The 144,179-nt window shown below is 33.6% G+C and overlaps 15 protein-coding genes and 1 non-coding gene across 17 annotated transcripts; 12 read left to right on the forward strand and 4 right to left on the reverse strand.

Moving 5' to 3' along the window:
* The first annotated feature begins 12,618 nt into the window (after positions 1-12,618).
* Positions 12,619-13,572, forward strand: LOC132549754 (uncharacterized). The gene is made up of 3 exons (XM_060213713.1): positions 12,619-12,705; positions 12,959-13,193; positions 13,340-13,572. The coding sequence occupies exons 1-3, from the start codon at positions 12,619-12,621 to the stop codon at positions 13,570-13,572; spliced, it is 555 nt and encodes a 184-aa protein (XP_060069696.1).
* A 7,785-nt stretch (positions 13,573-21,357) lies between these two features.
* LOC132549674 (uncharacterized) lies at positions 21,358-22,090 on the reverse strand. The gene is made up of 3 exons (XM_060213624.1): positions 22,004-22,090; positions 21,613-21,880; positions 21,358-21,440 (listed from the first exon to the last, which is right to left on the reverse strand). The coding sequence occupies exons 1-3, from the start codon at positions 22,088-22,090 to the stop codon at positions 21,358-21,360; spliced, it is 438 nt and encodes a 145-aa protein (XP_060069607.1).
* Positions 22,091-24,701: 2,611 nt separating this feature from the next.
* LOC132549675 (uncharacterized) lies at positions 24,702-25,144 on the reverse strand. Its single transcript, XM_060213626.1, has 2 exons — positions 25,073-25,144; positions 24,702-24,929 (listed from the first exon to the last, which is right to left on the reverse strand). The coding sequence occupies exons 1-2, from the start codon at positions 25,142-25,144 to the stop codon at positions 24,702-24,704; spliced, it is 300 nt and encodes a 99-aa protein (XP_060069609.1).
* A 2,262-nt stretch (positions 25,145-27,406) lies between these two features.
* LOC132549676 (uncharacterized) lies at positions 27,407-28,392 on the forward strand. The gene is made up of 3 exons (XM_060213627.1): positions 27,407-27,501; positions 27,856-27,943; positions 28,165-28,392. Exons 1-3 carry the CDS (start codon positions 27,407-27,409, stop codon positions 28,390-28,392), a joined length of 411 nt encoding a protein of 136 aa, XP_060069610.1.
* A 1,604-nt stretch (positions 28,393-29,996) lies between these two features.
* Positions 29,997-31,622, forward strand: LOC132549677 (uncharacterized). The gene is made up of 3 exons (XM_060213628.1): positions 29,997-30,001; positions 31,118-31,265; positions 31,395-31,622. The coding sequence occupies exons 1-3, from the start codon at positions 29,997-29,999 to the stop codon at positions 31,620-31,622; spliced, it is 381 nt and encodes a 126-aa protein (XP_060069611.1).
* A 2,309-nt stretch (positions 31,623-33,931) lies between these two features.
* Positions 33,932-34,848, forward strand: LOC132549678 (uncharacterized). Its single transcript, XM_060213629.1, has 3 exons — positions 33,932-33,944; positions 34,417-34,499; positions 34,621-34,848. Exons 1-3 carry the CDS (start codon positions 33,932-33,934, stop codon positions 34,846-34,848), a joined length of 324 nt encoding a protein of 107 aa, XP_060069612.1.
* A 2,137-nt stretch (positions 34,849-36,985) lies between these two features.
* Positions 36,986-38,068, forward strand: LOC132549679 (uncharacterized). The gene is made up of 3 exons (XM_060213630.1): positions 36,986-37,041; positions 37,570-37,717; positions 37,841-38,068. Exons 1-3 carry the CDS (start codon positions 36,986-36,988, stop codon positions 38,066-38,068), a joined length of 432 nt encoding a protein of 143 aa, XP_060069613.1.
* Positions 38,069-40,455: 2,387 nt separating this feature from the next.
* On the forward strand, positions 40,456-41,119 carry LOC132549680 (uncharacterized). Its single transcript, XM_060213631.1, has 3 exons — positions 40,456-40,472; positions 40,657-40,738; positions 40,892-41,119. Exons 1-3 carry the CDS (start codon positions 40,456-40,458, stop codon positions 41,117-41,119), a joined length of 327 nt encoding a protein of 108 aa, XP_060069614.1.
* Positions 41,120-42,767: 1,648 nt separating this feature from the next.
* Positions 42,768-43,861, forward strand: LOC132549681 (uncharacterized). The gene is made up of 3 exons (XM_060213632.1): positions 42,768-42,783; positions 43,429-43,511; positions 43,634-43,861. The coding sequence occupies exons 1-3, from the start codon at positions 42,768-42,770 to the stop codon at positions 43,859-43,861; spliced, it is 327 nt and encodes a 108-aa protein (XP_060069615.1).
* A 2,870-nt stretch (positions 43,862-46,731) lies between these two features.
* Positions 46,732-47,436, forward strand: LOC132549748 (uncharacterized). Its single transcript, XM_060213705.1, has 3 exons — positions 46,732-46,812; positions 46,987-47,212; positions 47,354-47,436. The coding sequence occupies exons 1-3, from the start codon at positions 46,732-46,734 to the stop codon at positions 47,434-47,436; spliced, it is 390 nt and encodes a 129-aa protein (XP_060069688.1).
* A 7,941-nt stretch (positions 47,437-55,377) lies between these two features.
* On the forward strand, positions 55,378-56,151 carry LOC132549683 (uncharacterized). The gene is made up of 3 exons (XM_060213633.1): positions 55,378-55,455; positions 55,655-55,883; positions 56,066-56,151. The coding sequence occupies exons 1-3, from the start codon at positions 55,378-55,380 to the stop codon at positions 56,149-56,151; spliced, it is 393 nt and encodes a 130-aa protein (XP_060069616.1).
* An 11,307-nt stretch (positions 56,152-67,458) lies between these two features.
* Positions 67,459-68,377, forward strand: LOC132549684 (uncharacterized). The gene is made up of 3 exons (XM_060213634.1): positions 67,459-67,533; positions 67,703-67,958; positions 68,154-68,377. The coding sequence occupies exons 1-3, from the start codon at positions 67,459-67,461 to the stop codon at positions 68,375-68,377; spliced, it is 555 nt and encodes a 184-aa protein (XP_060069617.1).
* Positions 68,378-81,949: 13,572 nt separating this feature from the next.
* Positions 81,950-82,021, forward strand: Trnac-gca (transfer RNA cysteine (anticodon GCA)). Its single transcript has one exon. It is a non-coding gene; the product is annotated as a tRNA-Cys (tRNA).
* Positions 82,022-83,264: 1,243 nt separating this feature from the next.
* LOC132549713 (U1 small nuclear ribonucleoprotein A-like) lies at positions 83,265-88,359 on the reverse strand. Of its 2 annotated transcripts, none has more exons than XM_060213668.1 (7): positions 88,277-88,359; positions 87,586-87,654; positions 86,649-86,821; positions 86,047-86,180; positions 85,596-85,663; positions 85,034-85,163; positions 83,265-84,259 (listed from the first exon to the last, which is right to left on the reverse strand). In XM_060213668.1, the coding sequence occupies exons 2-7, from the start codon at positions 87,647-87,649 to the stop codon at positions 84,100-84,102; spliced, it is 729 nt and encodes a 242-aa protein (XP_060069651.1). In that variant the 5' UTR covers positions 87,650-87,654; positions 88,277-88,359; the 3' UTR covers positions 83,265-84,099. The 2 variants fall into 2 exon arrangements, with proteins under 2 accessions (XP_060069651.1, XP_060069650.1); XM_060213667.1 differs by having other exon boundaries at positions 85,034-85,166.
* Positions 88,360-101,230: 12,871 nt separating this feature from the next.
* LOC132549697 (uncharacterized) lies at positions 101,231-102,220 on the forward strand. Its single transcript, XM_060213649.1, has one exon. The coding sequence runs from the start codon at positions 101,231-101,233 to the stop codon at positions 102,218-102,220; it is 990 nt and encodes a 329-aa protein (XP_060069632.1).
* A 721-nt stretch (positions 102,221-102,941) lies between these two features.
* Positions 102,942-118,749, reverse strand: LOC132549711 (43 kDa receptor-associated protein of the synapse-like). Its single transcript, XM_060213666.1, has 6 exons — positions 117,351-118,749; positions 109,028-109,126; positions 107,562-107,684; positions 106,350-106,403; positions 104,819-105,018; positions 102,942-104,722 (listed from the first exon to the last, which is right to left on the reverse strand). The coding sequence occupies exons 1-6, from the start codon at positions 118,044-118,046 to the stop codon at positions 104,617-104,619; spliced, it is 1,278 nt and encodes a 425-aa protein (XP_060069649.1). The 5' UTR covers positions 118,047-118,749; the 3' UTR covers positions 102,942-104,616.
* Positions 118,750-144,179: the final 25,430 nt, after the last annotated feature.

A 144,179-nucleotide genomic window follows, 5' to 3' on the forward strand; every position in this document is an offset into this window, starting at 1 on the left:
ATTTCTCGTTTTTATTTGTGTAAATAAAAATAATGATTAAAATTTCTATTAAAATGTCGTTTACGTATTTTGTTACAACAAATATCATCACACATCCTCAATTCCCCCTTGTCTCTCTATTCTCACCTTCCACCCCAACCCCTCCGCAAAATCCTCAAATATAGTTCTTCTTTAAAACCGAATGCATATATCATTGGTTATAGTGAAATATTGGATGAGGTTGAAAACGAAAGTGTAATCCTAAGTGAATTGAAAGATATCCTTGTAAATCAAAATAATATTGACATTTTCTTATTTAATACAATATTACTTAGCTGGTAATCGATTATAATAATGAATGTACTGTGAATACAACACAGATCAACATCAAAGGCAAAGTATCTTATATCAACCGTTTGTGACAAACCGTATTAAGGCTGCTATCAACAGGTCAATATTTATTTTAAACGAGAAACCCGATGATGAGAACTGATTACTTTTTTTTCACTGCATCGGGTATAAAATAGAAATATCCTGTAAGGATACTAAAATGGATTTAGTTTCCAAATACTATAAACTTAAAGTAAATTGATCAACATTATTTGCAAATTGCATGAATCATTACCAGTACTGTTTCAATCAATCAAAACTGCGAAACGTTTTGGCTGACATTTTACATTCTTCTAATGTTTTGATTGACATGTACATTGGCCAGGTACATCATTTGAACAGAAGATAAAGTCCAAAGGGTCTGTATAATACCCAGGAGTCTATTTGCTGCTGAGGATCACAGCATTCCTGTTTGAGAAGGAGGGCCCAGGTGAGAGGCTGATGAATAGGTACATACCTTATTTATCTGTGATATGTGGTGACACTGCTGAGTGATTGACAAGCAAACTTCACCTGTGGCCACAATTGTCAAAATATAAGTGCAATACAAATGATAAAGAAATTGTCATGCTGTGTGACGTTTATACAGATAATACACTCCATTTGATAAGTTATGAAATGCAAGCTGGCGTTTTAAGATATTTAAAACCCAGTAATACCTTTGTATCATTAGGGATATAATGCACTATCGTACTCATGAAATCCAGAATAGTTGACATACTGATTTTTAATGATTCAAGAATGACAGAATATCAAAAACTTGCGAATGTTGAACCTTAATCCAGTATCTACATCATAGTGTGTAAGATCTAGGTTAGCTCATTTTCATAAGTGATACTTGAATTTTAATTTGGACAGTTATTTCTTGTTATTACATTGGTTCCGTTTATTCAAAGACTACTTAGAGATAACCATTTGTTCGTGAAAATGTTGAGCATCAATCAATCAAAATGGAAATATTCTTTATCATTTCGCAACTGTACATTTGTTGAGGATGGTTAGATTTATATCTTTAATTGTTAAGTTTGCTTTAATTGTCTTCTTTTTTCAGTGGCAACGATTTGATGTTTTAACAAACCACTGGTTAACTTAACTTTGAGCAACTTGGACCTTGTACCTGGATAGCATTACAACTAGTGCAGTTGTGTTAGAGATACTTAAAATTAAAGCTGACTCCTTTTTACGTTCCTTTATGTGGGTTTTAAATGAACGTTTGTATACAACATAAAAACCCACAATACATATACATCCTAATAGCATTGGAAGTTATGATGTATTTGTGCTGGCAGGCTAATACAAATGATTGTTTTTTTAACCTTGAAACAAAATGGTCTGCTTTGTATTGAAATTGTGAAACAGAGTGTGGAATTCACAATATATCTAGTTTTTACGTGATTTCCATTCTCAGAAATCACGACAAACTGAACAAATTGAAAATTCCAACCTTTACAGAGTACTCTCTCCACCTTTTGATAAAACGGTTTTTTGGTAAAGTTTTAATCTGAGGATCCCATTATTTGCTACGTTGTAATCGATAGTTGCTCTATATCACACATAAAAAGATATCTGTAAAAGATTTCCTCCAAACCTAACATACTAACACAGTCTTTAATCGGGCTACCATTCCCGTCTTATCATCCTAAATAGATGACAACTTCTACACAAAGTGTGCAGTGTGTATCCACATAGTGATGGGAGGCGGCTTTCCTTTAATTTGATTTTATGAGCACTGTACAAACATTTGGATTATCTACCGGACTTCCTAAACTTTTCTGTTTAACCTCATACATTCCGGTTTCTACGTCACTATACGAGACTGTGTCTATTTTGGACATCATTATAGGCCGTTGTGTAACTTTGTCTCAATCAGCTATATATTTATCATACGGGTTGTTCCTTCAAACACTGCATTGCTGGTGGAAACGGAGAGTAACGTCGGGTATGTGTCCGGTATATACACTCTCTACCCGAGATTATAACATATGCAAATAGAACTGACACACAATATGATTTATTTGTGTTAATCATTCTTAAAAATAATCTATTCATACTGTTCAGATTGCGATATGTATGAGTTGTTTACGTTTTTCTGTCAGTCTTAACATGTTTCAAAAGAAACAAGATTTTTTTCTACAAGATAACTAAGTTCACGTGCTGATATGGCGCAAGGATATGGTTTAAAACAACACAGAGCGGTAATTGTATGTCATGAAGCAATTCGAATTTTTTTTTTACAAATGATCATGACTTAATGGATGTGGAAATTTATATTATATTATGGAAAATTATATAACACGATAAAGTGAAGTGTGCATAACTACATTAACATTTTGTCCATCTTGTCGAATGAAGAATCTGAATAATCCTCATCAGGACCTAAAGGAGGTTACAAAATTTTGTACGGGGGAAATCATTTGAAAAAGTCGGGTCAGCGGTTTTGCTTTATATGGTACTCATTGTTTTCCCAAATGGTTTGTGTTTAATTTTTGTTTATTTTCTCTACACTGAAACAAACTTATATCCGACAGCATTATACGACATTAATAATATTCGATATATATGGGTTTTCAGTATCAAATCATGATATAAAGTTGCTAATTGCATTGCGGTTAGGCCAAGAACCAGACGTGTCATAAAGGTTTCTTGGTGTGAAAATAATTACACAGGAATACTAAATGTACAGCATACCCGTGTAATGTGGATAATTAGTATAGTACACAAACTAAACTTGTCTGTTCTCACTGAAATCAATGAAGCAACAAATTGACTTTTGTGAAAATAAAGCTTGTCTGATTTTTCATCAAAACATTTAACTTTACGAAGGTGTTAAATGGGGAGAAAATGACGTCAGTAACGTACTTCGTCTTATTTTTCTTTTGATTGGTCATAATTATCTCAATGTGATCAGCGACAAAGAGTGAAAAGGTTCATAAACCCATTAGATTTGACATTTTCGTTTGATTGAATCCATTACGATTGAGTACTTAGGTTAACATGTTTGGTACCTATATCAAGGTCACGTGGAAAAGCAAACTCAAACAGATCCGGGAAAGTCTATATTTTTACAAGTCCATAAAGAAAAGTAAACGTGTATCCGGTCAACCATGTACCCGTTCATGATCCTATCAGTAATAACTGTACATATCTCCATAATAGTTTACATACATTTTCTCTTTAGATCCGCATGTTAAAGAGGATTTAGACTATTTATAAATCTAGGACCTCCGGTTAGTTGTTTAAAGGTAAAATGATCCATGAACCCTAATGTGATAATAATACATAGGCCCAGACAGGGTTACCATTGTATGATAGTAGGTTCACGTGTCAACACTGAAATTATGCTTTTTATTGATATGCAAAGATAAGGGTAGTTTAACGTAACAGTCATAATATAACGCTAAATAGTAATGCCACTGCGTACATTATACCGACCAGGTGCACGTGGTTTTTTGTTATATAACTCTCTAATGTATATATCGAAGTTAAGGTAACGGAAAATGAATACTTATTTCAATCTTTGTGACGAAATTCTAAATGTAATGTAATGTAAAACAAGGAGCTACAAACTAAAATCATATCGTTGAAAGAAAATACAATACCATCAACGAAAAAAGTTGACAATCAAACATATCATATATAATAGTTTGAACCAAATTTGTAAGATAATGATATCCTACTTAACCCTGTTTGTAGGGAAGATTCAATATCAGGAAACTGAATACATGAATAATTTGAAAACTCCAAACACTGTGACGGAAATTGAAATGCGTACTCTATCATTGTTGCATATAACTGTCGAAGAAAACGACAGAAAGGTCAACTGGATATTTTCTGCATTCTGATTAAACGTTTTCATAGCCCAAAAAGTAGTTAATACCTTGCACAAACTATGCTCTACATTTAAGTACATATACTATGAAATACGAGCCTAGATTTTTGTTAAATAGATAAAGAATATCTACTGGAACACATCGTTATAGCGTTTAAGTAAACTTGGATCTTAGGATTGGTTAGGGTGTATTCGGTAGTCTGTTTCATTAGAGGGCGGGGCTGCAAACAGATACGTTGTATTGATTTAAGCCAATTGCTAATCGATATTAAGGATAGGCTTATATGTTCCTCTTAAAAACGCATTTAATTCGTCCAGACTGATAAGGCTAATTCTTATTCATCCTCATGTAATCTTTGTTATTGACGTGCATAACTTACGCAATTTCTAGAAGATATATTTATTGATTGTGTGATGTTCTTCGTTTTTTCATGATTGTAATCAGCGTTACGGTCGTCCTTTGTGTTCAATGTAAGTTATTCGCGTGAAATGCATCTACCTTAAATAAATATGATTCGTGATCTCCGGTTCGGAAAATATTTATCTCATTCAGAAAGAAATCATCACAAACAACCAGAGTTTTCAATATATACATTCTATGCAAACAAATTCTGGTTGCCATGTCACAGATATAATATTTTGATTAGAGCAAGAAGAGGCTGTAGCTAAACACAATACGTTATACTCGAAGTATGTCGTAGCAAACCTCTCCATGACAAAAATAAAAATATAGATAGATAAATAAATGAAAAAGAAAAAAACAATTGATAACAATAGAACAACTGACTGCAAAAGAATCTCGATGAGGAAATGTAAAGCTGCGAGCTTACTTATTCCGATCCTACATATGATCATACTTGCTCTTTATGAGGAAATACTGATTATGTAGTAGTACGTGTGTTTACTTGTTTCGCACTGAATGACCCTCTTCACCATATTTGTTGTCTGGCGGCGGTAACACACAACCTATAAGCTAATTGACAACACATCTACAAGTATGTGTACCGTCTCGTGGTTTGGTGTACAATAATGAAACGGTGTACTTGACTCTCACGTGAAATCAAAGTCGCAGACAGTGGCAGGAACTTCTGCACAGACTTTTCAGAATGTCTTAATGTCGCGACATAAACGATCACCACGAAGGATGGGTCTATGATCAAAGCGCTGTACAGAAGTTAGTGAAAGTTTCGTTTAAATCTAAATCAAACAAGTTATTGATTGTGTCTTTCCAATTAAGTATCTAAACGAAAATCATAACGTATTGTTAGTATTTTGAAGTAGAGAATATTGCCTTTAACCAATTAATCAATTACATATATTATGACAACAGTTTGATTGGTTTCAATTAAGTCATGTTATGATCGGGTTTTATATGTGTATAACTGTTTAATATGTAACATCAAATATTTAATATTTCTTGAGTTTTCTTGCTGATTACATAGACACTATCCAGACTTTCTTTTTGAGAACATGACATTACTTTAAAGATGCATATTCCTATGGAAGCATTTATTGTATTCTCCTCGATCGTTGCAATTTGTTCTATTGATCAGGTTTGTTCTTGTATCAGAGATTTCATACAGCTTCGTTTGCATGTCGTTCGTGTAGTCTGTTATTTTTATAAGCAAGCTTTGATAAAATTTTCGATTTTCGTGCAAACATTCGTCATCTAAATGACAAACATGTAACACATGGTTTCAAAAGATGCAGGTTGATGAAAATTATGGGGAAGTTTTATGGTCACCATAGGGATATCGTTGAGACATAATCTATCTCTTTTTTGTGACATGAAGCTGGAGTATTTGATACTCGTTAGTTTGCCTGTTGGTTTGGTTGTTGTATACCTTGCTCTCATTAGAGAATTTGACATCACCGACTTGAATTGACCAAGGTTTACATGGCGGGTATCGTCGATTAAGCAGAAGACGTTTGCTCTTCTGGAACACCTGGTCTTATTCTCCTTTTTCAGGAATCTCCGTATAAATCTTTCTTTTGTTCATATTTTGCCCTAGTTTTATGGAATTTAAGTTTGAATTGTGACGATGTTGCCATGTTGATATTTTCTTGATGTTTTTTTGAGATCTTGCATCATGTTAAGGCATCAACAAAACAAATTATGAGAAATAAAGAAATGCATTTTTGTTTTATTATTTATTCTATTGATCAATTTTGTTTTACTCATTATTTAACAACACATGGTAGTTTGAAACAGTACATTATATCCACCATACGAAAAAACCTAACGTAAAAAACAATTGATACAATGTAAAATAAAGTAACATTTAAACTTTTTAGTATTTTCAGTATAAGTAATGATAAAATAATGGAACTACTTTATAGAAAAGTCTGACGACTTAGACCTGTTTGTCATTTGAGTTGATTTCAAACTTTCTGAAAAGTCGCTGTTAAGTGTCAACATAGAAATGTGTATCTCTATATGAAATAATGTAATATTAAAACTAGGAAAAAGAGTTGCCCATAATGTGCCTTGTACTGTAAGGTTTTAGATACAGCAGATGGCTAATCTAATTTTATAGCTCATGTATATTACGTGAGGATGAATTCCAGTGATAACGTTTTTACTGTTTCAGTGGGAAAACCAGGTATGATGTATTGTGGAGTGCATAACAGAAGTCATAGGTGATATGACTTTTCATTTATCATACTTTTTATTTAAACATATCGAGCGATAAAAACAGCATAGAGCTTCATCAATCTGCAGCTATATGTCAAAACGCCAGTAGCTGGTAGAGTATGGATCCGCTTCATTTGGATTATAATGTGTTTGTTTAACAAATAGTAATTAAACATTACTAATATCAACACATGTTAGCTTTTCATCGTCAATCAATTATCAATAGTGAAAAAAAAAATAGGTAAATTTATGCTACTCATCCTAATATCAAAAACATTTTTTCGCAAAATCAGGTCTGATCGATTTGCTAATTACTGGTATGGAAAGCATTTGTTAATTGTAAATATTTACAGGGTTGTTATGGACATACAGTCGTTCTGGCAGTTTTTCTGTTGAGAAGAACTGAAATTCATATCTGTATACAATTACTTTAAATGAGAAATACACCATAAATCGTGTTCTATAAATCAAAGTTTTAAGGGATAGATGATCACCTGACAACACTTATAACATCAAATGGTTGGCGAATATAAGATAGAGGATAACACACTTATTCTGCAATACAGTTCGTGATGATAAACAGGTAAATATTTATGAAAGAAGCATCGGTCACCGAAAGGTGAAATGACGATTGACCCTATTCTTCAACGGGTAAACAAATAAATACACATAAGGAAAAACACATTTAATACGGGAATTTATCGAATTCTCGATGAAGGATTAAACGGTATTAAACCAAGATACAATATAAGAAATGAATTGATACAACATCAAGGTTTTAATGACAACAACGGAATTACACGGGAAAGTAAACCTTGTAACATATAGTTTAAAACATTAACACGTCCAGGGCTAATGATTTTGTGACCCGACTTACTTAACGGTCAGGGGTATAGATTATGAGTGTCTTCTTCGCGGTGAAAGTAATGTCTTTGATGTCAAGGTCCAGTAGTTTCCAATTCCTAACAAGCACTAAAGTAAGAAAATAGTTGAAGATGATGAATATGGGAAATAGGAGAATCAAAATTTCCATGAAAAATAAAATATTTATGTAGGAGAAAGAATGTCCTACAACGTGTGCCGTATATGACGCAGAAGATATCTACGAGTTGGTAACCTTTCGCTTCAAGTTATTGTGATTGTTATTGAGGTAATAGTATCCTGAATGAAATTATATTATAGACGATGTAATTGCAAGTGAATTATTAGCAAATCTCATAAAACCAATGAAAGTTCCATAGGATATATGCAAAATACACATCTTGTAATTACAACGACCATAACTCTATTCAGTGAATCCGTTCATTTTAATATAACTATATCACCAGTATTTTGGGTCATATTGATTAGCTCTCCGATATTACTGAGCGAAAGTTTTCATCTTATGCGACTGGATTATTTCAGTCATGGGAACAGCCGCCGGAACATGGATCATTGTGAAGTCACAATACACCGGGACCATCTACAATTATAGTCACCGAATGAGATGGCGACGAGCAAGCATAAATGCTATTTGGTTTGTAGTTTTTGCTGCTTTCGTTTTTGTCTGTATACATCTATTAATGTTTTTTCCGCCACATTATTTTGTAATCATCAAGGAGTGGAATGATACGAAACCACGTGACATTATTAACGCCGCAACACGAAAAATAAATGAACAAACAATGTTAGATTTATAAGTGATGGTCACTTGGTTCACTACCTTGATGAGTTAAGGCAGATAAAGGGTGTTTTGAAACTCTTTTTCACATTTATGATTTGTTTATGAAAATATTAATGAAGTCTGTTTAAAAGCTTTAACAAAAATGGGCACAAGAATTGAGAAATATGAAAAATAAATAAATAAGAATGATAACCTCACACATATAAATTACATGATATATCCTAATGAATATTTTGCCATGAATCACAAATGGCGAATGTTTCGTTCAAGGATCACATTAAAGATCTTTGAAAAGAGGATTTGGATTAACGCATCGGCACTTGAAAACATTTCAGATATTCGTTAGACATTTAACTTACATCAGGCTTAATACACATTTCAACCTTCAAAAGTTAAAAGCTAATGTTTTTTCCTTCATTAACTTATTATTGCCATAGTCAGCCATGCGTTTAATACATGTATGTATATGTACATCTCCATGTACAATAAACGTGCCATGGAAATTAATGTAACTCCTGTTTACTAGTTAACACTTATTTACTAGTTTTATGTTTACAATATGACAGGTGCGACTTCCACATGTCTGATGAACACACTTAAATTCACAACAAAATATTTTGACGTTGAAGAATATAAAAACTTTTTCCTATTATATCAACATTTTCTTTCGTTGTGGCGTGATATTGCTAGCGTTTTGAATACATAATTGAGAAATATGAATATAAAATGTCTCGGACATATCTCAGTTGACGTAGGGAATTCTAAGTATTAAAGAAGCTTTATCTCTCCAGCTATCGCTCATTAAGCGATGGTCAAAGAAAGACGACACACAAAGACAAGAAACAAACACACCCTCAATCCCTCATAAAATAATTAAAGGTGATTTGGTGACGACTGAAATTAAATTAATTTTTTTTCAGAGGTAGAATTATTTTCCCAGAAGGTCTTAAATAATTCTAAAGCATTGAGGATCATGTTTTAATCTTTAATTCATGCATAGCCACTTGTTTGCTCTGCCCCACGTATTGACGCAATAGTATGAGGAAAGAACCCACATATTATATGGATTATAATACCGACCACTATCTGAGATATTGTTTAACGTTAGATAAGTTATGCTCAATAAATCGTTCGTGATCCTAAAACAACTTCTGGGATATGATGTTTCTTCCCACGAAGATCCACACGTGTTATTTTATCATTACAATAATTCGTACGATTTCTGCAAACGCGTTTGCCTCACCTTTGAACAGGTACACTGAGACCTATATGAATTTGCAGTTTTTCTATTATAAGAATGTGAAGGTTCTTTTTATATCATCAAAGGGATTTGGCGGGTTCTTGTTTTAAAGATTTTTTTCTGGAAAAATATGTCACCTAGAACAAAAACGCATCTGTTCTTTGAACATGTATAAATCTTAATGGGTTTTAATTAAAAACGAGGATTGAACATAATATGTTTATAGATTGACAATATCATCTTGCTGTTTGTTTCAATTTCTAATACTGTAAATAACTTTCTTTAAGCGAGTATTTCATTTCGCGAAAGGTAAGTGACTGTCTTATTCGTGAATATATGATTTCACCGGTACCACACTACAAAAGTCATTTCTTTAAGGACAACTTCAGCAAACGTAAAAATTTGCGAGGGATTTGATTTCACGCGAATAAACGAAAACATAATCTCTCGCGAAAGAACCGTGATTTACAGTACCTATAATAAAAATAATTGTATTTGGAAAAAATGTCATTCGCCATTACTGTCGCTGGTTAACTTTATGATTAATTTGAAAATAGGCTGAAGTAATATATTAACAATCTATTTTGTTTATTGTAGGATTTCAGGAATAAGCGCCACTGAAACCGCAACCGGAAGTCAGTTCCGATTGTCATTTTTTCCTTCCTGTTTAAGGTAAAGTATATGACGTACACACATGTCATAATAAAGTTAAGGAAAGAAAAGCAATTAACTTGTGGAAAACTTGGAGCTGAACATCAAAGGCTATTGTATGGAGAATTGATGACTGAGGTCATATCTTACACTGAGCATAGAGTAGGTCAGCCAAGTAGATGAGTCAATCAATCATGTTGAATAATTATGATTAAAAAATGTTCTCTGAGATGTGGTGTCCTGTTGCATGTGACTAAATATCGTGGTTAACAAAATGCTAATTAAATGCATATATAATTTGTTTCATAAACCTGTGAAACGTGTTGCAAATGAATTACCAAATCCCCCGCACTGACAAACCACAACATGTATAAGACCTAGAACTCACACCAGTGGGCACCTTATTATTAGGAAATCCATGATAAGTAATAGTCATTGATGTGACATAGAACGTGTACAATGATGAATATTTATTTACACACTTCCCATGTTGTATCCAGGATGTAATACACACGATGTTACTCGAATTAAAGAAAGAAATCACGATAACTGTGCTTGAAATAATATCACATCAAATAACATGCGGCTAACAAAACAATCGAATCCTGTTGTAAATTGATCCAAAATAAATATCATCTTTCGGGTAATGTTTAAATTGAGCATTACATAAATTTTATGTGGGAAAATACAAGTTTTGGATATTCCATAGGAAAAACCAGATTACATAATTTCCTTTTAAAAATGATACTTGGCTGACAAAGGTAACAGACAAAAGTTTCAGTTGCGTAACTAGCGTTTCAAGATATGGGTTGTAGTAATAATAAAGTAGAGTAATTTATAGCTTGTCTCGTGTACTCAGTCATTGTTAATAGCATGCAAGGTAACAGAAGATACATGACAATCAATATACAGTATACCCCGAATGATAAGTCTGTGCTATCTCAAACAGTAAATTTATAGATAGTTAGAACAGAGTCATGGATAAGTCAAAAAAAATATGAGAGACCTGTGCAAATAGGTAAATATAAAAGTGGAAAACCCTAGGAATAAAATGCTGAGTGAGATAATTCATAAAAGTGCAGTGATCGTACCGTTTCAAATAATTACTCAAATGGTGAAAAGTGCAAGGTAATATTCTTCTTCTTTTAACATATCCTGTGTACTTCTGATCAGCAATATATAATGAGCCAAGACATTAAAAACTCCATCTTCACACTCGTAGAATCATCTGCCTTCAAATCTATTGCATCCATGGGGTTGGTTTATCTCTGTTTCTATATTTCACATAAATCTATTAAGGTTGATTCTCCTCTTTCTGTCTGTCTACATTTCTACACATTTGTTATGACCGATTCACATTTTCCTGTCTGTTTACATTTCTACAAATTTGTTATGACCGATTAACATTTTCCTTACTGTCTGTCTACAATACCACACATTTGTTATAGCCTTTTTACATTTTTCTGTCTGTCTACATTTTCACACATTCGTTCGTCCTATTCACATTTTACTATCCTTCCCTCTTCATTTGCACACATATATTAATCCCGATTCTCATTTTCCAAACTGTTCGTATGCAATTCCACACACTTGTTTTGACAGATTCACATTTTCAAAACCACTCTATATTTCCACGGTACAGTCCGTGAAGAAAGATACAGTTCGGTTTTCTTCTTATATGATACCAATTTCCAAACATTATTACCCTTTATTAGGTATTAGTGTGTGAGTGACCTTTATTGTATGTGGGACTATAATGATTTAATGATTAGTTTAATAAGTGAAAAACGTTCAGATAAGGAAAACATTAAGATATCATTTTTGGAATGTTTGGCATGAAAAATTTAATCTTTCATCAAGTCAACATCTTCGCAACACAAAGTTCAAGGACCGATTAGTGTTTTAAGATTGCTGTTCAGACCATAGCGAAGTCTGACTCCTACTGTCTAAACCCCCTTGGTTTATCACCTTGTATTACGGAGAAAACACAACGAGAGAGGTATCAGAGAGAGCCTAATTCAACCAGACAGTTTACCTGTCGTTACCTGGCACAGGTGTATTGTAGCTTGCATAGCCGGATCACCTGGTGCTTTGTAGTGAGGTGTTAACGTCCCGTAGTATATATAGGAGAGAAAGCCCCAGGTAAATCATCAGTTCTCAACGCGACACATTACCGGTAACACGTACCTTATATTAGTGTCATATAGAGTAAGAAAATCTACAGGATTACAATGGAAACTTTACTGTCATCAGCTCCATCAAACACCACTGCCACTGACAGAATTAACAGTGCGCTAGCGACACTGAGGAATGAAATGGTAAATTTTGTCTCTAGTTGTCATCTGTCTGTACAAACAGTATTAAATAACCTCTGATGTAACATTAGAGACTGGAATAGTAAACTTTATTTAATTTTATTCTCATTCGAGTTTGACCAAAAAAATTAATCGATTCAAAGAAATATAACTTTGGACTTAAAGTTATACTCTACGAAAGCAAACTTTGAATTTAATTGGAAAAAGTAACATTATTTCGACTTTTATTTTAAGTTTTATTTTATTGTCTTTCCAGGCTGACCTACGGCAACAAGATGTGATGTTAATGAAACAGCTCATCAACATTAATGACACTATCCAGAGTCTAGCTAAACGACGGCCAAGTTCACACAGACCACTGAAGAAAAAATTATCCTTTGTCAACGGACGAAGAGCATTTGTGAATAGTGATGAATCCATTCCCGAAAACACCTCACACATACAACAAAAACGAATGACATGGACTTCCAGCAGTTCTTTTGGCAGTATTGGTGGGTACTAACCAAGATAAACCTTCAGTTATTATTTATAGAAATGAGCTCAGTTGAAAAAAAAGAACAATAACGTTATTTTGAAATGAAGAGAAGAAAACACAATGATTAAATACTTACATTGATATGTTTGATGTTTTTTTCAGATTCCTCCAGTTCTACTGAAGACATGGGTTTTATGGATTCTGACAGTGATGACAGTCTTTGTAGTTCAGATCAAACCCTAAGTGACTCATTATCCTCCGTAACGTCGAGATCCTTGTTCATCGCTAAAATATCAGAAACAGACGATCAATCGGATGAAGAAATTTTCAGAAGAAACATCAAATTATGGAAATTTTCTCAGTCAGAAAGCTTCGAACATTCCGTTGTGTCTTGAACATAAATGGAAAGCTTCTGTGTATATTTCATCGTGTTATGATGCTATAATACGAGAGCCTGACACCTAACTCATGCTCAGAATTTAATCCTGATATACTCAGTATCCATATTAAGGATTAACTCAGTGGCCTTCAAAGTCCCAAAGGCAACTCGAGGCTGTCAGAGATCCGCTTCCAGGATATCCAAGATCACTACCGAAGACAGTTGTATTGAACCAAAGTGCCATCACAGATAGGACGGAATCACAAGGTAGTCCTAACCAGACGTCACAGGACATTGCATATTATATGTAATAAAAAACATTGAGCTACAATCACTGCCAAAGTGAATATCATTCATTTTATCGTTAGATTGGATTATTGAGAACAATATTTCTTTAACTGTAATATTGAAATAGAGACGGTCCAAAAGGACATGCAGAAGAAGATTAAGATTGTGATGTAGTAGTAATCTGTTGTATTATGGAGCTATGTGTGAGTGAAAGAAAGAGTCATTCCACTTAAAGACGTCAAAACGAGACATGTGCCATTATTGCTCATTGCTGCCAAGAGTGGGAGTGTTGGTACGAGAGACAGGAACGTGACAGGAGATAAGTAGTGTGGGTTATAATGTTGATTCATACAGTCATACTGTTTATGTTAGAAAGTAAAACAAATGTTTGACATGTATTATCGATCTGACGATAAGTATGAATGGACGGTATTTATCTGTTTGATAAGCATTATTTTGTCGATCATTTGTTATCGTATGCATGTGTTTATACCTTCAGAAGAATGTGTTTGAATGTATACGCCTAGATGTTTTTGAATGTTTAGAATGTTATCAAACCGAATGAGATCGGAACAAATAAAAAAAGTCTTAAATAAATGCCAAATGTCTTTGTTTGCTGTTTCTTCTATGAGCAATACATCATGTTATGTACCCGGAAATAATATAGGGTGATCTGAGTATTGTTAAAAAAAAGCCTATATACGTAGGTCGATTTAAGTTCTGTAATTCTATTGTCTGAACTGAATGTCTGACAATATTTATTCGAATAACGTTGTGCAAATATGAAAGCATATATGCGTTTCTACTTTCACTCATACAACAGTAGAATAAGCAAGTAACGTGAGAAATAGAATATGTCACTATACACACATATGCAGATATGTATCATGAAGAAAAACAAATTCTATGTAATATCAAGGAAAACATCAGAAACAATAACTAAGAAAAACATTATATACAAAAGCCCTATAGTTTTTAATACACTTTGATAATCTGTTTGTTTATACCAACAACTTTGAAGACAACCGGTAGGCGTAGGTGTAAACTGATTGTATATTTCAACTAAAATAGTGGACAATGCCATAACTCTTTATCTTTTAAATGTGTCCCAGTATCGGTCAGTCGCAGCTTACATGCCGCAAAACTAATGTTATAATAAAAGTTCTTATAACACAACCAATAGAAGATCTGGGTGTGACGTTTTAACTACTTAGGTTAGCACTGGTAAGTTTCATATTGGTCATTTGTCTGATGAAGTTGACCATTCAATTATTTAAACGTTACACAAAAAATATATTTTATTCTATATTAAAAATTAATTCAAAATAATAACAGCGATGACAACATCTTTTTATAGCTTGAACGTAATATGAAAATCGATCAATACCTGTTCACAAATTAAAGTCGTTAAGATGTATGTCTTCTTGTAATTTTCCAGTAAAGCTTACCATTGCAAAAGTTATTAGCTACCTCGAAAAATCACGTGACAGGCTCATGGAATTAACAATAAGAGTGAAACTCTTCTCCGATTCTAGAAGACGCCGAAAGTATATGTATATACACGATAGAAATCAACTGAGCATATATTTAAAATTTATAACTACTTTACTACTGTACTACTAATGATGTTTACTATAAAATAGTTTGTCATTAACGAACATTTGTCTCGTTAAACGAATCACACTGGACATTGCCCGTACATAATGCTACGTACTTACATATATATGAAAATACATTCTTACGTTCCCAAAAGTAAGTACTTTGTGCTTTTTAATTCGGAAAGATGAGACAGATACACACATTAAACACTGTAAAAATATTTACAAGATTACATAACCCAATAACAAAGTCAATTAGACTGTAAATTCTGAGATAAATATAAGGATATCCTCCGTACTTCAATGATGCGATATCAATGTTGATAAAGTAGAAATAACCGGACACGATTAATGAGATATCGTGTAGGGTGGTTCATTTTTCCTTTTAAGAGTCTTCAGGAGACTATTTGAAGAAAAAAAACCAGAAAAAACGATATTAAAGATTTCCTATTTCGTCAGTTTAAACAGGAAAATGTTGATTACAAAAAAGAACCCGTGTTATTATCTTTTATGTTTTATGACTTGGCCAGATTATGTTACTTTCCTATCATTCCTTAACCCGGACAATTGAAGTGAGGAATAGTGCACATACAATTTTGATTTAGTACACAACACACGATCATGCATGCTGCAAGGTTTATAAAATGCTAGATTTATTGTTGGAGTTTCAAATTACATATCTGGCTATTCTTATCCATAAACGGCGTCTAACATGTTGATATAACCTTTATCAAATCAAATGTAACGCAAAATACAACATTGATATAAATACTGACAGGAAACTTTTTTAGTGCACATTTTCTCTTACGAAGCAAAAAATTCATGAAATACACTGAATATTGAAATCAGATACCTTATTTTCATTAGCTACATTACCGACAGACGTAAGTAAATGCATTAGATGTCATTAAAATACACTTAAGAGATTTAGCTCTCCCAGTACCAGCCGATATATATCGGGTTTTTGACGTCAGTTATAATTACAATATGCCAAACCCCTAATTTAGCATTTTTATTCCATTTCGATATAAATTTGGATCTATCTATCAGGAAGCATTCATCACTAATTCACTTTACCTATTAATTTTATTTTGAAAAAAAGAAGCTCTCATATTAGTTAAAACAATTGATTAAGGTAACTTGCATTGCAACATGATATATATACAACTCACATTATGAGATGGTACATGTAATTGAGGAAGAAAACTCCTACTAATCGTGGTTGATTTGTATAAAGATAGACTGTCTTTATGTGTTGATTCACAACATTATATTGCTTTTGAGTTTTGATATACACTATCATATACAAAAAACGGTTTGTCACTTTTAATGCGCATTTATCCGTTTCATAATAGCCAAAGATAGCATTCAACAAAATGTGTCATCACAGGAAAAGGCGGATTTCAAGTGCTATTGATGTTTATTTCTGTCTATTTACTGTCTCCTTGGTAAGCATTGTTCATTATCAAGTTATATTTGTTTTTCGGTTAACTGTTTATCAGTGATGTGTTTTCCTGTGAGTCAGTGAAGTTACTCGAGAGAGCGTCTTTCTGCCGTTTATATATTTAATCACCAGACACAATACAACTGAACTCTCAGCCGGGTTTACCCTGAAATTTGTCACTAGCTGTTGCCATGAAATGAGGTTTACGTCAATGTCTTTACATTGCAGAAACCATACCTATGATAATGCGTGCTATGCTTTTGTGCATTAAAGTTATCTTGCCTAGTCAACTAGCTACCTTCAATGTTAAAATGGCTTCCATTTCGTAATGATAAGTTGTTGTAATGTTCTTTTTTTGTCCAAGCACAGTAATTAATTAGTTTTGTCCCTGACAAATACCCATACCCACCGTGTATAACGCTGCAGGAGAGAAATTAGCTAAGTCTTATAATTTGTCATTTATTTTCAAATTTTATCAACAATAAGTAATGTACTAATTGATCATGTTTGCTAAGGAAATCAATTAAATTTTCATTTCGTTTCAGAACATCTAATTTAGATAAAATGAATTCCCAAGGCATTTCTGACAGGCGTTTATTTATTATAATATTCTATGATGAGATTGCATTAACTAAACATGGAGGAAAAACAAAAACATCAGAAGAATGTTCGAGGGTAAATTAAGAAAACTTTTTTTAAAAAATTAAGAAAAAGAAACAATTTACACAATTAAAAACTTTAAAGGATAGTAAGATGAGGCGTTTCAAAAGGTTAGGGGCTTCTACTTTGTCGACAATACTTCCTATGTAAAGTCATATGGTCATTCCAAGTCAGTAATGTAAGGTTGTCAAAATGAGAAGTGAGCTAATCGAGCTAGAAAGCTGCAATACTAACAATTATCAAACACAAATAACTTCAAAGACTCTCTAGGAAATAATTGATAATGATTGATATGAAAAGCAGCTTGAAAACAGTAAAATATTGGGATCTGATGAGATTTTTAACATTTTTAGACGGTTCTATTGCTGTCAGGTGAATACAAACATAAAATCCTATTTTCACAATACTGTTAATGATAAAAATATCAGTGATAAATTGTGTAGAATCAAAAGAAAAACTCATCTTTGTGATGATCATAAAACGTTCCTAGTGTGTCCTGAAGCAGTGTTCAATTTAATAAGCGTACTACATCAATTTTCTACATGTAACAATAGTGTTAAAATGATTCATACACATGAAAGAAGCAAACAAACTGTTTATGCGGGTGTGTGTGTGTGTGTGTGTGTGTGTGTGTGTGTGTGTATATATATATCTGTGTTGTCATCAACACTATATTCTACCAATACTAATTTATATATAAACAAATATTTTTTTATTATCAATATTGCTCGTCAATAATGTGTGATATTGTTCGTGTTTTTGTGATACAGAGTGAAGCGTTTATATCAATAATGCAGGCATAACATTCAGTAATTATACAGTAGCCTTATTTGCATGTAAACAGACACATTTACATAAACTGGTGTACATTATACTGCACATTGGTGGGATTGAATAATTTTGTGTAAGTTTCATATCTAATTAGTTAAAAAAAAATTATGAATACTGAGCGTATGATACGGAAAAAGCAAATATCAGCAGAATGAATAGTTCATGACAATCGATATACATGTTTATTGTTTTCTCTCTCTTTTTACTATAACACATAGGAAGTTTCCATTATCTATTCATCCATGTTTCCGACATAACATCAACTTCTGCGTCTCAACATCGTTTATAGAAGGTGTGACTTGTAGGTGTAAAAGATAATTAAACAAGGCAAAACAGAATAAAAAACAAAACATAAAGATATACGACTGTCATTTTCTACAGATGAATATACGTCTTTGATAACGTGCACTTGTTAAGGAGTGTAACGATATGTACAGTACGTGTGTACATGTCATGAGACTGGAGTGTTGTACTATTTCGACGCCTGTATCAGACACCTCCTGTAATGTATACAACAAGGCAGGACTGTGTGTGCACCCGTCCTACGGTCGACAGCACCAGTCAGCTTACCCCCAGCCACGCTTGGTGTGTGACTGTTTATAGCAGGTATAAACGGTAAACAGAGCTGACAACAACAAGGAAACAATGATGCTAATGTGATATCATATCTAAAAGTAGATTATAATACTGAAGTCAATGGGTATGATAATCAACGCTAACCAAGGGGAAGTATATTACGTCTGAGGTGACTCCTAAGGTGGGGACCAATTTTGAATGACTTGAAATTTATGTCTTATTGAATGCGATATTGATTTGTATTAACAGACTTTCAGTCATTCATGTGATAAATTCTTTCAAATTGAAATAAAATAGGAAGAAAATGTAGCTAGTGCGAGATCTCTTATTTTCTACTGCAAGAGAGTCCCATCCTTATCAGTACTTCCTGAATGTAAACAAAACTGACAATAACAAGTTGTGTGTCACATAAAGGGACATAACTCTTATACATACACTTGCTTTCATAACGGTATGTGTTTTGTTTTCGGGATACTTACAGAAATATGTGCCTTTATCTGTCGGATATTAGGACATTATTTACTGCTATAATCCTTCTTTCACATCTGAGTTAAATATTCTTATTATTACATAGAATAAATAAAGAACATCTTGAACAAGATTAGCACATCTAACTGTATTGGCATACATGCACAACAACATAATTATTTGCATATAAGGTATTTGCATGATAATATTGTCTCAAAAAAAATAATTTATTGAAAAAGTAAATACTTTGAATTGTGAATTATTTCATAATTTGAGAAAAAATCCGATCCAATCAAATACTAGCCTTACACAGTCGTTGAGCGTTATTTATGTTTTGATGATAATTATGGAATATCGTCGTCCCATTCTTGTGATATGGTAATGAACTTTTTAATAATTTTATACCAATACAACAAGTTGTTGATTTTGGTTGAAGTAAGGCGTTGTAATTGTGTCGTATGATGTACGTTAAGATTGTGCTGTAAGTGGTGGAGTTCATCTGTTAGGGTTATAATGATGAAGGTGATGCTGTTAGCTGTATAGTGGCGATAGTGTTATTGGTGATGCTGCTACAAGTGGTATAGTGGTGGTGTTGTTGGTGATGTATTTGTTGTTGGTTGTATAGTGGTGATGCTATGTTGCTGGTGCTGGTGCCGTTTCTGTAGAGGTGATGGTGCTGTTGTTGAGGATGGTACCGGTTCTGTAGAGGTAATGGTGCTGTTGTTGAGGATGGTACCGGTTCTGTAGAGGCGATGGTGCTGTTGGTGAGTATAGTACCGGTTCTGTAGAGGTAATGGTGCTGTTGGTGAGTATAGTACCGGTTCTGTAGAGGTGATGGTGCTGTTGGTGAGTATAGTACCGGTTCTGTAGAGGTCATAGTGCTGTTGGTGAGTATAGTACCGGTTCTGCAGAGGTGATGGTGCTGTTGGTGAGCGACGAGTTTTTGTGAGATTGGTTGATGCTGGTTCTGTAATGGTGATGTTAGTGCTATTTGTGACGATGGTGTCGGTCCTGTCGTTGCGTTGGTGCTACAGTGGTGATAGTGCTGTTGGTGAGGATGGTACCGGTTTTGTTATGATGATGGTGTTGTTGGTGAGGATGGTACCGGTGTTGTAGAGGTGATGGTGCTGTTGGTGAGGATAGTACCGGTTCTGTAGAGGTGATGGTGCTGTTGGCGAGGATGGTACCGGTTCTGTAATGATGATGGTGCTGTTGGAGAGGATGGTGTCGGGTTCTGTCGTTGCGTTGGTTCTGTAGTGGTGATGGCGTAGTTGGTGATATTTGTGAGGTTGGTGATAAAGTGTTGTCGGAGGATGATAAAACATATTTTGTTTTCATAATTTATTCAATAACAATTGTAGAGAAAAAATAACGGCACATATCAGCCTTAAAATCTAAGACTATTGTCAATATCTCACGATGTACATTTCATCGTGTATATCTTCCCACTTTTAAACAATAACAAGCGGTTGAATAAATCAATGTTATGTATAAATTTACAATAAGTTGTTACAGATAAATTCTGCTTGTCATTTGTATATAACATGTTTTAGAGAAAGTCTCGTCAAAACAACATGCATTGTACAATAAATCTACACAGACATAGATATAGGTCAGACAACATTAAACCAGATACATTGGTGTTATAGGTGAATGGAATGCTTTCAATTTGATTTCCAGCATAGAATTTGGAACACAATATTGAAACCATCGATTTTAAGTTGTGAATTATTAATAGTCACTGATTTAACGGTTAGAAATACGTGCGGAAAGAATGTCAATTTCACCCGTAAAAGATGAAATATACGGTATATTATCACAGATACGTCAGTAAAGACATTTGATTTTGAAGTAAAATGTTTGTATGGTTAATTTTGGTTCTATAACCGTCGTCTGGTCGCACGTTGTTCGTTCATAACGTGTTTGCAAAAGGTATCTAAATATTCGGTTCTCTTCCACATATACTGTCGTCGCTATCGGAATCAGCACTACTCAAGTCTTCTTTACAGCTGGATACGTCTGAAAGGACACAGATTGCGAACTGTGAGACTAAGCATCCTATAAACTGAATTACATTACAAAAGAAAAAACAAATAATTACATTTATCCCCTTTCTTATATGATTTCACACCTTAGACAATTGATAGAATTGAGCAAAGGATATTTTTGAAAATGCAACATCCTAATTTACCTTCGATGCTGGACAGTGATCCACTCAAAGTAGTGTTCAAGCTGCAAATGGTCATGACATCTTGATCTTCCCGTTGTTTCATGAGTGAAATGTCCTCTTCTGGAATGGAGTCATTCCGATTGATGAATCTCCGTCGTCCTTTTAATAAATTTATTTTTTTCTTGAGAGATCCTCTTTGAACTGGCTTCCGTTTAGATAAGCTTTTGATGTTTTCGTTGATACACAATAGCTGTTTCATCAACTGTCCATCCTGTTGTCTGAGGTCTAGCTAAAATATAAGAGACAGAAAGGTAGCTAGAATTGAAAAAAGGGATGAAAAATGTGTTAACACGAATCAGATCTAGTAATCAATATGATGAAAATAAAGGAATAATATACAAAAGGTGTTTACCATTTCACTTCTGAGTGTCGCAAGAGCATTGCTTATTCTTTCAGTTGAGGAACAAGTTGTTGAAGCTGCTGTCAGTAAAGAATCCATCCTACTTAATTTTTATCAATCCTTCGACTTAAAGGAGTGTCGTAGATGCAAACATATGCACTTGTCAGGTATTACTGTTTAAAATAACCATGCTGGCATTTTTTATTCTTTTATATACCCGTTGTCTCAATCACGTGGTGCTTTGCAACATTTGTGGGCGTTGGAATACCGAACTTTAGAAACAAAGCAGCTTTTAAACACTTCTAACAGCTAAAGAGAGATCTTTTGTAGTTCATGCAAATCAGATAACATGGTATAATGATAATATGGTATTAGTAAACAGGTATAAGGTTACAATCTATTGTTTATATAGATTAAGATCAATTATCTATGATTCATCTAAGTGTATCTACGTCTTCCATCCCTATAATGTAACACTGTGGTATCACTGGTAGCAACGCTGCGTAGGCGAAATATACGACTGCATGCCAAAATCAGTTAAAACCTACTCATGTCATAGCCTACCTCTTTAATCTTTCAATATGAACCGCCAAAATGAGAAAACTGTCTATCAAAAGTAAATTTCTTATCGCTTTCGGAAAAAAATCGCCTTGAAATATTTGAACGTCGCTCAATTTACACTTTGTAAAAGACATCAACTGATTGATTTTTATTGAATGTGCTTGGCACTTAGTAGCTGTAAAATAAAACATTAAACATTTTGTTAAAAATTCGGCACCAAGACTAGTTAACTTTATTTAGCGTTAACACATTCAGCAAACAATACAAAAGTATTATCATTATGTTCGTGTTTGCAATATATTTGATTCTGACAGTTTGTCTGTATCTCTTATCATTGCTGTGTACATCGATGTATACTATTTTCCTTTAAGTTCAATGATAGTTTAAAAGCCTTATATGGTCAAAATAACAAACATTGTTTTTTTATAAGAGAATACAATTATTAGTGTTAAGGTGTAAACACGTCCTCAGGTACGACAAGTTATCATTCATGTATAACCTTTGCCGTTATTCTTTTGATTTTGTCTTTTGTCCTGAATGTCGCACTGTTACATTGTACCTAACATACACCAACTGTCCTTTGTATTTCATAAATCTTCGACCTGTCCAATGTTATTTCATCAAATTATCGACTAAGGGATCTTTCAAAATAAAAGACCTGGTTTTGAACTACATCTTTACCATCACGTGCTTTGTTTACATTACATATAAGTCTACTACGACCCAGTATTCCATCATCTGATAGAACATTGTGTAACAGTTTTAAGACCTGGATTTATTGTTATAGTTCTATATGCCATTGACATCGTGAACGGTGCTGTTTATCTTCCTGAAGATACATGTTTTAACAAACTAAAGCTACAGTGTTTTATAAAATAAGTATAATATTACTCCGTTTTGACAATGTCCCAGGTCAATACAGGATTTGCATTTCACATGGTTAGACAAAAACAGATCTTTTAATTGATAGCTCTGCATACTGTCTTTAGGCAATGAAGAAATAAAACACGCAAACAGAATATTTAATAAATACATTTTTTTATTTTTAAAATATAATTGCACTATGCCCTTTTGCCTTTAGAAAATAACATTCATGCAACAAATTATACTCAGTTTTACACACGATGATATTGACATTGATTGACATTCACGATCTCATTCATAAAATATGTTTCATGTACATAGCACGTTTATCCACTGAATGCATTAAGAACACACTTAACTCAGCATATGTATGAACTTCAGTCTTCTCGTTGTTTTATTTTCTTTTCATTTAACGATTAATATGTTAATGCTAACGTGTCCTCACTTGATTTCTATAATTCCGTTAATTAAGATATCAAACGTTTATCTTGAATACATTTTCTCACACACATATACATACATTCAGGTATAAAGTACACTACTATATTATTTTCATATAAACACCTATCGGGTATTCAGGAAATCTGAACGAAGATAAGATGAATGAAAGACTGAAATATATTAAGTGTTCGATAGATATTTGAAAACCATTGGTGGATTTTTCCTAAACGCTCTCTCCAACGTTTGCGTGCTTTAAACATAAACCTTAAGTGTGCGTCGTTTAAAGTCATATCCTCCCTTTTAAATGTCTTGGTTGTTGTCACGATGTTAACGTTTTCCATTATTAAATGTGGAGGAACACAGTGATAAAAACTCGGAGTTTTTTTAAGTGTTATAGCACTCTCTGGTGATACTTCATCGTCCAATGTCTTCACTATTCTCATCATCAGCTCTTCCTTATACGATGCACAGATTGGTTGCGTAAACCTCTTATCGTGTTAGATGTTTGATGTTAAATTCTAGAAGAGCAGAACATCTATGGCAGAAAAATCTGAAATGACAAAAAGATTGAATATGAAATACATGTATATCGTAACAAAGAATGTAACATTGATATACATACGTTCAATTATACCATTTATCTTATTCTTTTTTTCGCTATTCTCAAAATTCTGTTTTACACATTTCCTCATTTTCTCCATTATTCCTTCTGATATTTACCTTCATTTTTCTTCATGCTGGTTTATGTTCATATCCTATAATCGTCCTCCTATTTCAGGGACTGGCTTTCTTCAGATATAGGGTTGGTTTCATCTAGTCCTAAGGCGTCTATTGAACTCCGTTTCTACATGTCATTCTCGGTACTGCACAGACTATCATCGCTGTCTGAACTGGAATCTTCTTCGGGAATAGATTCATTCAGATTGATGAATTTTCGTCGTCCTTTAACTAAGGAAAATTTCTTTTTCATTGGTCTGCCTGGGTTTGATCTCCGTTTAGTCAATGACTTGATGCTATCATTGATGGACACAAGTTGCTTCATCAACTTGATATCTTGTTGTCTGAGGTCAAGCTGAAACGTAAAAAAATCGTATGAAATTAAATAGTTCTTTCACTAACAGTTAGCTAATATTTTTAGAGTGAGTTATTGTGTAGTGTTTTCGTCAAAATATCATTTTTCTATGTATATATTATACATTATTAAGTAATACTTACCATTTCGCTCCTCAGTGTTGCCAAAGCATTATTAATCCTATCGCTTGATTTTTCTGTCATAACGGACTCCATGTTTCCTTCAAGTAGTGATAACTATTCGGTAAAAGCTTAGATGTATTATCATACAGTAGCAAAATAAGAACTAGTTTAATTCCGCATGTGAAGCCTTTATATACACGCCCGTTTTCTTACGTGGGGTAATTGTAAATTGGTATGTGGTTTCTGTCATGTAATAAAAACATCTGGCAGAAAGATTAACTACCACCAGGGAGGTATCGGTTACACCTGGATCACAGGTAACCTGTGTATCAGGTAAATATAAAATAGGTATGATGTTCCATGTTAAGGAAATAGATGGTGTTTGATAAGTTCTAGTTGATCCACACAGGAGGGGTTGGTCCTCCCGCAAAGTAATGAAAGAGAGTAACTACAACATTAAATCATTTTTTGTTTGTTCAGATGTACCACACGTCTGGAAATTGTGTTCTCACCTCTGGTACTTGACATCTACCACTTAACACACAATGTGCTGCTTTATCTCGCCATTGTATCCTACCAGTCTTTGATTAACCCAACGGAGAGCAATTATTGTAAAGACCTACATGAGTTTCATCACGTTGTATGAACTCGAATTGCTGTCTATTAAATGTCAAAATAACTTATAAATAGTTTTATTATATGATTCCCCTTGACCTACCTGGGACTTGCATTATTCGAAATGTTTATACAACAATAAAATAGTCAAAGTAAGGAAATTGACTTCAATCAAAACGATTGTAAAAAAGACACACAAGAAAAAAACACCAGTTAATACCACTTAAGAGTTAGATACAGAAGAGCCAAACAATAATTAAACTGCATCATGCGGCTGTTTCGTCTTTCTAGGACTTGTAAGCGATGCTAAGGGTCTTCATTTTGAAGCCTTAGAGCCGAATGAAGAAAATTCAAATGGCTAAAAGAAATGTTAAAATGAAGATAGAGAGGTCACTTGCCCCAAATTCAATAAATTTCATAATTTTCGTATGTTTGATAATGTAAGAACATTATCGAGTATATGTGTATATTCTGAACCGTCACTATTCGAATGATTCAAAATTAAATGACGACAAATTGACTATGACAAAATTCATTTTTATATATTCATTTTTATAATAATTATAATGATATTATTAGTCAAGAGCAGATAATGATTTAACCATACAAATTCACTTTTAAAACTCAATTTACTTAAAATTTAAAGTTGCATAAAGAAATTGATTAACATGATTATTTATAAAAAATATATTATGTGCTGAAAGAACAGATATACGTTTTGTATATAAAAGGATAGTGATTTATTACATATTAACCAAAGCAATGCAAGATTCAAAATCCTCGTGTAGAAGATCAGAATGATGTAATTTGATCCAAAATTAATTAGCCCTAATATAGTCATCTGTTGCCGGAATATTTCGGTAGCACACCGCTACTAAGGGGGTCGGCTGTCGGCCAAAATAAACGCCCGAATATCAATCATTATACTTAATCAATACAGTATCATATTTCTAAGTAGAAGACATCATGCTGAGGTAATCTTTAAAACAAATATTTTGAATCATTATATATCAATACTATTGCAGATCGAAAGCAATGGTCAAAGCCAGCGTGTACAATGAATTCATGAAGAAAAATTATTGATATCAATTTTCGATAACCATAGCTAAAATAAACTGACATTTTCAAATCTAACCATAGATTTATACATTTGGATTATGCTGACTTGTGTCTTGCATCTGGAAAGTGGTAATGCCAAATGAAAATAACAGAACTTTTGAAACAACGTTACCGCGGTATTGTTCAGTCATATATATGCATGCGTTTACAATGGATTGTTTCGATTCTGCAAATGATCACGTTTTTGAAATAACGAGTTAGATATTTCACAAGATCAGAGTGTTTCCAAGGTTAAAGCTATTTATGTTTCTTAGTTATATGATCACAACAAAAATCAATTCTGTCTTATTTTTACTTGCATTTTCTTACTGCAGTAATCATGTAGTAATTTTGTCTGTTTTGGATACTTCTAAAAATAAAACATTTACAGATGATATCAATATCATATAAAGCACCCTTTGATTACGCAGTTGCTGTGTTGACAGCCATTTCAGAAAATTTTTCCATTAACTTCGGTCGACCTTTCAATTTTCCGCATCAGCGAGAATTTTTGCATTCCGTTGATTGGTGGGTTATTGATATCGATGTGTTGTTGACAAGCAATACTTAGTTATGTTAATGCATCGATAACAATAAAGACATGTCATGAATTAGTGTAGAATGGATGTTGGTGGTCAAACGATGGGGGTTGTATCAAGAAACTTTGTCATTCTTCGTTATAAACAAAGGCGACCAGGGTGGTGGAGACGAATTCTCCGTGTTGGTATCAAACCCCTGTTGGTATTAGATTAGGTGTATCTCACACATGGTTCTTAAATTGGTCTTAAATATAACAATAGTTAAACCTTATCAGACACCATCAAAACAGTTAATGTGCAAGGAATATGAATAAATTAACATTACATAGCATAGTCTACCTACGCCAGGTGTAACTGATCTGTCTCTGTTGGTATTTGGCTTATACAGCAGGTGCTTTGTATTTCAGAATATTAAACCACACACCGATTTTATTTAGACCACATCAGATTGGAATTCTGGTATAAATATGAGTCAAAACAAAAATCCGATCAGTTCTTTAACAGACACTGATCTACTAGTATCAAAGATTTACCATACCTTTTACAAACAAGAATTAGAATGGAATCTGTACAGAAACCGTCCAACAGCACTGCTACTGAGAGGATTAACAGTGCCTTAGCTACACTCAGGAGCGATATGGTAATTATTGTATAATTCATATTCCTAATCATTATCTTATTCTAAATTTGGCAACATCATCACAATATATTCAGCCTTGGCTACAATCCAGAGTGATATGGTAATTATTATATAATTCCTATTTTTAAAAAATCATTATTGTTTCTGTTATTCGAGATTAGAGCATCTTTGATTTTGTTTTGTTTCTAAAATTAATCGAATTCGTACTTTTATCGTTACAGCTTGACCTCAGACAACAAGATATCCAGCTGATGCAGCAGCTTATGTCGATCAACGAAAACATACAGACGCTGACCAAACGAAGGCCTAACTCTGGAAGGCAACGAAAAACGAAATACACGATTAACAGACGACAAAAATTCATCAACCGAAGTGAATCGATTCCAGAAGAGGATTCTAGTTCGGCAGACTCTGACAGTGATGAAAGCCTGACCGGTATTGAAAATTAGTTAGGCACCTGACTTGCTGAGCTCTTAATCTCTCCAAAAAGAACTTTGTTATGCGAAAATTCAATCATCACCACCAGTTTCAAGATTTTACAATAGACTTATTCTTCCCTTGCTGGACAAAGGATATAACGTAATTTGGAAATGGAATTCGGGAATATGATTAAGCGCGATTAGATATTCTGTGAGGAAACATTACTTAATTGAACATTTCAAAGAAATAGTTTTCCCGATGATGTGGACATTGTCTTTAACTTACTCAATGGAATACGTACAGAACAGACTCTCTCCAATTGCAATGACAAACTGAGACAGAACTATAGTTCTATGACACTTGCTCAAATCTGCCATATATGTATATCACTGTGTTCAGGTTGTGAAAAGATTAACATGTGTATGTATGTTGGAAAGTATGGTCTTTCAAATGTTAGTATGGCAGGTAGTGACACAATCCATTGTTGACGAATGTGATCATACTTCACACGCACAAAAAGCAACTCATGTCACGGCACATGTCTGCATGTGATTTTTTTCAAGAAGTGGATGAAACTTTGATAGACTATGATTTTGTATTATAGAGTCGTGTGTAAAGAACATGTAGCTTTATATTAGTACAAATGTGAAATCCGGAAAGAACAAGAAAATTCTTTCTAATTTTCAAGTGTTTAAAGAATGGCTGTGAGAAGATGTGTATAGGAATGTTTGTGTAGGGACAAAAGCAATATTTACTTTTACATTGTTACAAATATAATTAAAATGAAAATGAATCGATTTTTTTCTTGTTTTTTGTTTTCTCTTTTTTTTATCGTGATTATCGCAGTTGGGCTGGTCATGAACAGAGAAAATCATTTCGACATAGCTTGATAAGTAAAGAATGCGAATTACAACATCTGTGTTGTTATTTGATTCCGACAATACTGAATCTATTCTTGATAATTTCTACTCAAATAAGTTGAGTTTGATATAGCCTAAAACAGTTTTCAGAAATCGTAACATTTTACACGCACTAGGGCAGAAATAAATACAACCAAAAATTAGCTAATATATCGCGAAGTTAGTTAACTGGGATCTTTCATTAATCCATGCATTATTTTGTAGACAAAACATATAATAAGAACATTGCATTGAAAGGTACTATGCATTTGTGTAACTCTTAAATACGGACCATGTTTAAAACGTCGTACACAAATTATATTATATATTCACTAATTCAACAAACACAATTATAGGAAATATACTAGGAAATATATTTGAATCACCGACAGAGCAAGAAGCTTACAGACTATCAACAGTGTAGGAATTTGATGGTTTGTAGTATGAATGTTTTCAAAATAGTTTATGTAATTTGTAATATTATGCACTTCAATGTTTTTTTTTTTTTTTTTTTTTACAACTGTTTCAATATAACACGCCATATTTGTATATAAATAACAAACAAATAGTAACGACAATATGCGGACTTTCACTGCTATGTTGTGGCAAGGAATTCATACCGAAATCTTTGTAATCTATTTCCTGTCCTGTAAGTTCTAAATGCGTCATTCATTTCACGGTTAGGAGGCGTCAAAACAGACGAGGTAGGGGATAAGATATCAATTACTGTAAGAATGGAGTAATATAGATACCTTATCAAACAACGTCTAAACAACAGACATGTAGCATTAATAATACATTGTCAGTACATTATATAGTTTCAACTTGTGCTAAATGTAATTGATATCTTCCAGGAGGTTCTTTGGTTAAGCAGCAGGTGCTTTTTATATGCAAATAATACCAACAATGTTTCGTTGCCTCTCTTGTCAATAACTTCAATTCATACCAGGTATCGTAAGGGAGGGATGTTTGATTTTATAATCGTTAATATTGATTATGTGTGTGAGGGAGATTTTTCTAAGTACCTGAAATAAACATCAATGAGATATAGTACGTTGTGTTCTTCTCTAGTTCATACACAGGGTTTTCAAATCACAAGCTCCTTATACGCACAATAAACATTATCAACGGTAACGGAAAAAACTCAACGGAGACAACAAGAAAATTTGATGACAGAATCAATCATAAATAATGAGAGAGATACAATTTATAACTACAAAATATACTAACATTTCAGAATGTGAATGCATGCAGAATGCAGAAAGTTAAACTTACTAACCAGACCACCAGGTGGTCGTTATTTCTAATGCTGTGCATGAAAACTTCAATCAAAATAATTTGTATTTCTTACTACAATCAAATAGGAGGTCTTGTCTATTTTAGCATTTCTAGTTTTAGGTTAGCATATACTATTGCGCATTTTATTGAGTATTACTTAACGGCAATGCTAAATTTGCGTATGTATGTAGTGACCAAGAATATCTATTATTTTCGGGGTGATCTGTTTTAAAACATGCTAAAAAAAACACGCATTTTATTCATTCATTCTGTTCAGAGAAAAAAATGCATGTTTCCTATAACATCGTATGTTGATTGCGATCAGCATTTTTGAGAATATAGCAATTACTGTAAAATTGCAATAATATTGGTGTCTTATCAAACACCATCTAAACAATAGATATTCAAAATAAGCTATCAAGCTTTGTCATTATATGATTAACAGTCAGCATATGCCATATGTAACTGATATCTCACCGGAGGTACTTGGCAGACATTAAACCACACGCAATGTTACGTAGTCCTCATAGGGACGGCAGATATGTATAAATACTTAAGAAAACAAAATCCTGATCAGTTCTCAGACAGACACTGATCTTCTTGTATCGAGGATCGATCATATATCATATAAACCAATTATAAGAATGGAAACTGTACCGACAGCATCCAACAGTGCTGCTACTGACAGGATCAACAGTGCCCTGGCTACACTCCGGAGTGATATGGTAATTTTTATATAATTCCTATTTTTTTAAAATCATTATTGTTTCTGTTATTCGAGACTAGAGCATCTTTGATTTTGTTTTTGTTTTTTCTTTCTAAAATTAATCGAATTCGTACTTTTATCGTTACAGCTTGACCTCAGACAACAAGATGTCCAGCTGATGCAGCAGCTTATGTCGATCAACGAAAACATACAGACGCTGACCAAACGAAGGCCTTACTCTGGAAGGCAACGAAAAACGAAATGCATGATTAACGGAAGACGAAAATTTATCAACCGAAGTGAATTGATTCCGGAAGAAGAATCGAGTTCGGCAGACTCTGACAGTGATGAAAGCCTGACCGGTATTGAAAATTAATTCATTTGGTTTAATAGAACAGTTTACGACTTGTTGAACTCTCAACGAATATGATTATAACAAAGAAAAGAAAAAAACATTTAACGATCATCGAATCACCAATAGTAGTCCCACAACCTCATGATTCTTCCCTTGCTGGACAAAGGATATAACGTAATTTGGAAATGGAATTCGGGAATATGATTAAGCGCGATTTGATATTCTGTGAGGAAACATTACTTAATTGAATATTTCAAAGAAATAATTTTCCTGATGATCTGGACATTGTATTTAACTTATTCAATGGAATACGTACAAAACAGACTCTTTCCAATTGGAATGACAAACTGAGACAGAACTATAGTTCTATGACACTTGCTCAAATCTGCCATATATGTATATCACTGTATTCAGGTTGTGAAAAGATTAACATGTGTATGTATGTTGGAAAGTATGGTCTTTCAAATGTTAGTATGGCAGGAAGTGACACAATCCATTGTTGACGAATGTGATCATACTTCACACGCACAAAAAGCAACTCATGTCACGGCACATGTCTGCATGTGATTTTTTTTCAAGAAGTGGATGAAACTTTGATAGACTATGATTTTGTATTATAGAGTCGAGTGTAAAGAACCTGTAGCTTTATATTAGTACAAATGTGAAATCCGGAAAGAACAAGAAAATTCTTTCTAATTTTCAAGTGTTGAAAGAATGGCTGTGAGAAGATATGTATAGGAATGTTTGTGTAGGGACAAGAGCAATATTTACTTTTACATTGTTACAAATATAATTAAAATAAAAATGAATCGATTTTTTTCTTGTTTTTTGTTTTCTCTTTCTTTTTATCATGATTATCGCAATTGGGCTGGTCATGAACAGAAAATCATTTCGACATAGCTTGATAAGTAAAGAATGCAAATTGCAACATCTGTGTTGTTATTTGATTCCATCAATCGTGAATCCATTCTTAAGAATTTCTACTCAAATAAGTTGAGTTTGATATAGCCTAAAACAGTTTTCAGAAATCGTAACATTTTACATGCACTAAGGCAGAAATAAATATAACCAAAAATTAGCTAATATATTGCGAAGTTAGTTAACTGGGATCTTTCATTAATCCATGCATTATTTTGTAGACAAAAATCAAATAAGAACATTGCATTGAAAGGTACTGTGCATTTGTGTAACTCTTAAATACGGACCATATTTAAAACGTCGTACACAAATTATATTATATATTCACTAATTCAATAAACACAATTATAGGAAATATACTAGGAATTATATTTGGATCACCGACAGAGCAAGAAGCTTACAGACTATCAACAGTGTAGGAATTTGATGGTTTGTAGTATGAATGTTTTCAAAATAGTTTATGTAATTTGTAATATTATGCACTTCAATGTTTTTTGTTTTACAACTGTTTCAATATAACACACCATATTTGTATATAAATAATAAACAAATAGTAACGACAATATGCGGACTTCACTGCTATGTTGTGGCAAGGAATTCATGTCGAAATCTATGTAATCTATTTCCTGTCCTGTAAGTTCTAAATGCGTCATTCATTTCACGGTTAGGAGGCGTCAAAACAGACGAGGTAGGGGATAAGATATCAATTACTGTAAGAATGGATTAATATAGATACCTTATCAAACACGGTGTAAACAACAAACATGTAACATTAATAATACATTGTCAGTACATGATATAGTTTCAACTTGTGCCAAATGTAATTGATATCTTCCAGGAGGTTCTTTGGTTAAGCAGCGGGTGCTTTTTATATGCAAATATACCAGCAATCTTTCGTTGCCTCTCATGTCAATAACTTCAATTCATACCAGGTATCGTAAGGGAGGGATGTTTGATTTTATAATCGTTAATATTGATTATGTGTGTGAGGGAGATTTTAGAAATGTACCTGAAATAAACATCAATGAGATATAGTACGTTGTGTTCTTCTCTAGTTCATACACATGGTTTCCAAATCTCAAGCTCCTTATACGCACAATAAACATTATTAACGGTAACGGAAAAAACTCAACGGAGACAACAAGAAAATTTGATCACATAATCAATCATAAATAATGAGACAGATACAATTTATAACTACAAGATATACTAACATTTCAGAATGTGAATGCATGCAGAATGCAGAAAGTTAAACTTACTAACCAGACCACCAGGTGGTCGTTATTTCTAATGCTGTGCGTGAAAACTTCAATCAAAATAATTTGTATTTCTTACTACAATAAAATAGGAGGTCTTGCCTATTTAGTTTTAGTTTTAGATAACAGCATATACTATTTCGCATTTTATTGATAATGCTAAATTTGCGTATGTATGTAGTGACCAAGAATATATTTATTATTGATCTGTGTTAAATATAAAAGCACGCATTTTATTCATTCATTCTGTTCAGAAAAAACATGTTTCCTATAACATCGTATATTGAAAGCGATAGCAGCATAATTTTTGAAAATATAGCAATTACTGTAAAATTGCAGTAATATTGGTGTCTTATCAAACACCATCTAAACAAAAGATATTCAAAATAAGCTATCAAGCTTTGTCATTATATGATTACTGTCAGCATATGCCATATGTAACTGATATCTCACCGGAGGTACTTGGCTAATATAACAAGTTCTTTATGCAAGATATTAAACCACCTGCAATGTTACGTAGGCCTTATAGGGGTGAAAGACAGGTATAAATACTTGTGATAACAAAGCCCTGATCAGTTCTCAGACAGACACTGCTCATCTTGTATCGAGGATTTATTATATATCATATAAACCAATTATAGGAATGGAAACCGTACCGACAGCATCCAACAGTAGTGCTACTGACAGGATCAACAGTGCCCTGGCTACACTCCGGAGTGATATGGTAATTTTTAAATAATTCCTATTTTTTTAAAATCATTATTGTTTCTGTTATTTGAGATTAGAACATCTTTGATTTTGTTTTGTTTCTAAAATTAATCGAATTCGTACTTTTATCGTTACAGCTTGACCTCAGACAACAAGATGTCCAGCTTTTGCAGCAGCTTATGTCGATCAACGAAAACATACAGACGCTGACCAAACGAAGGCCTAACTCTGGAAGGCAACGAAAAACGAAATACATGATTAACGGACGACGAAAATTCATCCACCGAAGTGAATCGATTCCGGAAGAAGAATCAAGTTCGGCAGACTCTGACAGTGATGAAAGCCTGACCGGTATTGAAAATTAATTCATTTGGTTTAATAGAACAGTTTACGACTTGTTGAATTCTCAACGAATATGATCATAACAAAGAAAAGAAAAAAACATTTAACGATCATCGAATCACCAATAGTAGTCCCACAACCGCATGATTCTTCCCTTGCTGGACAAAGGATATAGCGTAATTTGGAAATGGAATTCGGGAATATGATTAAGCGCGATTAGATATTCTGTGAGGAAACATTACTTAATTGAATATTTCAAAGAAATAGTTTTCCTGATGATCTGGACATTGTCTTTAACTTATTCAATGGAATACGTTCAAAACAGACTCTCTCCAATTGCAATGACAAACTGAGACAGAACTATAGTTCTATGACACTTGCTCAAATCTGCCATATATGTATATCACTGTGTTCAGGTTGTGAAAAGATTAACATATGTATGTATGTTGGAAAGTATGGTCTTTCAAATGTTAGTATGGCAGGTAGTGACACAATCCATTGTTGACGAATGTGATCATACTTCACACGCACAATAAGCAACTCATATCACGGCACATGTCTGCATGTGATTTTTTTCAAGAAGTGGATGAAACTTTGATAGACTATGATTTTGTATTATAGAGTCGAGTGTAAAGAACATGTAGCTTTATATTAGTACAAATGTGAAATCCGGAAAGAACAAGAAAATTCTTTCTAATTTTTCAAGTGTTTAAAGAATGGCTGTGAGAAGATATGTATAGGAATGTTTGTGTAGGGACAAAAGCAATATTTACTTTTACATTGTTACAAATATAATTAAAATGAAAATGAATCGATTTTTCTTGTTTTTTGTTTTCTCTTTCTTTTTTGTCATGATTATCGCAGTTGGTCTGGTCATGAACAGAAAATCATTTCGACATAGCTAGATTAGTACAGAATGCAAATTGCAACATCTGTGTTGTTATTTGATTCCATCAATCGTGAATCCATTCTTAAGAATTTCTACTCAAATAAGTTGAGTTTGATATAGCCTAAAACAGTTTTCAGAAATCGTAACATTTTACATGCACTAAGGCAGAAATAAATATAACCAAAAATTAGCTAATATATTGCGAAGTTAGTTAACTGGGATCTTTCATTAATCCATGCATTATTTTGTACACAAAAATCAAATAAGAACATTGCATTGAAAGGTACTATGCATTTGTGTAACTCTTAAATACGGACCATATTTAAAACGTCGTACACAAATTATATTATATATTCACTAATTCAATAAACACAATTATAGGAAATATACTAGGAAATATATTTGAATCACCGACAGAGCAAGAAGCTTACAGACTATCAACAGTGTAGGAATTTGATGGTTTGTAGTATGAATGTTTTCAAAATAGTTTATGTAATTTGTAATATTATGCACTTCAATGTTTTTTGTTTTACAACTGTTTCAATATAACACACCATATTTGTATATAAATAACAAACAAATAGTAACGACAATATGCGGACTTTCACTGCTATGTTGTGGCAAGGAATTCATGTCGAAATCTATGTAATTTATTTCCTGTCCTGTAAGTTCTAAATGCGTCATTCATTTCACGGTTAGGAGGCGTCAAAACGGACGAGGTAGGGGATAAGATATCAATTACTGTAAGAATGGATTAATATAGATACCTTATCAAACACGGTGTAAACAACAAACATGTAACATTAATAATACATTGTCAGTACATTATATAGTTTCAACTTGTGCCAAATGTAATTGATATCTTCCAGGAGGTTCTTTGGTTAAGCAGCAGGTGCTTTTTATATGCAAATAATACCAGCAATGTTTCGTTGCCTCTCTTGTCAATAACTTCAATTCATACCAGGTATCGTAAGGGAGGGATGTTTGATTTTATAATCGTTAATATTGATTATGTGTGTGAGGGAGATTTTAGAAAAGTACCTGAAATAAACATCAATGAGATATAGTACGTTGTGTTCTTCTCTAGTTCATACACATGGTTTTCAAATCTCAAGCTCCTTATACGCACAATAAACATTATTAACGGTAACGGAAAAAACTCAACGGAGACAACAAGAAAATTTGATCACACAATCAATCATAAATAATGAGACAGATACAATTTATAACTACAAGATATACTAACATTTCAGAATGTGAATGCATGCAGAATGCAGAAAGTTAAACTTACTAACCAGACCACCAAGTGGTCGTTATTTCTAATGCTGTGCGTGAAAACTTCAATCAAAATAATTTGAATTTCTTACTACAATAAAATAGGAGGTCTTGCCTATTTTTAGCTTTTCTAGTTTTAGGTTAGCATATACTATTTCGCATTTTATTGATAATGCTAAATTTGCGTATGTATGTAGTGACCAAGAATATATTTATCATTTTGGGGTGATCTGTGTTAAGACATACTAAAAGCACGCATTTTATTCATTCATTCTGTTCAGAGAAAAAATACATGTTTCCTATAACATCGTATATCGATTGCGATCAGCATTTTTGAGAATATAGCAATTACTGTAAAATTGCAGTAATATTGGTGTCTGATCAAACACCATCTAAACAATTAATATTCAAAATAAGCTATCAAGCTTTGTCATTATATGATTAACAGTCAGCATATGCCATATGTAACTGATATCTCACCGGAGGTACTTGGCAGATATTAAACCACACGCAATGTTACGTAGCCCTCATAGGGAAGGCAGATATGTATAAATACTTAAGAAACCTAAATCCTGATCAGTTCTCAGACAGACACTGATCATCTTGTATCGAGGATTTATTATATATCATACAAACCAATTATAAGAATGGAAACCGTACCGACAACATCCAACAGTACTGCTACTGACAGGATCAACAGTGCCCTGGCTACACTCCGGAGTGATATGGTAATTATTATTTAGATGTTTTTTCCATTAATTCTCTGTTTCTCCGTTATTTCGTATCTAAACTATTGGATATTTTTATTGATGTTTCTAAAATTAATCGATCTTTTACTTTAATTGTTACAGCTCGACCTCAGACAACAAGATGTCCAGCTGATGCAGCAGCTTATGTCGATCAACGAAAACATACAGACGCTGACCAAACGAAGGCCTAACTCTGGAAGGCAACGAAAAACGAAATACACGATTAAAGGACGACGAAAATTCATCAACCGAAGTGAATCTATTCCAGAAGAAGAATCGAGTTCGGCAGACTCTGACAGTGATGAAAGTCTGACCGGTATTGAAAATTAATCCATTTGGTTTAATAGAACAGCTTACGACTTGTTGAACTTTCAACGAAAATGATCATAACACAGAAAAAAACTTTTTACGATCATCGGATCACCAATAGTAGTCCCACAACCTCATGATTCTTCCCTTGCTGGACAAGGATTAATTGTGATTACGATATGAACGAAGTGGCATATTCTTAGGAAAATGAGTCGGTGTTGAAACTTTGATAAACATCGAAAGTTTGTTACCGATAATTATAACAACATTTCGTTCAAACGCATACGGTATTCCTTTAACGGAATAAGAGATGTAGACTATGAAACATTTGCCCAATTCTGCCAGACATTTCTAACGATGTGTTCAGAGTAAAATGATGAGTATATGAAGTATGTAACAATAGTGTAATATTAGGTTTTAGTATATGATAAGTGTGTACAAGAGATTGGGAAGGGAAAGTTGCAATACTTTTTTACATTGTTATAAAAATGATTAAAATAAAGATGAAAGAAATTCTGATATTCTTGTTATCTGTTACCGCATAATTATTGCAATGATAGCTGACCAACGGCAGCAGAAGAGAACCATAGAAACACGGCTTCAAATACATTTCCTGATTTCATTTCATAATCCAGAGTATCTCTCAACGCTTCCTGTGATTAATAATTACTTCAGGCAATTTGTTCTGACTGTTGTATGTTATCTCTTCTAAGGCCAATAGTTGAGACATTCAACACATATTAGATGAAATAATAAATGTTTTTTCTTTAAACAATATCAAATTCGGCTTAAACAATGAACGAAAAATCTTCTTTTCTATTTAAAAGCTCTATTGAATATCAGATTCTAAAGTTCATCCTAAGCATGAACACTATTCTAGCTAATAATCGAGAATAGGACATGGAATATATCGCGCTAGAATTACATTGCTTTGTTCGGGCCCAGATTTGTTATATTTGATACGTGCTTGTTACACAATATGCTTCATAAGCCATATACATTATAGTTTCACTTGCATTGCAACAAACACACTAACTGCAGCACAAAAACGTATATTTCGAACATCTAAACTATCAATTTCATTATATATGCAGAAACAACAGGACCCATAAAACCGTCAAAAGAAATGATATTGTGTTGCTCTGTGTAAATAGACACTCAAATATATTCTTTTTATTATAGATCATGAACTCATTACAATTCCGTTACAAAACAATGTTTATTCTTATATGAATCATTGTAAAATAATGACAATTTTGAACTCTCGTTTGTATGTAGTGGGAAATATTCTTTTGTTATGTATCAAGGATGTCGTCTCCTGTCATATTAGAAACATGAACGTCATATAATTCATGTTGTCTAGTTTAAAAACCTCGGACGCAGGGCGGGAGAGGGGGGACATATCAATAACTGTAGGATTGTAATAATACAGATACCTTATCTAACACCATCTATACAATTGATAATTAACAATGGTAATACATTGACAATATCAGATCTATAATGACACAATTCCGTATGTAACTGATCTCTCCACGGAGGCTCCTGGCTAAAACAACAGGTGGCTTTTATAAGACATTACCAACCCACAGTCCTTCGTCGCTTCTTCGTTATTAAGGACTTCAATTGATTCAAGAGGAGAAAACCACGACATGCTCATTTTCACCATTGCGGGAAGGACGTTGGTTTCAAAGCCGTAACTACAGAACATGTGTGTAATGATGATCCAAATAAAATAAACGTCAAGCCTAAATGAGTTTTTGTTGTTATCTGTATAATACCCTTTCTTGTCACGTCATGTGCCATCATACCCAAAGAAAACATTATTAACAGTAACAGAAGCAAATCGGAGGAGGTAACATTAACGGACCTATTTTGGGATTTGATGATATAATCAATCACAATTTGAAATGGAACGAGACAGATACCACGCATGAATAACAAACTTACATAGTGCAGGTTAAGAATGGGAGTAGAAAGTGAACACCGTCAACTGAAAGGTCATTCGGACGCTTTACACTAAAACAACGACCTTGCCTAATATTATACTCTCCGGTTTTAAGATAACAGCTACGTTTACGTAATTGATTGGACGCTAAATTAGACAGAGCTGAACTGACATCTGTAGTTAGTGAGTAAAAGTATTCGTTTGTATTGATCTGCTGTATAAATATCAAAGCATGCATATCATGCATTCATTGTGTGCTGAATAAAAACGACCCGTTTCCTGGTACGCCATACATAAATTCCGAAAAGCAATAGCACATAACTTTTGGTGAAAATTTCAATCATCGTTAAATGGCAGTAACATTGGCATCTTATAAAACACCACTTAAACAAAAGACATGCAAAAATAGCCACGTACCATTGTCATTAAATGATATACTGTCACCCTGTGCCAGATGTAAATGATCCCTCGCCGGAGGTACTTGGCTAATATAACAAGTTCTTTATGCAAGATATTAAACCACCCGCAATGTTACGTAGGCCTCATAGGGGTGACAGACAGGTATAAATACTTGTGATAACAAAGCCCTGATCAGTTCTCAGACAGACACTGCTCATCTTGTATCGAGGATTTATTATATATCATACAAACCAATTATAAGAATGGAAACGGTACCGACAACATCCAACAGTACTGCTACTGACAGGATCAACAGTGCCCTGGCTACACTCCGGAGTGATATGGTAATTTTTATATAATTCCTATTTTCTTTAAATCATTATTCTTTCTGTTATTTGAGATTAGAGCATCTTTGATTTTGTTTTTGTTTTGTTTTGTTTTGTTTTGTTTTTTTTTTTTTTCTAAAATTAATCGAATTCGTACTTTTATCGTTACAGCTTGACCTCAGACAACAAGATGTCCAGCTTTTGCAGCAGCTTATGTCGATCAACGAAAACATACAGACGCTGACCAAACGAAGGCCTTACTCTGGAAGGCAACGAAAAACGAAATACATGATTAAAGGACGACGAAAATTCATCAACCGAAGTGAATCGATTCCGGAAGAAGAATCAAGTTCAGCAGACTCTGACAGTGATGAAAGCCTGACCGGTATTGAAAATTAATTCATTTGGTTTAATAGAACAGTTTACGACTTGTTGAACTCTCAACGAATATGATCATAACAAAGAAAAGAAAAAAACATTTAACGATCATCGAATCACCAATAGTAGTCCCACAACCTCATGATTCTTCCCTTGCTGGACAAAGGATATAGCGTAATTTGGAAATGGAATTCGGTAATATGATTAAGCGCGATAAGATATTCTGTGAGGAAACATCACTTAATTGAACATTTCAAAGAAATAGTTTTCCTGATGATCTGGACATTGTCTTTAACTTATTCAATGGAATACGTACAAAACAGACTCTCTCCAATTGCAATGACAAACTGAGACAGAACTATAGTTCTATGACACTTGCTCAAATCTGCCATATATGTATATCACTGTGTTCAGGTTGTGAAAAGATTAACATATGTATGTATGTTGGAAAGTATGGTCTTTCAAATGTTAGTATGGCAGGTAGTGACACAATCCATTGTTGACGAATGTGATCATACTTCACACGCACAAAAAGCAACTCATGTCACGGCACATGTCTGCATGTGATTTTTTTCAAGAAGTGGATGAAACTTTGATAGACTATGATTTTGTATTATAGAGTCGTGTGTAAAGAACCTGTAGCTTTATATTAGTACAAATGTGAAATCCGGAAAGAACAAGAAAATTCTTTCTAATTTTCAAGTGTTTAAAGAATGGTTGTGAGAAGATGTGTATAGGAATGTTTGTGTAGGGACAAAAGCAATATTTACTTTTACATTGTTACAAATATAATTAAAATGAAAATGAATCGATTTTTTTCTTGTTTTTTGTTTTCTCTTTTTTTATCATGATTATCGCAGTTGGGCTGGTCATGAACAGAGAAAATCATTTCGACATAGCTTGATAAGTAAAGAATGCGAATTACAACATCTGTGTTGTTATTTGATTCCGACAATACTGAATCTATTCTTGATAATTTCTACTCAAATAAGTTGACTTTGATATAGCCTAAAACAGTTTTCAGAAATCGTAACATTTTACACGTACTAGGGCAGAAATAAATACAACAAAAATTAGCTAATATATCGCGCAATTAGTTGACTGGGATCTTTCATTAATCCATGCATTATTTTGTACACAAAACATCTAAATAAGAACTTTGCATTGAAAGGTACTATGCATTTGTGTAACTCTTAAATACAGACCATATTTACAAACGTCGCAAACAAATTATATTATATATTCACTAATCCAATAAACACACTTATAGGAAATATACTAGGAAATATATTTGAATCACCGACAGAGCAGGAAGCTTACAGACTATCAACAGTGTAGGAATTTGATGGTTTGTAGTATGAATAATTTCAAAATAGTTGATGTAATTTGTAATATTATGCACTTCAATGTTTTTTGTTTTACAACTGTTTCAATATAACACACCATATTTGTATATAAATAACAAACAAATAGTGACGACAATATGCGGACTTTCACTGCTATGTTGTGGCAAGGAATTCATATCGAAATCTTTGTAATCTATTTCCTGTCCTGTAAGTTCTAAATGCGTCATTCATTTCATGGTTAGGAGGCGTCAAAACAGACGAGGTAGGGGATAAGATATCAATTGATAACTACAAGGTATACTAACATTTCAGAATGTGAATGCATGCAGAATGCAGAAGGTAAACTTACTAACCAGACCAAGTAATTGTTATTTCTAATGCTGTGCATGAAAAATTCAATCAAAATAATTTGTATTTCTTACTACAATAAAATAGGAGGTCTTGTCTATTTTAGCATTTCTAGTTTTAGGTTAACAGATACTATTGCGCATTTTATTGAGTATTACTCAACGGCAATGCTAAATTTGCGTATGTATGTAGAGACCAAGAATATCTATTATTATCGGGTTGATCTGATTTAAAACATGCTAAAAACACGCATTTTGTTCATTCTGTTCAGAGAAAAAAATACATGTTTCCTAGAACATCGTATATCGATTGCGATCAGCATTTTTGAGAATATAGCAATTACTGTAAAATTGCAGTAATATTGGTGTCTGATCAAACACCATCTAAACAATTAATATTCAAAATAAGTTATCAAGCTTTGTCATTATATGATTAACAGTCAGCATATGCCATATGTAACTGATATCTCACCGGAGGTACTTGGCAGACATTAAACCACACGCAATGTTACGTAGCCCTCATAGGGAAGGCAGATATGTATAAATACTTAGGAAAACTAAATCCTGATCAGTCCTCAAACAGACACTGATCTTCTTGTATCGAGGATTGATCATATATCATATAAACCAATTATAGGAATGGAAACCGTACCGACAGCATCCAACAGTAGTGCTACTGACAGGATCAACAGTGCCCTGGCTACACTCAGGAGTGATATGGTAATTATTAAATAATTCTTATTTTTTTAAAAATCATTATTGTTTCTGTAATTTGAGATTAGAGCATTTTTGATTTTGTTTTGTTTCTAAAATTAATCGAATTCGTACTTTTATCGTTACAGCTTGACCTCAGACAACAAGATGTCCAGCTGATGCAGCAGCTTATGTCGATCAATGAAAACATACAGACGCTGACCAAACGAAGGCCTTACTCTGGAAGGCAACGAAAAACGAAATACACGATTAACGGACGACGAAAATTCATCAACCGAAGTGAATCGATTCCAGAAGAAGAATCGAGTTCAGCAGACTCTGACAGTGATGAAAGCCTGACTGGTATTGAAAATTAATTCATTTGGTTCAATAGAACAGTTTACGACTTGTTGGACTCTCAACGAATAGTATCATGACTCAGAAAAAGAAACATTTTTACGATCAACGTATCACCAACACTAGTCTCACAACCTCGTGGTTCTTCCCTTGCTGGACAAGGATTAATTATGGTTTAGAAATAAACATACTGACAGGTTTTTATGAAGAGGATTCGGCGTTGAAATATTGATAAACATCGAAAGTTTGTTACCAATGATATATCAATTTCTTCAATCGAAGCAAAAACACTTTTCAAACTTATTCGTTGTTTCCATTACGTTACAAGGAGACACCGTTTGTCAATTAAATGACATTCGCCTAATACTGCCAGACATTTCTTTCAATGTGTTCACAGGGCATAGATGTGTATGAAAGTTGGAACATTTGCGTAACGTCTATATGAAGTGTTTGATAAGAAAATACACGCAGTAGTTACATATTTGAGTGATGAGGAGAGTAAATAATTCTTCATATCAATGTATATCTTTGATAAAAATGGCATTGTATAATCGTATGGAAATTAATTGTCTAATGTTATAATCAATGTGTAAGTGGAATGCAGAAGTAGAACATAATTTATAAACTTAATTCTAGTCTAAAAGATTAAAGTCAACAAATGAGCACAAAAGCGAAAGTGAAGGGAATGTTGCAATACCTATATACATTGTTACAAATTTAAATAAAAATTTAAGGAACCTTTATATTCTTGTGTTTTTATTGTACGCATGATTATCGAACTGTTTGCTGATCAATGGCGACTGAAGAAAACGAAAGAAAACCATTTTTTTATTTCAATACTTATAATCCAGAATATCCTTCAACACTTCCCATTATTAATGTTTATTTCAACCAGTTGGTTCTAGCTGTTTGTATCTTATATATTCAAAATTCTTCAGTTGAGACATTTGTCCCATTTGAGAGATATAATGAGGATATATTGATGGAAGTTTATACTCAGTATTTTATTTTGTAGTAGCTAATCATCGATAGTGTGCATAATAAATATTTGATTTGTTCGAACCTAAATTAGATAGATTTGATGCAGGCTTGACGTACAACATGTCTCACAAAATACACGCACATTATAACTTCACTAGCATTGCAATAACTATTGAATATTTAAACTAATAGTCAACTTATAGGGCACCATATGTCAACAGATATTTCTTATATTATCATTCTCGCTGACCTTTGTGTCATTACAGTTTCCATTTTAAAACAACCTTTATATTACTATATCAATCATTGTAGGGGTAATTCACGACAGTGCTTGACTTTCGCTGGTAGTGGCATCCACTTTATGTTGATATATTTGGGTTATCGTTGACTGCCGTATAAGAAACATGAATTTTATGTATTTCATGGTGTCCAATGTAAAAACATAGGGAGCGGGGGATCTTATCAATAACTGTAATATTGCAGTGATACTTTATCAAACACAATCTACACAATAGACATGTAAAAATAGTAACTCATTGTCAGTTAATCATAAACAGGCAACCCATTCCACATGTAATTGATCTCTACCCGGAGTCAAGTTTCGCAAGATATAAACTACCCGCAACGTAAAGTTCCATCATACAATAACTGCGAAATTAAAACTTCTAAGAAATTACTGCAAAATAACGACAGGAAACATTATCACTCCTCGGGAAAAAAACAAAAACGGTACCATTTCGTTTTCGATCGCAACATCATTACATGTAGAATATGACGTCAGCATTTTCGGAATAATCTTTCTCGTTTTCTAACAAAGATTACTTTCCGATTTTCTTTTTTGAGCTTAAAAATGTAGGATAAAGAACATTGAAGTTAGATGTCAATTTTGTTCAAACAATGTCTGTTTAGTTCTAACTTTGCATATATCATAATTGTGGAATGTAAACGACGATTATTGGAAAACACTTATCCATATATCTTTAAATATTAATCATGAAAAAAATGTAATGTACGAATTTGAACTATTATTACATTTTTATCACTGGCCATTTAAATATAATGAGTATCTAAAATGTTTAAATATCTAAACCATGGGCTTCTATTAAATACATAGATTACATATATTTTTTGTCAGATAGCTTTCAGATGCATATATAAACATTCTACATTGTTAGCCAGAAACAACTAAATGTGTAACAAAATTGCCTATACAAACCTAAACTTAATGAAAGGAATCTCATAAATCATTTTGATAGTCATGGTGCGTCAGGCATACATATCTGTTACTTGTATCTCGTTTAAAGCACATTACTAACTTTATTTCAAATTACAAATAACATTTGACCGAAGCACAGCAATTTTATTCATATTGCAAATAATATTAATAACGTCATTACGTAAACCAAAAAGCAAAAGAATGCTAATTGACTAATATCTCATAATTCTTGCAATTACACACATTATAACGGAAAATAAATTGTCATCTTAATAGAAGTACTGTAAAGGGATCCACGAAATTGTACCCCAGAACAAGTACAAGGTAACCAGTACCAAGTAGCACTGGTATTTCCTTCTGTCATGTCACGGATATTTCATTTCTTTAATTCCAGGTGTCTTGGTCTATGCAGGAGAACCTACTGAATAAGGTTGGAATCCTGCGTTAGATATTCAATACCATCTATAGGTTTAATCTGTAACCCTATAACCAGTTAATCGTCACACCAGGACACAAAGCCACTGGTGTAACCAATCTGCATATGGTAGCGTACGGCTAAAACATCACGTGATCAGTCATCTACCCGTGACAATGGGTTGGTATATAACGACTTAACAACGCAAGCCTTAATCAGTTCTCGCCTAGTCACCGAATACACGTTACAGCTACGTCCATCACACTAAATCATTTAAAATGGAATCTGCTCACACAACATCCAAAACCAGCGTTTCTGACAGGATAAATGGTGCCCTGGCCACTCTCAGGAGTGAAATGGTAATTAACTTGATCGTAATGATCATCGTAATCATCATATATTGAATAATGCAATTCGATTGTTGGGTTTAATTTTTTCCCAAATTTCAAATCCATTTATTTCCCTTTGGAAATATATATCACTCACTCGTAATCTGAAACAGCATCTTAATTTATTACCTTTGGTATTTACAGCTTGACCTCAGACAACAAGATGTTCAGTTGATGAAGCAGCTCATGTGTATCAATGATAACATCCAGACGCTATCAAAAAGAAGGAGCTCTAACACACCATTAAGGAAGAAGCTGGCTCTGGTCAATGGTAGAATGATTTTCGTAAATGTCGATGAGTTCACCACTAAAAGACAAAACCGAAGTTCCCTGTCCCGAACTCTTACTGGATCTGTGTCCAGCATTGAAGGTAATTATTCAAGATTCATTAAAATTCATGTGCTAGTGCTATTTCAGAAGTTGAAATTGTCGTACCTGAAAAATTTTTTTTTGGAGTTAATATCATCACGGCAAGAATATATATAACATATTTATTTTGCTATTGTTTCAGAAACCTCAAGCTCCACAGAAGACCTCAGTTCATTGGATTCGGATAGTGATGACAGTTTGTGTGGAACCATGCATAACCATTAGGAGAAAATTGTGTGTTCATCCACATCGAAGATCTGTAAAACCACACGACACTTCAAATAGTTGCTGGATAATGTTTAAAAATTATGTTTTGATATAAACTAGATATGGAGCTGGTTTTAATGTGTATGCCAACAATATACACTATGTTAGAAACATCGTCTAGATGATGCTACCAAAAATTTACCAGAAATATCACCCTGGGAAACGAACTGTCTTTAACCTGTTCAAGGACAACCCATACTTAATGATCATCACTAGGATAAACATTTCGACGTGATTTAAGACAGTTATGTCTTGTATATAGGAACATTTGCTGAACTCTGCCAAAAGTGTATTTGTGTTCTAACAATGTTTATGAAAAAAATGGAAAACGACTTATAGAAATCTTTAATCCATTTAAAAAAATCGACGAAGGGTTTTGCCCATAGAAAACACAAGACGTAAAAGTCTTACGAAAAGGATTATAAATGTAATAAGATTTACTTGATTATTATACTTTAATTCAGACTGTCGATTTAACACAATCGATTATGAACTATTATGTATAGCTTAAATGTGTATGATTGCAGATATCTTGACACAAGTGCGATTACGCACAGACGTTTAAAAGTGAGTGAATGTGTTTGACAGCGCATGGTTATATTTTTATTGTTATCGACAGAAGTCAATTGACTGAAATACAATTGTTATTTTTATACTGTTATTGAGATAATAAAACTTTACCTCAAAAATGGGTTTTATTGTTTTTTATAATCATTGTATCTTAGAGATGATTTTTCTGTAATAGGCAACTGTAATATACTGTAAAAGTACATGATCTAGACGTCTCATGTCCTTTTAGCATATTTGGACTGGAGCTATGGGCTAGACTGGTTGATTTGCAGATTGTTTTTTGCAGAAAGTTGGATTCAATTTCATTACATGCGGAATTTGTTAATTTGCTAACAATATTATATAAAGCAGCGAGAGAGCTTTTTCGCTTGTTCTATGTCTAACAGAAAGTTACAGTCTTAATACAACAATTATCAGGATGGTGACACAAATTTGTCCGATTTAGGACAATATCACTTAATTGGTATCTTATTTGTCTTTACAATTACTCGACCAAAGTAAGAACTAGTTTTCCAAATGAGTTGAAGGGTTTTTTATCACGTGCAGTAAAAACAATATATGTAAGAGCGGATTACCGGTTTCAATAACAAAGTTCCCAAAGAATTCGTTTCATAAAAGTAACAACGTTAATTATAAGTGAATTATTTCTGAGGGCAAAAACGTTTTAATGAAATTAATTGCAATCGATGTTTCTTTATCAATTGGAATGTAAATTTGGTGTTACATTTCACTGTATGATCCTGTAATTACCCGGTGTGTCGTTACCAACGGAATCTTTAACGCTACATATACCGACAAGCGAATATACGAAATATCTGGATCTGACCTCAGCACACGTGTGCTTTGATCACAACAAAAAACAAATATGTCAGTCTTTTACGGTACAGACCATAACGATCCTTTGCTGATAAATATGTTTTAATGATATTATCAGCTGTGTTTGTTCATTACACAACGACATAAACCCGGTCTTCATTATTCAATGAACAATGTTAGATGACAACTATAACGAAACATTTTTTGTCTGACATCTATTACGAAGTTCAAATGATATGAATGTTTAAAAAGTAAAAAAAAAATAGCAATATCCAAATATTTACTACATTGTAACTGCAATGATTTTTCAGTTATTCTATCAGTGCCCGGTGTCCTGTACGTTTCATGTTATATACATGAATAATTCCTATTTGGTTTCTGTGGAAGATAATGATCATTATTGGCGTGCATGAGAATAGAGGGGGAACCGAATATGAGTACAGATGGGGAATCAGGTCTATATTTTCATATTACTTTTGCGCTTAATAAAAGTAACTCTCTTCTTAAGGAAGAATGTCTCACAACATCTATCAAGTTCATAATCAGTCTATATAACTCTAATGGTCTTCCACGATTTTGATGAAGCTTTACATTGCACATTCATCAGAAATAATAATTGTATACTTTAGTTAGATGAGTAGAGCTGCATGTAATCTTTAAAGCTTTGTACTTTTCATGGCTCCTTTAAAACTGAATCTGCACAGTCATGTTCCTTTGTCAGCGGAACCATCTTATGGCCTTCTGTCCATTGTGATGTGTATGAAAAGAATCCGTTCATCATTATGCTCCGTTCCATCGAGGGGGTAAAGTTATATATTAACAATATTTTCAATAACTGATGTTTCCATTATGATCAATTGATATAGAAATACGAATTAATTAAAATATTTGGAAACGGTTGTGGAGATAACCTTGGAAAATAATATTCCAAGGGTGGATGACACTCCTACGATGGCATACTGTCAATCACACTACTACACATGATGAAAAAAATAACATTCTTTATCATTATTGTTCTCTTAAAAATACATATGGTAAATACAGACATAATTTATAATTTTGTAAACGTTTTGATATAAAAAAAATTCCTTATAAATCATGAAGTGTTTAATGCAAAATAACCTCGCCTTAAACTGCCTGCGGTCTGATCTCTAAGTTAATTTTCTCATTGTAAACCTTCCATTACCTTGTGCGATATGAATAAGGACTTAAGGTGTTCGTTAATATACCTGGAGGTTCCGTTGTTGTATACCTTGTTTTCATATGGGAGCGTGACATAGCTAACTTGTACTGACCAAGATTTTCATGGCGGGTGTCGTCGATGCAGCAGAAGACGCTTACACTCCTAGAACTTTTCATGAGTCTTCGCGGAAATCTGTCTTTTGTCCATATTTGCCCCATTTTTATAGATCTTGAGTTTCAATTCAGGTTCCGTTAGCGTGTCGTTATTTCCTTTGTTGTTTTATCTTAGTGGAATTTCAGCCAAATGACCAATTACTATTAACCGGTACATTTACCTGTACAACTTGAACGTTTTTTGTTTTGTTTTGTTTTTTCTTTGTTTGGTTTTTTTTTTTTTTTTTTGTTTTGTTTGTTTGTTTGGTTTTTTTTTTTTAGGTAGAGATATAGAGATTTTGTATCAATTGTCAAATATCACCTGGCTAAGTCTGTTAATCACACATGTGACCTCGTCGCCATTTTAAAATGAAAAATGTTCGAAATCTCACAATTCTACATTATGTGTCAAAAGCTATTTAGTACCCCGACTTTGTAATTAATATCAATAAAATGAATAAATAAGATTAAAGTAATAGAAAATAAACAAACACCCATGTAAATAGTTAAGTAAATTATATCTACTACCAATATGTTCTTTAAGAGAGACTGAAACGCCTGAAACCGTAACCGAAACAATTTTTGTGGTGTTGAATTCATCATTCTATTACTTATTCATATTTGCTTCATTACCTTTTCATTTGATTAGATAAGAGAAATTACATTGCATACGCAATACAGAGAAATAAAAAAAAAACTAACATGTTAAAATAATCATAATCCAAACTCAAAGTCGATCAAACAAGGGCAAACTATGAACAAAAGAAAGATTTTCACGGAAACTCCTAATAAAGTACAAGGAGTAAAAGACCAGGTGTTCCGGAAGAGTAAGGGGTCTTCTTTCCCGACGACACCCTCTACAAACATATAAACCTTGGTCAATCCAAGCAGGTAATGTCTCGACCTCAAATGAGAACAAAGTACAGGCAAACTAACGAACATCAAATAAGTCCCGATACATGTTTCACAAGAAAATAGAAATTTTAATAATATTATAATAGAATATGCTGTTTGGTTTACACGTCATCATGAACCCTTTCATTTTCTTTTATTATTTCAGTTAGAGCATTATTTTTTTCATTTTTTTCTTCTAACCTTATGCAGTCATTTATTATGGTAATACTTTTTGTTATCAAAATGTCACCATCAGTGATAGATTACCCATCAACATGTTATTTCTGGAAGTTCTACATAAATGATAGATGGATTTAAAGTATCTATCATTTATATGAAGAAGATAGGTTAGATAGGATTTTAAGCAGTATAAAATATGTTCGATATTCATCTTATATGTCTATGGCAAGCGTTTCACTGATTGCATTAATATGTATAATTTAAGCGCAATTGTGCTATATCATACTCACCTGTCAACTCTGCCCTTAAGTATTGTGCAATTCATTTCATAATTCATATAAAGAAGTTGCTTGTCTTTGGAAAACCAATACAATGACATTTTTCACTTTCACTGGTTTCTAGATCCATCAAACAAACAAATTAAATTCTGATCATATCAGAGTACAAATTAATCAAAATAATTGATGCATATGTCAATGTTATCTTGAAAAATAATGACGTGAAGACGTTTTGTGGCATTCATAGGAATACTTTTACATTCTTATACAAATTTCGTGAGAAATCAATAATCTACTGCAACTTCATTTCAGTCATGTATTGGCACACAATTTCTTCTCTTGATTAAGAAATATATCCCCTAAACACTCTTTCAAAGCCATTCATTACTTCAAGAAGCAATTTGAATTGGAAGCAGTTTTTATTTTCATTAAAGTTTTCTGCAAACACAATTTTGAATAAAGAATTATTTAAAAGGATGTGATACATTACGTTACTACAATAAAGAACCGCAAATCTAAAACTTGTGACACGGAGTACATTGATGTAAATAATTGTCAACGACATGATAAACCATACAAGTTTGTTTTTATGATGAAATCTAAATATTACAGTAACAGTTTCATTACTGTAATTTTCTACCATTATTTTCGAGAGAATACAGATTGATTCGAATTAAATTTACATTAACCAAAAGGTAACTGTATTCATATGATAAATTGTTAATAAAGGTCAAATATGATATTTCATAATTTCATCCACTGCAATGCGATCATGTTTGAGAAAAAACAAACAGGATGTACTATATTGTAGAAAGATGGCATCACCCACGTATCCATTCATTAGTTGTTTTGCTGGTAGAGTGCAATATGTCCATTCAGGATACACCATCTAAAGTACATTTTATATATCATATAGTGTTAAAATGCAACCTGGACTATTACAGACACAATATACTGATTATTCCTTAACACCGTTTGGTATATTTATCATGTCTATTGTTGAGGATCTTCGGTATGTTGTGTATTATGCACGCCTACTTATCACCATTGCCTCATCTATACAGCATTGTCCGACAAGTGATCAGCACGCACATTAAGATGGCGTATTTAACCGTTAATGCCGTACCTTGTACTTTAATGTAACTTGGTTACTGGTCCTGACTGATTCAGTACAATAGTTTGTTAAAACAAAAAGAAGATAGAGTGTATTTCGATAAGCACAGAATAGTTGTATGTTTGCGTATTATAAGTATGCATAAATTTCAAGAAGTTTGGTATATTTTATTATTTCATTCTAAACACTATTAACCATTACCTCTTCATTAGTGAAATCGCTTATACGCTTATAAACCTACAGCACATTCGTCAAGTGCCAAGTGCCAAACATTATGTCAGAGAAAGATAGTATCTGTAAATTATCTTTTGTGCGGTAGAACCGAAGGCTTTTCCTGATATGCATCTGATATTTCACATGCATTTCACACTAATATGAATAACTTAAAGAGAATTAGTGCAATGTCATACTTACTTGTCCATGTTACCCTGAAGTATTGTTCAGTTCATTATGAAAAGCATGTAAAGAAAGTGATTGTCATTGTATTCAATCACTGTTCTTACGAATTTACTGAAATGAAGTTTTAAATAAAGAAAGATTGATACACATGTCAACCTTGGAAAAATATTGATGTATAGACGTTTTGTGGTATTTAAATAATACTTTCATTTTTTTCATAAAAAGCAATAGCTTGCTGTGAATATGTGTCAGCCATACATTGACACACAATTCCCTGCCATAATTAAGAAAACATTCTCTAAAATCGTGTCCAAAGCCATTCATTACTTCAGTAGACAATAGCTTACAAGAAGTATTTGAAATATGTGATTTGAATTAGACTGGATTGTATTGAAATGATAAGTGAACAAAACTCTTGGGGTAAAATTTATTGCTCACAACAACTGTCGTAAATTAGGTTGCTATAATAAATCATCGCAAGTCTAGAACGTGAGACATGCATTAAATTTATATTTATAATTATCAACGCCATACGCTTAGGAAATCATATAACAAGTTTTGTCTTTATGTCGCCTATTTAAATCCATTTATTATTATCATTGTTGTTGTTTGTTGAAAAAAAATCGACTAACGTAGCTTGTGTTTGATATTCAAAAAGTTCATGTTAATTTGCCTGAAATTTGCATCATAAAAATGTCAACACACTGATACACTAGTAAAATAAAGCATTTCATACCGGGCAAAGGTGTCTATATGTAGTAATGCATTTCATCTCATCAGTTCGTCGTCACCTCTCCTCTCCATTCAATAGATTTTATACTAAGAAAACACATATTCAATATATACACAAAGTACAACGATACATCTTACGAAAAGTGCACAGTTCATCCTAAAAACAAAACACAAAATGCGTTCAAACTGATTATCTTTAACGCTGTTTGGAATATCTATCATGTATATTGTTGATGATCTTTAGTATACAATGTATTATATATGCGAACTTATCAGCAGCGCTTCATCTGTACAGCATTGAACTTGAACAGTATGTGTATAGAAATAGGCATGTTTAACAATCAGTGGCGTACCTTGTACTTTAAGGAGACTTGGTGAGAATTCTAGTGTTATAGTCTACTACATTGAGTATAATAGTACAAAGTGATGTGGCAATAGTTAAGCCTGTTTTGTTATATATATAAACAATAAACAATGTTCCATAGACATACTCATACATAGCCTTTAGGTATTAAAGCAAAAAGGATTTATGAAATAAAACCATGGCAGGATAGTCATTGATAATATCAATCAGCTGACTGTCTTGTCAATGATAGTGTTGATATACTGTATACAGGGATAAATTCGCTATTTCACCCTCATTACCATAAAAACTTTCGCATTTGCCCAGTGCTAAATTCGTCTTGAAAGTAAAATGATTTATATTGTAGCTTTCGCTTGAAATCTTAAAGGTTATTTTCCTTTCATTCTCCTAATTAAAAAAAACAGGCGCAAGTTTAACTAAGTCAGGGTTTTGTTATAAATTAATACAATCTACATCAATTGTAATGCGATCAAAACATTTTGAGATGTCACATTTATGTAATGCATTCTTGAAAAAGCAAATGGTCATATGAAGATCGTTACATGATATTGTCATCTCATTGAAATTTTTAATTCCAAATGGAAGCGCTGATCAGCTCTAAGGTATTTCACTTAAATAGTTCTTGAAGTGTATGCTTATCATATTGCTATAAATTCAAGTAGTTTGTTCTTTGTTGCATTTCCCTCTAACACTTTGTTCCAGTAATATTGCATGACCTGTCAAATAAATAACAGAAGTTGTATCGTTGTATCTTTACATTTTAATACATTAGTTATCCTCATTTCTTCATTATTATGATAGTTAATGATCCTGTAGTGTCTTCACTACGTTAGACATGTCATGTCCAATGTCCGAGGGAGGGCAATGTATCATATATTTATCTATACATCTGTTCCTTACCTTAGAGGATTTGTGTGTGGTGGAACCAACGACTAACGGTTTATATATCAAACACCATCTATAAGGTAGATATGAACACAATTCTTTGCTTTGATTATCTTAACACATACCTAACTTGTCACAATGGTAAATGATATCTCTCTGGTGGTGTATGTCTTCTGTGCCAGGTGTGTGTGGTTTAGTATTCAGTCGATTGCACTTGATTCCACCGCCCCATAGAGACGAGGGGTCCGTATATAAAGGCGTGAAAATATTTGCCAAATCATTTCTTAGTTTGGTACCCAACACGCCTAACCATTTCTACAACAACAGTTAACATGGAATCTGCACAAACTTCCAACATCAATTCTGCAGACAGAATCAACTGTGCCCTGGCTACACTCAGGAGCGACATGGTATGTAATATCTATTATCTAAATAGAAATAACTTTTGCAGTATTGCAGTTTTCATAGATAATTATTCTGTGCTAGACATAAGTAACACAATCCATTTTAATTATTTCAAAAAGAAAATGTTTCTTTATAAGTCTTGCATTCCCTTATTCCACGATCAGAATACGTTAATTTAATATTGCAACATTGCGCCTTTTGTAGATTGATCTGAGGCAACAAGATGTCAAGTTGATGAAGCAATTGATGTGCATCAACGACAACATCCAGACACTGACCAAGCTCAAACGAACTTCGGGAAAACCACTCAGAAAGAAACTGGCTTTGGTCAACGGACGAATGAGCTTTGTGAACATTGATGACGCAGTCTTGGAAAGAAAGAGCCACCAAACCATGTCTGGAAAACTAAGTGGATCGCTCTCTAGCATTGAAGGTAAATATATCATTTGAGCTCTCTCTCTTGATAATTAAAGTTCCTTATCTGAGGGAATGATTATCAAAAACGAATGTAAGTCAAACGTTATAACTTTGACCAGACTAATGGGATTTTATAATAATCACTTGTATGTGCGTTTCTTATAACACAATTACTAATTGACTTTGTTGTATTTTCAGACTCTGCAAATTCTACGGACGATTTGAACTCGCTGGACTCCGATAGCGATGACAGTATGTGTGGAAACATGTATAATCATTCCTAATAATTCAACCCCTAAGCCAATTTCAAAGTGGCAGGATCCGAAATTTCAAGAAACAAAGGAACACATGAAAATTGTTCTTAATGATACATTCCAATTCAAATCCGTTTCCTCTAGAAAAGGACAAAAGAATGGACATTTTAAAAACAAAACAGGACTTTTGTGGCTCCTTAGAAACTGACATATGGGTTATGGTGCGAGGAACGATTTCCCGCCTGGGGTACCAGAATGAAAGATAGTACAGAAATTCGCGTCAGCCGGACTCGGTTCAAAATCAGCTGAACTCTGCCAAAGTATCAGATGTGTTCCAGCATGTGTATATGGGTATAAATGTGCTTCAAACAAAAGAAGACAATAATTATTATGTAACATTTCTTGAGTAGAAGACGTGAGATAAATAGCCATCATAGCGAATACATTACATTGACGCGTGTATTACCTCTGAAATGAATTATACCGATGTTTGTTTCAACTATCGGTTACATGCAATCAGTGATAAAAACAATATGATTTTTCTCTAATGAACTTGACACATGTGTGTAAATACACATGGAAATACGAATTTGTTACATTGTGTATGCTTATACAATGATTGTTAGCGACAACAGTTAGTGTGACTGAACAAAATCTGTTATTTTTATAAATGTTATTGAGATTAATAAAAAGAAAAGACACTCGAAAGTTTCGCCTCTATTGTATTTTGTTGAACAGAATAAGAGCAATTTTTCACGGCTATACAATATACTAGAATATACCTTCATTCCTAGGTGAGGCAAATAAGAAAATTCATCAAACATTGGAGGTACAAACGACATTAAAGTGCCAACATAAAAGTAGTGCAATGTTTATGTTATACTTGCAACCAAAACATAGAATAGCCAGTTCCTTAAAGAATATTATCGATTATGTTTAATAATGTTAACTACATATAGCATTATTTAACAGGTGTCTTTACCGAATCAAAAATTGAAGTCAAGTGCACAGTTATATTTATTTATCAATGTGTCTGACAGAACATAGATAAATGTATTATAAGCAACGTGCTTTGTATATGTTACTTTTACTTTAAAACTCCTTTGGGTAAGCTATATCTATAACAAACGACCATGTAACGTCCCGGATCATTGTCTGCTTACGTCTCGTTGTTTTCGTCTGACATATTTTTCCCGTCGGACTCTTCAGTAAAATGTACTTTAGTGCCACAAAATTCGACAAAACAATCACAAAAAGGTAAATACGCAGCTTAAGGACAACCCGGGATTTTTTATCATCGTTGGATATATGATAGATATTTTGAAGCTCAAAAGAAAATCAATTCAAATCTACAAGTACAATTTATGAATACGTTACATTGTAATACATAGAAGTGATCTGAATCCACAAAAACAAAAATAAAAAAACACTAATCATGTCAACAGGACTTTAACGTAGGAATGGTATCATTGAGATTAAAGATATGTTTTGTAGTACAATCTATCAATGGTGCCACTAACGACCAGAACGATACCACCGGAATACACCGAACTTTGCGGCTCTAACCGTACATGTACTTTAGACATAGAGAATGTAGATCACATCGGAGCTTTTTACAACAGTATACGTATGTTTGATGTTGATCTGAACGATTATGTAAAGACAATAATCAAAAGATTCAAAACTATTTCGGATCATTTGACGTGAAGAATATCGATCACCAGACGTAATCCGATGACACTATCATATCTAACACTTTGTGTGGAAAGCCAATCATCTGTCACCACCCTATATACAAAGTACACAAGAGGAATGTCCGTGAGGTTGTACTGAAAAGTACAGACAAAGCACTACTGACTGATGTACTTTACCTTATCGTCTACATTATCCGTATTTTTTTATATTTAGATTAATGTGGTCTTACGATAATCACAAAATTTGTATTAATCAAATTTGCTTTCTGGAATAGCTTTGGATACTAATTTTCTTCGGGTCATTTAATTAGGAAAACGTCTGCTCTAATCAAGATTATTGTTCAAAATATCCTGATAACTACCGTAAACATTCACCAGTATGCAAATTTAGAAACTCTCTTTGTATCCCCATACTTTTTTTTCAAAGGTCGATGAAATAATATTTGTCGCTATTCTCTGATAATCAAAAGAGTGTTTTAAAAACTGAAGTAACATGAGACACGTAACGAAATTAATCGAAACATATAGGCTTCGTGAATGGGTTAGGAGATATTGAACTAATGTGAATATCGACATTGTCACCCTTCTATGAAAGCTTAATCGCCTCTTTCAGTTGTGTTCAGGGGTAAACATAAGTTATAAAACAGTGAAGCTGCAACATTGAAATGATACATTTATTTTTGTAACCTGATTTTGAAATATTTTTTTCATTCCTTAGCGTGTTTAGATAATATTTCAAGTTTTGTAATTATTTATGAAAGTCTATTTCATTGCTATAACATCGCAATGATTTTGCACGATTCCCAGGGAAATTTTTAATTATTATGTAAGTGATCCGTTAAAGCAGACTTTCTGTAACCCTGTATCACACAATACCATCACCAAATAATACAGGCATGTATAATAAAAATGACCTCTTTGTCACTACACCGTGTGGGGCGCGTTAAAAAGTCCAATTTATTATTTCATTTGTAATGGATTCATCTTTTTACAATGGTCCATTTAACGGAACAATGACTCATGTGTCAGATGTTTTTGATAAATCCACTTACAAAGATGAGGTCAGTTTGTTAAACGTTACGAAAAAATGTCAAGCTGTAAGGTATAAGGTGTATTTAGTGCAGACAATTAAATGAAACTCTCCCCTGCAGCGGCAAGGCGTCAATCATCCATTTTGCTTCAGTATTACACAAAAAAATATACAAATTGACTTTCATTATATGTAGTGAGTTGTTGATTACAATATTGTTATGAAAGAACATGATCGATGATGGATGAGTTTAACTGAGGAGTAGAGCCATGTCTGTCACCAAACAAAAATGAAAAGACTTTTGTTATTTTTTGCTCAATCACGGAAATCGATTTGGGGATGCAATTTCGTTTTAATATTCTATAGATACTCAGCATTTATCGTTATACCTAATTAGTATTTTGCGTTCTAGTTTTGATTTTAAAAAGAACATATAACAAATTCCTAGCAAAATGGCTACTTTGAAATATTTTTGTAGTCTTGGCAGCAATGGATATTATAAAGTAGGATATGTTCAAATATACATTTCAGATTTATTGCATTTCAACCTCCATTAGTTTGTAATTAGCACACTAGAAATATCAACTTAGCTGATACCTGTGAAAGGTATATAAGTTTTATGTTAAATAAAAAAATTATTTGTGTCGTAGTAAAGATGACATTATTAACATTTATGCTAATATAATTTTTAATCCGCACTTATTGTACTCCGTAAATGACAAATGCTAATTTTGTTGTAGTTAGATACGCAAATGTATTTGGAAATGAATGAATAGTTCTATATAATTTAATCAACACCTACACATGCTCACAACATAATTATTAAGAGTGCCGGATGTGTGTTAATTTTGGTTTCCTATGAAGGGAAACATTACCTTGAGAAAGGAACATTTATAGTGTGGTTATACTGCATTATTATGATTGATCACTATATTTGATAGTGGTGTGATAGTGTAGAGAACGTTGTATTTCTCAACCCTACAGATCATTCTGGCGGATATTACTTTCTTGGAATTACCAATATTTACATGACGGTTGTCGTCGAAGAAGCACATAACGCTTACCATTTCGGATCACCTGGTCTTATTCTCCATGTACATTTTTTCGAAGACTCCTTGTTAATCGTTCTTTTGTTTATATTTTGCCAAAGATTTGTTGAATTTAAGTTTGGATTGTAATCATACTTACATGTTGATACTTGCTATGTTACTGTTTACTTGCATCTAAATAAATATGCATTGAATCTAAACATGGTTAAAACAAACGTGACGAGATATGTCAGCTATATAGGTATAATGTCACGTGATATATGCAAATTGTTAATAAAAACATCAATATAATCATTTGCGGAACTATTTTGTAGACAAAATATCAGTTCAAATGAACTTGCCGCTGTTTTCACTATGTGTTTGGGGTTATTTGTTTTTAAATGTTTTATAAAAATCGTAAGATTAAACAATATGTAGTTACCGCAATGTAGATGTACGTACAGAAAATGAAAAGCAATCCTTAATTGGAATGACATCAATCAAAATTCTGGAATTGATTTTATAAAGACAAGTACATGTCTCCAAGGCTATTTTTGCCACAAGGAATTGATACAAAAAATGTGTATGTGCGTCAAACACAAATGGAAAGATGTGATTTACGATAATCAGGTTTTTGCCTCGAATCACGAAATTGACGTCTGATTAGGTTTTCAGGGATTGATAATGCCCAAGGAAATATGTGCGGTTTGCCATGACATTCGTAGGTCTATAATCAGTTGCCGTAGATCCTACGCATAATTGCACATCAATATATGCCGCCACGGAACAGGAGCAGAATATCAATGCAAGAGTTTTATTAGTTCCTATTAAATCAAAGGATCAAAGCGCCTAACTTCTATAGTACATAGGTAAGAATAGCAATCGTTGTATTTGATACAAAGAACAGTATTGGTTGTTTTTACTGTGTATGTTTTAGTGATTAGATATCCTTCTAGGAACGTGAATATGCATTCAAGATGTATTATTCAATTATTGTTGCAGATGTTAATAGAGTGCAAATATTAAACTTAATCTTTAACTCATTTGTACTGATTTTGAAATTGGACAAAATAGATATTTTCAAAAAATGTTTTTATATAAAATATTCATAAATTAACCGCAATGGACAGATTATATAAAAAGTACACTCCCTGACAGGTCTGTTTTTATAACAGCGTCATACCCATAGTGATATTAGCCTTTAGCGTCTGTCCACACCGACTTGACCTGCATATATCTGATAATAATCTTGGCTTTTACTCCATAGTGTTGACTTTAAACCAATACTTATCGCCCTGGCCCCGGGTTAATGTGTTTCAGTGTATCAGTAGATGACCTCAACTGTCACTTTTATACATTTACATTTCAATTAGATAACTGGAAGTGTTGTTGCCTAAAGAAAGAGGTCCCATTATCTTAGCACCAAGTATACCAATTCACATCCGTTTTGTGGTTTTGGAGTGTTTTGTGAGCACTAGCACGTATCTACACCGAAGAGCCCTTGAGTGTGCTGTTTATATACTTAATGAAAGATAATGTTGTTGATATCATAATTACAACAGCGAGGAGACAGTATAGATGACACAGTAGAAGGTCATCCAGTACGTTATAAGTACCCTTTACCGTCGTAAACAGCTGTAAATAAATCACATTTATATTTTAAACACTGACAGCTATATCGTTGATATTGTCGTATTTTCTAGTTTAGTTTGTTTAGTATCAATTGTGTATCAGGATGGAATAGAAAGAGCAATCGTTCACCAATATGCCTTTTAAATGTGCAAAGAATAGTCCTTACCAGCTGTTTTACAAGCAATTACATTTAACACAATAACAGTGAGATCATAAGATACTTTCTTTTGAACACTATATACTTTTATTTAAATGTATTTAATGTGTAGAAACTGTTAAACTGTGAAAAAAACGAGTTTTAAAACTCCTCGCACAGTAAGTTACGTTTTATCTCAATATAGAAATAAATTATACTTTTAGCATTTCTGTGATGGTATGTTTTATCGTACAGTTAGGATAATGTAATGTTAGATTTTCAAAGGTTTGAAAGAGAATTTGAAATAAACTTGAGCAAGTCTATGATCACGCCATCTCCTTATCATCTGTACGAGACACATACCCGCCAATACACCTGGTTGTCTAGTTATCACCCGAGGTGTAGGGAAAACCAACCAAGATAATACACTGTTGATACGGGGCACATCACGTTTCTACACGCCCTCTAGCCAGAAACGGAACATCAACGCGCATTAATACAACAAACTAATGGCATCCGGAAGTTCATACACTAATCTAGATGTTTACTTATTAGCCATTGAAAACACCAAGGGAAGTCAGTCTCTACTTAATCACAGCTCAATTTCGTAAATAAATTTAAGTTTCATAAGTTGACCGTAGAAACATTAGAACGTAGAAATTGACACCGTCCTTATATTTGATAATTTAGATTCTAAATGTGTTGTTTTGAAGACAACTGTCAGATATACGATTTCACATGACATATTATCAATCGTTCCGTTAAGAATTATTAGCCACCAGCCCCAAGCGTTGGGACAAAGAGTAGCTTTGAAGGAGAATGCGACTTAATTTATATACATGCGAATGTATTTGAGTAGAATTTATAAAAGATACCTTCCTTGAATTCCTCAAACTCTATTTAACAGTACGTTTCCCCAAACACACTGCGTACCCGAAGACTAAGTCAATAGATTAACATCTATAATAAATCTTATCTGCAAATATCATATCTTTGTGATATTAGACAATAAGAGACAACATTGAGACAGAGTGAAGTCGTGTTAGGACTATAAATATTTACCTACTCCACCGACAATGGGTTCGTCCTGCCGGAAAGTCATCCCAGGAGAACAAAATACATATCCCCTGCATAGTTCAGTTATCGAATAATACACATTAAACCTTATACTGCAACTCAACGACATATTACAGGTACATGGTGAGTATTTGATTTCTACCAACCCAGGAGATGCAATGGCATCAATTCGGCTTGCTCTATGTATATCAGGTGCCTTGCAGACGTACAAACAGACATATAACATATGATTAACATATATAAGAATCGATTTTGCAATGGTATTATATCTGATAATGACTTAAAAGGCATAATGGATGAATCCATGAAACATCGTCAGTTAAAATTGAATATCATTTGTAACAATGATAAAACCAAAGGAGAGAAATTATAAGTTGATGTGATCCTGATAAATTTGCAATCGTTATATTCATATTTTCTGGTCCAGTTTGAAATGCAGCATTCTCGGGTCAAAGGAATTTGGTATAACTGAAACACGCAACCCACTCATCGGAACCTAAAGTTAGTGATATTTTGGAAAAGCATTGTTTGATATTTGAAATACTTCTCGAAAACGCGCCATTTATTGTTGTAAAGTGCAGAAGGCGGAACTCAAAAAAGATTTGCTTGAATGCAAATATGCATCATTTTCCCTTCGTATTAAAGAATTATGTTTCTGTACTATTGAAAAACTGGTTTACAATTTCGTTTATTTAATTTCATGCAAGAGCATACACTTTTGAAACAAATTACTTAATGCACTTCATAGTGTGCTTTTTTTGTTTGTTTTTTAGTAGAAGAAAGGAGAAACATATTGTATTTGCATTTGTGAACTTACTTATTGCAATAGTCAGTTTCCGGAACTTATGCTAGGTATCTGAAGAACAAATAAAAGCGAAAGCGTGACTTTCAAGTCAAGATGTTTTTTAAAGAAAATTATGTGGAGTTTATAAATAGGACCTTCCTTGTGGCAGTGTAAAAGTTGTGCCAAAACTTCTATTTACTTACTCCCCAACAGTGGGTTCGTCCCGCCGGGAAGTCATACCACAAGAACAAAATACATATCCCCTGCATGGTCCAACAGTAAAATTAATACACATCTGACCTTAAATTGCGACTCAATCACATGTACTATGTTCTTGGTGAGTATTAGATTTCTACCTACCCAAACGAAACAATGGTGTCAATGACGTATGTTCTATGTATGTCAAAGACCTTGGAAAGGTCGTATAGAAGACACCCATACCTGACTAACACATGTATATATAAATGATATTACAGTATACAACGTATAATGACTAATCACATATATTCTGGATGAAACCTGATTAACTCGTTTTGACTGCCATTCGTTACACATCCCTAACATGCAAAGGATTGTGTAAAAGTGAATGAAATCTTTTGAATACAAATTAAGCAACATATTCAGTATATGCAATTTCTGATTTCAAATGCATCATTAAGATGTTTCGTCCTTCTATATGCAGTGCCGCTAGGTGCCTAATTGATGTAAATATGAGGCAAGTAAGTAAAATTAAATTTTGTCAAACCAAATCGTCGCTATGCATTATTTATTTTTCCCAAAAATAAATTTCAAACTTATCTCCTTTTGTTTTAAGTAAGGTTCATAACTAAAGCGTGTAGTAATGTTTTCCTTGTTTCCTTGATTTTATATGCAAAACATTCTTACTTCGTTTTTTTTTTTTTTTTTTTTAACACGAAATATATTTAGGTGTACATATGTAACCCTGGTAAAATACTAACCGCAATATACCACTCGGCTAGAGAGAACGTCTTTTTAGCTCGATTGGTGAACGTCAGACGTAAGTAAGAAAGGGGTCCCGGGTTCGATTTCTAGCGGAGGTATTGAAATAAATAATGACCTCTGTTACATTGGCGTCCATGTAGAGACATGGGAATAGTATTTAGCCATGCCCCACCAGCATCTCTGAAACCCCTGGGAACTTGAGGAAAGTTATTTCCTGGAGAGGAAGTATGTAACCTTGGTAAAATACTAGCTGCAATATACCACTCGGTTAGAGAGAACTCGATTGGTTCAGCGTCAGACTAGTAAGCCAGGGGCCCCGGGTTCGATTTCTAGAGGAGGCATTGAGATAAAAAAATGACCTCTGTTACACATGAACAAAAGAATGCACATGTTTCATTGTAAAAGAAATGGTCTAACATGAGAAAGGTTTGTGCTGAATTTTCATGTGACTTTTTATATGTGTTACAAAGTTATTGATGACAGTTTTTTCTGTAAAAACCAAGCAATATATTCACATTCAAAAACTCGCGCTTGATACGTCACGCAAATATCAATATGTTTGTAGGGGGATTATTGGTTAGTGAAATAGTATACGACCAGTAGGTCGGCTTGACGCCAATTTCGTAGTTTGATCCCTGTTTAAATAGTAATTATATGACCATATAAGTAGATATTTAAGTTAATTAATATGTAATTAGGCTTAATTAGTGACACCCGTAACTTAAGTAGGGTCCACAACGTGTTGGTAATAAGCAGGGTCCACGACGTGGTGGTAATGATACCCGGACAGAAATATCTTGAAGGAAGGAAAATTGATGCTAATGGAGGCAATAGATAAACAAGAATCAAAACTTAAGATCTCTAACGGGGGAAGGGGGGGAGGTACTGGTTTATTTGAAATATTAATGCATTATCGAGTATTCTCAACAATCACATCGTGTATGCTGTATCTTTATCTAGTTACAAAATATATCGTTTTATTAAATATTACACGTGTCATCCGTAAAATGTTTGTGCCAATTCAAAATATTTTCAACAATCTGCTATTTGGCGATCTATAGTTTTATACTATTCCTAAGTTCTTTCATTTCTGAAACAGATCAATCGTTTCTATTGGCGCAGTGTTGCAGGAAGATATCCTGAATTGATAAACAGAACAAGACTGTCATTCCTATGAAAAACAAAACTGACATGGTGATAGTGAACTTGTTTTGCAAACTGAAAACCGGAATTCCAGCGACGTAGGCTGGCAAAATTCTGTGTTACTTAACAAACTATAAATGCATCAACATTGAAAATATACATGCTAGGGTTGTTATCATCTCATTCCTTCACCTATGTTATTTGCGGCATTAGAAGTACAAGTTAGTTAAGGTAGCAGATCAACACAACATTGGTCTTCCTGTGTACTAAGACATTCGCTGTAAACATTACGACACCTGATTAGGGTTTCACGGTAAAATCATTACGTGATAACCTTTAAACAAAACGATCAACTTTTTTTCTGGAAAAATGCTTTCACTAGTCATGAATATTAAATCCCTTATACAAATAACAGTGTGTTTATAAAGGATAGCCACAAACCATACACGTATTAGGTTCCAAGAAATCCAAGATGAATTCTTATTTTAGATCCAGTACTTGTTTTATATAAATTTTGTGTAACTAATTTCGTCTGTAACAATACCATGTACGTGTGAATCATCATGTGTATTTCAGTGACATTTTTAGCGGGTATAGTACAAACAGTGAGTTAATTATCTAATATGACAAAGCATATGATTAGAAAGCAACATGAGCATGAGTAATTTTCCTTGTGTTTTTCGAATGCCTTCTTGTTATTTCAAGATATTCCTAATTTCCATACATGGATTGATCAAGATACACATTAAGGTATAACACTTTCATCCTACTGGAAGACATGGTCTGATTATCCCCGTACTTTCTACACGAGTTGCTGTGCAAATCTTTTTATTGTATTCTGTTATATTTTGTCCTAGTTTAATAGCATTTGAGTTTGAATGAAGCTTCTGTTGACATGTTGGTCCAGTATTTTTTGAGGCAATATATTCTAATTTCTGATATTTTATTGATATATTTTAACACAACATGTGCATCTACTTCAAAATTCCTTTTTATTTACGTACCAACATATGCGTGGCATGAGATAGCTATGGCCTTATCCAGGTCAATAGTCTAAGCGTTAAATTGACATAACCATTTATGAACCTTTAGACCAACATTTTTGTGCCTTGACCTTTTACAATGTATTGAATTCATTGTGTTAGATACGGTGCTTTCAGTTACAGACCTATAGCATATCAATAGTTCAACCTCGTGTCAAAAATACTTAGATGGCACATTGAGTGACACACAATAGGACCCCCTACGAAAAAAATATGAATCAGCTAAAAAATTGAGCATGCAACCACCAGCATAGAGGTTATAAACAATTGGAATCTAATCGATAACTATCACCTGCTTCGTAGTTGCCGGGGAGGTGTGACTCGTAATTACTACCGTTTAATATCTTTCATTGGGGATTGTTTTAAGTATGTGGGAATTTAGACATAAAAGAGAAGATATATTTCACCACCACAAAGTACCTTTTGTTTCTTGACTAGGGTAATATTTCTTACACCCATGCGGGATATTGCTATGCAGGAGAGAAGAACTGAAACACAGCTAGATCGGGGGGGACCGTATCACATAATCTTAATGCTAAAACACACCTCCCATACAATCACCTGACACAGACGTCTACCTGTCACATGTGTAACCGACTCCAATCCGATGGTACGTATTTTCTACACCAGGTGTTTTATAAAGAGGTGTGTACTCGACCGGCAAATTTATACACCTACAATGACGTTAGGAAGCCATTCATACGAACAGAGTATAAAACACAGCGAAAACATAAGTTACAGTCATTCTTATCGAGACAGCGAACTGTAAACTTGGCTATCCGTGATTGTATTCCTTAACATACTAACATGACGTCCGTGGTGATATCAGCATCCGTCAGCGACAGAATCAATGAAGCGCTGGCAACGCTAAAAACAGAAATGGTATGTATTAATTTTTATATATTGTAGAGTTTTTTTGTGAAATCTTTTTAAACATATAGTGTTTACATAAGTTTCCAATTTTTTTTTTTTTTTTTTTTTGTCGTTCGTAAATTTTGTATTACATCCATATAGAAATATCATTAATCAATGTTTCTCTTTTATAATCAAGGTGAATTTGAGACAACAAGATGTCCACTTGATGAAGCAGTTGATTGGTATAAACGATACTATACAGAAACTATCCAAACAGCGACCCGGTTCACATAGTCCACATAAGGAGAAATTCACGATACCAAACGGACGACGAACGTTCGTAAACAAGACTGAATCCATCCCTGAAGAGACCCCCCTTGTCCGCCAACAAAGTGTTCCTAACTACTGTACAATGAACGGCAGCCTCAACGGATCTCTCTCCAGCATTGAAGGTAATTCAAATTAATAACTCTAATTGACACGAAGTCATCTTAAATAACTTAAATTTTAATTTTTGATTTTAATTTTAAATTTTTATTTAGTTTTAATGAAAAGTGAATTTGATCTACTAATTAAGTGTGCAAGAATGATAAAAACAAATGAATTCTAATGAACCTATTTTAACATATATTGTATCTCCCTTTCAGATGTCTGCAGTTCTCTGGAAGACCTAAGTGCAGCTGAATCAGATAGTGATGACAATTTGTTTGGTTCCGATCAAAACCTTAGCGAGTCTTTCTCGTCCACCACCTCCAGGTCACGATCAGTAGCGAACACTTCAAAGGAATCTGACCTAGACTATTGTTCTTACGAGCAAATCCTGAGAAGAAACATTAAGTTGTGGAAATTCTCTCGGACGCAACAACATTGATATATATTGTATTCAAAGTTTACAATTATCGGAAAATCATTCCGGGAATATTGTATTTATGAATTGTTAAATATATGTGTTCATTTGGTAACAAATCTGATCTCAAAGTGCTGACAGAATTGCAAAACGTCACAGACAATTGTACAGTCCTTACACAGTGGGATTTGCTTTCCCACGGGGCTCTAATCAGTGAACGGAAACGGGAAAAAAACTGTGACGACAAACTTTGCAAATCTTGTTTCCATAAGTGATTATCAACCACGAGAACAGAAAATAATGACCAAACACATTTGTCTTTAAACCTGTTGAAACTTTGCTCAATCTGCCTAAAATTATGTTGTGTTCTGCTTGTATTCCTTTACAATGTCTTTCAGAGAGTGTGATTTTTAATCCATTGAATGATGGTGAAATTCAGTGTATGTTTGAATGTTGTGATATTAACGACATTGCTTGGTCATTCTTTGACCGTGTCATTGAGATATACATGTATTTATACAAATAGCAATAATGTAGACTTTCGACTAATTAGTGGTTGATAATTTAGTGTGAATGTGTACAGCAAATTAGTGTGAATGTGTACAGAACATTAGTGTGAATGTGTACAGAACATCAGTGCGAATGTGTATAGAACATCAGTGCGAATGTGTACAAAACATCAGTGCGAATATGTACAGAACATCAGTGCGAATGTGCAGAGAAAATCATTGTGAATACGCACAGAAAATGAGAGTGATGTGTACAGAAAATTAGTGTTAATGTGTTCTGACAATTAGTGTGATTGTGTAGAGAAAATTAGGTTGAATATATACGGAAGATTAGTGTGATTGTGTACAGAAAAAATGTATAAATGTTGAACAATTGACGCACTTAACCCAAGTGCACTAAAAATAAAAGTGAAAATAAAATTTGAAAGAAAGCAATGTGTTGTATTGTTGCTGTTAATAGATATTATGTCTAAAAACGGTTGTGAATAAAATTGAAACAAACGGCTGCCTGGTGTTTGAAGAACAATCATTGATCAATTGAACACGCAAGTATCACCAAACTTAATTAGTGTACTTTGTAATGAGTCACAGAGTCAATATCAGGTTCAATATACAATATAAGTCCAGCATATTGAAGTTAAATACGAACATAAAGACATGAGAAACATCCAATTTTAAAAACTGTGTGAAATCCTTAAGGACAATAAAATCATTTTTACTCGTAGCCAGCAGCTTGACATTAATGTGTGCTAGCTACTGGTTAGTCCAAGAAAAATGATTTTTTACTGATAACGTGTACATCATATGTTAAGTATTTTTAAAACTAAAGTTCGAATTTGTGTCTCATAAGTTTGAATGGTATACAGTGATTAAAACGAAAATTACAAGATGATACATCGAGGGACAAAAGAGAAAAAAAAATGATATTCGTTAAGCTGACAAAGCTTGTCATAAAAATATGCACCTTAATCTCTTTACTTCATTTATAATCTATCATACATACATAGGTTTTGTGGTACTTGTGTAATCACCGATTATACAACTGTAAAACGATGAAAAATTCAAACTGAATTACTCACGTACATAGGTCCAGTTTTTGAGACAATGACCAGTCATTTGAAAGCTTAAACATGCCTTGTGATTCAGTAAGAGGGATTTTTTAAATACTGACCAAGCATGAGTCAATATTTACATCGTGGGCGTACGTATCTAAACGGCGTTATGTCATCTGATGTGTTACATTGTAAATCTTGGGTGTTTCTTCATATACTTATATAATAATCTGATTTATGTGGTAAAATGGACATGTTACAAAATGAAAAATTTCTGCTTGAAACAGGATACTTGGTCAGATGTCGACACTGATTAGCCGTGGAAATGACATTTCTCGTATTAAATTGAACGGAATTGTTTCATTTCAAAAGGAAAATAAAAGCTTTGTGGGAACTGCGTAGTCTTTGAAAAAGAATGAATATGTGTGAAAATACACAGAGCTACAACTGGCTTATTGTACAACTCCGAGTGTGACGTGTTCCATTTTACTTTGTACACCTTTGTAAATCTCCTGACAGGTAATCTATTCAATAACTCTTGACACTTTAATAGACTAGTCAAAAGAGTAAGACATTTAAATTTCAAACATCTAATCCGTAGATACAACGTATGACTAATGCACCAGAGCCTTTACCAACGCTAGTGTTTTAAACAAAGACCGACACATAACCCTACCGAACATTCACCCAACATGCATTTTAATCTGCATTTGGTGATAAGTAATGCGGTTAAAATATTTTAACACGATCTTAATTATCTATTAAATGAAGAAAGGTTTTAACTATAATTCCATCGATCACATGCTGTGTTCACTTTAATATTTTCTGGAATACATGTAATAATTGTTTTTCTTTTACGTCACGATTGCGTGTTTAACGTCGTGTTTTAGAAATACCACCCGGAGATTGAACATAATTAATCATTCTTTAAATGCATGATGTGATCGTTGAACCCACACACCAAGCATGAAACCATTTATGTATGAAAATACGGTTGCAGCTTTCGTGCAATTAGCGAATTACTTATAACAAATTATTTCTAATAGGTAACTGCGGACATTAACCCCATAGGTAGATAAAAAAAATATGTTCAAGGGGCTTTGATGAAAAATAACAAACCTGGACATTATACTCAACATTTATAATTAGATCGACTACAGTACACTTAACATGTTGTTGTTGTTGTTGTTGCTGTTGTTGTTGTTGTTGTTGTTGTTGTTGTTGTTGTTGTTGTTGTTGTTGTTGTTGTATTTCTTTTTTTCTTCTTTTTTTTCGTATTGTTCTTTTATCATTATTATTTTTATTTTACCGAACGTATTATTTTGATACGTACGACATTTAACAATTAAACTTTGTTTACATGGTTACTGTAATGAGCGATCATCGATACGACACATAGATCAGTAATATCTATTCCCTTTACAATGTATGTAAAATACCTATTTTTGAAAATACTTTTCATTTCCATGATGCCTTATCATGCTGTTGCCTTGACAACTTAATATCTCCATGCGTAATGTTCGTGTCCATATTTCTTTATGAATATACACTATAAGTCAGTGACTTTCACGAGAGACAACATAACTGTTCATTGTTTAAACCTTGATAATGCAAATTACTCTCCATATTTATCGATCATACAAACTTTATGAATATGATTAGTATTGTAGAAAAGTGTTGTATGTTCAAATGATGTTTTTATATTCAGATTTCACTGCAAAAAATTAATGCAGTGATGAACTCCTCGGCAAACATATATCTTGGTATTTTTCCATTTCATCTAAAACCCACATTGATAATCACTGTTCTTATAAGATCGCTATCAAATGTTTGTTTTTATTCACTTTTGTCAAGTAAAATGAATTTATTTACAAAAATTGCTAGACAAGTTTTTTTTTCAACATATATTTCATCATTCTTGTTTGCTCGGATGGAAGCGAACGAGGGTCACTGTGGTAGGAAACTGGAGTACCCTGGGGAAACCCTCGTGGTCAGGCAGGTGACCCCATACCTTTTCACGTCCACAGGAATCGAACCCCGGACGGCTGCATGAATGGCGAGTGCATTGCCACTGCGCTACCCAACCTTACGTTAACAGAATGCTGTACATAAACCTGGTACAATGTATGTGGTATTGTACGCATTAGAACACCAAGAAATGAAAGAGTATGTCAAAAACGAAATTTGAGAGATATTGAAGATAATTCGCATTTTATTATTGTTTGTCCACTTTACAATGTTCTAAGAGCTCAATATATTGATAGATATCATAAAGTACGTTCATTTATGTTCAAAATAGTTAATCTTCTCTCCGCTAAAAATAAGAGAAAAAAGTGACCTTGCGATATTTCTAGTTGCTGTTTCTAAGGTTAGATCAAATATCATTACACATCCTGTTGTCCATCCTCCTTGATATGTCTGTATCCGTGTAATCGTTATTGTATTATAATATGTTATAATTGTTTATGCTGATTAGCTGAAAAGCTAAAGGCCACTAAAACAGTAAGTGTATATGTCAGATAACCTCTGGGTGTTTGATATTCTTGTTTTATCTTTGTAGGAACATACTATCCTCATCATGACGGTCTCTGATACATTGACGAAATAAAAAAAAATGGCACCATGACGTCATACGCAATATTGTCCGTACTCCGGTAATGAAAAGTTTGGTAATGTTCAATGTTTTCATTATATTATCACATCAAATTGATCATAAAACAAACAAACGTCTTTAAAAAGCAGTCTATAAAATATTTTCATGGGAATGTGTAAATTGCATCAATATATATTTTTAATCTCTCAGAAACACATGCGTGTAACATAAGGTCACTAGACACAGCCTATTAAACAAAAGACATCACAAAGTACTTACATCAGCTTTATATATTTAGAATCTTTGCCAATTTCTCAACAGATCTGGCAACATTCAAGAACAGACGAACATTATATAGAAAAAAAGATACTTTTCGTTTTTAGCAAACTACGACATATACAATAACAAGAAAACCAAAATCACCACCCTCGTTTTTTTAATTTCCATTTTAGTTATAAAAATAATGTTCTAATGTATCGTTTAACGCCACAGGTTTAAATGGTCTCCGGGTCTTATAATGATTTAATATCGGACTATATTAAGTAACTTTTTAGTTAATTTTTTTTTCAATTAAAACAAGAATAGCATGATATTGGATGTAGGCAGTAAATCTAGACGGAGTTATGGTATATCAATTACAGCGATAAGGAAGACTTAACATGGATATAGGTATTGTATTTCCAATAACAATATCTGGATCGTAAATCAGAGATAAGTTCAGACTTAACTAAGGTGATTGATTTAAATTAAATTTGCCAGATCATTCACATCTTTGAATTATTTTTATTACTTCCTCACATGTTGAAATTGAAACGCTGTCACCATGGAACGCTTGTAATGTGTTACAAAATGCTACAAAAAAATGATTTTATTTTGGAAAGAGTTATAACTCTTTGATCTACGACATTTTAAGGTTTTTTACTTTTCTTTATAACTTGCTGAATTATGAAAAATCGAATCTCATACTTTATCATTGTTGTATAAAACCTTGACCAAGAAAATGAATACTGCAACGATAACTATAATTATCAAGGTTGTCAATTTTAGTTAGTGACAGCGCGTGTCGTTAGGAGCTTTTACCTCACCGTGATTCTAACTTCCTGTAGAGGATAGTTTATTGAAGTAGCTGTGTTAAAGCTGCACTGGATTGATATATGGACTTCAGAATAATGGTATAAAAATATGAAAGAGACATTTTTGTCATAAAATGTTTTTTTCACGTTAATACATATAGTAAGTCTTTGGCGGCAAAACCTGTGCTATATGAAAACGCAGCTTGCAAAATCACATGAAAAGTTTTTTGATAGTGAAGAACCAAAATGGCGAACCGTTAACAAGTTTAAAGTCAATGATTTTTTTTTTTTCATCGAACCGTTTATTCAAAGGCAGCATAATAAAATGTATTAGCTATTTCTTTCTGTTATATTATCCTCTACATTGTGATAAATAATTATGTTTACATGACTAAATCAAAACCAAATACGGGCTGAATCTTAATTAAGACTCAAACGCGATGTAATTAGAGGAAAATTTGATCAAAAGAAAAAAAACATACAATAATCCATGAGTCAAAAACAAGGAGAATAAGACCAGGCGTTCCGGAAGGATATGAATTTCAAAACAATGCAACCTCTTTTTACATGTTACCCGACAGGAAAAACATTTGTTAATCTCATTAAACTTTGCTCATACATATACGGTGTACGTTAGGCATTATTCGTGTTACAAACGGGATTTTCCCTCTTTTTATGGAATAGCATTTCCTAAAAATAATGTCACTTTTTTTTCATATTTTTAAAATTGTGCTTTTAATTGTTCCTTTTACATGTCCTTGATTTGTCACAGCAAATGGATGCATTACGCTGTAAGGTAAATTTCTAGCTATTTTTCAACAGAGCAATTTTATTGGAGTGAAACGTTTAATATACGTTTTGAATTAATCTTTTAATGTTTTATTGTAGTCATATCTGGAAATGAGGTCTCCAATAGGCCAAATGTTCCGTTTTCAACACTTAAGCTACATGTGTCTTACGTCCTGATATATATGACATGCTCCAACATCAAAACTCAAAATTGAAGTGTTTGAAATGATATCTTTAAGTGTCAAAAACAGCTATAAGAGATCAAAGCAAATCACAAATTATTGATTATACATATTTCTTCAAGTTTTATTTCAAATTAATTTTGTATATCCTTATTTAGTTCACAAACCGTTGTAACTTATCGAAGAGGCCATAAACTTTATTGTTAATCAATAAGTGTTTGATGAACCTATTGGCTCAGGATAAACCAACGACAAGGGGATTAATCTAATTTCAATGTGCTGCCTTAAAATGAATTATTTTTGTTAAGTTTCACAATCACTGACACGAAAGACAAATAAATTTAATATAGGCCTCAATAAAATGACGTTTATAAATGGGTTTTAACACACCTGTGTGTGCTTATCTTCCCGATTCGCTTCACAGGTGGGACAACATATCACCATTTCAAAGGTGTTAATGAGGTAAAATTGTGTTGATAAACTGCATTGTCGGCTGAAAGATTATATAATATAAATTTCTTATCGATCTGTTTTGGTAATTAACCCGATACGACAATTTTGAAATCTGAGTAGAGTTATTTGGGCCACGTACCTCCTGCATTTCAACAATACTTAAAGTAGTAACGTTATCCTCACGTGACGTCCTCTACACGTGCATCTCACGGGCATTTGGTAAACAATTGTAAATGTAACTCGAAAGTTTTGATTCAGCCCTAAAAAACCAACAAATATCAAAGCGACGTTTTACAATTCAATGCAAACATGCAACTTTATATGAGAGACGAAATATACAGAGCAATTCAGTCACCATTGTTTCTGTAGAAGATAGCCATCTGTGACATTGTAACTGAACTAAGGAAGAGAGGATGTAACTCTATATCGGCCTCGTAGTCAGACAAGGAACGGAATGTAACTCTATCTACGTCTGACGTGGGAGCGTTTTTACCAAGTGGGTGCACACAATAAATACCTTATACACAAAATGCTAAATTAAGACATTTTGATACGTTTATAGATTTTGTCGTTTCAGATATTCAAAAGGCTGTCTTATTTATATCTCACACCAGACATACTTGCTGAAGAAGCAACCCTCGGTGTGTTTAAATAAAAAAAAACTCTCAAGAATTTTTCGCGATTTATTTATTTGTTTAAATGTTGACAGATATTTAAAGTAATTCTTCTTTTCACTTACTGATCGTATATCTTCATTTATTCCATTTAAAAATCTTAGCAAATAAAAACGTAAACCCGTCATCCATTTAGTTTACAACGAGATTCAATTAAAAGCAATAATATCAAAATAGATATGCAGTTTTACTCTCACTAAAATTTTTAATGAGATTTTTATTCGCGCATTCAATATTCGACATTAAATCAAATGACACTTTATGGGTGTCAGACTGAGTGACACAAAATAACTAATTTCTAATTAATGAAACCATCAGTCACTGCCACGTTAGGTCTTTGGCAATTAATTACTGATCAGCCAATCAAACATGAACAATCATATCTTAATTACCTAATCAATATCGATCGTTTTATTCGTCAGATCACTGACATGAGGACAAATAGAATGAATTCTGTTATCTTTCGTAAACTGACACACACATATATATAGAATATATGTAGAATGATAAATATGTTTATCTCCTTCTCAGTCAAACCACTGCCACGGTATTACGGGTCTAATTCATCAGTGTTACTGGGGTGAAAACGTAAAAATGTATTGTTTCTTTAATGATTTCAATCTGGCATGTTTGTTAATCTGTATTGACAGTAAACTCGTGAGGTCCACTTTTTAATTCGCCCAAACATATATATATATTCGCCATTTGGATCAGAGCGATAAGCTTTGTTTATTGGGTACAACGCTATCGCTTTGTCACGTTTGTGGTAATTACTTACATCGATTGGTGGCATTTTTTAATTAATATTTCCGTGTTTCCGTTTCCTTTTAATTGTAATTACTCCTCACTTAGCTCCGAGGCTCATTACTAATTACATTTTAGAATATGATAGATATGTGCACTTACAACACAAGGAACAAGCCAGACAAAATATTGTAACGAAAACGTATATCTTTATTGAATTTACAAAAAAAGCGTCTAGGACGAGACTAAAATATATCTTTGATTGAACACAAATATGAATGTTAAGTTAATTTGCATACGAATAGATGTTGTTTGTGTCATATTTTATATAAATTGTTTTTCCCAATCACTTTAGAATAGATACTATTACACACTTCAATACTATCTAGGTAGGGTCCGTATTATATATCTATACTCCTATCAGATCTTCACTTGTGGTTAACGTTACGTAGCCCCCTAACAGACTTTAGAGTGACTTGGTACACATAATCACAAGTCACAGTTATCGAAAAAGACACACTAACATGCAAAGTACGTGTTCCATCATCATCATCATCATCATCATCATCATCTTCACCACCACCACCACCATCATCATCATCCATCATCATCATCATCATCATCATCATCATCATTATCTTCACCACCACCACCACCACCATCATCATCATCATCATCATCATCATCATCATCATCATCATCATCATCATCATCATCATTATCTTCACCACCACCACCACCATCATCATCATCATCATCATCATCATGAACATCATCATCAACGATCCAACACCACCACCATCATCATCATCATCATCATCATCATCATCATCATCATCATCATCATCATCAACAACAACAACAACAACAACAACAACAACATCCCAATTATACAAGATACAAGTTTTTTTTCTTTTCTTTTTTTTTCGTATTCAGTAAAACATGTAATGACAATCCCATCAACATCATCATCGTCTTCTTGTCATTATTACCACCACCACCACCATCATCGTCGTCATCATCATTATTATCATCATCATCACCATTCACCATCATCATCATCATCGTCGTCATCATCATGACGAATTTTTCGTAGTCATTGCTACTTATTTACCTTTGGTTCCATCCAATGCATTTAGTCATAATATTGTGCTATATCGTCATAACCACGTGTATGTAACCACGTGCACGTTGCTCATTTCCGCATTCCTGAGCCGGAGTAACCAATCAATTTCAGTATAGTTACACGATGTCGTAAATTCAAACTCTGCACTTCCCGTGGAGACAAGAGATTTCCTCATTCCTGAGTCGAAGTAACCATTCATGTTCAGCACAAGATTTATCCTGAACAATGGATAACAAAATAGTCCAACAAAACCCCAGGACTTCCCGATTTTTCAGTGAGAAGATATACGAATTACAATGGTTGGATTAGATCGACTGAAACATGTATCCGCTGAGATATACAGCGAGTTGTCATTAATTCAAGTAGCAATGTGCATCTTCTGTATTAGATACCTTATCAAATAACCATGTGAAGTTATGTATTTAACAGTAATTAAAACAAATTGCCTCGTGCAGATGATTGTACATGTTGGATTTTAGTATAGTTGTGAATATTTTCATTGACTTTCGGTTATTTATCTATTCATTTATTTATTTATCTATTTATTTATTTATTTATCTATTTAGTTATTTATCTAATAATTTATCTATTTATTTATTTATTTCAAAGCTTATCATTACTACAGATTTCAGTTATGCTCATAGATAATATAAATTATTATATTCTTTTGTCTATGATATTGTGAAATAACAATTTAATATACATGTTTAACGTATTAATCGTTAATATTTTACCCAACATGTAAATTGACATAATAAGAGCGTTTTTTTTCTGTCTCTGATTTACATTACATATTTGCGAACAATTCATTAATGTGTGTCGAAAAAAACGAACTGGTCTTATATGACAAAAAACGTCAAACAAAACCACACCAGCTTACTGAGATAACTAAGATTACTTAGTGTATGATGTATTACGACTGGAACGCTTATTCGTTTCATTCAAACCTTATTTGTAAAACTCGTATCAGGAAGTTTCCACCCACTGTGTATGGAAATATATATATATATCGTTTTTTATTTAAAAGTGGATTTCCATCATTATTTTTTTTTATATTTTTTTTTTTTTTTCGTGTGATATTGTATCTTTTTCACGAGTATGGCAGAATATATATATTCTGTACAAGTGCGGTGTATAGTACGATGACGTAAAAATACTTACATTCCATGTCGACTTACATATAGGAAGTACAGGAAGATAGAGTTACATATCCGGGTAATGTATCTATTACTATAACCATCTGTTGTGATTTAATCAATACCAGGTGTTTCTACGTCATCAACATTTAAATAGCATGTTCAAGAAAACAAACATTTGTATATAAAACAAGTTATATTGTAAGATTTTGACAAAATATAGTGTGACCATTTAAACAATTTTGCTATAGTGCTATTTTTTCGTCGTTATATGATTCCTGTGTTAGCTTTCTTAGATGCTTACATAAGACATCGATTTTCTTTATCTGTAATGTGTAATGTAGATCACATAATTACATATCTACAGTATACAAGAAAAAAAATTAGGTTAAACTTTAGTTTTTATTCTGAAGGAGTTTTGGTTTATGTACTAACACGCAAGTTTCGATTTTCAAAACACGAAATTGTTTAAGTGTAAATCTTGGCGCCCAACATCGTTTTATAATGTTTATAGGTTCCGTTTTCTCCCTCTCTTCTTATATAAGTAACTACTCGTTGTTTTATCGCAATGCTACATCGGTCGACAAGGAGATATTTTCAGCACATTCTGACAACTAGCAATATGATATGCAAATACCAAAATCTGAAATGGTTGCCCGTCAGCCTGTACTGAGAAAGGATTGACAAACTTATTTTACCGGCTTTTGCGTGTTTTGATGAAGCCCTCGGCGGATCTATGTCTAACTACATTCTGCCATTTGGTGCCCGCGTCAGTCTTCAGTTTAAGATGCCCAAATAACAACCAAAGGATTCCTAACGTGGATTTGAAATAGGACATGGCTACCTGTCAGCCACTTGTATTGGTTGTACAAATCTATATAACAAGGCGGAACCTGCTTTGAAACATGAGAACGATTATTCGAGCACTTTTCAATATTGATTCTCAAAACAATCGATACAAGACGTTTTGTTAAACTGATCATGTACAGCTAGGTCATTCACATGTGCTATAAATTATCGATAAACGAAAAAAAAATTATAATGTTCGCAGGAGAAGACGGTTGTCATTCAAACTAATTCACATATGGTAATCTATATCTTATCCTTCATGTATCTATGTAGGTTTTTTGTTAATTTCCTGTTCTATATATTGAATTAACGCGACAGCTAGAATGAGATCAGCTATATATAGACATTCTACGTGTTTACGTAACAGACTGTCAGTCAGTGCATTTTGTAGGCTAAGAATTCAACGTTCTTTTTATAAAAAAAAAACATAAAAGAGCATACATCATGATCTTCGTTCACGAATATGTATCTATTTGGCGCGAGTTTTGTAAGAAGTTCTTAAACAGATAAAGTGGAAGTTACGTTAGATTTAATGTCGACTAGCACCGACATACACGTCGCTATTAAACAAACAATTAATTCAAATTCAATTGGCATAAAATGTCAAAGATATGAAAATTTATTGTTAACAAAAATAGAATATATCGCTTCTGGTCATAGCTTGTAATTGGCCGGTCGGCAAGAGTTATTGTTCTTGGAAATGGTGTACGAACATTAATGAAATATAAAGAGGGATATTGACTAAACCACATGCTGAAGTATTCAGTACAACTTTATATCTCTGAACAGTATCATAAGTTTTTCATCAATAGATAAATGACAAAATAAATTACAGTCGACCGTATACACATTTGTGTAATAAACGATCAATTCCCTGTCACGCAGTCAAAAAGCTGATTTAAGCGACTATTGAGCAGTCCAAACATAAATTTCTAGAAAATCCCCTGGTTCGGGAGGAAATCGAAAGCTGGATTCCCATTTTCATACATTCGACAGAGATGTGCTATATAAACGACACATCTATCTATAGTCATATGTACACGTATTAAGATTCGTGTTCTTGTGATTTGACCAATTTCACAAAATGAACAGCTCACATCATCAACTCAAACTAAACAGACTGAATGATAATGCTGTCCTTTAGATGTTTGACCTACAGATACGATAGAAAACTGTGCTATGTTATTAATTGGTACAGTAAATCGACAGAAACTATTCTACGTTCAAAACATTTTCATCGAATCTTTTACAAAAATATTCCTTCAAAACAACTTCGGTAGATGAAAAAATCAAAGTCCAAATTAAATCAACAATGACCGGATACAGAAAAATTATCTCCGAGTGAGGCGGTATTGGCCGGCTTGGGTGTGAAGACAGCATTGTGTGATGGAGGTAATCTCGATATCAATTGTTTAAAAACGTTTGAAAAATAATTTTCCACAGACTTCCCCTTACAAGATCTGCTAACAACACGTTTCCGTTTCATTTGTGTAAAACGGCAGAGAACATATTGGTAATTAATTACGAATCTGCAGTTCCAAAGGTTTGGGTAACCTGCATTTCGCGTCATTTGAATTTTAGAGTCAGTACTGTCTGGTTTTTTCACTTATATTCGACCATACTTTTTAATATTATTATTATTTTCCTCGGTCGTCACCCATAATTTTCAACATGATTTCGCACCACAGATGAGACCTAGTATAACGAAATGGATGTATGATTCAGTTTGATGTATCATTTGCTATTTAATTCAAAATATGTATTAAGTACCGAATGCACTTCAATCCTCGTTGAGTTACAAGATCTGATCAAGCACATATCCTCAACGAAAAGAAGAATTCAAAATTTCGAGAATTAAGTTGTTATTTCCATTATGTAGCATACAAAATGAGATTTTAATCGAAAATTTTCAACAACATTTTCATATTTTATTCCTACCGAAGTGTACAGCAACATATAAAAGCTTGCACAGAATATTTTTCAAAATGTTGACGCACCAAAAGATTTCTCAATTAAAAAATAAAACATGCTTCAACAGTAATTTAAACAATCAAGGTATCGCTAAACAGAAAAGCCCATGATGAAATTAGGAGTATAATAATGATCAGCGGGGCGTTAATCCAAGTTATACGATACACCGATATTTTAACCATGTCAAAATTGACTGCACAGCTGTCATACTAAGGGAGATAACTCGTATTCGTTTTCATGTGGCACCGCCCATATTACTATATAAGTAAAGTGCCACGTAAGCAATCGACCTGCTTCGTTATTTTATTTTTCGGCAGCACAAGGCAGTTGTTAGATAAAATTTTGACCATATCATATAATAATACCGTTGTTCTTTGAGGAATTAATATATTACCAGCAACTTTCATTTAGTATAATCATTTTTGGTACCCGTTTTATAACGAAGGGGGATATAGCTCAGTGGTAGAGCATTCGACTGCAGATCGAGAGGTCCCTGGTTCGAACCCGGGTGTCCCCTCATTTTTTTATAAATTCCTGTGTTCAAATAACAACATAGAAGGAAAAATCAACACCATTATTTACATATCTTCATTGTTCCTCAAAACCTTCACGTGCAGTTACTTGGAAAATAACAAAACCTGCTTTCACAGATCAAAAGGGAATCTTACTTTATAAATAAATTTTAATCCCTCTTAAACCTCATGACACTGGAAGTAGTACTAAAATCAAAAGATCTTGATATCCTGTTACCATATTTATCTCCTATTGAATTACAAAAATGGCCTTTCACATAGTTGCCCGCAGTTTGATTCCCAGAACAGATGTGAAAAGATTTAGGGTTATCTGCACAACCATGTGAAGTTTTCGCGGGGTACTCAAATTTCCTCTCATATTAAAACACTACTTTACTTACATCCCAGCCGAGTGATTAGTACAGGCTGAAATAACTTGTTTCACAATTGTTGTAAAACAAATGAAGCTTACATCATGTAACTTAATGTTGTATACTTAATACATGTCACCAGGTAGATTATATAACATATGGAAATAAATCAGACATATTCAATAAAGCTTAATTCAGAGCTGTGTGGGAGCATAAAGGTAAAATACATGCTTTCAATGCTTGGTTTCAACGAGCACTTTGTAATTTTCGAAATGGTCAGGTGGGTAAGCATCGGTCTTTTGATTTTACTATGACAAATTCAAAACAGTACATAGGACAAATGCAGGTGATAAGTCTGTAACCTCAAAATCTTGTATAAAAGAACATAGTCAATGGATGATAAAGTTAAATTGTCTGAAATGGTTGATATCTATTTAAAGATCATTCATACCACCATTGCGATGAAAAAATATTTCATTGTTACTCACAAATCCAATGATAATTAAGAATGAATGCACTATTTAGATTATTTTTCTAAAAATGAGGTAGACTGTATCAAGTTGAACTTTGACCTTTGTTTGTGAGTGTCAACAAAGAGCCAGACAAAAAAAACAACATGTAAGTCATCATAATCAAGTTTAGACACAGGACAAGGGCATAACGTAAAAAGTCTGACACAATAATATTAATCCAGAAATAAGCCCATGTTCGGTAATAAGCCCACCCAACAAGAACTACTTCAATACAATATCATGTAATAAGTCTATCACTGACTTACAGTCAGAAGAGATGTGTTGGCTCCCTGGACTTATTGCAGCAGTAGGATATGTAACAATATCTCAACTAGGCAGATTTTAAAAAACAACAATAAACAATGTTTGTTTTACATTTATTAGTACATTTGTGATTCCAGTGTCATCTGTTCATTACCAGACAGCCCTAACAGAAGTGCAAGGCCAGGGACATCTGGTAATATCCAGTACAACACAACCACCAAATACAACAACAGAACTGGCCTGGTGCAATGCCAGTAGTCAACAAGAAAACAGCCTGTGTGCAATGCTGTATAGTGACAGCGATACCTGTTTAATCGTAGCACAGAGACCACAGTGAAACTTCCTTAGAGCAGGATACAAAAGAATACGGTGTATTAATCATAACACATGCTGTTAACACCCATTCCGTTTTTGGATGAAATTGTTACTGGTCATCAAAATACATATCAAAATAAACAGGTTTCACTGCACAAAACAAATAAGATACAAAAAAAATAAATGGATACAACCAGCTGAAGTGCAATGCTGGATCGACTAACTTAATATATTGACAATTTTGAATGATGTATAAAAAGAATGATAAGAAATTGCATTATGATCATGATATGGGAAAGATTTCTTGTATAAAGACTTCATCTGCATCTTTATATGACCATTTGAATGTAGTAATGTCATTACTTTTTGTATGTAGCAATGTCATTACTTTTTGTATGTAGCAATGTCATTACTTTTGTATGTAGTAATGTCATTACCTTTTGTATGTCATTAATAAGTCTGGTCAATTCAATATTTAATCTCAACATTTCTATGAAGAAAATCAATTTGGAATAATATTTGCACAGAGCAATGATCATGATTTCCTGGACACACCCCTCGCATCTAACACATTCATGCACACATGAAAAACACACCAAAGACAGCACCATGTTATATTGTCTACTTCTTGGCGAATGAGATTTTCATGGCATTGCTAGGCGTGATCTTGAAGCCCTGTAGGGCATCCTTAGCAGCAGCAGATTGAACCTCATTTTCAAATTCAACGAAAGCAATGTCATGTCGACCAGGCACCAATCGCACTTCCTTGAATCCAGGAAATCTACAAGGAGAAACAAAACATGAATTGTCTTTTTATATTAATATATCATCAATCTTAACAGTTATTTTCACATCATTCAAACAATGAGGAAGGTGAGAAATTAGCTTCATCTTTTCTCTTTAAGCATAATCAGATGTTGGAAATACATCAGATATTACTATATTATACATATGTTGAATGGGTTTGAGGTTAACATGTGTTATGTTTAACAAGAGGACTAAACTGTTGTCTGAGGCCAAAGGAAACAGTGTGGTCTGCAGGTTCAGCATAAAACATCCAGTCTACACATGTTTTGTTATACCTCTATCACTGACATCTAAGAGAACGAATCATTACAGATATATATAAAGATGATGGCAGAAATTGTCAAGTAATAACCGGAGAGTACAGCACAGTAATGAGCTGTGATGTAAGCAGTCAACATCGAGAAGTTGACAGGTAACCATTGTCATTGGGCAAACATCTAGAATTTCAGGCTTTATTCACTATAGAAAAGTATAGGAAATGAATAGTATGGTGTAACAAAATATAATGTTCAATACAGAAAAACATATGGAAATTATTCCATCTGTTTGCTAATACTTTTCATTCTGAAACATCAAAACTATGACCGCAGAAAATTTGTTTGAATATGTATCCTGCCATACAATATACATTGTGACTTAGTAACTGGAAAATTAATCTTTAGCATAAATTATTATAATATTATATTATTTTATTAATAAATTAAGTATTTTGAAACATATACCGAACAATCCTATGTAAGTTACGTACTGATTAAACAACATGGACAACATCATTTCATTGGTTTCCTCAGGCAGGTTTGTTAAGAACAAGATCTGGTTGGGTGGTTGTTCAGGAATAGCTGTAGGAGCTGGGGCTGCAGCGGCTGCTGGTGCTGCTGCTGCTGTAGAAAGAAAAACTCACATTAAACAGGCAAACAGAATCAAATCATTCTTAGGTGAGATCACAACCAACCCATCTTATATTGAAGAAGGCTACCTGGCAGTAGTTTCTTCAGAGTATGCTCCTGACTACCTAAAATATGACAACTCGTGAGTGACAGAACATGTCTACTTTTCGTTAAGACTCTTCAGATTTAATGAGAAGGACTTTTGACTTCTGCAACTGCTACAAATATTACAAAAAAGTGAAAAGGTCAGCTTGAAGATTTGTCACACATATAAGGATCTCAAATATCATTTACTAAAAGACTGTCACAATCTACACCCTGTATTTCATATGTTACTACTTTTTGTACTACTCTAACCACCAACATCATTCAATATCAGTGACACTTCCACAAACAAAACAGACCAGTTCTATGAATACTTACCTGGCTGTACTTGTGGTGCCATCGGCGCGACTTGTTGTACTTGATTCAAAACTGGGGCAGCTGCTTGTCTGTTGGAACACGGAAAGAAAGATCATTATCCAACATTATGTACAGGTACAATGTTTTAACTTCTAAACTATCACTTATATTTATCTTATTGCCAAAATAGCATTCAAATATTTATCTGCATTGTAGCATTGGAAAAATTAATATTTTATCAATTCCCAAATTTTGCAATTTACATCGGATAACTTCCTTCCTGATTCAACAATTTTATTCCTAAAATGAGGCTAAAATGCTTCATCCCAAACTAGTGAAAAAAGACTGACTTGTATCAAGACTTTAACAACTGTGAAAGATCAATGGTATATTATGAATGATTGTCTTTTGTAAATAAAGTTTAAGTACAGTTACAATGAAATCCTGATACAAAATCTCAATGACATCTTACTTTTGTGCTGCATTCTTTTTCTTAGATTTTTTGGCTACCTCTCCCTCCTCTTCCTTCTTTCTTTTTGGGCGCTCCACAAAAGTGCCTTTTATTTTAGCAATGATGTCCGAGTCTTTCTTAGAATATTGAATTCTCTACAAGAAAAATGTACCAAGTGAATCAAGCTGATCAGCTATGTAAATGATCTTTGTTTCTGCAGTCCTTAAAAAAAACCTAAAATATAGGTACATTTATGTTTCTTTATGTTACATCTCTACATTTTTTATTTAATTAAAATCTAATACTGATTCCGTTCTTTACAAACATCTGAATAAAACCAATTAAATTTTTAATAGTTAGTGTGAATTTTTTGAAGATTAATGTTTAATATTTACATAACAAAATGCATTAACGTGCCATCAGATATACTTCTCGTTATATCTAAACTCTCAGAAGTATTTCGAAAAACAAATGGCACAGTCTATGAACAGATCTGTAACGTCAAAGCTCAAGTTTTCACCATTATAATATACCACCTAAGCTTAGAGTGTTGAACAGTTTGAACGACACCACCAAGCTCTCAGAGCACCGGGCAGTAGAGACTGTATCATCATAAATTTTACCATTGGTTTGTCATAGAAAGGGAATCCCTGCATTGATCTTATAGCATTGGTGGCACTGCTAATATCCTTAAATATAACAAACGCTTGTCCTCGCATCTTCAGTGTCTTCATAGCTACAATGTCTAGGATTTGTCCAAATTGGGAGAATATGGCATACAGTGATTTCTTCAGGTCTGAAAAACCGAAATAAAAAGGTAAATGCAATTTTCCTTAAATTTGTTTTGTCAATCAATTTCTGTCTCTTGATATTTTATGAAAATTCATTGTCCATAAAAAATTAATCTACACTGCTGTGAGGAAAAAAAAAATGCAATTATTAAGTACTTCACAACAAATTATTTGAACCATTTGACTGTTCATATCGAGAAATGCCTATTCTTACTTTCTGACAAGTGTTAAAGCTTACTATCTGCAGCTAAAAGTAAAAAATTTTCCCAATTTATAAGTATTAAACACTTACAAATCATTCTCAATCTATCATAAACAGTAACAATAGAAACATACAAGTTTATTCAAGTTTTCAACTTTTCTACCTTAAACAGAAGTAAGCTTATCATGGATTCAATGTGAACTAATGGTATGATGAAAACCAACATTTATGAATACATTGAATGGTATATCTTTTTTTGTTTACTGAATTTATTAGTTTCATATTCAATTGACAATTTGACAAATGTAACAAATATTTTAATCAAATTGAATTAACTGTTTACTGACTTGGTATGAAAGAAGAATTTGTGATAATGCACTATTAATTAGAATCAGAAAAGACTAAGAAGCAAAATAAATTCTAAAAACAATATTATAGCAAAATCTCTCAATGTGAAACTCCCTGGACATGGTCAATGGCAGTGAAGTGATTTGTCCTTAATTCCTCAATCATCAATTGTCTACTGCATGCAAACGTTGCTGATTTCACTTTGATAGTAATACTTACCATCTTTCTTGATTTTTTCATTCAGGTTGTTAATGTAGATGGTTTGATTCGGGCGAATATCCATTTTATCTAGAAAAAAAAAATAAAAAAACAAAAAATAGTAATAAAACAATTATCCTCATAATACAGTCAATAACAAAACTCCAGCTCAAATTGAGAACAGAGATTGACCACACAAAATTAAACCCCCAATTACTTAATCATATTTACATATTCAAATTTTGACTACCTTGAAGCTAGCTGTTGGGTTATTCTGAATTATTCTAACGGTTTATTGTCTTATTATATCGTTCAGAAATCATTCACCAACACAAGACCGATAAAAAATGTTGATTATTTGTAAGAGTTGTAGATCACAATCAGAATGACAATCACATCACAACGTCAGAATAATTCGGTCTTAAATCACAAACCTGCTCCGTGAGAACACGGACCTAGATAAGATCAAAGTCCGTGATAACAGAAACCAACAGACATGTACAAGCATCGCATATCCCTTCAAAATATCAGTTTCAAACCATTGGTATATGGACAGAATTGGTCGGTCGTGTCAACGAGCATGTAAAATATCGTTAACTTGATAGTCGAGTTGAGGGGGGTGCTTTGTCGTCGATTCGTGTTCATATCTTAATGTCAACGGGTTATAAACAATTCGTTTGGAATACAGCACTTCAGCTTCTTAATTACAAACCTGATATTTAGAGAAAGCTTCAATGCAAAAGTCGTTTACGAATCAGACAACGAAGTAGAAGCCGGTACAATAGAGCTAAGGCACGCACGTTGGACAACGTTTGCCGGAAGTTGAAGGCGCGCGAGTCGCTTCATAGGTTAACACTAAAGTAAAAAAAAAGAAATATCCGGAATTATTTTTATCTTATTTCTGCCAGATGTTAATCGGGTTCAAGGAATTTGAAGTTTAGTGAGACACTAAGCAAATAATTCTTGTCTTATTAGTTTTTATTCAAGTTGCGTTTCGCTTCATTATACAGTATATCACAAACGCCAATGCCCCTTCAAGCGCGTACATAGGTAGATACATAGTGATATAATAATCAATAGCCGCATGCCTTGTGGTTAAGGTTATTTTAATTATTTTTGTCCTTTTGTTATATGAATTTTAAAAATGGAAACCACCTATATTATATATATATTGCTCTCCAATGCCGACTTCTATTAAAGCAGGCATAGGGCTCCAAGGGGTTTTCTCGCTTACCCATCTATTACATGCCGTAAAAAGGATAATGGAGATGTGCTGCGGTCGGGTTCCATTTTGTCCTTTTCGGATGAGACTACACTCAAAGTTCATTGATCGATGTCCTGTTTTCTCCGATGTCGGTCTTAGAAATACAAATTTTGTCAATTTATTTTAAAATAAATTTACCGTAACTATATAAAAGGTATTGGTCTGAACTATCATCATACAGATACAGACTTGTAGCTATAAAGTGTTACCAAAACGGAACCCCTTTACCGTCATGCTTCACACTTGATTTATCTCGTATTAACTAAACATTATTTTGTTTTCTTTTTAAAAAAAAATAGCATGCATTCTGCGGAGTAGAGCCTTACACTGTTGTCATTGAGGTCCAGTGTTTTGACCTGGCGAAGGAACACTTAAATTTGAATTTAAAACATGAAAACGATTTTTATATTCTATTCTACTTCCGGTGACCGACCTACCAAAGTTTGTCAGTGTCACCGTCATCAAATGAAAAAAAAAGAAGGAAAAAAAACAGAACATGTGCGTTATGACTTAAATATAAACACGAAATAAGGCGAAAACAAGAGGTCCGCATGGCCAGTATCGCCCACATGGTTTTACTTTACCCAATCTAAAGGAAACTGATTTTAATCATTCTTAAAACACTGTCATTTCTACAGTATAAGTACTTCAGAATTTGCTTTATCATTTTAGGTCCCTCTCCGTGGGCTAGTCCAGACCAAAAGTGAAGTTCTCTTTCACCTAAGGATGCTCTAGGCGGGCCTACATTTCCCCTTTTGGGCCTGGCTCCTGCCACCCCAGGGAACTACGACCAATCATTTATATGAAATTAATCTCTACTCATTAACGGATACCAAATTGGAACAGAATCTAAGAATTCGTGTAGAAGAGAGATTTTAAAGGATCTGCTCTATTTCCTATAATAGGCGCCGCCCCTCCGCCCCAGGGGGGCACTGTTTATACAAAATCTAATCCCATTCACACCAGAATGCTTAAGCCAAAATAAAAAACAAAATCTAATCATTCCTATAGAACGGAAACGATTTTAAAGAATTCGTCAATTGTTTTGGACCCTCCCCTCAGACCTCTGGGGACCGAGAAAAAGTATTTATACAACTTCCCTTAAGGATGTCCCTGACCAAATTTGGAAAAAAAAACCGTTCCGGCGTTCATAACTAGTAGCGATTTTTAATTACGAACGCCAGGCGGACGACGGACACTGGGCCATGGCATAAGTTCGCCGGTACTTCTTCGGACCAAGTTATATTCCGTGTTCCTGTCCACATCATAACGGAGCGGAAATGTTTGTGATTTTTACTTATCAAAGGTGACACTAATACCTGTGGACTTCTGTACAAGTCTGCCATAAAAATATTCTTTCTTTATTTTGTATTCGTACCAGTCTAATCTAATATAAATTAACATGGCGGTAGTTGAAAAATAAGAATATAGATTTCCATATCTTTGTCTTATTTACTATAAGTTCTTATCGGGAATAAACGCTTATTAACGTTTAATAAAGTCTTACAGAACGTGGTAGGGGAGTTAACTCTAGCAACCTTAACAAAATTTCCACGTGGTTATTGTGAATAGGTTTCGTAGTTTCCCGTCATATTAGTGTTTTAGGTAAATTAAATCTGAAATGATGGCGTGTCTTCGTATCAGATGATCCAGAAAAGTGTTCTGAATAAGACTCCTTTAGAATTTTATGTCCTCTTTTTCTCCTAAACTATGTACATTGTTACCGTTACCTTCGATAACTTGTACTAACCGAATACACCCTACACTCTTAAGATGTCGTTTTAATGTCTATCTTTGTCTCCAGATTCGTCTGAGGGATCTATGTTATGTGGTTAATACATTTTACAAGTCTGAGTATGTATGGTACAAGTATATAGTATACTACTTTCACCCGGGACCGAGGATGTGTATGACACGGAAGTGTTAAGTATTGCACTGAAACTTAAATACGTTAAGGCCTTTATTTATGGTAAAAACGCAATAAGCCCACACGGAACTATATTGTTTTAACTGATCTTATTATAAAGTAGTAGAAAAAGACCGCATAGTATTTTCAATGATCCCTTACGTAGATGAAGGTAAAAAGACAGGTAAATGAACTCAGGTGAAATCTATAGTTAAACTGAAACTGACTGTAATTGGTTTTCTATTGTCTTCCTAAAACAACACCTTTCTTTGTTTCAAAAAATGGGCAAATCGGGAACATCCTCCTACGATATAGTTACTAACGGAAGGCTGTTTGACTTCGTGTCAACAAGATTGAAAAAAAAGATCCGGGGATGAAGACAACTCACCGAAAGGACAAGAATAATGTAAAACTATATGTAAATAAAACAGAAATGCACTACAGTGTTAATATACGGCAATCACTGCATAAAAAACGTCAGTCACCTACAGTTACCAAGACTATGTATGTCACAGAATATATAGGAATAGTATCGGTCATAAATAATATTGTTCTCGTTGCAAGCAGGGATATCAATATTTAATTATTTTTTTCTCAAAAAGGAAAACAAAATTATGATTAAAACACCAACGTTTTATACGTGTTTGGTATCACCTTTAAATGTGACGTCATACAAGTTCGACACCATAAGCTGAGGTTTCGCGCACCACAGTTGAGACTGTGAATGGATGAAGCACTTCAGTTGTTTCATGGTCAGTTTTACAGCTTTTAACTTACAGGTCTTGATTGTAATAAAGAAAACACATTTAATTTTTAAGTATATAGATAGACTTCACACACGTGACACATGTTTTCACTTGTTGGTGCATATATGATATTAAACAGAATATTCAACGTAACGCCATGAAATGCCAATGTCTATATATGTTGAAATTAAACTATCAACATTGATAATGATATATAGCAATGCATTATGACTTGATACAAGGCAAAAATTCCTTGATAGAAAGACGTACTTACTTAAATCATGCACACATTTAGCAGGGCAGTGAATACAAATACAGTATATTTTGAAATCAAAATGATTGATCGCATTTTGATACGAATTTGCATAAGAAATACTTAACACAAGAAACTAGAAAACACATGTAATGTTTGCCCATCACGTAATCATTCATCTGTAGTCCGGCGACGAGGTAGGTTTAAGTGACATCTAGCAGTTTAAATCTCACCCATTTGATAAAAATACCCCCACTGTTATAATCACAACGTAAAGGAGTTGTTCAAATCTGTTTTACAATAAAATCCCGGAGACGACACAAAAGCACTTCACTGTTTACATGCTCGGTAAAAAAAGAAGAATGTCTGGTTGTATTTGCTCTGTACATTAATAAAGCGTAAAGTGACGAATGGATGTTTGAAAGGTATAGTAGTGTTCAGTTTTGTTTTACATCTGCAATGTCTACATTCAATATGTAGTGTATGTCGTTTGCACTTTACATAGGTACAAAAAAGAAGAAGGAAAAAAGAAAAAACAGCAGGGAGTGGAATATTTGATATAAGTTATTCGAAGATAAAGTAAACTTTATGACAAGTGCTGTATTAGTATTTATAAGGAACTTAAGAGTATTACATTGAATCAGGCAATTTTGGCTCATTCACTCACAAATCGGATTTCAATATTAGGACTGAAGTGATTAGTATACAGAGGGTAATACTGACTCAGACGTTTGATTTTTGGCACCTCTTGCTATGTACTGGAGAATGTTCTTTTGACAACCAGATAAAACCTTACTGAGGAGTAGTCGGAAGTGAAGGTGCTGATCAGAACGAGTTTGTGTTTCGGATATATAACAAGTAAGTTATTTCTTTTCTTATTAGAAATATAGTTGTGTAATGTGAGTGAAACATACATGTACATCAACGTTATTTATTTACTTATTTATATCTGACTGTGTGCTACATTGTGTACGACATCATCACAATATTCTATCTATACATATGTGTAACACGTTATGAATACAAGAATGATACGCTTCTATATTATTTTACTTAGGAATCGTTTACGAGAATCTGTTAGTATTTTATTGATAATGAATCTGTTTAGAATAATATTTTCAGGGTCACCTATTAATTTGTAGATACTTGGAATCGACTATAAGTCCATACATGGCACATATTTACGATATACTAATATACAAGATGATAAGAGTCATTATTAAAATTATCTTAGAGATATTCCTATATCTTCAAAATGGCTTAAAGGGGAAAAACTGCAATAATACTCAATGAGGACTAGACCCGAATCATATAGCTATGAAACTCATCACAAGTACTGAACTTTAAAGCATCAAACAGCCCTGTGCAATTACGTTTTTATCAAAATCCGCAAATTCAAGTTAATATTGACATCTGTCGTGCCACGGTGATTCTAATTTCACCTCCTGATCTGTCTTATCATTTGTGTTACTTTCAGGAAATATTAACATGATAATGTACAGTACTTCCATATCTTGTCATCATTTCATAAACAAAATAGCGACAGTGACCAAAACTGTTATCGAAAACACAGTATGATCAAAGCTGATTATATATATAAACATTAATCAGCCTTATGTTTTGTTGTATTCGGAGGTTAATCATAAACTTTGATTAAGTTTAGAAATAATACAGATATTGAGGACATGGCCGATTACTGATTCTTTAAAGTGTATTTCTATAACCATACATTGGGCATGTTTCCACCTTGCGACCTACTTTTTTGTGCACTGTGCCCGTGAGAAAATACATCCTTCTTGACGTTAAATGTTTGCTCAGAACCAAGGATTGAGTTCAAGTCTTGTTACAATGGTACATGTCGTAATACTACGTAGAAATGTAAAACCTTATTAAAGCGTTATGCGGACCATGAATCAGTGCCTGATCTTTTATTGTTGTAACAATATGTTTGTAATATACCTGTTAGATTAGGAAGTTTAGAAAGCATTAATTCATTGACGTGTACATATAAGACAGATTAAAACGAATCATAACTTAGTTTAAAAGTTCATATCAGTTTAGAACGCACTATGCTAATTTATTAGTCATACAAACATATCATATATATTTGCCGACCCTAAGTTTAACAGGTTTTGATCTTCCTTAAATGCTAAAATGGATTTTGTTTTATACCACACTAAAACATACGTATTCTGGAAAGTATTTTCTGGTATATAGATAAGAGTTCACGTGAATAGATTGTACAGGTACTAGGGAAGGTTATCGAAACTATATATTTCTCTCTATGCTGCTTATAAATTACAATAAGGGTATGTATCACAGTATAAGTCCTTCAAAAACAGATAAGATAAGGTACTGGTTGTTTAAATCAAACAAGACTGGATAAGTACTGGGAGTATACGAAACCAATGGTCGTACATGGATGTTGTAACTCATTAGTCATGTAACGTAAATATTTCGTAATTTCTCGGCTTGAGGACTAATTGTAATTTTTTAAACTTTCTAACTCCATTATTCCACGTAAGTTAGGATTAGAAAGTCAATTATCTTTTTAAAAAAGATTGCCTGATATGTCGAACAAGTTTTAGATTGTTCCTGTTGAATATCGCTTACTATGAAGTGACGAAAAACAACAAGAAATATCAACATGACAACATAATCCAAACTCAGAGTCGATAAAACTAGGGCAAAATGTGAACAAAAAAGATTTACACGGAGACTTGTGTAAAAGAACAAGGAGAACGTAAATAATTTAACATATCATCATATGTTTAAATTCATAATAAATACAAATATATGATCTTTTCTTTCTACGTTGGTTGTTAACTGTTGAATTTCAGTAATGTGGTATCAGAAAGCCTGAAATAGTATTGAATGATCGCTTAGGTAGGTCACAGTGAATGTATTTAGCTGTGGCGAAAAAACTGTTAGATGTATATTATAGGATTGTGAATCAAATCCATTCCTTAAATTTTACTCTTTAAAGATAAATAAATAAAATATAACAGTCCAATTTAACCCTTTTATCATTGATACAACAATGCAATCTATTGATTATGAGGATACATTGAAATCAAATATTGATCAAGTAAATAAAATAAAGATTTCTTGACAAATAGAGACGGTATACGTCTGAATGAATGCTTTGTAAATATGTTTATATTTACATTTTATCCAATTTGGACAGCGAGCTTTGTATAGATTGTTGACCATAGTGTATTGGTCTTCTTTTCTGTTTACATATGGCATCGCCGAGAGGTCGTTAAGGATATCAAACACTCTTTGATTATTCATAGTCCCATGTTCTCTATTTGATCATTCTGTTGCCCACTTAGCTTAGCTGCTTATTTTTCGTTTATTTTCGATAACTTTTTCACACAAATAACAAAAACTCAAAATTGGAGCTATAAAAGACGTGAGAATGTTTTGTAAGATTATAGTTCTGTGTTCGTGTTGAACAATGTGCGAAATCAACAATGACAGATGTATATAAGTTATACGACTGTCATTGTGGTTTGATCAATAGTGTTTCATCTGTCTACAGCACCATGGTCGTTTGATAACTGTCACTGACCGAGCAAATCCAAAGCATCATAAGCTTTTTGACATGGAGAGAGAATGTATATATCTATTTTTCTGAAAGGTGTCTGAAGAAATATCGTCACTTTTATTTGTATATCATATGATGATAGATATGTTGAAACCAACGCCTGTTTTGTTTTTGTTTTACGTATGACTTATTCAATTAAAATTATCGATATATCGTGTCATAAAGCTATAAGGTTTGACATTTGTGTTATGGCGGTGTTTGTATGTAGACTATAAAATGAAAACATCCTATTATATATACAATGTGGTAGATCTATATAAGATAACATTCTGAACATATTAAATGTCTTTTTCAATAACGTTTGCTTCAAGATCAATAAATTTATCGCTTGTGTAGTGGCAAACTAGGCTGTGACATATGTACATTTACATATGTGACTTAAAGATAAAAAATTCTCTATGAAGATGAACATTTTATAAACACATAACACAACTCCTCTAGAAAATGATTATCATTGTGGTTTATCATACATAACGAAAATCCTTTTCACGATGGTTTTTATAGTTTCTTATTTCGTTTATAAACCAGTCTTGTCTTAACTGTTGTAGTTATGTATCACTAATCCAGCTAAGTGATAAAGTGATTTTGGTAAATAACATTAATGTATCTAGATTAGCAATGAAGTTTAAAATCATTAAACTTTTCAACTGACACGTGGATATATCTTTTTTTCCCTTTTGCTCCACAAAGTCCAATTCAGCTATATGAATAATAGCATTGGTAATTTGTATAGACATTGAAAATGTCATCGTATCTTGAAATATTGTTGTATAAAACATTGTCAAGTTGGCCTGTATAAGCTTCATGAATTTTCTGTATCAACATGTAAACTAAGGATGTTTTGTCTTTGATGTGTGTTAATACGCTTAAGGTTTCGTTTTTCTTAAAGACAGTAGGATGACAATCTTACTAAAACGGTGCACCGAGAAAGTTATTTTCATAATAGTATTTTCATATTAAAACTATCATTGATATTTCTTCAAAAATATTTAACGAATTTTTAATTGTAAAATATCTATTTATAGAATTGTGCTCTTCACTTGAGTATTCAGACATGCTGTATCCCTGCACTGTATTGTCTCCAGGGACGCTTAAATGTGCAGACTTTCTTAGTTACACTCAAGTGTTGTAAACATTTAATATAGATGCAATATTGAGGCAATGACTAGTATATCACACTAGACAACTTATCAAGTAATTTATTGATGGGAAAAGATTTCAGAAGAAAATATATACGACTGAAATATTTATTTTCGGAAGGGATTAGAATTTAAGTACCGTTTTGTATGACATCAAATTGAAATTTATTATATGACAAGAGGAAATTCGTGTTCGATAAAGTCCATTTTAAGTTTACACCCGCACTTGCAAACATTGCCCAGTGTACAACCAAAGGTAAAGTCGGCCAACCTGAAGACAAGTGGATGATAGGTTATTCATATTAATAGTTTACAGTAACCTAACACATGTGAAGTGGTCGTACCCCTGGACACTGTGGTCCTTCCTGCCTTATCGCCAGTACGACACTCAGTCGTTGCTGGCTCGTGTGGAGACAGGCTTCGTGGCGGATACAGGTGATATATATATATACAGGTGTGTGTTTGTGTGTGGAGATATTGGTAAACGTATAGTCTATGGTTACAGGTGGGCTAAGCAAACCAGAGTGAAGGTGTTCTTTCCCTGCATAAATTCAACAGTGACATTCTTGTGATTGATTCATTGTCATTTCTCGGCATTTAATCTGGAAACATATATCATTTTAAGGTAAGGGTTTTATCTGTTAAAACTTATCATATTGTTACATAGCCTTGGTGAAGATGCAGTGTAAGAATTTGCATCGATGTAAGTAAGTTTCCCGTGTAACCTCAGTAGATCTAGTGTAAGAGTCTCCTTCGTGGTATATGATGTATCCAAAATACATTGCTATGACTGTCTTCTATATTTTGATTATATTTTTTGTTCTTATGTTTTTAATCTATTTTCGATAATAATTATCAATGTATTTTATTCCTATGTACTGTATTGATGACACAAACTATGTGGAGTAAACATTGAAAAGGACTTTCCACTTATTTATCGAAAATCTTTACAAACGACAAATATGTAAATCGTGAGGGACTCGTGGATTTCATGTCTCAAATCTGTTATGATCTTGTCCATATTCAAACTAATCTTTTCAAAATTTGCAAACTGTTTAGTAAACTCTCTCTCGAGATACAGCTGAACAAATGTCAATGCTATCTATTTTCATTAAATTTTAGATTTAGGAATGAAAATAAGCGAATGGGTTTATATTTCTATTGACATGACATTTTAATAGTCAATATACTTAATACATATTTCTTTTCAATATTTATTAAATCTCAAAACTTCATGAATACGCTGATTGATGGTGAACCATAAATTTTTCTACAGGTGCTGAGATTTAATTCACCACACATTATATCTTTATATTGCTTTAATGTAATTAAAATGCTTTCAACTGATAATACCGTCACCTTGGCACTATCGACATCTGTTTAATTAGAGTCACAACTTAATTAATCAATACTTGGTTGAAGTTTCATATGTACGCTTTCAATTCTGAGGTATAATGGACCAACATCGAGAATGAAAAAAACTATGCAAACTAGAAATGTACATTTATAGGTAGTGAGTTTCATTGATTTCAAAATGTCCATATGTATATATATAGCTAGCTATGAATTGTATCTAGTAAACCAAGGTAAGTGATTAAGTGCTTGGCGTGTGTTTAACGTAAACAGCAGGTAAAGTCAATTAGTGAGACCAGGTAGCATTGATTTACCTTTGTAGTGATGTCGATTTCTGTTTTAGACGCGTTTCTTCATCTCTATGATATATGGTAGAGATGTAATCTGTTTAACACTTCAGATGAATTCAAGGACAACGATAAATATTATGAGCTTATCAACAGATATACAATGTATATCTAATAGATATAGTATGTGGTGGTACTCATAAACGTAAATACATTTATTATTTACCTGTTAAAACTCCTCAATGTATGATCAAAATCTCATTTCTATTTACATCGAAATCTTCATTTATTTCTTCAGGAAGTCAGATGATCGAGCCTGACATGTCATTATTCGATATTACATAATATGATGATATTTTTTGCCTATTGCTGTTAACTACAATCCAAAAAGGAGACTATTAATTTTTTTTTTTTTTTTTTTTTACTATTTATTATTATAACAGGTTCACGGTAACAATGTGATCAATCACGTTAAAACGATCACGTGATCACCCCATATTTGTGACATGACAATTATGATATTAACGGCTTTTCACAGTGCTGATAAGTTAGGTACATTTGTACATGTACCGATATAACGCTCTGACCGACCTTATCATGCCGTTATTGAAAACACAAATCTAAACTATCCAATATATATTGGAATATACATTTTCAAATAATCCTAGATTTTAAATGGATAAATATCTTGTAAAAGTAAATAGATTTTAAATTCCGTATTTTAATACATTGTGTTGTGCACAGATTTGATCGATTTTTCGCCTCCGATACCCGGAAAAGAATATATCTATGGATTTTATTACATTTGTAACACACTGTGAAATTTAAAACAGTTTATTAACGGACTTGTTTGAGAACAGGGTATTATATATATTTTTTTCTGTATTAAGCATTTCGAAGTATCAAATCAATATAGCCTGCACGTTACTTTCTTTAATTTGTGTCTTTATCCTGTACAATAAGTTACTTTCTTGAGAAAATTAGTCTAAAAGACCACAGGAAGCATATATTGTTTGTTTGAAATATGAGTAGATATTCGAAAGACATATAATGGTTCGTATTTAATCTTTTTACGATATGTAACACAAAATTATCAACATCATAAAAAATAACCGACTCAAAGTAACATTACTTAACATAAATTGTGTCCGTCTTCAAATTCATGACATACATTTATATAATAGTTTCATAATATGCCAGTAGAGCACTGAATAAGGAAACATATGAATGTTATAAGATTTTTCCTAAGCTCGTCTGAATCAATTTATCACACATGACATTTCAAAATTCGAACTTTACGAAATAAGTGTTAAGTCTGTATATATTAGTATACAAATCTTTAGTGTATGTGTTCACGGTGAGAAAGAGACTAACAACACGCGGGTTATATGTTTCTGTCGGTAACAGCTAATGTAGCTTGTAATCTGTATCACAGGTATCATAACTATCCATCACTGGTATCAATATCCCCTTATAGTATTTAATGGGTTTTTTAAAACCAGCTTTCAACGGGTAACAGAGGGGCTCGATCCATTTAAATCCTCCTGGAGATGGACGGTAAGGCGTGTGCATTGTATCCATATATTCGTGTAAGATTTTATGAGGTTGAAAATGATCCATTTATCATAAAACGTTTAATCCGAGTCAGAGACGGTGTCATAAAATCTGGAATATAAATTAAAGTACACAGGTGTCGAACATGTTCACTTCATCTACCGCAAAGCCTTCGTGACAATTTGGAAATTTAAAGGTAGGGCACCAATACACATAATGCTGAAATAGCGTTTGCTGCAAATACTGCAGTGATAGTAATTTTTGATATCTCGGATTCGCGGTTGAGCCAAAAACTTGAAACAAAACGATACATTCTTCACTGAAGTCATGGAAATCTATTATTTCTGTATCAATTCTATTTTCAGTACCAGCCTACCTGTTTTTCACTATTTCATACATGTACCACCGCTGAAAATAATGACTCCTCGATAAATTTCCTCAGAATTAACATTCTATCTTAAACCGAAATCAATATATTTTTCTCACTTCACTATTCAGCATTTAAAATCAATGTTATGCACTACAAACGTATTTAAGATTAAGACAATTCCATGGCTTAAAATCGATTAAACAACTGCTTATAATCGTATTTTTCATATTCGATACAAAAGCGGCACTGCTGCTGTCGCATAAGTTCTTTTGGTTTATAGAGCAGCATTTTCCTGTCGAAGTACTTATTGATAAAGAACAAGATGTTATATATAGCTCCTGTTCGTACAGCGAGACAGGAGAGTGATTGAAACTCCACGCAGTCCTATCAATATGATGGCGAATCAATACCGATACCTTGCGTAACTCTGTAATGTACTTTGTGTGTTCGTTTTTGCAGAGCAGTTATGCTTAGCCCTATTATGAATGAATATTGAACAGCAACAGAATAGTTTAATTATTAGCTGTGTGCGGTCATTACCATTAATAAACATGGGCGATTCTGATATTAATTTTGCCCGACAAATAGTAACATTGTAGTCGCTTTAATCAAACTTCATATATCATTCCCCAAACAGATGGTTGGAATTTGATACTGACTCAATTCAAATATGTAAGCTCATTTGACATATTTGTGATGTAGATATTATTTATGAAGCTGTGTCAATATAAACGTGACTGTAATGCCAGTTTTTACTACTCAGTTTCTACATAATACGCTTTTTTATTTTCATGGTTGTAAAACGTCTTCTGTTATTCAAAGTTGTATACATGCTATGTTTTTCAGTGAATACATCAAACGAAAAATGAATGAGAAAATGTCAAACTGTCAGAAAGTATCATCATGATGAGAATTGCAGAGCATCACGCTACCAATCTCATGGATTGTGAAACGGGTAGCATCGTATATAGATTATTAAAAGAAACGTTGAAAGAAAAGAAAGTATACGTGATTCAGAACTGTTAAAAACCCTACATACTAGCATTCTTTAACTTGACAGATAATACATCACCCCTGTTTTTGTATTTTACAGATGGCTGCTTTGTCATGAAATTCTTCCTGTGTTTGTGTTATCCTCGTGTTAGTCATCTCCGTTGATTTTTTTGGTACAATTCGATGCCAACATGTCAGCTTTAGAAGTTCCTAGCTACAACTCCTCAAGGGTTCAGAGAGCATACAGAATCAATAACATAGAAACTACAAAACTGCATGGACGTCTTAATCTTTTGGATAAAGAAAAAAAACGACAGATTCAGGTGACAAACCAGGATATTCGACTAATATCGGTTACTTTGGATTACATCAATTCGTGCAGTGGGCAAAGTCCAGAAGGACTGGGTCCAGACTCCGAGGAAGAATATGAAAAGCCGGAAGGTGCGCCATGTTTTTTGTATGGAGAAAGAATTGTGAGCCGAAAAAGACGACGATTTCAACGTCCGCAATCAGCTACCGAGAGATCACGTGTCAAACCACTGGATTTGTCTGATCTTAGTGACAAATCAAGTGAAGTGTCATCAGCAACACGCCCACAAAGTAGTCCCGCAAAATCGCGCACGTTTATAACGTCATTAAGAGGAGACGGTGATTTCGATGACGTGTCAAGTATACCTGTTGACAACGACACTGAGTCCACTCTATCGTATAGCCGTGCATCGACCCCAAGATCAAATCACTCATGGATGACAGAAACTTCCGATATAACTAAAAAATTGCTTCGTGCTAATATAAATGCAGAAAGACATCCCATGGCAAGGAGAGAGAGCATGCGTCAACGTGAGATAGGTCAATTTAACAGTCAAAACGTATTCGATAAGAAAGCTATTGCTCGGAAAATGTATTCAATGCGTAAGAAACCATCAAGAGACCCTAATGATAAGACTGCTCCTGTTTTCGCAAACACTGCATTGAACAGAAATGCCGGAATTATGGACATTCTTAATCAACGACGACCAACTCTTTCAGCGAATGAATGGAAGTCTCATCTTTCTCAATCAAGGAGTCCTATGACGATTGCAGATCAAAGAAAACATGTGATGGACATAAAGATGGGTATTAACGAAGATAGAAAAGAAAGAATAAACAATAGAGTGAAAACGTTTATGAGTGAGTCGTAATGGTGCTTTGATTTGGTCCCTGTGAAAAAACAATGCCACAATTGCCATAAAAGAAAAGTGCTCAAACGCAATAACTTCAATATTTTTCTAATTGTACCTTGCAAATACTTCATAAATGTATATAATAAATCATACGAGTTGTCATTCAACATGTATGTAATTTGTCACTTGTTCTCTTCCATTTCCGGATGGAACACAGCTTCGATCTGACCAAGTAAGATGGCAAACTGCTGGCAATTTACAATTATTCCATCGTTAATTGTTTTCTTTAGCCTTGGTTTTACGAAAATTGTCTTGATTATATCAATTAAAAATCCCTACGAGGTTACGAAGGTGGCAGCCAGACCGAAAAAAGGGAACGCTCTCTATTTTCTACCTTTAGACCTTTTCTGTCTGCTCATTTTCCTGACATTTGCCGCTTAATATGAGGATGGTATAAATAAATAAATTGAATAAATGGCCGCCAACTGAATACATTTATGCTTTTTGATATTCTAATCAACAAAACGTACAAAACAAATAAATAATGAGGATAATAATCAGTAACTAGCTGTATTATTTATAATAGGTCCTAAATGATAAAGTGAAGTCCAGAATGTAAAGGCAAATTCAACACTTCAAAACTTAAATAAATGATATTTATGCAATAGCGTGCAACACATAATTACACACACATCAAAAATGAAAATAATGTAATTTTATTATATCACTTTACATAAAATATACATTTTGATATCAGCGTATAATACGCATTATGCATTCATTTGTTCCATGTAAGAGTAAATTTATAGACAATATTTAGTATTTACGAAACATCTGGGAATACAACACAACGTCAAATGTGGGAACAATACGATTTATCACTTTGGAATGTTTTAAATGAGAGAATTGACCAAAATATAATCTAGACAACGATAAGCTACAAATATATTGCCTAGGTTTTTATACTTTTCTATGCTGTGTATATATTCTTTTCTCCTCTCCTGCTATATGCTTATATATTACCGAGTAATAGCAATTTACAGCAAAATGACTAACATACTGAGAAACTTTCGCTGCATTTGAACTTCCTCCTGTTTGGCAAAGTGGTCAAAATAAGACAAAAAAATGGGGGGACAAGATATGTATGTAAATGCAGATTTTCTTCTCTTTTTTTTTTCGTTTCTATAGTGATTTCAATATCAGGCGAAACTTAACATTTTTGCCGTTGAGGTTGACTTCCTGTTACAGTTTAAACAAATCAGTAAACAAATGTCGATTATTGGTAATCATATGTAAAAATATTTAAAATGAAGATATAGAAATATTTTCAGTTAGGTAAAAACATATAGTTTTCTTTAATTAACTTTTCATTTCCCATTGTCCAATGTTGAAAGAATTTACTTGCAATATGATCCGAGGTATAGCTACAGAATGTTAGTAATTTCAAAATAATTTATTGGTCCTCCAGATTAGTACTGAACTGAAATGGGGGGATGCTGTTAACATATTATTAACGTGCTTATTGTTACTTTGTTCAATAATCGCCATGCTAACTTCCTTACCAGATCTATATACACTAATTTGAGTAATAATACTATGTTATTATGGTTATTGTCCTTACTGAAAGTTGTGTCAAAAACTATCGACACGTTTTGTTAAATTATTTGATAAATTCAATAATTACCTCCATGATTCCATATGGCTGTTCCAACAGAAATGTAAGCATTGCCTAGAAATTGTCAGAGGACATTTTTGACTTATTAAAAGGAGCATGCTAGGACGCTTCTCTCTATAATGAACAATGAAATTAATTGGTAAACCCGTTTTTGTTGCTAACTGGAACACATTGTTGAATCTGTCTGTGACATATGAGATTGAAGCAAGTTGGAGAGCTTCTACTTTAAGATTGGTAATGATGTAGTCCTCAACCGTACAGAATTGTCTTGATTAATTATGTAAGATGCATATGTTCACTTTGTCTGTGTGATGGCCCCTTTGAAGTATCACAAAGTACCACTTCTTCAATGTACTCAACATTACTCCATAAAATGTCCTTATGTTTACTACAACACTTCATTATTAATGTTCAAAGTAATTAATATCACCACCGTCTTCTTCTTTCTGGTGTTGTTGCACTTAGTATCACATCTTCGAGATATGAATGTAGACCATATGACAAGCATGGATTTCATGACTTTTTCGGTAGTTCCAAGATAACGCTTTCATTAATGCTGATTTCAGGGATGTTTCATGCACCAGAATAATGTTAATCCGTTTATTAAACGAAATGACTTTACCGCAAATAACGATACAATATATCAACTCTTTGATGAAAGATCTTAAACTCCGGTAAAGTGTCTGCAAGTGTATGGTAATCCCCGACTGCTAACACTAGAGCACTTTCTGGTGACACTCTATAATTCCAGGATAGGGTTACCAGATGACTTGACACGACACGAGGGGCATGGTCTACGTGTGCCTTTCCTTCCCCAGGTGTATCGAGCCAGGTGGGGTCCACACCTGCGAAAAAAACCAAAATTGTAAAATTAAAATTCAGAGACAGTTACGTCCGGATCTTGCAATGCATATTTATTTTAGTAATGGATGCAAGTTTACCTGTTATGTATCAAATGGCCGCATGGTAAGGGATATAACTCCTCTGGAATTTGACCCATTGTCTCACCACAAACACCACAAAAGAGTTCCATCTGCTCCACTAGAGTTCTTGCGGCGCTGCGGTAGGTGTCAGCCATAGATTGGTTGTCATCATCGCTGTATAGATTCGCTAATGCTACATTACACTGCATGGTCCCGTACTGCAACACACGAATACAAACATAATGTGATATGAAACAAACAATATCTGCAGCTCAAAAGCACGAAATAAATTGTGATCGAAAGTCAAGGATTTCTGTTTAATCTACAAATCAAACCTCAACTGATTGATTCAGATTTTATAGCATAAAGATGTCCCCTGACTTTAGGGCGTTCAAAAGTGACACTGATGATGTATTTCATATATTCGTGTACTTTTTTGTCACCATGAATACCAGTAACAGAAGCATATTACTATCAAGTCTAATTTAAGTGGTCTTCTCAACCGCAATTGTACATACAGACGGACACTTTGGTTTACTGCTGGTAAGAAAAAATACCCGAGAAGACTGATGAATTAAAACACATGACGATATATAATACGACGGGTTGCTGAGATTTTTACGACAAAATGTACCACGGAATCCCTCACAATCCTGTAACAAAATTATGAACTGCTGTTGCCCGTTACGGCATATCTACTCATGACCTCATTTCCGATGCAGTTCGGGAAAACAATGAACATCATATTGAGAGTTTATCTCATTGTTCTACCATGCTTACCCTTACTTGAACCATTCCCGATCTCGTGATTGTTACAACAGTTACTAGTTCTATATACGTGTTTTATGCTGATACCTCAGATGTACGAGTAAAGTGGTTTGTTGTTGTTTAAGAAGTTTTACTTTACATACCTTCCTTGAATAATCTCAATAAAAAATCAAAGGAGAGAGAAGAAGGTACGTTGAGGACTAAGGTAGCAATTTAATTTACTTCCACTGGAAGCTTGCTCATATGTTTCGTCTTTTACGAACTAGGCAAATCTTTTCTAACCTTCCCATTATCCAGTAGCCATTAGAAATATGCGTAGCGTATGTGGGGAAATGGTTCTAAAAATAGCATGCTCGTCTCTAATCCTACCATATTGAGTGCTTTACATCAATATGTTTGATGAAAATGATAAATTTATGAATATTAAAGCTTATCTTTGCTACACGAGATAAACGTAGTGTACAGGAGTTAAAATTTTCAAATTCAACGCTAGTCAATACATTTTCAGAATGCAGAGTATGTTTGCTTACAAATGGTTTGCAATCAACCTTTCAATATATCAACTGATAAACTAGATGAAACATTATTTAATCTGGGGATAATGTCCGAGAAATGTGAAAGTCAGATGAAATATCAGTTAATCTAAGAGAAATGTAAATACCAACATTCACAGCTACGTTATCGTAGTGGAGGGAAAAGTGTGAATAATAATTCTATACCTTAGGTCACTTGCTAGATTGATTATCAATTATCGCTAATCTCACGTGATTTGTTTTCTTACCTTGTTCCCAATAGATTCTGATAGGTCCAAAGCTCGCTGGTAGAGTTCCAAAGCCTGGTCAGATAAAACCAATTCATTTCACAAACTTTTAAATGTCATCGATGTAATTCTAATCAATCTATACAAATTGTTGATGATATGACGCACCTGTTGACCATGGCACATGGATAAGACGCCAAGTCTAAAATGTTCCTGGACAAATATGGAATGAACCGTATAGCCTTAACATATATATCTTTCATGTAGACATATTTCATCACAACTTCTGTTAGAAATGAAAACGTCATTTACTTTATTTTGTCACAGAACAATTCAAGCTTTATACTTGTTAGCACTAAAGTGATAATAATAATACTTATACAACGAAACCATGTCGACTGTTTTCTAACATCGTAGTGACGTAATTGTGTCGTGCGTCATTTATATTGTGATAAGCTATGAAATCAGGAAGTGGCAGATTAGTGAAAACTATTATCGTTATATGGCAATAAATCAGTTTGGTTTTATTGTATAACTGTACATCATATATATATATGCTACACGCTACAGGTACATCTCGTCTTATCGGCTTCTTGAAGTCAATGTAGTCTTTGGATCTACGTTTGAATGCGTCAACGACATTATTGCCTTCAAATGAAATAAATTATAAACTGATAAGAAGCTTTCCAATTCCCTTTATCTCTGAATAAGTACTGAAACCCAGTTTGCTTTATATCATTATATCCCTATTCAAGATAAACTGTTTATTATACTTCTGTGGTATGTATTCATGACCTTTACAACTTTTCTATTACATAATCACTTGCTTTTGTCCTCTACGGTAAACCCTTGAACTTCGTTGTATAAATTGATGTTATTCTTTCTCTATGTCATGACCTTGACCTTAGCTATATATACCTGATACATGAAACCTGATGTTATTCTTTCTTTGTTTCTCTCTCTTTGTCATGACCTTGACTGACCTAGACCTTAGCTATATGTACGTGATACGCAAATATCCTTTCAAAACAGATAACAGTTACGACTTTAACCTTGATTTGAGTTACCTTGACCTTAGTAATACATAATAGTGCTTTGTTTTTCAGATTTGACATCGAAGTATCAAAATATATTGTTGGTGATAACAATAAAACATTGGCATGATGCTGACCACAAAGAACCCGACCCAATTTGATATTACCTTGACCTATTGAACTATAACATTATGCAGACCTGTTGGGTATCTCCAGATAGTGTGGTCGATTTTGCCATCCCGCGTAATGCCTCCATCTGCCCGTACCTGTCGCCAATCTCTGTGTAGATAGAGTAGGCTGACTCGTAGCGGGGATTAGCTCGCTGGGTAAAATAAAAGCACAGACTATATAATATTTGTTCTGGTAAAGAATGTTAATCATTTTTTTCACTGTGTTCATAAGTTCTGATGCTGTACATTTCTACGGGACTTAATTTCTGTGGTTAAAATAATCTCCATTGCGTGGGCACTTTATTTCGAGGATAGAAATAGCTCTATACATCTCCTTATAGTAATTTTAACAGTTCATGGATATAATTCGTGGAAAAAAGAACCCACGAAATTAATACAAGAAAATTAATCAATTTACATGTTACCTATCCACTTTTTGCCTCGTGGTACATAAGGCCCTGGCAGAGCATTATAACATTATATTGATATTATCACATTATAATCATATTATAAATCTGGAACTTAAGAGAAAACCTTCAAGAGATATTTTAAAATGCTCGTTTTATTTCCCAGTTTTTAGATTCTACAATTTTAGATTAAATTTTTAGATTTAAGATAAACCCCTCCCGATATACACAATGCTTTCAACGTTACGCCTTCATGAAATGATTACAAACACTGACCCCAGTAAACAGCAGAGACAAACAACTATAAATGGGGCCCCAAATCGACAGAAGAAGCAGTGTTTGCTTTTAAGCTGACAACAGTTTTGTTTTACTTCCACTTACTATTAAGTATTGTTGTGTAAAGAATGCTTTTGGTTAAAAGTTCTCTAGGTTATTTTATAGTATTATCTTCATATGATATTGATCATGTATCTTTACAACAAACGATTGGAATAATGAAGCGTTAGATGACCGCTCTCAAGGCAGGTTAGAGATTCCAGAAGTAATTACTACACATTCCTGGTAAATTGGCATAAGGAACATAATACACGTGATAGATTTGCAGTTTCCTTCACTTAAAGACATCAAAAGTAACAACCTCCCTTTCTAGAGTAATTTTCCCACCGGTTTGTTTCACACATTACATTGGCTTTTTAATATCCAGACCGTTCCTCGGCGCAATAGTCCGGATCATAAAACCCTTCTTTCATTAAGGTTGTGATAAGCTATCCCCCGCCCAATACAGTTTGTATAGGATAGATACATAGAGGATAAATCGTTGATATGTACATCGGCAATGGACCTGTGATATGCTAGTTATTTCTCTTGGCTAAATCTATCAAGGCCTATTTATTTTACGTAAAGTGGCTCTGCGGAAGAGAGGGATATAAATAGAATTGTTTGAATTTGAAGTATATGTACGTTTATAAACAAACTACATGTTTAAATAGCTTAAGTATTACCCCAGTTGACCTCATCTAGATGTTCGTGACTACTTTAGATATAAATTGTTTAGATTACTCCGCCTGTGATGATTACCAGTTTTTTACCTCCGTATCCTTCCGCGTTCGATGAATCTCGGCGAATGTAAATAGACACTTTGCCTGAACTGGACGATCTTTACACTGCATAGCCATCTTCAAGGCATCCTGGAGGATAAAACGTTTAGGGTAAAGAGTGCAATAGAGATACTACAATCAGAAGGATATGAGTAATACAACCACACATTTCTCTCGCAACGGAACACAATTACACATTATATCTTTATTTTGGGAATTAACTCTTATTGAGTGGATCTGCTTTTATTCGCTGCGTCTTTGAAAGATTCATCTGATTTAGAATTACAATGGTAATGAAATGATTAATTTATATATATATTATTTCAATATCTGTCTTATGATTGTTCGTTATACTTTTACTAATTGATAATAACAAAAGCTAAATAAGTTATTTAGAGGAAGCCGCTTGTGATATAAAGTAATGATGATAAAACAAGAGCAGGGTGTGCCAGAAGGACTAGAAAATGCGTAACCTTCCGGAACCTTTGTATTTGAATTATGATCCCGTTAACATGTCTGTATTTTCTTTGTTGTATTATAGATTGCTGGTTCTATACGTCAAGCGATCACACAAATACTGTAAAAATCGTGCTACCTTGAATGTGAACATAACAAGAAAGCATTCATCCACTTCCGCGCAAAAAATACCTCTCTAAACCACGAAAATGTGAACCATCGAAAAACGGCCTACACAGTAGTTATATTATATAATGACACACACAAGTTTTTTATTACTCGCGCATAAAAAAGATTAATCTTGTTGACGAAAGCATTTTTTTTCGTCTTCTCTGTGATTCTAAATAACATATAAAGATTACTTTCTTGTGGTGCTATGTGACATCAGAAGTCTCTCCACATGTTAACCATTTAGATTTTTATGTTGGGCGTAATAGAGGTGTATATGGATATTACATAATATCAGACAAAGTGTCATGATCCGCATATCTGTATTCTCTGGTGATACAGAAGGAATGCCTGGTGCGAGGGCGTGAACGTGTCATGTTTGGCACTCTAAGACAATCAGACGTGTTATTTTTTATCGTCTCTGTCGACCCTAGTTCTCACAACGTACAGGGTAAAGTATTTCCATGTCTTTTAAAGGCTCAAGGGTTAAACATTAACATCAAAACAAGTTTTCCTTGTATGAATTTTTCTTTATCATGCCAGCCTTCTCACGCACTTCGGCAATGTTACTGTCATTTCATTGTCAGTATTGTCCTGCATACCATCTCTATCAAAAGAATATGTTACCCACTGCTGTTTCGTAGCTGCGAAATTGTAACTGACATTACTTGTTTTCTAGCTTGTTGTGATAACTTGCTGATACAAATATATTTTATATGTACATTATGTGTTCTAGAAATATTTTCAACTATTGACGTGGTTTAACGTCTTCGCAATAACCAGGTTCAACAGTGAACGGGGGTCTAGAGGGACACTGAGTGTTGGAAATAAAACAAGGAAATAGTAAGAAGGGTAAAGATAGGAGGCTATTAAGATATGAGGTGTTGTAAAGGGAGTTGCAGATTGAGTTTGGTCCCCGCAATGCCCCCGCACCCTAGAAGAAGATCTGACTAAATGATAGAAACCTTCTATTCTGCAGGTGGACCCCTTTTTAGTCACAACATACGAACATGTAGTGAAATACAACAGACCCTTTTCTTGGATCCTCCATAAACAGAAAATATCCAAAAAATTATCCACAATATGTTGGTCGCCTCGCACGACATGTAATGAGAAACGGTTTCTTGTTATAAAATAAAAGTTTACATTTCTTTCTAACATATAGCAGTTCTTACATTCGATACAAGTACTTATGTGGTTTATGTTAAATAGTAAATTATTTAACGCCTTTCAGCTGAAATGTTTTCATGGAAAACTGCTAACTTAAAATACGTATATATATATATATATAGGTTTAAAATGTGTATGGTTAGTATGAAATTGTTTACATATGTGTTTAAAGAAATAAATAAAAATTAGTAAGTTTTTTTTTTTTAATTCTGTCAATAATTCATAATACGCTTGTACAGTTTGAACAAATAAGCGCCCGGAATAGTAATTGTTCCAAGATGTTATACAATCCTAACACTTCATGTTATAATCACTCAAACACAAGCAGGAATAGGTAACAAAGTTAAATATCTCAAGCTGAGAGAATTGGGATTATTGTATCTTTTGTAAATTAAAGATTTTCACTCGTGTGAAGTGTACTTATCTCAGTTATTTCATAGGTGTTTCTTATTATAGCTGCCTATACTTAGCGCCGAGTCATACCGCAGCGCCCTATTACCACCGCTGGTATTTCACGTTCAGACGCGAATTCCTACATCACAGAAGAAACGTTCACATTTCATCCGTAACTTGCAAAGAATATACACATAATATTTCAGATGACACGCATGATTAGATGTCGATAACAGGTCAAATAACATTGAGGGTAAGATGAATATTATCCGGTATAATGTCGCGCCCTATTTCCGATTTCTGGATCACCATTAAGATGAGGTTGACTTGAATCGGTGGCACTGGGTCAAAACACAAAGTGTTATGTACATCTGGGAACTCAATTACGATAGCAACACAATAGACATGAAACATTGATTTTCTTAAAAAAGTATTTCTTCTTTAAAAATGGAGATTTGAAAGTAATGATATGCAACAGCATTGAATATATACGCATAGTATCAAACTGATATTGAACTTACTTAAATAACACAGACGGATAACGAACGTATGTAGAATTCTGTTTCATGTTTCAGTATTTCGATAGTGTACCATTTTCCTTACTTCTGAAATATCGCTTAAAATCTGCAGTCAACGCGTCTTTGGTTTTCACTAACGAGGCTAATCTTAAGTGGGTTTTTTTTTAACAAGAGCCCACGAAAAAAATCGTTACGTGCAATTTCACGCGTAAAGACCTATGGCTCTAGACAGGGCGTGGCCTCTACCCCAGTAATGGCCTCATCACTCATGTGTATGTTAGCGCGGGCTAGCACAAGCACCTGAGAATGTATGGTTACGTCGGGCGCCACATGCCGTCCCCAGAACAGATTAATAAAGAGTATTTAGGATGCATATCGTCTCGTTATCGCCTTTATTCCGTTATCAGCGGTATTTTAATGAATTTCTATCAATTGTCCTATTTTTTTTTTGATGTCATCACTCATCAAATTGTTCTATTCTGATATTCTAACTTTTCTAAAGTTTTCTTCTCTGATAGGGGTTCAAATTCGAAATCATATTTTATTTCTTAAATTTTCTCTTTGACAATGAGTAATTAACAAATTATCAAATATTAACAGTACCTGTCAAATTGATTATACAAATATGTCTTTTGTAAACTTTTCAACACGGATATCTGAATAACTGAAATTTCATCGTTTAAAATGGATGCTTTCCGATGGAGATGCAAGATGGCTTTGTAGATACTCGTTATGATTACATTTCCATAGGTCGGGTAAGTCCCGGTTGTGTTAAAAGTAAAGAAAAACATGGAATTTTAAACGGTATTTAAAATATTCTTTTTTCATATTATTATGAGAGTATCAGTAAAGGAAATCTTTGCAACCTTCAATAATGCATGAAAGCGAGAAACAGTTCCTAAATTGATAGATAATAATCCGTTTAAAGCATGAAGTGTTGTAATTTAAATGCGTTTAGTTTCTTTAGTCTAAATACCGAAACGGTTGATTATATGTTATAATATTTTAAGTGTCCGTTGAAAAAGTGATTGTTCCCCGAGAGATTAAACAACGCGTGGTTGTGGTATATGGTTGTTCTTTTACACGAGTTTTAGTGGGTTTTTGTAACGTTTTCAACATAGCGAACGAGAGAGAAAGAAACACGCTACACAACAACCACGAGTTTGTGAGACTTTCTTCTACGACAATAAAAAATATCATGGAGTTGAATAGATCTGCTCTGTACCCAAGTATGTTTTGTTTATATACGCAAAACTGACCATTCCAGAAATATTGTAATTCACTACAAATTACAATCAGAAATAAACTGGTTATCATCAAAAGAACTTTACTGGTAGAGGGAGGGGTAGAAATCCAAATACATGTCAAATTATTACAAAAACAACCGTTAACTACTTATTGTACGTTCTTATTTCCACGAGTGCGTGAAATGCCCTTTCGGTCAAAGTTCATCTTGTCGTCAGCATATCAAAACATGCTAAACTGCTATTTTACGTAACAACTAAAACTATTGATTGATGCCCGGAGAGTTGAATAACATCCTGTCTATTGAGGTAGAAAGAAAATTAATTTAGATTAACCAATTCTAATGTCTTTATAGTGGGATTAGTGATCAGTCCGCAATCCAATGTAATTTGAAGGTAAAAAGTTGAGTCATATCAGTTTTAAAATTTCACTAGAAGCAGTTCGTAGACCCTGCTGGTGGACATAAAGCCTTGAAACTTGCTATAACCTGCACGCCATATTTTTATTCATTCAAATAGTGGCACTAAACCGACTATACACATGTCCACGACGTTGTTCCAAAATTATCTGATAAAATAAAAATTACGAAATTTATTTAATTATTGCGCTAGTGCAATTCTCCGCCTTGATTTTCACGTTCTTTTCGATCACATTAGATTTTCCTCAATCGACTCATAGGCTTCAAAATCTAGCCCTTGGCATCACTGACGAGTCTTAGAAGGACGAAACAGCTGTATGATGCAGTTCAATTCATTGTTTGACTCTACTGTATAAAAAATTCACTTTTGTACCATCTTAGTTCATAGTTTCGATGACTGGTGGTTGTGGAATTGAAGAACGATAACCGATGTATTATTATCTACATAATTAGCAGATAGATTTCATAGCTCGGTAAAATCATTAAGCGTGATGTTATGTGATCAGTTCAGTGTCTAAGATGCGTTCATCATCATCTTTACATCGTTACTGTGGCAATTAGAACAATGTAAATATCAATAACTAAACAAAGTCTCCTCCTTTTTGTTCTTTTTTTTCAATATCGGTGTTGCTTCATTTCCCAACATAATAGTGATGTAAGTTTACATGGAGACTAACCCTCTCTTTGCTGACTTGTTTTACATACAAATGTGATTGAAATTATTCGAAGAATCATTCAAACAGATAACATAGACCTTGCCAAGCTGCTTAATTACTCTAGTGAATATACATTTCGTTTGTCTTGTTTTTCAATGAACAATTAGATTAATTAAATATGTTTATTAGGAGATAGTCCGACCAACTTGGAGAAATGACATAACAGGCTATTTCACGTAACACTATCAACAAGGACAGGATTTCAACAAGCTGTATGAAATATGTGATGATTTCAATTTCCTTTTTTGAATCCTGCTCCCAAATCTAAGGTCTTTACATGTTGTAGCTGATTTGACATATTTGGAATTTCTTCATTCCTCCATGATCGCAAAAAGTCCCAACAGACGATTTGGAACGTTACAGTTTGATAAAAGCCACGAGAAAGTTTAAAGGTCGTCATAACGATTTCATAGCTGAATTTCTTTCTTGTGTTTTAAAATCTTAAATATGCTTGAAGCTTTCTATATGTTAATTGGTTCTCATTTGGGAATGGTTGTCGCCGATGGAATAGGAGACGCTTCTACTTCCTGAACGCCATGCTAGGTAGTTTATGCCATAATAGTAATCAGGTTACTAGTCCCTGTGTTTATTTGACGAATTTTGTCGTTGTATGCTCTTAATAACTTAAACTTATACTCAGAAATATCCAAGAAACAAACAGTTTCAGATTTATTTCATTTTTCACATACTAAAATATCTAGAGGGAGGAGCTAGTCTAGCAAAGTGACCACTGGTCAGTGTCTTCTATTGCTTAAGTATCTTAGTAGCGGTGTCTTAGGTCCAATTAGCTACATCACTTATGATTGCCTTTAATACTTAGTAGTTATTGTAAGTAGACATAAAAATGCATTACAGGCTGCCGGAATGTACTTTTTGTAAAGCGTAGGGCTTTAAGAGGTTACAAACCACTAAAGAGGTCTTCCAACGATTGAAGTTGAGCTATTTGCGTTCTGATCCATTACATTTATTCACTAATAGGAATTTGACCACATGCTGTTAAATTAAAATAGAATTTATATGAAATTTTGTTTACATGTATTAAAATAATGAATAAATTTCAAAAAAAAAAAAAAAAAAACAGAATAAATATTTGAAAGTTTTGGAAATTTAGCAGTATCTGTAAGAATACACTCTGGTGTAGACCTCCTGAAATACCGACAAATTTCCAAGGAGATAACTGATAGTCTGTACAGTTTGCAAATTGAACTTCTGAAAGTAAGGGAGAATGTATATCACTTTCACTTCTCGTAATAGACTCCCCAGCTTTAACGCCTGCCCTTATTATCCCATATCCTAGTAACCTTTCCGAACTGTTCTAATTACTAATCCTTTTTACGTGTCACTGAAGGACTAGGTTAGCGTAGCGTAACACAGTAATTTGCCCTACATGTATTTCAAATTTTGAATATAGGTCAAACAAACATTGGTGAAATTCTCGGAGTAAATGTGAGATATTCTTGATAAGGATGGAGGCATTGATTACAAGAAACAGCGGGGAGTTCCCTACCGTAGACTACATAACATATATCAAGTCACAATCCGCCTCCACAACCACTAAATGCACAGTGTAAACCTTTCATTGGCGACTTTTTCCCTTTCATTGTCATGTAGCTGTGTTTAAACATGTAAGAACAAAGTAAAATTGCTGAAATCAGATGATATGTGTAGGATGTTTATACCGGTATATCGTAGAACTTGTATATTTTGGAAACTTCGTAAGCAAATATGTAAAACAAACTGCAGACATTTAAGACCATGTGTATACATTAGGTTGTAAGTGAATATACGTACTCCATTCATAATTGCATAAATCGGACCCAAAATAGGTATCAGTGTTGGTCAGTGTATAAAAAAAACTCTCACGGTGCAAAATACTTGTATTCACTGATGGATAAACTGTCATCACGTGATTGAAGATTAATCTTAGGTTATGATTGACATTTTAAACATTTCGACCGTAGTCCATTATTCAGAAACACTGTCGGAACTTTTTCCACATGTTAGTCGGGAACCAGTTAAAAAGAACCAGTGTATGTATTCACATACCTATATATTGAGCACCCTACTTTTTGTAAATCGATCGAAAATAATTTGTTTGGTTTAATGTTGCTTTACTTCCTTTTAACAGTCGGGGTCATTTCAGGGCGTGCCAGATTTGGGTGGCGAAGGAAAGTCGGCGTTTCTGGAGGAAAACCTGGAGACTGCCCATTATAGACCTCGAACCCGTGACTTAGAGGTGTAGGGCTAATGATAAAGACAATGAGACGCCTAAAACACTCGACCAACGCCGAGAAAAAACCTTTAAGTTGTTCTGGTGACGACAGTATGTTATGTATGTTCCTACTTTTTAAGGAACAAACACACTAACCCTTTCCCTGGTGTTGTCAACGGCGGTGCTTCATGACTCCATATGTACAAAACCAGTCGCTCACTAACACTATACCCCCTTTCAGTAAACACATATAACCGGCCAAGACTTAAAACAAAACAGCATACAGATATTTTTCCTTTCATCTCAGCTGACATTTTGTCATGTTTGTCTTTTTTCTAAACATTTTTAGTTTTTTAAAATCCTCGACCGAATGGTTTATTGCTAAGAAAAGACAAAACTAATAATGGAACAGATTCCTGTTCTATCGCGGGCAGATATCTGTATCCTGTATGAGCGATAACTGTCGTACACTGGACAGATAAACACAGGGCTATTTGATAGCATATCTTAAGGATTGTTAAACGGTTGGCATATCTGCTTAATGTTTGGAGTTCTGATAAATGGTATCGTTATTCAGAAACATAGGTACATATATATAAACAGAGCGACATAAATCTGCAGTTAAGTGATAATCAGACAGTGCCGGCTACTGTTATATAGCATATTAAAGATCCGGATTTTGTTTTCATGTGCTAAAGTTAGATGAACACTCATGTTCAAACGGGATGTGTGAACAGTTTTATTCTGTGTTCTATTTGCAAAGTTTGCCGATTATTTCTTTAATGTTAGAGTTTTCATCAAACGCTTTGATAAAATCTAGTGAAACGTTGTTTGCGCGACTATAAAGCGATGCTGAAGAGCGTTCAAGCTGTATGTTTTTATCAGTATATTTGCTTTACAATACTTTTTTTAATACTGGAAATTGCAACCCAAAAAAAATCTTCGTAAAGTACATATAAAGTAACAAACGTGCTCTTCGCGAGCTTTATTTTCTTCTTACTGTTAGAACAGGACCTACCTCACATGTTTCCATGGCGTCGTTTTGCCTCCCTTTGCGGAAGTAGGGGACAGCCAGACACACCTCCAGGAGGCGCTGATATTGGTCCAAATTGTCCGTGTCATTCTGTCCGTGTAAAGTGTCCAGAGCACGCTCGAAGTAGTAGAGAGCGGTGTCATAATCTCTCAGAGCTGTGAACAATGTACCAAAACTTGCGTTCGCCAATATATCTAAGCGCTTGTCTTTCGTCTGTCGAGCGATTGCCAAACTGAGATCAATATTTTTACAGCAATTACAAAAATCACTCAATCCGAAATAAGCGTTCCCTAGGCATAAATGAGAGTATCCAAGAATGTTCGAATGTTTAGAGTTGACGGTTATGCTTTCTTTACAAAATAAAACAGCTTTATCAAACAGCGAAAGTCGCTCATTCCCACGAGCTAGATTAAAGAATGCTTCCGCTTTCATACAGGAATCTTTTAAACTATTTGCTATGTCAATCTGATGGTCTGCATATCGTAAAATGTCGCGGTATTTTCCTGTGTCGTAATAAATTGTACAGAGATATCCGTATATAACGAACTTGTCCGCGGATTTTTCCGTTTTATTCGTTTTTTTCAGGACATTGAGGAATTCCATAGCAGCTTCCTCAAACAGTTGTTCTTTGTAATGTTCAAGGCCTTTCTCCACGCCTTTCTTCCCGACCTTTTGTCCCATTTTTATAATTTTTTTATGGCAAGCGCACTTAAATGAACCTGGAAGTAAAACCAACGAAATGTGTCTCTTTTAGCAAGAGAATCCCAATCAGTCCGCAAAATACAAATATCTTCTTTCCTTTTCACTGCGGAAATCCCTGCTAACTGCCATTCTGTGTCACGGAATGAGATCGGTTTTAAGTTTTGGCTTAAACTTCGTCAAATTCTTGAGCCAAATCTCTGCCAATCTGGTATACCATGCATGCACACACGTGTACTACACTATGCACGTTCAATACTGCAACGGCCGCTTAGCTCTTCAACTATATATAATACTCGGCTACAGAGTTTCCTGATGGCAGCTGCCCGCGGAATGCCTCTCATCTTTGACATTATACTTTAAACAATTCCAATACACCTCGATCAATTAACTCTCCAAAACCAAGCAGGAGGTCGGAACAGGAATGTGAAAACCATCCACGCGCCATTCACGCGCATGGTTCAACACCGGGTTCCGACTACACAAAACTTGCATACTAGCACATCTGGACAAACTAGGTCTATAGTAGGGTGTAGCATTCCACTCTTCTCTTGTTTACAAACACTAATAACTTCTTCAAAAGCATCGGCTATTTGAATTGAGCTTGATTCAGTGGCTGACCGCGGCTAATTGATATAAACAATCCGTCAAAACGTCTTTTCACTCATTTCGTCATTTCAACAGAAACAAATCTTCTGTTACTAGAAACACGATACTTGAAGAATTTTTTGTTTTAGAAGGAACTTAAACGAATGTCTTAGCCGTTCAACGCCCTGATCCATAAAGCTTACAGACGCATGTAGTACCGGTCATAAGGCACCTGTCAGGATCTCTTTCAGCATAGCTGTTACATTGTAATCGTGGCTGTTACGAATAAGAAACTGCCAAGATTTAGAACGATATGATACATCGTATAGTTGACACTAATATCTTATTGTAATACCGGGCCAAAAATACACCAAGATGCCCCAAAAATAAATACCATGCCACGTTTGACATACATATAATATAGACACTTGCACTCCACACCTCGTCACGCCGGTGCCAAATAGATGTGCCAAGAAACTGTTTGAAAACTCAGTAGAATACTGAAATATACTGTAAAATCATATATCTTCGTGGGTCTTCATTTTTGTGGTTTCGAAAAAAAATCGTAAACTCATGATTTCGTGAATAGATATACATCTATACATCATCATTCTTATTTTAATATTAACAGTTCGCCGACATATGAATTCGTGGTTTAAAAGTACACACGAAATCAACTGAAATAAACCCACACAAAAAATAATCATTTCGCAGTATAAAAGAAAGCAAAATTTTAGCATTGTATCCAGTTCTACTATTTTGCATCGCACAAAAGACACACAAGTGAATAGTATCTTTTAAATTACAATAGGATATAGTAAATTAAACAATAAATAGATTCATCTAATTCTGCGTTTGTATTAAAACGTGTTATCCACTCGTGTGCCCTTTGTACGTGCATTACGTGTTCTATCGTCAGCATTGCTTTTATGTTGGATGTTAAACAGAGGTCAAAACGGAACTATTCAGTACAGTCGGCATAGTACGGTAGAAGCTTACTCCAGACTTTGATATATATGTAATTACCATGCTTGTGTTAGAGTATAGGGTTTCTACTGTTTAAGAGCCCGTATGGACTATTCATTTACAGACCCCTACTGATGATAATATACCTGGTGATGTATGAACCTGGGTACCAATAGTCAGTTCAGTACAACATCAATTCAGGCTTCACTTATTTTACTTTATCTGTCAACCACAGGTACGTCTTCTATATGGAATTAATATGGCGTCCTAGATTTATACATAATTAAAACTTTATTAAATGCTTTTAATACAGAGATACGTCTCAATTTGTAACAAATTATTTTACTTCACTGATATTGAACTCATAAAATCAAATTCAGTTGTCGAAAGAATCAAAATGTCATTTTTAATTATTATAAACATAAAAAATATGATTTATAAGCAATCTCGATAAAACATGTTCAAGTTATTTGTTCACTTTGTTAAACATATTCATATACATACAGAAAAAAATAACTTTTGAAAATAAACGTAAATTATTTTGTGAACAGCTGTGAAACATGTTAAATACTACTGACTCTTTTCGGGTTCAGTGAAACGCGTGTGGCGTGTTGAATTGTACGTAACCGCACTATCCTTCTCAATCCGACCGCGGTACGAGCAGAGCCAAATCATTTTGCAATGCTGATATTTCGGCGGAGAAGTAACGACTGACAAATGATTGCATTCTATAATAGATTTGTTGTCAGGTTTGTTACATTTATTGGTGTGTAACATAAATTGGCTTAACTACATACTTATTGGTGCAGAATACAACATACATGTTAAATATGAATTTTATACAGCAAAGATTGTGAAACAACTGATACTATTTTTTTATATTCCATTTTTGTGTTGTTTTTTTTTAATTTTCTCCCTGAAAATAAAAAAGAAAAAAAATAACGCTCTTACGCCTGTGTTCGATCAGAGGTCAATTGACGAAGTTATACTGACAAATGGTGTCAGTATAACGAGACTATTACGAATATGATGCAGTTTAATTCGTTATTTGGCTCCACTGTTTCTAATTCTAAATCTGTATTAAAAGGCCCCCTCCACTTGTACATGTGTGTTTTTGTTCAATTTCTGACACGTATCGACTGTCGATATAAGAGTTTTTACATGAATGCTAAGTGTCGGAATCCTGCTAGTCACACCGCTTCATCTCTCTATCAATAGCTAGGCACTCGTTTATAAATTATCATTCAAATTTTCTTGAAAAAAAATAACTGAATTTTCTTGAGACTCAAGGGTACATAACTTACACTTTTTTCGATGCTTACGTATTATAATGATAGGTACTTCATGATACCACTTCATCGTTTTATAGCTGGCAAGGTTAGCTGTACAAAGTATTCCTATTTTTTTACTTCTCTTTTTAGTGTCATTAACACAAGATAAGCCACATTCTCTTCTTGAATGGAACTGCTCCTGCCACGATTTAATCTAATTTGATATAGACATTTAACTGTAATAAACTAGGGTAATCACAAAGAAATTTCTTACAAAGATTTTTTTAAAGAAAAGTAATTCCGAAATCGGTGTTCGGGATGTAGATGTTGATAAAGTTGATATAAAGCAATTTCTAAAATCGTTCAAACTAGTTGTACGTCATGCCTAGCGTAATTACATTACAAATAGATACCCTGGTACATACGAGATAACATGCTGTTATTATGATATAAATAGATACATGATACTCATCTTCACGAGTCAAAGGTGTTCAATTCGATACTCGTCAAACTGAAGAGATTGTAAGAGATCGCACTTGTAACTCTTGGCAGTTTGAGGAAGAGCACTGTTCTTGTGGTATGTCGTGTGGTGTTGTTGTTGTTACTGCTGCTGCTGCTGCTGTTGTTGTTGTTATCGTCGTCGTCGCTGCTGCTGATGCTGCTGCTGTTGTTGTTGTTGTTGTTGTCGTCGTCGCTGCTGCTGATGCTGCTGCTGTTGTTGTTGTTGTTACTGTTGTTGATGTTGTTGTCGTTGTCGTTGTCGTTGTTGCTGTTGTTGATGTTGTTGTCGTTGTCGTTGTCGCTATCGTCGTCGTCGTCGTCGTCGTCGTCGTTGTTGTTGTTGTTGTTGTTGTTGTTGTTGTTGTTGTTGTCGCTGTCGCTATCGTCGTCGTCGTCGTTGTTGTTGTTGTTGTTGTTGTTGTTGTTGTTGTTGTTGTTGTTGTTGTTGTTGTTGTTGTTGTTGTTGTTGTTGTTGTTGTTGTTGTTGTCAAAGTCATCTATAACTAAGGGAACGCTACATTCTGTCATCTTTGTTACATTGTTTTATTTTCAATTTATCTATTTATTTTCTATTACTAGCACTGCGTTGAAGATCTCTAACCTGTTTTAAAATCGCTTCCGCAAGTAAGTTTTATGTATTTTATTGGAATATATATGTGCAAAGATATGAACATGATAAGGCCTGCACTTTTTGTACTATAGCATGTTGGGGAGGATTTTGTATGATTGAAAATGAGGTGTTGGTTAAATTGTAAAATTGTATCAGACATATATGAATTCCGAAGTTACGTAATGATACGTGTACAGTTTCCTACTTACATCTACCGTAGTGTTTAATATATTAACATATATTGTATAAGAATTAAAATGAGACATTCCGTGTAAATCTGTCTTAAATAGACTGAACACTAGTCTACCCACTAGTAGTAAACGCAATGCTGAAGGAGACACGTGATTACTGGTGATTACTACATGTATAATCTCAAAAACATAACGCTAATTGATAGTTACAGAAAGCACTGTGTTGCTCTCCATACCATACCGTGCATATGTTAAGCGTTTTCTTGATAGTGACATTTTTGTTTTTGACCAACACAAAGATCATCTAAATGTTTGTAGCTAATGGAACAATAAATTATCCTACTCCATAATACAATCCTTGTTGATAAAGTACTTGTAAAATGCAAATAGCTTATGTGTACTCATTACCTGTATCTATGCTAACGAATGCTCGTACTACATGGGGAGGGCGCCAACAGATACTTAAAAACAAACCACAAAAACGCTTCTACTTTGTCCAGACGTAAATCAAACGAAAATCATAGCATGTCTTCACTTTCTCTGGATACTTAGACTCAAGAAACCCATAACATCACGGCCATAATCTTTCCATGGTACTTAGAGTTTATATCAGCAACAGAGCTTTCTGGCTGTAGTCTCTTTAGTGAAACCACAAACAATACTTCAGTATCGTCTATATACTGTGAAGGCCAGTAAAATTACCGGCTACTTACTATACCAAACTATCGATAGACTTTCCCTTAATCTTGAAATAGGTTTAGTATGTCTAATAAAATTTACTCACATTCATGTTGGGATAGAAAGGGTTTTTTATGGGAAAACATTTGAATTCCAAGGTTCCTATATGTGTATATGTGCCGTTTGATCTTAAGTGCAGTGATGCCCTCCAAAGGCACATAACTACCAGTAATAGTACTGAAAAAAGCCAATACGTGTTATCATGAACCATTGTATTGAGAAATTATATACATTGTAAAACACGAAACATACATCAAACTTCATATTCACAATGACTGTACATATCACTTACTTTGTAATACAAGGTAATCATTGATACCTTCTTACGTAAGACAGACGGTCAAATTTTTTTGTTATTAATGATACATACGAGAACAATAAGTGCAATGAAACACGTATGAGTGTTATAGATATGCCTTCCGGTACCTTGATGCTGTGTGTGGTTGTAAGCCTGTGTGTGGTCATCAGATTGTCTCGTCAGTATAGCGAAACCTTGCTGTTTATAAGAAAACATTAATTAATGTAATTATAATTTTAACATAACGTTTTATTGGTTAAAGGGAGGTAATGAACCAAGACAATGTATGGCATCCCATAATGTGTAGTGTTTCAAGGTAAGTGTGTTTGTGATATTTCAGATAGAACTGTAAATTATCGAGTTTCAAGCAAGACATCTGGTGGGTTTTTTTCTCTTTGGTAGAATATACAAAACGAGCTAAAACTTTAAAAAAAAATCAGTTTTTCATTAAAAAAATCAATACATTTTTTATCTAGGTATTTGTATGATTTTATCGAAGTTGAAATGAAACGCATTCCGTCCTAATGTTTACATACGATCCAGGGGACACAACTCCCCTTACTTTTATGTAAAGGTTGCCCTGTTTGAATCATACGGTCAAAAATTACTTGAAAAAGTAAACAACCAAAGATTGATATACTTGAACTTGTCCAACAATTAATAAAGATCAATGCAATGTAATGAAACATTGCAACAAATGTTATAAAACTTTATATAAGTAAACAAGTTTAAATAGCGTACTTATTTAACGTATAGCGTCTATGTTAAATTTTCTCAATGGTCACTGAATCATAGATTTTTATGCCGAGTATTGGGTAAATACCCAAGAGTATATGCTGTTCAGTACAATTTCTGCTGAGGTTACAATTTTATTACTTCAGTAGACTTATATTCTGTTGGTTTTATAATTTAAACAAATATTTCATTCTGCAAATTAAATATCATATGTTTGTTTAAATGGTAAATTGAGGTGTCCGATTTCTATAAGAAAATAAGTAGATAATTTTGTACAGTTGTCTTCAAAACCATCCCAGGAATATCCATTTAATTAGACGTCTTTGTTATAGTTAAAAGTGAATAGAAAGATTTCACAAGGTCTTTGTGACCTTTTTTGATAAATTCATCGATAAATCCAACCTCGAATGAAAACAAAAAAGACAGCCCTCCCGTGTAAGGGTTGTCCAATCACGCACGTAAACGATCCTCCTGCAGTTATCCATGATAAGAGTAGACGCTTAACGCCGCTCAGGAGCCCATGTAATTCATAACTTTATTCGGCACTAGTGAAATTATTATAACCTATTAGGCATGGACTTCTAAATTTCTCAATCTGAAAGTCAGGACCGGACATAGGGGCAGCCTGGATGATCGGACAGTGCACCATGGATAGGACCCCCTCAACCACCGGAAGTCCAGACACACATCACCAGTGGAAAAGATAGGAACCATTAGGCCTGGGAGTCGTCTCCAAATTCTAGACCAACCCACACTCAGATGACTCCACCCAATGCCTGTTTACCTTTCTTAGACAAAAAAAAATTTTCATAACTAGAGATGAAGGCATTCCGTCACTTTAGAATGAAACAGAGTGGTGAACTGAGTTGAAAAATCAAAGGCTTCTCATAGAATGAATACATGTATTAAGTAAGATTTAACTAAAGGAAAATACTAGACCTTAAACCAGCCCTGAAAACTCAAGGAACAGATCCCAAAATATAAAGGCTCAAAATATAAGTCTGCGTCGTAAGTCTCTAAGCTGTCGATAGTATCACGATGTAGAAACACTGCAGGTTGAGAAAGCTGGTATGTTACCATTAAGACAAGGGGGAAATTGAATTCATCGTGGCAATAAAGTTCAATAGGGTACCTGTTGGTAACGTTGTGATGGAGTTAATTTTCTAAACAACACCTCATCAGTATATTTAAATATTGAAGTTGAATAACTTGGTAATCTCTTACATAGCCTCTGATGAATTGAACCTTGTATGAAAACAATAAAAAGTCGGTCAAGAAAGAGATATACATGGTTTAAGAAACTGAAAGACAAGGACAAGGTCTGGGTTCTCAGAAGAACAATTTTGACAAGAAAAACGCAAAGTCGGTTTCCCCGAGTATGCCAGTTGCGAGATATAGGTCCTTGGTACTGATAGCGAAGAAACTGTCATACGGAAATCTGGTCATTCTTACGATTTCAATCCTCACTATAATTCATTACTAAGCTCAAATATAATTCATACATTTTCATCGCCTCCGTCTCTCAATGACAGGAGCAGTACAACGTAATGTTACATACCTACTGGAATCGACCAAGATTTACATGGCGGGTGTCGTCGATGAAGCAGAAGACGTTTATTTTCTGGAACTTCATATAAATCTTTATTTTGCTCATATTCTGCTCTAGTTTCATAGTATTTGATTTCGAATTAAAATTCCTTTTGAAATGTCGGTATCTTGTAGGTCCTTTGTAACATTTGTAATGAGATGTAGTAATGTACATTGGGGAGAAATAAAATTCTGCTATAAAGGAGTCATTTTACAGGCTCAACGGATGTGTCCAAGTCCTTATTCTATTCATTCCATATTTGGAGTATATATTATCGTTAGAAGACTGTAACTTTAACGTGGTAGCAATAAAAATTCACACATACACACACACACACACACACACACACACACACACACACACACACACACACACACACACACACACACACACACACACACACACACACACACACACACACACACACACACACGCATCCACACACACACACACACATTTAAATCTTAAACTTCGCAAACGATTCGAAATATTGGTAGAATTTGTAAAGGGAGATAAGTAAGATAAATGTTAACCTGATACATACTGTCATGTTAACAGATGTTGTGAAGATGTATGTAACAACTGTTTGATCAATACATCGAACGAGAATCTCACATCAACGAATCTTAGCATAAAATACTGGAGTTACTTCCCCTTAATCATTTTCGACTTTCTTAGTCTCCGTGTGGTCGGGAAACTCAGCTGCAAATCAATAATATGCATATTATACTTATATAGTGCTATTTTAGATTAGTTAACAATCACATTTTTTCCTTTGTGAGCAAACTGAAGAAGAATTTGTCCCTTCTGTCTTTAATCAATAGTGTACTCACAGGAATTATTTGTAATTATTATATGATCGCATTTTCATATCATTAGAAGCCAATCGATGTATCAGGTTTCGTCCTTGTCGTTTATCTGTAATTCAGGTTGTCTGATGAAGTATAAAGGAAGGTGATATTTTAATCATCATGTGATATCATATTTTTTCTCTTTTTTTATTTATGTATTTATTTATTCTTTATTCCTATTTTTATCATGAGGACGTATGTTTAGGAAAATACTTTTCACTTTTAATCTTTACATATATCCGTCCTATCGTAATGCTGAATTATTTGATTTCACGAGCAGGTATTTTATTATTACGTCATTAATCTGCACGTCGTTTCTTATGACGTTATTCTCACAAACAAATGACATAACAAACAATATCTGCTCACAAGAGCAGATAACTCTGTATTACGAAAACCTAGAATGTAAAGAGGAAAAATAAGGAATCGGCGACAAAACAGGTTGTTTAGTTTAGGTACGGTTGTAATTATTTGATAATGAGTCAAATAAATTAGGTTGATAAAGTATCTTTTCATCAGTAAAATAATGTCCTCCGCTTCAATTGATTTGGTTTTGCAATGGCTGAATTTGTTACGGATTCGTTTCGTCTCAAAAATATTTTGTACCTGATAAATTTTTTGGTGTGATTTGAGTGTATCGTCACATGTTTTGTCTGAAAGCACATATCTTAAACCAGGAAGCTATCCGAATAAATTGATATACAAAAACACATAGATAATGATCTATAAATATATGTAGATATGGAACTCAATATTACATCATAGTTTCACTGTTTGCATTGGATTCACATGTTTCATTTTGTAATCAACATTTTGTAATCAACATATTGTAATCAAAATTGTTACCCGAAACAAAATCTCCTTAAGTTGATGAGATATAAAAGGATATTTTGCATTTTAGTACATCAATTAACATATTACTAATTTGTTGAAATAAATATAACATTCAGGAAAATATATCAATATTTGCAACGATTGTCTGATAAAGTATTGATAATTTTGATTCGATCGGCATAAAGATATTTTCAAAAATGATTATAGGTCAAATTTATAAATAATTTCAATTATGAGAGCGTGCAGACAAATAAATCTAAAAAAAAAAAAAAAAATAGCTAATAGCATATACCATCGAAGTGTAAATCTATCAACGCTTTTACAAATTTCATCGATGTTGTTCCACCAATGGTAATACCAATGGTTGTTTTGTTACATTTGCATCATCATATATAAAAATAACAAAATACATTACCTTGCTCATGCTAACAAAACTCAGAATTACCTCCCTTTCTTTGAGTTAATATTTTTTTCTCGCTCTCTTCTTTTTCATTTTTCTTGTTATTTTTTCTTAACACCTTTTAAACATCGTACAAAATGTTTCAAAATAGTAAGCATGATAAAAAGAGATGTACATTTAAACTGTACGATAACTATGTGAAATTTATGTCCATGATCACAATGCTAGTCTAATTTTACACCTTACAAGTATGTTAAGTCTTATTTATAGGGAGGGAATTTACCCTGTTGTAATTGTAATCTAAATTGTAAGATCTTACACGTAAAAAAAGAAATTCGATAAAACTTTAACACAACTGTTAAAGACAATCAATTCTACAGCCTGGCCTTGAAAAGTTGGAGTGCTCCAAAATAAGACAGACTACTACTCCAATGTATAAGTGGCATGTCTAAATTCCTAAGAGCGTAAAATCTGTCGACATTCCGGCAGCATATCTTACGAATGTTTCTATTTTTTTCCACTTGTCAACAAAAAATGAACATTATAGATTTATCCAGTTATAAGTTTTGTAATCTTAAAATTGACGACTTATGTGTAAGGTTGTTTTTTTCTCACTATTCACCCTCAAGGTGATATAAGATACAACACGAAGACAAGTGAGACATATACATGTACATCATGGGTATTGAATGCGAACACCAAGATATATCATACATTTGAAATTGCGCCTGCTGTAAAGTATCTTAACTATGCACTGATAAGTCCCTGTATCTATAGCTACACAACATACGAACTTATTATGACACCTCGAAACCACATAAAGAATATTGATATGAATCAAATACTCCTCGGACTAATTGCTACTGTTTGATCTCTGAGTTTTCGGTCGGTTAAAAAGGGCTGTTTTAATCTGATAAGTGACGTCATTAACGACCGTGGTAACATTCAGTCAATCTAAAATCAGAAATTATTATAGAATCAGTATGTTTGTTATAATTGTCGATATGTCAATGAAACTACAGCAAAGGAAGGCGAGGAAATGAAGAGAAAAGTAATAGAGACGAACGCATGACATTTTTGGAAAATTATCAAATTATTGATGTAGTAATATCCGTTATATATATTTTTAATTACACAAGTGTGCTATGACCTATCGAGGTTGTGATTGGTTGAATGCTCCTATTCTTTTCATCGTTGCTTAATGATATTGTGACGTCACCAAAGGAAGACGTAGAATGAGAACATCGTCAAAATTAGATTTTGTATCGGTCTAATAAAATCCTGTTTTCACGAACGTTAGCAAAATTATCTTAGTTATGTGATAAACAGGATCTTGCATTCGTGTCCATACATGTGAAACTTGTCACGAATTTATCCTGTATTGCTTTGGGACTCGATACAATGAAACTTAGGCGAACTCGTTTCATAGACCTAATATGAATTATAACACATTAAAGATCCTATACAAGTTCAATATTTGCGTTTTTAAAATGGATTTGAAACAAACAGAAATCAGATTGATTTGTTATCGGATGTTAGGATCTATTTCACGCCTTTAATGACAGTCTTCATATATCGATATGCAGTCATTTTTCCTTTGTTGGGATAATGTACAAAGTAATAGGAATTAAAAAAAACAAATATTTATTTCAAAGTTTCACAAGAACCCTGTATAATACCGGATGTGATACCAACATCACGATTAATGTGTTATATATATCTCAGAGGTGTGCATGTGCTTTATAAGATAGCTAGACAAACCTGTCAAATAATATGATAAAATAATTTATGTAATCACAGTATCCTTGAAATACATTACGTCTAATTTCTGAGTAAAACATGCTTTACGGTAACCAAATGTATATCTGCATTTGAGAATTTATGTCTGATAAATCAACCGGAATATAAGTGATTGATGTAATAAATTGTTACAGCTCAGTAGTGTGGATGATAACGTGCAACACTAGGCATAGAAAGGACTACGTGTGATACATTACAGGGTATTTGTAACCAAGCTCCCTCCATATCGTTAATGTTAAAGGATATACACACACAAAAAATCATACCTATGATTGTGTACATGTTATAAAAGTATGCTTTTCCAAGCATGTGGTTGCAGGTATTGGGGAAAAATAACAACAAACAACAAAGGGGCGTGGCTTATGCTTGAAATAAAACATCGATCTTATAGAATATGTTATAATATTAATATGAATATATCAACATTTTTTTAAATAAGACGATGTCAACATCGTTTACATCTTAACATTATCTATATGAGTCAGCATATTTTGTCCAAATTGTAAAATTATAGGTAATCGTTTATTTTATCAAGAATATGACCTATAAATTTTGGAAAGTTTCAGTACACAATATGAAAGTAAGGTGTTAACTCAACATAGAAGATTTATATTATGGTTTATCAAGGTAAAGTACAATTATCAGCAACACCTGGTCCTGAGTGACGAAAACACAGCCATTGATTATTAACCGTAAACTATAAGGAGATCAATGTATGGTCATTTGCTTGGTCACGTGACTAGACGAAAGACGACTAAATTTATTCATATTAAATACAATTCTATATAACATTAGGCCAATATACGTCAGTATATGTAAAATTGAGACCAAGTATCATGGTCAATTTATTCATTCTTATCTATCTAATTAAGGTAAATCCAACTCAGCCATTTTTAATATGTCTATATCGTATAGATTTCTGTTTTTTTTTTTTTTTTTTCCTAGATTTTTTTTATTTATTTTTATTTTTTTTTTTTTTTTTTTGACTCTTTGACTTTTTGTCTCCGAAATTTTCACATGAACGAGGTTCAAATCTATAATGATTAAATTTTAATTCCTAATTGCCACTGAAACAGGATCAACATTATACTTGTGGTCTCCTATGTAGGTAAAACGTTAGTCTGGCTCCGAGAAGAAATTGTAATTGAAAACAAAATTACTTTGTCACGGAATAGATGTCTGAATCTCAATTACACTTGTATAGAATTAACGACAACCAGTAAATGCTGTAAACATTTTAGGTTCTACTACACACTATAGCTCAAATTCATAATGGATTAACATAGTCATCATTCAAAATACTCCAACCCATTGTTATGTTTTTAATATTACCACATGTCAAATGCAAAGACGCCCATTTAAAATTATGTTTCCTTCAGTTTTTAAGGTAATTTGTTGTTGGCATAACAGAATTTTGTAAAGTTTTTTTTCCCTTTCCGCTTAAGTCATAATCGCATTATGTCGTAATATTGTATGTGAGGATATGTTCCGGCAAGGGAACTAACTAATATCATGTTTAGCTTAAGTTCTTAGTTAAAACTCTTGAGAAAGGCTTAAGATGATTACCTCGGGGGCGACTCTTTCATTCTGCAGGGCGACTGACGACTTAAAAATGAATTGATTCCACCGTGTTACAAGGAACATGTCCAATCCTTCCTACATGTAAATCATTTTTATATCTACTACATATCGTATAAAACGGAGTTACTGTACTAGATGTCTTTCAATGATAATGAATTAGTTGTGGTCAGCCAGTAAGATACAACTGGTGCAAACTATCCCGAAAACTCTAACATGGTTATGATTATAACTCGTGCAGGTTTGTGTGACATTTCCATTTTTTTGTTCTGTTGTTGATCTGTTTAAGCGTTGAGAAATATATACGATATGAACATTCATGTTTGTTTTACAGATTTTAAGTCACCATAAGTATATTGTCTTTGAAATTATTCACTATCATCTTTGCTAGCTTTGTCGTGAACTTAAATTATTTTTTTTCTACAGTGTTATGTTGAGAATCGATATATATATATGTGGCATCGATATATATCAATTTTCAACAACAGTGAAATATGATACCAAAGAACAAACGATTGTGTATATGATCAGGTAAGTTTCAAAATTATGTTTTTTTTTTTTTTTCAGGATTACAACGTCCATAAACGCCATAAAATTTATCCGTTTTATCCCACATTAGTGAAAGTGAATGGCTCAGACCTACCGTTGGATAAATTCAAATGTGATCTGCAGCAGATTGTAGGAAACGAATCTCTGCCCAAACGAATAAAAATACATCACGGAATATTACTATGAGAGAGAGCATGTGTATATTATTTACAAAATAAATAAATAAACAAAAAAAAACAAATAAATAAACGAAACGACACCAACACGGAATGGAAATTTCATTCACTTAGGTCTTTGATATTATCTAGCGAACTAAAATATCATATTTCATAAGTACATTTTACATCTTCAGAAACATTTATTGCACCGATAGAGGAGATGAGGACTAGAAATAATGATGCTGTCGTCATGGCCGACGCTTACAAGGTAGATACATGCAATAAAAGTATTTAAAAAGTTAGAAATGTGTCCATTAATTATGTTTCAAATGTCAAAGTTTGTTTGTTCATTGTTTTACACAACGTTGGAAATTATTTACTATCGGCAAGAATAAAGTTCGCTTCCTGGTTATTGCATATTTAATTAGTTTTATGTTACGTGTAACAGAGATAAAAAGTAAAGTTATAGGCTCCGAACGAACATGATTCATTTTTGAAGTGAAACCATATTCGTAAAAACATGAAACACTTCTGTAGATTTAGACGTTGCTATGTGAATTTTTGCAAACACTTCTTAAAACTCAGTTAACACACCTTCCGGAACTGCGAATTAACGAGTTTAAAAACAGCGATTCATTCTGAGAGTTATAAGAAAGAGTAGTTTAATACCTAACATCTACTATTAGGGCTAACACCCTATAAATCAGGCATCATTATTGCGTGTGCATCACGTGCGTTTTGATGTTTGTCACTACTCGAATACTCATCATCATGATCATCACGTTGATATCGTCTCTCTTTCTTACTCGGGAAGGTATGAACGTTATACAGTCATTTGGAGAAGTGGCCAAACTTACACATCCTTCTATGTTATTGCATAATGTGATAGTCTTTTAGACCAACTCAAAGGGAAGGGCTGCGATGTGTTTTTGCACCCAAAGAGAAATTTGACTTAAAACTATGTGTTTCTCTCCTGCACTTGAAAGTAGTGTTGTTAAGACAAAGTACTTAAAACTACATTAGGATTACAGTACATGCGTTCATAGTCGCAGGGCTAGGCATATTCCTTTAATTGGCATATCGAAATGCTGAGGCTAGCTCCAAGTGTAACCATCTGGTTTACTAGACAACTTCGTACAACGTTGTTGAGATAAAAGATGCATTGGGCTTTCAACTGATAGTGAGATAGAATCATAGAAACTAGCACAAACGAGACGGTTTTTGCTATCGTGTGACCAATGTTACCTATGCCGGATCATAAAACGAAGAAATTAAGTGTATAAGCCAGAATAAAGTGCGTATCGCCATATGAAATTGCACCATTATAACCGCGATATTGCTGGATGTGATTATAATAATAGCCACCGTGGGCACTGATGTTGTCCCGTTCCGGTGTATGACACTTTACATAAGACGGTTGCGTTCCGTTTCTTTTTTCCACATCCTAGGATTGGACACTTACATAACACTGATTCGTTCCGTTTCTAATCTCCTCTTTGATGTTATAACTACTTGGCCTTGGCAGTTTGGAGTCTGATACAAAATGTAGCAGTATGCTATTTTTGTGTAATATGTTGCCCTGAGGGTTCGCTTCTGAATCAGTTATAACAAGTTTTTTTAAATAAATGAATGATAATCTATTGAATCGAATAAAAAAACATATTGCAGGTTTAATTTCGATTTAAAACAATCATATTAAGAGTTGTAAAGTTTTCAATATCAGATACGAATGTGTCAAAATTAATGTGGATGAAATGACTGTTTGTTGATTTAAAAGAGGGTAGCAAAAAATTGTGTTACTCTCAGAATCGAACTTGAAATTCTACATTGATGAAATAACACAAAAAAAAATAACCAGAGACAAATAAAAAAAGTACAAGGAGAAAAATACCATATGTTCGGGAAGAGAAAGCGTCTTTTGTTTCATAGACGACACCCGCCATGCAAATTCTCTCAAATGAGAGCAATGCATATTACATCGAAACAACTAAGTATACACATGGCCATTCAACATCTACCAAGTTATGTGAAGATGGGACAATATGTTCTAAGTGTATTCCTTCAACATCTGTGATATCAATGATAAAACTTCTAGTTTTGGAGTACATATAATTAACATGACATATCATGTCTATTCATACTATTGATCAACTTATCATTATTTTTTAGATTTTCTTCAACCGCCTGCTTGACTTCAAAATTTAGGCTCTTAGCATCACTTACGAGTCCTAGAAGGACGAAACAGCTGTATGATGTAGTATCAGTGACTAGTCCTAGAAGGACGAAACAATTGCATGATGCAGCATCACTGACGAGTCCTAGAAGGACGAAACAGCTTTACGATGTAGCATCACTGACGAGTCCTAGAAGGACAAAACAATTGCATGATGTAGCATCACTGACAAATCCTAGAAGGACGAAACAGCTGTATGATGTAACATCAATGACGAGTCCTAGAAGGACGAAACAATTGCATGATGCAGTTTGCTTCACTGTTTGGTTCTACTGTACCTAACTGTAAATTTGTATTAAAAGTTTATATTTACGCGAGTGTCTTTTGAAGGATCTTCCAAAATAAAAAAAAAATACTGAAATCACTGACTGTCATCCTCTATACATGTGATCTTGTACATGTTCATTCGTCCCTTGCTGGTCTTTCTCCTATATTATATCTAACTGATAACCTACAAAAACTTTGGTTTGTGATATATATGATTTAGGCAATGCGGTTCTTGTTTGCATGTAAAGCTCCGATTTGAAAAAAAAGTATATATAACTTCTTCTCAGCATACACACTATTACTGCTACATAACCACTATCTTAATGTTTTAGAACGCAAAATTTCTAAATGTTCTCCTCTTGTAAATATTGATAAAGGTTTTTACAACTCTATAGTCTGATTTTTGATATTTTAGGAAATAATCACTGGACCTGAAGGTTGCTTCTTTTGTGTGTTTGTCTGATTAAAGTTAAACAGTTTCTTTTCATACCACAGACAAATTTGATATTCTACTTGGGTGAATTGAAAAACGGAACAATATATTAAAGTCTTCGTGGGTGCAAGCACTGAAACAATACTGCAGAGTTCAGGACGTTTTCTCTCGGATCTAATTTCTTTTTCCCTTTTAAATACGATGGCTTAAAACGTTCAAATAGTGAGCCGTGGATTTTTCGTGGACTGTACACTTCTAATTTCATGCATTAGTACAACTAAAGCTGATGAAATATGTATTCGTTAATGTGTCTGTCGAATGGGTGATAAATGAATTAATTTATCAACCTGAATCGTTACTTTCAGCGCCTGTAGGAACGTAAACAATTCCAGTAAATCAACCCGGGGAAAGTAAAACGTTTTGAAAACCTATTAAGAAAAAGATATTATTAAGCAAATTGACCTTTTGGGAGATGTATTGCAGCCCAAGTGTTAAAACAATATATTAACGTCGATGGTTGATTTTAAGGTGACTGGTTTGCTCATCTTCCAGTAGTAAAGTCTATTTTCTGCATACATATGTTGAACAGTATACGTAGTTTGTGACGGTGTTTGCGCAACTGTTGCCGTCCATCCTACATACACTGACATTTATACACTAACAAATATCACATTCTGACTTTTACTTACCACAATCACGTATAATGACTCATTATTCTTATTTTATTTCCTAATATATTGTGTGGGTGTGTGTGTCGCTATCTTTTCAAGACTATTTTAACAAACCAATCGACAAGATGAAAATTCATTTTAAAAAATGGTGTTATATTTTTGATGATATTTGTTTGATTTTGTTTGTTTTTGTTTGTTTTGTTTTTTTGTTTTTTTTTATATATATTATTTTTGGGTTTTTTTTTTCTTTGTGTTTATTTTTGTTTTTGTTTTTTATTTTTTTTAATTATGTGATATCCATAACTTTATGTACTGTATATGCAATGAGAAAATAGTTAATTACATATGTGTATACATAGTTAATATTTCAACCTGGAGAGGACCTTTGTGTAGTGATAGCCATTGTCCATTACTTAAATTGCTTACAAAAAGGAAAGCATATAACAAATAAAATTGTTTTTCACTTTTTGTAATAAAGATATCTTATTGAACAAGGGAGTAGACTTGAAATAATGAATGTGATACGAAGTGGGACTTAGTTATGCAGATGCGTGCTTTTATACAATATATGTAAAGCAGCCTTTATTCGACATTTCCTTACATAAACGCTGATTTATTTTTAAAGATGACGCAACTCTTACTGCAGTACTAACTACATAAAATTTAAAATACGATAAACAAAATGTGGAAGAAAGAACATCCTATGTCTATTACCGTCGACGGAGAAACAACACAGCTTTTAGTTCATGAAATATAGGTTTATGAAGACCGTGACCAAATTCATAGCCATGTCTTAATTTGGAATATTAAAGTCTATTTTACTATCTGTTCGTGTCCCATCACTTTCTCATGAGAACTCTATTTTACGCTTAAAATCGTAAAACGTTAACCTATCGTTCAAATATGATTAAGTTTGCCTTATGCACATGTCCTTTGCTTCTTAATCCCGATGCTTTTTGGTTGAATCAATCTTTCCTAAGGGATGTTAGTTTTCGCTAAAGAATCTGCTGTTCTCGAAATATTTTCTGACAAAAGTTGCTGGACGATATTAAAACTACTAAAGGGGTAGAAAGCGACGAGTTCCGGACTAATACAACCCAGATTAAAGTATGTTTCACAGTGTATTAATAGATAAGGCCGAACTAAAATGAACAAGATCATTTGATAGAGACGTTATTTCTAAAATTTCTGCATGCATCGTCAGTCGCCAGGGCGGTTGGCCTATCAGATGTAGCTGTTCGACGCCATGTCGGTAACGCTTCTGATATGTCGTCCTGGCGGCGATCTATATGTACTTTCCAGTTTTAATGAAGGACATAAGTTACCGAAAGAACCTAGAAATGTTTGTCAATGAAAAAACTTAAACACCAGAAAAACGTAGATTATGCGATCTCATTCTACATACGAATGGCTTAAAACTTTTCACCAATCGTTTACAATCTTATTTATGTCTTTGAATTCACTGGAATTAATTAAAACGAAGAAAAAACTGAACAGGAGTCTGCTATCAGCCCCAGCCTCTGTTTAACTACCGAGTATATCACCCCTTCCGATAAGTAATTCTCAATTCTGGCGACTCTTCCGAAAGAAAGAATGTTCACTTACACATCAAAGCGTCCCTTTCTAGATCGCATTGGTGGTAACATCATTTTAGAGTTCTCCTTTATCTGAAGGTCATGAAGAATGAAGTGACCCGAGCAGACAAAATTGCCGTGATGTCCACGATGGCCCTGGGAGATATGGCCTTCATGAAATAGCAGTGAATCATAATTAATTGAAGGAGACATTAAATGGCAAAACCACTTGAATTATATTATATATAATTATAATGATCAACACGTCTTTTGACATGCTATGGTTAAGCAGTCAAATATACCCATTACAATGAGAGCTTGCATTTCCCATGAAGTTATAAAGGACTATCAAACAGAACATGCCTTGTAATTTTGTTTAACATGCAAGTCTCGTTTTCATATTCAGCAATAAAATTTAACTGTATATGAAGAATATCTTGGCATTTTAATGACTATCTTGGTTCATATTTTACAAGAAGCGAACGAACTAATCTTTAAGAACTGTTGACATTTTCAAATATATTTTAAGTTTATGAGGATTATGTGTAGTTAAGTTAACGTCCAGCAGTTTTTCACGCTGCTATTTAAAAAAAGAGTTGTTACAGCAGAAACATAACCGAATGAACAAATGTATTCCTGGCCGTATTAAGATGTTTTGTGCGAGCTGTTTGTGATTTCTAAAATCATAGTAATGGTTTTCAGTGTATCCAAGTACAAACACTCATAAAAATATTAGAAGTCAGTTTTATTTGCATAGACCACAAATGTATTTCTAAACATGCCGTTGTGGGATCGCACAATGTTACACCATGAACGCACGTTATACGCACGATGTTCGCACAATGTGCGCCCGATATGTTCACAATAGGAAAGCTGGACGAAATTTGCTATCTGTGCATGCGACATGCAATTTTTTCGCACAGATATGCGATTCTATAGTGGGTAATTTGAATTTTGAAATGGCTTAAGAATAGATGTCGGAAATAGTTTATTTATTATAAACATTATATGGACGTCTTGTTAGTCTCAGCAATGATTTATCTATAATCTTAAACCGTCAGAAAGGAAATGTTATTTATACTATTATTCTGTAAATATATAAATATATATATTTACATATATACTCAGGTAAATTTTAAGAGTTGTGTTTGTTACGACAGAGACCTATCACCGGTACGGATCTGTCACGTACATAACCTTACACAAGAATTTTTGTTGAAGGGGGCACACCACTTTACACTGGTGACACGAATTTAAGGTCTGGCTGTATCATAATAAACGTCTTATAGAATCAACGATCAACATTTGATTCATAACTGCACCAGTTATTCGTTTAGTTTTCAAATCCGTAATATTGAACAACCGTTTTTAACTAAACAGCACAAAATGTGCACAATTGTACATTGGATATTAGATATACTAGTTGTAAGTGTTCGCGGACGTTGAGCGGACGATGTAGGCGCGATGTAGTCACAAACTTTATGGCGGGTTGTGCAATACCACAACTGTATACGGAGTTTAACAGGAGTTTTCATTCTACAGGAGTTTTTGGAACACTTACCAGCGAGCACCTTGCAAGAGAATGAAGGAATGTTTTGATAAATTTCATGTCATTTTGTCTTTATTCACCAATATGTCATCAGCGTTCCCCCAAAAGTGCAACTCCATTTCATTGTCATCAGTTATCTCATAATTATGTAACACCATTTTATTGCCATCAGCTATCCCCCAAGTGTGTAACACCATTTCATTGCCATCAGCTATCCTCCAACAGTGTAACACCATTTCATTGCCATCAGCTATCCTCCAACAGTGTAACACCATTTCATTGCCATCAGCTATCCCCCAAGTGTGTAACACTATTTCATTGCCATCAGCTATCCCCCAACAGTGTAACACCATTTCATTGCCATCAGCTATCCCTCAACAGTGTGACAAGATTTCATTTTCATCAGTTATCCCATAATTGTGTTACACCATTTCATTGCCATCACCTATCCCCCAACAGTGTGACACTATTTCATTGTCATCAGCGTTCCTTCAATAGTGCAACACCATTTCATTGTCATCAGCGTTCCTTCAATAGTGCAACACCATTTTATTGTCATCAGCGTTCCTTCAACAGTATAACACCATTTCATTGTCATCAGTTATCCCATAATTGTGTAACACCATTTCATTGCCATCAACAATCCCCCAACAGTGGAACACCATTTCATTGTCATCAACAATCCCCCAACAGTGTAACACCATTTCATTGTCATCAGTAATCCCATAATTGTGTTACATCATTTCATTGTCATCGCTTTGAGTCACAATACGTTCTATCATTTGGGTTATAATTTGAAATCTAACAAGCAAGTGTGATGGAAGATTGACATAATACAAAATTGGGTTTAGTATAGAAATGAATAATAAAGTCACATCGTCAAAGTACATATATCAGATTGTACAAAAGATACACAAGTGAGTAGCACGTTTAGATAAAAAGATCAAATTAGACACAGTAATTTCAAATAATGTATTACACTGCACAATACAGCTGTTTCGTCCTTCAAGGATTCGTCGTAGGAAACGTGACTAATAAAACCAACGAAATGAATTTAAGAAATGTCTCTACAAGGTTTGAAAATAGGCATCACTTTCAACACCAGAAAGTGAAACTGACCCGTGATGGTGATGACAGTTTTCTGTACCACGTGACAACTAAAATGACATCACTCGTGTTAAAGGTTGCGTTATGGAAGATTAACAGATATTCAGTAATATGTTTTAATTCATCTCATACTTTATAACAATTCTCCAAAATATACAGTAAATTTGGCGTAAGAAACACCAGATGTACATTAGAAATTAGATATCAATTTGTTTAGAGTAAGATAAAAGCTTCAGCTCTGATCCTAAACCTGATTAAAAATACTTGCACAGCGTCTTTTAACAAATTAAACCCAGAATTTTACGAATGTTTACAGATATTGTGATTTAGAGACATCTGCAAACAAAGCGTTCCTACCATAGTGCCCTGCAGGAAAGTCACTTTACCAAAAGAAAAAGTAACATTGAAAGAGGCATTGCAGATAAATCTTGAGATTTAAGCAAAAATATCTCTTTTTTGCGTGTGTATATATGCAAATAAAGATTTTAGATCATAAGATAAGACTTTGGTTACAGGAAAGAGCGAAGGGAGATAAGATGGTTCGATATGGCCTGCTATTATGTGGCGTGTGTGTTATGGAGGGACCCTGGGCCCGGTGGCTTCTTTTAATAGCAGGGCGGTCCCCTACAATACTGAAACACTTAACGAAATGAATTTGATATCACTTAAGTTGATAAAAAAAACTTTTGAAGTCATGAATATCAACCAAAAAGGACAATATGTATATAACTGTTTTGTTTAAAAAGATAAAACACGCTGAAAGGCTAACGTGTATTGGTATTTTATTGTGGATCAGACAGAAAGTGTATTCAAGCACATGTTTGACATGGTTTTTCAATGAAGCCTTGTTTGATTCTAAAGCATTGTAATCATTAAGTATAGAAATGCATTGTAACAGATAAATTTGATTAATTTCTCACCCCACCTATCTCAATAACGGTATACATTAATCTGACAATAAGTAAATCTATCACATAGTCGGCCTATTATGAAGTTATCTTTCTACATAGATGTTACTAGTATAATATACACTGGAGCGCCAGTCAGAAAATCATTGTGGTGTCTTAATAAAGGCAATGATTTTACGTTATGAAATGAACAAGATGTTACCGTAGACTTTGAACTCCACATTTTCACTTTCTAACCTGTCAAAATGTAACGAGAAAGGCTATTTTCATAAAATATCAAATAAAATAAAAATGATATATACATTTAATTATACGGAGCCCGTTAACTGACATGCTCCATACTTATTTTATTTCGTTTTTTCGAAATATTATTTCGTTTAAACGAAATATTAATTCGTTTTTTCGAAATATTATTTCGTTTTTTCGAAATAATAATTCGTTTTTTCAAAATAAGAATTCGTTTTATCGAAATAATATTTGATTTCGTTTTTTCGAAATAATATTTCGTTTTTTCGAAAAAACGAGATAAAATAAGTATGGAGCATGTCATAATTGTGTGTATTTTTTATTTATTTTTACTTTGAGTTGGAATGTTAAATATGGCTCTGAATGGTGCTGTCATAATTGTGTGTATTTTTTTTTTTTTTTTTTCATGGTTCCGTTGTTGTAAATCTTGTTCTCATTAAAGAATGGGACATTACTTACTCGTATTGACCTAGGTTTGCACGGAAGGTGTCGTCGGTGAAGCAGAAGACGCTTGGTATTGTTTATAAATTGATCCGGTGTCATTTCTACTTGTGTCTAGACTCTTTATCTAATCTAATTTTTTTTATATTCATTCAGTAATACTAAATGTACGACCCTTGTTGACTTCAGTTCATGTGCACAGGATTATTTTTATAAATTAAAAGATTATACCGCACATTATCAAAGACAATCATAGATTCCTTAAAACTTCATCATCTTCCCGAAATACACACACCAAATTCACTTGCGATAATAAAACAATCCATTTACAGTATTTTCGTCCTTGTTGTTTTCGACGTAATCAGATTTACAGCTGGATTTTATTCAACCACTGAGAATGTGTATTACTGTAATGTAGATTATGGGAATTAAAGAAGTTGAAATAAACAACATCCGCGATCGAACAACACATGACAAGCAATAACTCACAAAAAATGAAACGGAAAGGAGAATAGAAAGATTACTCTGGAATGATAAGACTGTACATACACAGGCTTCCTTCTTTGTTGTGAGATTCTGATTCTCTGTTATTAGACAGCGCTTGCCATTTGGGGTGGGGGTAGGGGAGGGGGGTCATGACCTGTTCAACAGTACGTTAAACTAATGACGTCATCATTTCATCATTTATTCTTATCTGCTTGACGGAAATAACTGAAAATTCTATAAATATCGGGTAATGTGTATCCATATAGAATATTGATATTTACAAAGATACATCACGAAAATTAATCATCATAAGGTAATTCACTATTCCTAATCCCGCATCCATCAAACACAATAACCATCACGACTTTTTCCGCACTTCAAGCGTAGTGTACTTTTCCCACCGGGTATATTCATCAAGAAATCATATTTAACAAATCCCACAAGAATGTTGGCGATATAATTCAATATTCATGTCAATTCGGATGAAATATTTTTAATTCTGTACATATTAATAAAAAACAAAAGATTTCGAGGTCAAAAATATGAAGAAATGAATTATTTCTGCTAAATTTATTGAAAAAGTACAACGAGAATATAATTCGACGACACCCGCCATATAAATATTCATGTCTTATAATAATATTAGGTACAATGTTTTAGTGTTAATTACCAGATAACATTGAAATTAATTTCATTGACTACTATGAATACCATTGACCATACTGTAAACATCTAAAGTCGTCCTAGTATTATAGACCATATCATGGTTTTTTACTCTACCCGTATCCAAAAATGAAAACAAATATTCGCATTCCAGTCATCATGTAAAAATTACAGAATGCTTGAATGTGTGATCGATACATAAAAATCAATAATATTCTTGAAATGAACACATCGATCTGACATTTATCCAAAATTGTCTTTAATAAATATGTTAAGATCATTGTTATTCCAATGATGGTTTGATAAGAAATAACGAAATATTTAACAATTATGTATTATTGCAGCAGCTGTATATTGATTTCATCATAATGTAAAAATTAATAAATACATTTGCAACCAAGATAACATTTTTCGACATTCACTTTGATCACGATGTCGATATGTTTTGATTTTCTAGATTCAGATAACACTCCTTTTTGACTCTGGTGTTGACTACAGCATCTAGATATCTTTGTGTTAGGAACAAGACGAATCATTCCCCGCAATAATGCGTAGACTAACTTCAACAAAGGTTAACAGATAAGACGGAGCGAGTCTATCAAGACAGCAGATCTCTAAATAAAGGTGATATGAGGTTCAAACGAGAAAAGTTTTCACTGTTTTACAAATAAGTCAGAAATTGTGGAGGTATAAGCATGCGAGACGAACAATTTGGCAGAGTGTTAGACCTCCATAAGTTAGAGGAACCCGTCAATCGAATGAATGACTCGAGCACCTGTCCCGTATGTATTAAAACCTCAACAAATAAGTGCCACGCGAAACAAGGTTCGGATGTCTTTTGGGGAGGGCTTCGTATCACCGACCATCACAAATTAACTGATATGTTCTGATACTCGTCGACTGTCGACATACTGATCATCACTCTGATTCTAGTCAAGAAACTCGGCCATTTTTTTTTTTGTTCAAAGATTAAAAAAATGAGGGAAAAAATATTGTATCATAAAAAGAAAAATTACAGCGACCAGAATATATAAACAAAGAGATTTGTATGGAGATTTATGTTATTGGATTTAACTCCCTACGAACTTTCTACAAAGGACATACCCTTGTGTTGTAAATCCGTGTGTTGTAACACAAAGTAAATACAGGGGAACCTCGTCAGTGTATTGCTACTATATTTACACAAAAATGCAGACGTCGAGATTAAGTTTGGTCCTAAAGGACGCTTTGATCAATGTGGAAATATTCGAAAACATGACCAAGGCTTAATATGATATACCTCACCACAATACCGTTTCTTTCAACAATATTCCTTTGACATGAAAAGTTAGTAATCAAATGTTGGATGTTCAAAGAATGTATGCAGATTAGATAAGGTGTAATTATTACCGGGTATTAACGTTACATAACTATTAAACTTGTTTTCAAAATAACAACAAACAACATTCAAACAAAGTACGGATTATCACCGAGACCACAAGAGAAAACTAAGGTACTTAGCGAATTATGTAGATTACCAAAATCAAACTTTAAAAGAAAGTGGTTTTTAAACAAAACTAGTAAAATATCGCCACAGACAGGAAGTGCAGCTCATAATTCTGATGAGTATTTTACATAAATATTAGAAAATTTACAAAAAAATGATTAATTTATCATTTGGTGATAAACAAACATGAAAATAAATCATATTGCAAAATGTAGAATGCTTAATTTCTTCCGCGTCATATGAAGACATTGTCGTTAAAATAGCAGAGAGATTATCTGTTTTTTTCCATGATTTATTTTTTAATAAAAAGTATCTACTTAGATACACCTTATTGTCAATGTTTTATTTAAATAGAATTATTTCAGACGTTATCATGAGCATTGTGGTAAAGGACA

Source organism: Ylistrum balloti, unplaced genomic scaffold (assembly GCF_031769215.1).
Source record: "Ylistrum balloti isolate Yb309-2 unplaced genomic scaffold, AGI_CSIRO_Ybal_v1 Utg370076, whole genome shotgun sequence".
NCBI lineage: Eukaryota > Metazoa > Mollusca > Bivalvia > Pectinida > Pectinidae > Ylistrum > Ylistrum balloti.

Coding starts and splice junctions, on each gene's coding strand:
- LOC132549754 (XM_060213713.1), top strand. CDS start 12,619: ATGGAAACTTTACTGTCATCAGCTCCATCAAACACCACTGCCACTGAC. Junction 12,706..12,958: donor CGACACTGAGGAATGAAATG/GTAAATTTTGTC, acceptor TTGTCTTTCCAG/GCTGACCTACGGCAACAAGA. Junction 13,194..13,339: donor CAGTTCTTTTGGCAGTATTG/GTGGGTACTAAC, acceptor TGTTTTTTTCAG/ATTCCTCCAGTTCTACTGAA.
- LOC132549674 (XM_060213624.1), bottom strand. CDS start 22,090: ATGGATTCTTTACTGACAGCAGCTTCAACAACTTGTTCCTCAACTGAA. Junction 21,881..22,003: donor CGACACTCAGAAGTGAAATG/GTAAACACCTTT, acceptor CTTATATTTTAG/CTAGACCTCAGACAACAGGA. Junction 21,441..21,612: donor ATCACTGTCCAGCATCGAAG/GTAAATTAGGAT, acceptor GTGTCCTTTCAG/ACGTATCCAGCTGTAAAGAA.
- LOC132549675 (XM_060213626.1), bottom strand. CDS start 25,144: ATGGAGTCCGTTATGACAGAAAAATCAAGCGATAGGATTAATAATGCT. Junction 24,930..25,072: donor CAACACTGAGGAGCGAAATG/GTAAGTATTACT, acceptor TTTACGTTTCAG/CTTGACCTCAGACAACAAGA.
- LOC132549676 (XM_060213627.1), top strand. CDS start 27,407: ATGGGGGTTGTATCAAGAAACTTTGTCATTCTTCGTTATAAACAAAGG. Junction 27,502..27,855: donor CGTGTTGGTATCAAACCCCT/GTTGGTATTAGA, acceptor TTTACAAACAAG/AATTAGAATGGAATCTGTAC. Junction 27,944..28,164: donor CTACACTCAGGAGCGATATG/GTAATTATTGTA, acceptor TTATCGTTACAG/CTTGACCTCAGACAACAAGA.
- LOC132549677 (XM_060213628.1), top strand. Junction 31,266..31,394: donor CTACACTCCGGAGTGATATG/GTAATTTTTATA, acceptor TTATCGTTACAG/CTTGACCTCAGACAACAAGA.
- LOC132549678 (XM_060213629.1), top strand. Junction 34,500..34,620: donor CTACACTCCGGAGTGATATG/GTAATTTTTAAA, acceptor TTATCGTTACAG/CTTGACCTCAGACAACAAGA.
- LOC132549679 (XM_060213630.1), top strand. CDS start 36,986: ATGCAGAAAGTTAAACTTACTAACCAGACCACCAAGTGGTCGTTATTT. Junction 37,042..37,569: donor TGGTCGTTATTTCTAATGCT/GTGCGTGAAAAC, acceptor AATCCTGATCAG/TTCTCAGACAGACACTGATC. Junction 37,718..37,840: donor CTACACTCCGGAGTGATATG/GTAATTATTATT, acceptor TAATTGTTACAG/CTCGACCTCAGACAACAAGA.
- LOC132549680 (XM_060213631.1), top strand. Junction 40,739..40,891: donor CTACACTCCGGAGTGATATG/GTAATTTTTATA, acceptor TTATCGTTACAG/CTTGACCTCAGACAACAAGA.
- LOC132549681 (XM_060213632.1), top strand. Junction 43,512..43,633: donor CTACACTCAGGAGTGATATG/GTAATTATTAAA, acceptor TTATCGTTACAG/CTTGACCTCAGACAACAAGA.
- LOC132549748 (XM_060213705.1), top strand. CDS start 46,732: ATGGAATCTGCTCACACAACATCCAAAACCAGCGTTTCTGACAGGATA. Junction 46,813..46,986: donor CCACTCTCAGGAGTGAAATG/GTAATTAACTTG, acceptor TGGTATTTACAG/CTTGACCTCAGACAACAAGA. Junction 47,213..47,353: donor ATCTGTGTCCAGCATTGAAG/GTAATTATTCAA, acceptor CTATTGTTTCAG/AAACCTCAAGCTCCACAGAA.
- LOC132549683 (XM_060213633.1), top strand. CDS start 55,378: ATGGAATCTGCACAAACTTCCAACATCAATTCTGCAGACAGAATCAAC. Junction 55,456..55,654: donor CTACACTCAGGAGCGACATG/GTATGTAATATC, acceptor CGCCTTTTGTAG/ATTGATCTGAGGCAACAAGA. Junction 55,884..56,065: donor ATCGCTCTCTAGCATTGAAG/GTAAATATATCA, acceptor TTGTATTTTCAG/ACTCTGCAAATTCTACGGAC.
- LOC132549684 (XM_060213634.1), top strand. CDS start 67,459: ATGACGTCCGTGGTGATATCAGCATCCGTCAGCGACAGAATCAATGAA. Junction 67,534..67,702: donor CAACGCTAAAAACAGAAATG/GTATGTATTAAT, acceptor TTTATAATCAAG/GTGAATTTGAGACAACAAGA. Junction 67,959..68,153: donor ATCTCTCTCCAGCATTGAAG/GTAATTCAAATT, acceptor TCTCCCTTTCAG/ATGTCTGCAGTTCTCTGGAA.
- LOC132549713 (XM_060213667.1), bottom strand. CDS start 87,649: ATGGATATTCGCCCGAATCAAACCATCTACATTAACAACCTGAATGAA. Junction 86,822..87,585: donor TGAAAAAATCAAGAAAGATG/GTAAGTATTACT, acceptor TCGGTTTTTCAG/ACCTGAAGAAATCACTGTAT. Junction 85,664..86,046: donor AAAAAGAATGCAGCACAAAA/GTAAGATGTCAT, acceptor GTGTTCCAACAG/ACAAGCAGCTGCCCCAGTTT.
- LOC132549697 (XM_060213649.1), top strand. CDS start 101,231: ATGTCAGCTTTAGAAGTTCCTAGCTACAACTCCTCAAGGGTTCAGAGA.
- LOC132549711 (XM_060213666.1), bottom strand. CDS start 118,046: ATGGGACAAAAGGTCGGGAAGAAAGGCGTGGAGAAAGGCCTTGAACAT. Junction 107,685..109,027: donor GAACGCGGAAGGATACGGAG/GTAAAAAACTGG, acceptor TATTTTACCCAG/CGAGCTAATCCCCGCTACGA. Junction 104,723..104,818: donor GGCCATTTGATACATAACAG/GTAAACTTGCAT, acceptor TTTTTTTCGCAG/GTGTGGACCCCACCTGGCTC.